Here is a 115717-nt window from a genome sequence, read left to right as displayed (position 1 = left end):
CGTGTATCATTTTTTAAAAGATTTTATTTATTTATTTGACACAGAGAGAGAGAGATCACAAGTAGGCAGAGAGACAGGCAGAGAGAGAGGGGGAAGCAGGCTCCCTGCCAAGCAGAGAGCCCGATGCGGGGCTCGATCCCGGGACCCTGGCATCATGACCTAAGCCGAAGGCAGAGGCTTAACCCACTGAGCCACGCAGGTGCCCTAAAGTCTATCATTTTTTAAAAGTATTTTTTACACCCAAATGGGGGCTCAAACCCACAACCCTGAGAAAAGAGTCACCCGCTCTACCAATTGAGCTACTTCTAGAAACCGGCAATAGGAGCACCTGGGGGGCTCAGTTCCTTAAGCCTCTGACCCTTGACCTCAGCTCAGGTCTTGATCTTGGGGTCTTGATCTTGGGGCGGTGGGCTCCACAGTGGAAGCTACTTAAAAACGAACATGGAAAACCCACGGTGGAATTAGGCTTTAGCCCTCTGGGATATCCTCGTGCAGTGTTCACCGCCACTAGGTTGGGGGCTAATCCCACTAACCACCATCCCCAACCGCAGGTGCAGAATCCACACGGAACACACCCCGGCCCAGCACTCCAACCCCACTCAACTCTGAAAAGCCTCCCAGGTCACACAGAGCCTCCCTCGCCCCCAGCGCCTACTGACCAGCCTCACACGCACTGTCAACCCAACCTGCGCCCACCGTGGACACCGGAGCGCCACACACCTCGCAAACAACACCTGGACGGGCAAATCCAGAAGAAAACTAAGAGGCTTAGTTCTCCCGGTTGAAAAGAAAGGGTGTGACTTCCCCCCTCTCCCTGCTTTTGTTTCAGAATTTTTCTTGGTCCTTTCCAAATGTATGTAAATCTCTACCGTGGTGAAGTCAGCCTCTAGGAATTCTCATAACTCAGGAGCTGGTAGTCATCTTTTTGAAATGCAAGCCTTTTGGGAGGTAGCTCCGGATCTCCCCCCCTACACACACACACACACACACACACACACCCGGTCCTGGGGAAAACAACAACTTAACTTTGGTGGGGGCCTTGCCACTAGATGTGGATCCACCTCTGGTCATAAATAAGCAAGAAGCTTGTTTCTCCCCCGGAGAGAAGCCCAGGGCCATGATAAAGTTAGCGTGAACTCTGCGGGACAAACTGTGTTGCCAAATCCCCATACTGGAGGCCTAGTTATTGTTTACCTTGGAAAGAAGATAGGGTTTTTGAAATTTTATGTTTAAAACAGGTTAAGGGGGCACCTGGGTGGCTCAGGGGGTTAAAGCCTCTGCCTTCAGCTCAGGTCATGATCCCAGGGTCCTGGGATTGAGCCCCACATCAGTTCTCTGCTCAGCAGGGAGCCTGCTTCCTCCTCTCTCTCTCTGCGTGCATCTCTATGATCTCTGTCAAATAAATAAATAAAATCTTTAAAAAAAAAGAAAAGAAAACAGGTTAAGGGGTTGTACCTGCTTTGGCTACCTGTAGAATTCCTTGTGTGAAACTGAAGGGAAAAAGTCGTATTCACAATGAAGTTGGGGGACACCTGGGTGGCCCAATGGGTAGAGCGTGTGACTCTTAATTTCAGTGTCCTGAGTTCAAGCCCCACCTTGGTGGTAGAGCTGGACGTGGAGCCACGAGAGGGTGGTCAAGGAAGAATTCTTGAGATGTTTTCAGTGCAAAAAGGTGATTTTTATTGTAACCCGGGACCAAGACCGGTGGGCGGAAAGAGCAGCACTTATGGCTGTAGGAAGCTGGTGGCTTATACTTAGTGCTCAAGGGAGAGGGGACATGCAGGGAATATGAAATCATAAATGACCTCTTCAAATATATATTTTTAAAAGATTTTATTTAGTTATCCTAGAGAGAGGAAAGGAGAGCGTGTGGGGTGTGGGTACAGAGGAAGAGGAGAGAATCTCAAGCTGACTCCTCACCGAGCACAGAGCCCCGCTGGGAACACACACGGGGCTCAGTCCCAGGACCCCGAAATCACCACCCAAGGAGTAATCAAGAATCGGGTGCGGAACCCACTGAGCCACCCAGACACCCCATGAGTTTTATTCTTCAGGGGAATGCCTGCAATGTGCATCACATTCTGGTTTAATGTTTTAAATAATAAAAACTGTTTTTGTGGGGACGCCTGGGTGGCTCAGTCGGTTAAGTGTCTGCCTTCAGCTCAGGTCGTGATCCCAGGGTCTTGGGATCAAGTCCTGCATCAGGCTCCGTGCTCAACGGGAAAGCCTCCTTCTCCCTCTGCCTGCCGCGCTCACACACACACACACACACACACACTCTCTCTCTCTCTCTCTGGCAAATAAAGAAAATCTTTATTAAAAAACCTGTTTCTGTGTCTCTGCTACCTTGGCGGACGTTTTCCGCGTTGGAAGAAGATTTTGTTTTTTCTTTATCCATTTCCCAACACACGCAGCAACCACACCTCGCGTCTCAGAAGCTACAAAGCCTCCGCACATCTGCTTTATTTGCAACTGCTGCTCATCGCGCACCCCAGCGCGGTGCAGACATGCCCCTTCAACGCTTCACACTTCCTACATCACCTCCAGCTGATGACCCCCGACCCCTCGCCCCACACTTCGCACACGACACGCACACGGCATACGCCCCGTACCAGCGCCTCTCAACACGATGTTCACATCACTTGTACTTCATCCGTCCATCCATCCAGGGCCGCATCCTGGCCACCACGCACAGCCCAGTCCCTCTCCCTTCCCATCACCTAACATCCCCAACACAGGCGCCCCACTCCGTGTAGACGGGGCCCAGCCCTATTGGAAGGGCATAGCCCCAGCAGATGGCGCTGTGTACCAGGGGACAGAGGCCAGTCCCCACCCCCGACTCCCACCCCAGACTCCGGTAGAGGGGACCCTAAGGAACTCCCGGCCCCGGGGAAGCCTTTGGCCACTCTTGGTCGCCAGGCTGAGAGCAGAAAGATTGCACCCAAAATCCTTCTGCCAGCCTTGGGCCCCACCTAAAGGCCGCTGTCAACCATGGAGGCCAGGGGTGGGGGGGGTTGCAAGGACCTTGGAATGTCCCTCAAGCCTCCTTCTCCAACTTTGCTCAAGAGCTAGAAGTGGTCGGGCCGCTGCCAAAAAGCAGGTCATGTGGACCCGGAGAAGCTCTGGATTGTGACTTCGTCCTGGACAAGTCTCTGCCCTGGAAGGAGCCCCAGTCCAAACGATCCTGGTGCCCTCTGGCTCCTGGCACATAATACTGGCTGCTGGCTGAGTGCTTACTACAGCAGTGTCTAGAGCTTTCCATCTCATTTAAGACTCATTAAGGTAGGTATAATTATTATCCCTATTTTACAGACGTCTGTCTGCACACGGAGAACCTGAGGCACAGCTAGGGAGGGCTGAGCTGGGATTCGAACCCAGATAGTCTGATCCCAGAGGACTGGACTAGAGCTGGAATACCTCGGCTGCTCAGCTCTGCCCCCGCCCCCTTCCACCACACCTCCCTGGGTGGCCCAGGAGGGGCGTCATCCTCTAGGGGCTTTCCAAGGTGGTCCTCGATCCTTCTTCCGCACTCCTTTCTGGAGCTCCTGATCGCTGCCACCAACTGGCTGGGTACCAGGGGCACAGAGAAGACCCGGACATGGATTCACCCCCAAGAAGGCAGGATGTTTTCTCCCGGAGTCACCTGTTCAGATGCTTCAGGCCCAGGCAGGAAAGCTAAATGGAATAAAGGAGGTGGATGAAGGGTAATAGGGAATGGCAGGGGCTGTGGCAATAGGGAGAGCTTAGGGACGCCTGGGTGCCTCTGTCGTTAAGCGCCTGCCTTGGGCTCAGGTCATGATCCCAGGATCCTGGGACGGAGCCCCAGCTCCCTGCTCTGTGCAAAGTCTGCTTCTCCCTCTCCCACTCCCCCTGCTTGTGTTCCCTCTCTTGCTGTGTCTCTGTCAAATAAATAAAATCTTATTTTAAAAATTAAAAAAAAAATAGGGGCACCTGGGTGGCTCAGTGGTTAAGCCATTGCCTTCAGCTCAGGTCATGATCTCGGGATCCTGGGATCGAGTCCCGCATCAGGCTCTCTGCTCAGCAGGGAGCCTCCTCCCCCGCCCCACAACCCCTGCCTGCCTCTCTGCCTACTTGTGATATCTATCTGTCAAATAAATAAAATAAATAAATAAATAAATAAATAAAATCTTTAAAAAATTTTTAAAATAAACAAAATCTAAAAAAAAAAAAAGCATCTGCCTTCAGCTCAGGTCATGATCTCAGGGCCCTGGGATTGAGCTCTGCATTGGGCTCTCTGTTTGGCAGGGAGTCTGCTTCTCCCTTAAAAAAAAAAAAAAAAAATCTTATTTATTTGACAGAGTACAAGCAGGGGGAGTTGCAGGCAGAGGCAGAAGCAGAGGCAGAGGCAGAAGCAGGCTCAAGGCGAGAATCCATCAGGGATGCTGGGATCCCAAGAATTGGGGTGTTGTTGTTGTTTTTAGGATTTTATTTATTTGCCAGAGAGAGAAATCGAGAGAGCACAAGAGTACAAGCAGGGGGAGGAGCAGGCAGAGGAAGAAGCAGGCTCCCTGCCAAGCAAGGAGCCCAGTGCAGAGCCTGATGTGGGACTCGATACCAGAACCCTGGAATCATGACCGGAGCTGAAGGCAGATGCTTAACCAACTGAACCACCCAGACATCCCAGGATTGGGGTTTTAAGCCCCACATGGGGACAGAGGTTCAGCGGAGGCCCCAAGAAAGCACAGAATGGAAACCGCCCACCTCGCACAAAGTGAGGAGCTGAGAATGGGCTGTCTGTCCTGGGCGCAGAAGACAAGAAAAAAAAAAATCCATCCACAGACCTTGGGATACAGTACAGAAGCAAGTCACCCAACAGGGAGCGGATGGGAAAAGCCATGGCAGGAAATCAGAACCCCGAGGTTCACCAAAGCATGGACTTGGATTCCAACCAAACCTCTGGAATGAAGGCCTACTCGGAGATTCAATGGTCAGAAACCTGTGTTGCCTGTAAGATGGTGGCAGAAACCAAAGCAAGCTGGCCCCCAGGGATGGCAGAGGAGCCCAGGGGACTCAGGGGACTCCTGGAGGCAGGAGAAACACAAAGAGGTCAAGAAACCTTCCGGTGGTGAAATGAAACTCACCACCTCATTGTACAGATCCAACCCATTGTACAGATAATAGTAACCACACCGTGCTCCCTCCCTCATGCTGTTTTATAACTGGGGGTTAAGCAAGTTACCCAACGTCAGTTAGCAATCGAAGTGTTTCACTTCTCTGTGACTCCATCTTCTCAGCTGGAGAATGAGAATAATTTTAGCATCCCTCCCTCATAGGAGTTGCAAAGATAAAATGAGACACGACCTGTAAAGCACTTATTAGAACAACGCCTGGTACATAATAATAGTGTTAATACAGAGAAAGTTAAGTTTTAAAGGTTCAGAGATAAAGAAGAAAGAGCGGCTCTTGAAAAAAAATGGGACATTATGAAGAAAGAACTGGAGCATTAAGAAAGGGAATTCTGGAGGGGCGCCTGCGTGGCTAAGTCGGTTAAGTGTCGACTCCTGGTTTCAGCTCAGGTCGTGATCTCAGGGTCATGAGATTGAGCCCCACATCAGGCTCTGTGCTCCGTGGGGAGTATATCTGTCCATTTGCCCCCAAATCCCCACCCCTGCTCATGTTCTCTCTCCCCCTCAAATAAATAAAATCTTAAAAAAAGAAAAAAAAAAAAAAAAAGAGGGGCCCCTGGGTGGCTCAGTGGTTTGTGGTTTGAGCCTCTGCCTCCGGCTCAGGTCATAATCCCAGGGTCCTGGGATCAAGTCCTGCATCGGACTCTCTGCTCAGCAGGGAGCCTGCTTCCCTCTCTCTCTGCCTGCCTCTCTGTCTACTTGTGATCTCTATCTGTCAAATAAATAAAATAAAATCTTTAAAAAAAAAAAAGGTAGCTCATCCGAGAGTAGGCACGATGGCTAGAACTACAGCCAGATTTCTGGATTCACAACTAGCGCTGTGAAGCGCCGGTCATGTGGCCTCAGACATGACCCTCAGCCGGACATTCATTTTCCCATCTACAAAATTGCAACAAGGGAGGGTGTCAAGACGGAGCATAGGCTCTGGGATTAGACTGTCAAGAATTCGAGTGCGGACCCCAGTGAGGCAACCCGTGGGCACATTCCTTAGCTCTGAACTAGGGTTGTTTATGAAGATAAAATGAGCGAATATACAAGTGAGGGAGACGGGCACAGGTCCAGCCACCGGAGGGAGAAGGCCCCTTTGTACCTACGATGCAGCTCTCCCTCCTCTGCTGGATTCCAGAAGCGGATGCGGGTACAGGCATCCTCCTGGGGGTACAGGCATCCTCCCTTCCCTCCCCTCCCATACAAGGGCGTTACATCAAAGGATCGGAAGAAGTCATTGAGTTTATTGGGGGAGTGCAAGGGGAGCCAAAGTTTCATTGGCACACACACACACACACACACACACAGATACACACATCTGAGGCATCGCTGCTCCAGCAGATGACTTGCTCAGGGTCCCAGATTTCAGAATCAGGTATGGATCTCTGGGTCCTAAGGAGGCCCGGGCTATGGAGAAGAAATGGTGACGGGGAGGTTCCAGAAGCCCGCGCCTGGAGCACCCGGCCTTAGGAACCCTTTCCCTCTCCCACCCCTACTCTTCTCCCTTTCTCCCCTTTCCTTAAAGGGCCGTTCCCAGCTCACCTGGAGGGACTCATCTAGTGCTCCAGGTGCCCATATGACCCCCTCCTCTCCAGGCTGGTTCTGGCCCACTGAGATTATCCATGTCCATGTTCTCATAGGAGTCTGCATCTGATTAGGACCAGGAACAGCAGGAATCAACTAGAGCCAGCAGGAGGCTGAGAGGGGGGTGAGAGCCAGGGGACAAAGGGGACAGAAGCAGAAACACCCACCTTCCTCATGATTGGGACCAGGCTGGGCCCGAATGGAGCGGACTTGGGGGGTTGTATACAGGATTCCTCTCATATCCTCGTAGGACTGGGAGCCTGCTTGGGCAGGAGAGTTGGAGGCCTAGAGCCAAGCTGGGCTTGAGGAAGGGAGATGCAGCCTAAGACCCAGAGGGAATCTGAGGTACAGAGGAAGGTGGAGGACTTGACCCAGGCTGTACTAGGAAGGACAGAGTAGGGTCGCCGTCAGATTCAGGACCCTTGTTAAGGGTCTGGTCAGATGTGAGTTAGATTAAGTTCACAGTCAAGAAGAACCTGCAGAGGTCAAAGTCAGAGTCCTGAGGCGGTTGTAGAGACAACTTGGGTCAAGGCTGCGGTTTGTATGGGGCTGGGGTGAGGTGGAGGTCAAAATCCAAGTAGGAATTGCACTGGGACCAGAGCTGATGTTTATAGTTAGGGGTGGGGTAAATACTGGGATCAGGATCGGGGTTGAGGTTAGTGTTAGGAATCGATTCAAGGCCAGAATTACACCAGGAGCCAGAGTCAAGGTCAAAGTTGAGGTTGAGGTTGAACCCGGAGGCGGAGCTGAGTGCCAGGTCAACCCAATCTGCCCAAGACAGGATGGTTCCTAGCATTTCTCACCAAGAGAGGTTGCTTCCCTGCTGGGGTCCCAGGCTGACCCATGGGGGCTCAGGAAATCTAGAGAAGAGAGGGAAGTTATTTCTCCTGGCCTCCAGGTCCCCAATACACACCCCCCCCCACACCCCCCCCCCACATTAATGGGACTGTCTTCACACTTGCCTGCCGTCCTGGTGACTGGCTGGGCCAGCTCTTCATCCTCATTCTCGTAAGACTCGGCTGCTGCAGGAAAAAAGTGAACCCCGGGGACCATTCTTGCGCCTTAGGGGCTCCACAGCCGTCTGCGTCCTCCCAAGCCTCCGAGGCCCCCCCAAGAACCCTGATTTACCGCTGGAGAAGGAGTCTGCATCCTCAGGACCCAAGGCTCCCTCCTCAGGGTTCTCATAGCCGCTGCCATCTGGTGGAGAGAGAGAGGGGGGTGTCCAGCGAGGGCCCACAGTCCACTGGGGAGCAAGCGGGGGAGCCGCGGGGGTCGCGGTCTTACCCTGGGAGAGTCGATCCTGCCCGCGGTTGGAGTCATTCTCGTAGAACTCGGAGCCCACCTCGCTGTCCGGCTCCTCGTAGGCCTCCCCTTCCTCCTCTTCTGGGCCTGGGGTCGCGGACGGGAGTGGGAACCGAGTCGCCGCCCCGGCCCGGAATCCCTGCCGCAGCCCGCTCCAACATCCCTCCCGGGAGGACGCCGCCGCCCCCCGCCCCCAATCCATCACCTGCCGGCGGTGGGCTCCGGGACCCGGCCGCCCCAACCTCCGGGACGTCGCTGCGCGGGCTTCCGTAAGCCTGGACGGCGGCTCCCAGGCCTGCAGCCCACCTCAGGGCGCGTCCTGGCCGGAGGAGCGTCGGAGCGGGAGAGAAGCGAGGGGGGCGGTCACGACTAAGGGTCTGCGAGGCTGGGCAGGGCACGGGAAACCCGCTCCAACGGGCCCCTGGACTCTGGGTCCCGGACCCTCGCCCAGAGCGGAGAGGGCGGGATCTGCACCTGGGGGGCGTGGCCTCAGTCTCCGGGCTGGGCGGTGCGACCCTCGGGGGGCGGGGCACGGCGCTCTGGGGGCGGGCTCAGGCGCTAGGGGCGGGGCTCGAATCTGGGCGGGACTCCGCGTCCCAGGGGCGGGCTCTTTTTTTCTGAAGGCGGAGCTCCGAGCTCGGGGAGGCTGGGCGCTCCGGGGATTGGAGCGACGAGAAAAGGGGTGGGGCCCTAGCTGGCGGAGAGACCCGGCGGCGCCTCCTACCTGCGCCGGCGGTGGGCGTGGGAAGCGAGAGCACGTTCCCGTACTGATTGTGGGCCCCGCCCCCCGGGGGAGGCGTCACTTTGAAGAACCTGGCGGGAGAGGGGAGTTGCCCTGTGAGGCCTGGCCCTCGATTGAAACGGAGTCCTGTGCGCTTAGCTCCTCTGTTCTTGCGCAGCCTGCCGGGGGGTCTGGGGTCACCCCCGAGAGGTCCTCACAAGGGAAGGAAGCTTTAGAGCTGGGCTTGGAAGCTTGGGCGGTATTTCAACGGAAAGCAAAGGAAACAGTAAGTGCAGAGCATTGAGCAAAAGTGCAGGGATGGGGGACTGCGGGGGCGCCGGCGTCATTACCTTCTGGTGGGATCGGTCATTCGCTTTCTTTTCCTCCTGAGTATTAGGGCTGGTGAGAGTTAAGGGGCGTGATCAGAGGAGGCAGGGTGAAGATTGGCGGGGCGCTGGGGAGGTCCCTTGGGTCAATGGAGGGGAGGGGACTTCAAAGTCCAAGGGGCCCGGTAAGTTTGGGGGGTCGGTTTGAGGTATGGGATGAGAGAAAGGTGGTTGCTGGAGTAGCGGGTATGAGCTGTGCTGGGGAAGATGGGTAAGTTGGGCAGAGGGGCTGGGGGGCGTGACTGACCTCTTCGAAGTCGAAGAAAGCTCACCAGGGAACCCAGGCAGAAGATCAGGTAAAGTAATGGCACAACAGGGACCTTCCAGCCACCCGTATCCAGCAGCCAGGACCGTACTGCTGGGGAGAAGCAGCTATGAGACGGGGACCCCAGGCTGGCGTGCTGGTTCCCAGCCTCAAGACCTCAAAGGGCCAGAAGTCTGGGACACATGGACAAGACACAGATCCTCCAAATGACAAGCTACAAGGGGAAATGGCCTCCCTCCCTCTGAGGTCAGGGACTGCGCCCCAGAGCCTGAGCTGGGGCCTGGGGCCGTATCTGTGCAACAAACCACGACCATAGTCAGACTCTGTGTTGGGATTCAGGGGAGCGTGATGGTAAGCTTCCTGCTGCAGTTGAGGACAGTCATGTGCAAAGTGAAGGTCAGAGTCAAGTTCACAAGATTAAAGGTGGGAAGCAGCAATGTCCTGAAAGGAAGTGTGGAGTCAAAGTCGAGGCTGAGTTTGAGAACTGTCGTTCGGGTAGCATGGGAGGATTGAGTTAAAGGAGACAGAAGGAGCAGCACACTGTGACCAGTCTGATGGCTAGATGGCTGAGGAAAAGGAAGGATCCCCAGGTTCCTGGCTTCGGCCCGTGGGCAGGTGGTAGTGGCTTTCATATACCCAGAGACACCCAAAAGACTACGCTTGGGGAAGATGTCACCTTTGGTTTTGTATATGTTGAGCGGGGACATCAGAGGACAGGAAATGGCTCGGGGTGAGGTGTATGGAGCCTGGAATTGAATCACTATGGCATGGTGGCCTAAGGAGGTCAGACAGAAAGAGAGTGTAGACAAAGACAAGAGAAAGTGCTGAAGGGATGCCTCAATGCCTCCGAGCTCCAACAGTGAAAAGTGGGGGAGGGAGGAAGACCCTAGAGAATGGGAAGGAGCAACCAGCGGTAGGAAAAGACCCAGACAAGTAGTGACGTGGAAACAAGGGAGAACAGAGGTGGAGTCCGCGGTCAGTAGAGAAGCTGGGATTTGGGGTGGGTCTGGTACTAGCTCTCAGTTTGGGGGTGCCAAGGTTGACCGACTCCCAGTTCTTCCCAGTAGCCCCCACCCAGGTGCCCCACAATTGAGAGAAACTCTACCTGACTGGGCAATGACCTTCAGCTGCATCTCCTTGGTCATGTTGCCGTGGTAACAACGATAGATGCCAGCATCTCGAACAGTGGCCTGGGGCAGCAACAGAACAGCCCCTCCCCTGAGGGTGCCCAGGACCCACATCTCTCTGCCTGGGGCGTCCTCCCTCAGGTTTAAGCTCAGCAAGGAGATGTTATGCTTCTTGGGGCGCACGTGGGTCCAGGAGATGGGGCCTCTGGCCACGGAGGCAGGGGGCACCTCACAGGGCAGCCAGAATGTGGAGCCAGGGGCCACGGTGAGGTCTGGGGCAGGGAGAGCCAAGGCTAGGAAAGTGTCAGCCTTGGGGTCTCCTCCCCACAAACCCTCCAGTTCCCAGTCACCATCCCCCGTCCCTGGAATCCCCACTTCCTCGCATCCTCCCGGCACCTTACCTTGCTTGAGGCTCTGATTCAGATGGTCCCTGGGCAGGGCACATTCAGGGTCGGTCTCCCAGATCTCAGGGTGGTCTTGGGCCCACACGTACAGCTGGGAGCTTGTGGGATAGCCAGAAGGGGGCTTGGGGCCCTCTGAGGACCTGTTCCCCAGGCCGCAGCCTGAGTCATTTAAGGCCGAAGCATTCCACCGGAACACCTCCCCTAGGAAAAGACCCAGAACCAGATACGGACACATCCAGGAGAGGCGAAGACATACAGAGATGCAGAAAAGCAGAGACAGAGACGAAGACCCGGAGAGTGAAACACTGAGCGGCTCAGGGCTGAAGTCATGAAGCCCCAGGAGCTCTGAGGAGCCCCCTCGAACAGCTGCGTGCCTGTCCCTCGGCCCTTCCACACCCTCCCTACAAAGCCGGTTTCAACAGCCCGCCCCCATCTACGGCGGGCCTCCCTCTTCTCATCACCCCCCCCCCCGCCCCAGCCCGGACCTCACCACTGCCTGCCACGCTGACTGTCCAGCCAGACTGCCAGGCCTGCTCGGAAGGGGGCCCCAGCTGGCACAGGTAGAAGCCCCCCATCTGGTCGGAGACGTTGAAGACAAGCAGCTGGACGCCCAGGGACCCCTTGTGGATGACCACGTCTTGGGGCCCGTGGCCCAGATCTGACTTAGACCCCTGAAGCCAGGCCTGCTGCTCAGGGGGACCATCTGAGGGACTGTTGAGACATGGTAGCTCAGCTTTGCCTCCCTCTGAGGAGAGAGAGAGGGAGGGAAGAGAGGAAATCTTCACCCTCTTGATTCCTCACACCAGGTCATTACCCAAGGACTCCACCAGCTGGGAGTGGAGGAGCTCTGAGTCCTCCCAGCCCCTCCCCGAGTCTTACAGATCACAAAATGAAGGCCTAGAGAGGGCAGGTGACTGGGCCAAGGGCACCCAGCCAGCCCCGCGTTTCCAGCCCCAACTCTCTTCCATCTGTCCCTTCTGGACATACCTTTAGCATTCACCAGCAGTGTTTTCTGGGGCCGGACTCCCTCGGGGGTAAGGAAGAGGAGGAAGAAGAGCAGGAGAGGAGGTGGCATGGCGGCCAGACTCCCCGGGGCACCCAGCTTGGCCGCGCGGGGGATGCTGGGGCAGGCGGGGGCCTGGGGGGGCACTGAAGCATGAGTGCCTGTGGGGGCGGGCGGGCGGGCAGTCCCCTGAGGGAGGAAGGGGTGGTCACACCTTCAGTCCCCTGCTCCATGCACGCCTCCAGACCCACAAAGCTTGTCTCCTCCCTGCCACGCTTGTATTTTCATCCGGACGCTTACCACCGTGTGAAAATGACCTTGGCTGTGTGTCTGCTGGTGCACTTTCTGTTCCTCCCACTCCCACGAGAATGGAAGCCCTTCGGGGCAGAGCCTTGGTTGTGCTCAACGCTGTACACATCATGGCTCTGGGACGGTTCTTGGGGCATCACAGGCGCCCAACAAATATTTGTTGAATTGAGTGGCTGCACCCAGTGGGCCTTCAGGTAGTGGGAGGCAGCCCCAGCCAGCGGCTGAGAGCACAAGCCAGGCTGTGTGCTCAGCCGTCCTGAGATGATCAGTGCCCTTTCGTGTCCCACGTCTCTGGGAAGCCTCTGCCTCAGTTATGGAAGGAACGCCTTTGGAAGCGGGGAAATCGAGGCCCCCCAAAGGTCAGGGTGTTGCCTGAGCTCACACAATGAGCTGGTGGTCTAATGAGCACTAGAACTCAGGGGTCTGGACTCGGAAATCTGTGCTTCCGCCCTCCCGGGCGCAGTCTCTCTCCTCCTTCCTCCTCTCGCTCGCTCTCTCTCTCTCTCTCGGCCTGTGTGGATGTTGTGTCCATCTTCCACTCCGCAGTCACTCAGGGAAAGGGGTCCAGAGACCCAGGAGACCTGCTCACTCCGTTGCCCGTTCCCAGGCCCGGCTCGCTGGGCGGCAGCTTCCTGTTTGCTCGAGGCAAACCCCACGGGACCCTCAGCTGGCAGGGCCCCCACTTCCCTTTGGTTGGGTTGGGGCGGCTCGGAGGGGGAGAGTGAGGCGTTGGGGAACGCAGACGGTGAGGCGGCAGGACCCTGCTTGCCTTTCAACAAAATCTCTCCAGTCCTCTTCCTGAACTTTTAGGCCGCCTTGGGGCCACTTTTCTGACTGGAGCAGATCAGTCCCCAGCTCTGAACGCTGTGGTGGCTTTTCCCGTACCTCAGATAAACACTGCAAACCGTGGCCCCCAGCAGCCTGAGTGAGGCTGCCGTGAACTACAGTCCCCACCTCAGCCCTCCACGGCTCTGCCCCTCGCCCCACACAAAACCTCGCGCTCGCTTCTCTTCCTCTTGGATCCCTCCTTGGCTCTTTGCTCCCCTGGTTCTCATCCCTCAGGCCTCCATTCGAACGTGACCTCCTCAGAGAGGCCTTTCCTGACCCCCTTGGTACTTTTGATTGCCCAGTCCCAAACATGCTTGCTTCTTTGTTGATCTCTCATCTGCTTCCTGCCCCCAGAATGTTCGCTGGCTCTTCCACAACAGGGATCTTGCCTGTCTTGTTCTCCGGCATCTAGTAGGTGCTCAGGAAGTATTTGTTGGCTCAAGTGGAAAAGTTCATGAAGGGAGACTAGGCCAGGAGGGGGAGCTCTCATGCTGAACCACTTCCCCAAATCTAGGAAGCGAGGTCAGTTACAGACCCAACAGAAAAGCCCTCCTAAGAAAGAGTTGTCCAGTACAGGCCCCAGCAGGAAAAGAGGTACATCTGTGGTTGCATGGCCTGCAAGAAAGTGATCCCCCCTGCAACTCAGCCAATGACAAAGCATCATCACCCTGAAGTGCTTTTCTCCAATGGACTTTCTTCCAAACAACAACTCCCAACTTCCTCCTTCTTTTCCCTAAAATAACATTTCCTCTCCCTTGTTGGTTGGGCCAGCCTCTAGTTTTGCTGTAGCTTGCTTATCCTGAATTGCTATTCTGAAATCAACCCAGTTATTGCCGGGAAAGTACCTTTTATTTTTAAGGTCCGCAAAAGGAAGGAAATTAGGAAGAGCAAAGGAAACCTTCGCTTCACTTCCTGCACATGCACTCAGTCACCAAGGCTAGTCCAATTTTCATCCTCAATATCTCTAGGATCCACTTCCTCCTCTTTTTGGACTCTTCCCTTCCAACCTTCAACAGCCTCTTTGTGAGGTGTCTTCTGTCCCTTTTGCTTTCTACCTACACTCTACAGAGAAAGAACTTCCCTTGGTATTAGTCATGTGCATCTCCTGCTCAACAGCCTTCAAAGTCTCCCAGGGTCTCAGGATAAACTCTAATAGCTGACTGGAGCCTTATAGTCATCATTTCATCTTTTTTAAATATATTTTTTAAAGATTTAATTTATTTATTTGACAGACACATCACAAGTAGGCTGAGAGGCAGGCAGAGAGAGGGAGGAGGAAGCAGGCTTCCCACTGAGCAGAGAGCCTGATGCGGGACTCGATCCCAGGACCCTGAGATCATGACCTGAGCCAAAGGCAGAGGCTTTAACCCACTGAGCCACCCAGGCGCCCCATCATTTCATCTTCTTCTCAAGAAACTTTGCCTCACACACACAGAATCTTAATCTTAGTCCGCTTCTGAGGGTAGTAAGCTGATTGGGGTTTATAAGCAAGAGTTAACCTGGCCAGATTTTTTTTAAGTTTATTTATTTGTTTTAGTGATCGCTACACCCATCCTAGGGTTTGAACTCATGACCTGGATCCTGGGATTAAGAGTCACTTGTTTCTCGGACTGAGCCATCCAGGGCCCCTCATCTGGCCAGGTTTGCATTTTCTAAAACTCCTGATGGATGCAGTGTGGAGGGGAGATTAGAGGGAGGCCAGAGAGATCAGTAAGGAAAGTATTCCTTCCTTCCTTCATTCTTTTATTCACCAAATGTTTGTTTGTTTGTTTGTTTGTTTATTTAAATCAGGCACTGTGCTTAGTGCTGGGAAAACAGCAGGGGTTAGGACACCTCATGGAGCTTTGACTCAAGTTTTGGGAACTTGGAACGGTAAAGGGTGACAGGTAAACAAGTTAATCAATAAACAATTTCAGATGGCAAGGAGTCATCTAATAGTGGACAGGTGATAGAGGTAGCTAGCTACTTGAAACAGGATGGTCAGGGAAGGCCTCAGTGAGGAGGTGGGGAAAAGCCTAGTGTGTTCAAATAAGGTCATGCTTAGTTTTGTTAGGAACTGTCACACTTTTTTTTTTGCAAAGTTTATTTAAGTAATAAATATCCAACGTGGGGCTCAAACTTGGGACCAAGAGTTACATGCTCTTCCAACTGAGCCACCAGGAACCCTAGAAACTATCATATTCTGTTCCAGAGTGACTATAACATTTACATTTACCATCAGGAATATAAGAGAAGTCCAGTTTTTCCATATACCAACCAGCATTTGGTATCATCATTCTTTTTAAATTTTAGCCATCCGGGTAGGTCTGTAATGGTATCTCCTTGTGGTTTTAATTTGCATTTCCCTAATGGCTGAGGATGGCGAACATCTTTTTGTGGGCATATTTGCTGTCTGTGACATCAGTGAATTGTCTATTCCTGTCCTTTGCCCATTTTCAAAACTGGATTGAACTGGAAGATTTTTAAGCTGACACATGTTTGTGCAAAGATCACTCTAGTTGCTTTGAGAATTAATCAAAGGAGCCAAAAGGCGCCCCAGGGGAGCACTAAGGAGGTGTTGTGGAGGCTCAGGCAAGAGAGATTGTGTTAAAGAAAGACGGACACCGGGGCACCTGGGTGGCTCAGTGGGTTAAGCCTCTGCCTTTAGCTCGGGTCATGATCTCAGGGTCCTGGGATCGAGTCCCGCATGGGGCTCCCTGCTCAGCACGGAGCCTGCTTCCTCCTCTCTCTCTCTCTCTCTCTCTGCCTGCCTCTCTGCCTACTTGTGATCTCTGTCTGTCAAATAAATAAATAAAATTAAAAAAAAGAAAGGAAGAAAGACGGACACCTTCCGGAATATCCGGTCCGTCGGAGCTAGAGCTTGCAGGACTTAAAGGCTGCTGCATGGACTTCACAGTGGTCGGAACGGGTCCGGGGAATGGGAATCAAGATTCTGGGCTTGAGTCTGGGCCGCCCGGCCCCCTCCAAAGCAAGACGTCGGGTCGCCTGTCGGCCGGCTCGCGGAGAGCGAGACCTCGATTTAGGGCAGTGGGCCGGCGAGCGGAGGAGGGTTTGGGAGGCCCGGGGACGGCGCGGGGGGATTCGCAGCACACTCCGGCCGGCGGGGTATCCAGGCGGGGCTGGGGACGCCGAAGTGTCCGGTGTCTCCGGCGGACGGCGCGGGGCTCCTGCGCCCCGGAGAGCGGGGCCGACGCAGCCCTGGCCCGAGGGACGCTCCCCCGGGGCGCAGGAGCTGGCGGGCCCGGGCCGAGCGCCGGGCTGCGGGGACCGCGCAGGAGCTGGCTGCCGTGCGCCGAGGAGACCGCGAGAGCTTCGCCCTTCTTCAGGCTAAGGCCGGCAGGCGGCTCGGAGGAGGTGCGACCTGGGCAGACCTTCCAAGGTCACGCGGAACCGCCCGAAGGCCTCCGATGAAAGAACTTCTTGTCCTTCAAACCAGCGCGCCGCAGGAAAGGGGGGGGGGCGGGGCGGGGCGGAGCGGGGCGGGGCGGGGCGGGGCGGGGCCTGGGCCCGCGGACCCGCTCGGGTTCGGAAATCTCCGGTCCGGGCTCGGCAATCAGTCGCCGGCTCCGGCCTGGGCCTCGAGCCAGGGGCCGATCCGGAAACAGCCGAGCGGATCCGGAAACAGCCGAGGGGACCCGGAAGGGGTGAGCACCGTCACCAGGGAGTGCTGGAACCCGCCGTTTGCGCGGAGGCGATGGCGGCAGCTGTGCCGGCGGCCGCGGGCGAGGATGGCCGGCAACGGCGGCCGGGGGCCGGTAAGTGAAGGCGCGTCCATGCACGCAGGGGGCGGCCGAGCCGGAGGCGGGGCCGAGCTCGGAGCCGGCGGGCAGGGGGATGGTGAGGGGAGACTGGAGAAAGGGGCGGGGCCATGCCGTCTGGAGAGAGGGGGCGGGGCCAGCGGCCCGCGGAGGAGGGGGCGTGGTCCGGGGGTTGAGGGGAAGGGCCAGTGGCAGGTGAGAGGTGGTCCAGCGAGGGAAGGGGCGGGACCATTGGAAAGGCGGGGTCTAGTCTGGGAAAAGGCGGGGAAGGCGGGGCTCCAGGCAGCACATGGCGGCGCGAGGCGAGAAGGAGGCGGGGTCAGGTGAGCGGGGCGGGGCCAGGTGAAGGTGTGAGCATCGCCTCTGCAGTACTAGATTGTGGACTCCTGGATTTGATGGTTTCGGGTACGGGGACCCGGGGGCGATGGGAAAAGAGGTTGATCCCCGTCTCCCACAGCCCTGGACCCCCAGCCCCAGGAAGGGGCGAAGCTTGAGGCCGAGTCAGAGGAGCTGGGCCGGCTGCGGGCGGAGCTGGCGGGCGCCCTGGCGGAAATGGAGACCATGAAGGCTGTGGCGGAGGTGAGCGAGAGCACGAAGGCCGAGGCCGTGGCTGCGGTGCAGCGGCAGTGCCAAGAGGAGGTGGCTTCGCTGCAGGCCATCCTGAAAGGTGAGGCCGAGAGCGTCTTCCCAGACTCCCCCGCGGCCCCGTAAGAGCGAAATGCGTGGCAAGCAAGGGGTCAGGGGCCACTGATAGGCTGCAGGGTAGGTTAGCCGGGTTGCCTAGCACAGGGCAGGCCTCAGGGCCCAGAGAAAGGGGTGCCCGTTTCTGATTTGCATAGAGGTGCTGCCCGTGCTAGAAGCAGCTCTGTGAGTTCCAGCTAAGTTTAGCTCCCAGCTTCTGCCTGTTCCCTTGCCACGTGTCATTTCTTGTCCCTCACTGATGACCGATCAAGCCTGAAAGATGAACAGCTTTTCAGTTCCTGGAACCAGCCTCCATCTCCGCGAGTCTGACCCTCTGGTTTCCCGCCTTCCCCAAGCACCTGTGCACTGGCACTGCCCCGTCCATGTTCAGACTTCCCTTCCACTCTCTGTCCTTGAGATGCACCAGCTCCCCGCGCCCCAGGCCCCCAGCCCCTGCTCTGATTTCCCCTTTCTCCAGTCAGAGGCCAGAGTCTCTGAAACAGCTTCCAGTCCTGTCCTACCCCTGTGCTTCTGTGTCCCCTGCGGAAGCGACAGCTCTCCTGGACTGTGCCCCAGCCTTCTCACAGGCCTGACTCTGTAGTCTAGCCTTGACATGGGCTTCCAGAGTGAACTTTTCTTTTTCTTTTTTTTTTTTAAGATTAATTTTTTTGACAGAGAGAGACACAGGGAGAGAGGGAACACAGGGGCAGGGTGAGCTGGAGAGGGAGAAGCAGGCTTCCCATTGAGCAGGGAGCCCGACACAGGGCTTGATCCCAAGAGCCTGGGATCATGACCTGAACCGAAGGCAGACACCTAACCACTGAGCCACCCAGACGCCCCTCAGTATTTGTTCTTTAAATAGATCCAATTTGGAGGGCGGGGAGCATGTGGGTGGTTCAGTCAGTTAAGTGTCCGACTCTCGATTTCAGCTCAGGTCATGATCTCAGGGTCATAAGATCAAACCCCACACTGGGCACTGTACTGGGTGTGGAGCCTACTTAGGATTCTCTCTGCCTCTCTCCCTCTGCCCCTCCCTTAAAAAAAAAATAGACCTTTTTTAAAAAAAGAAAACTCATACATTTATTTTATTTTTTTTTTTAAATTTTATTTATTTGTCAGAGAGAGAGCAGGCACAAACAGAGGGAGAAGCAGGCTCCCCGCTGAGCAAGGAGCCCAATGTAGGGCTCAATCCCAGAACCCTGGAACCATAAACTAAACTGAAGGCAGATGCTTAACTGACTGAGCAACCCAGTAAATAAACTTTAATGTTTACTTTAATGTATTTTTATTTGAGAGAGAGAGCGGGGAGGGGCAGAGGGAGAATCTCAAGCAGGCTGAGTTGAGCACAGAGCCCCATGCAGGGCTTGATCTCATGACCTTGAGATCGTGACCTGCAGCTGAAGCCAAAAGCTCAACCAACTCTGCCACCCAGGTGCCCCAATAGTTAATATTTATTGAACACTTACTATGTGCCAGGCTCTGAGTTAAATACTTTATGAGTATTTATTTAAGTCATCTCTATACCCAACATAGGACTCAAACTCACAATCCCAAAATCAAGAGTTGCCTGCTTTTCTGACTGAACCAGTCAGGCGCCCCAATTTATGAGTATTTAATCTTCATAACAGTCTCCATGAGGTTGGAATCAGGATCTGTTCCCATTTTGCCGGGAGGCTCTGAGGACCAGAGAGGTTAGATAACTTGCCTAAGGTCACAGAGCTAGAAAGCAGGCAGTCTTTCCAGGAAGTCTGGAAAGAGACCTTTAGTTCTAATGTTGGTACATGTTAAAATAAATAACTGCAAATAAACACTGTTGGGGCTCTTGGCTGGCTCAGTTGGTGGAGCATGTGACTCTTGATCTCGGGGTTGGGTTTGAGCCCCACATTGGGTGTAGAGACCCCTTAAAATAAAAATTAAAAAAAATCTTTAAGCCTGGGGTGCTCAGTCAGTTAAGTGTCTGACTCTTGATTTCAACGAGGTCATGATCTCAGGGTCGTGAGATCGAACCCTTCGTCAGGCTCCACAGTGTGCTCGGTGCTGGACATGGAGCCTGCTTAAGATTCTCTCTCTTCCTCTCCACCCCCATCCTGACTTGTGTATGCACACTCCCTCTCGGAAAAAAAAAATTTTTTTTAAGAAAAAAGTGGCCCTGTTCCACCCAGCATCACCTCCACCTCCCACTGGCCTGTAGGATGAATTCCAAACTGCTTGGTGTGGCATTCATGGCCTCGGGAGGTGTCCACTGCCACCCTGTCCCCCCTATCTGGCACCTCTCCTCGGGCACCTTCACTCCAGCCTTGCTGCGTGCCCAGCCTGCCGCCCACCCACCGTCCCCTTTCCCAGCTCTGAGCCTTTTCCTCTGCTCCATGACCCTGTCTGTCCTTTGTCACCTCCACGGCCTGGCGGCATCCTCATGGCCAGGCAGGCAGAGCAAAGATTTCCTTCTTCTGGGACCCAGAAGCCCCAGGAATGGTCCTTTGGGGCCTGCTGCATTGTAACTGTTTCCACAGCTGCCTTCCCCATCAGAATGGGGGCTTCTGATGTCAGCGTTCATGTCTGATTCAGTTCTCAATGACAGCGAGCCCCACTTGTCACCCGGGGGTAGAGCCAGCATGCCTGAGCCTCCCTCTCCTCTCCCTTTCCCGCCTCTCCAGACTCCATCAGCAGCTACGAAGCCCAGATCACTTCCCTGAAGCAGGAGCGGCAGCAGCAGCAGCAGGACTGTGAGGAGAAGGAGCGGGAGCTGGGGCGCCTGAAGCAGCTGCTGTCCCGGGCTCACCCCCTGGACTCCTTGGAGAAGCAGATGGAAAAGGTTGGGGTTTGGAAAGACGTTGAGGCAGCCGGGGTGGGGGACCATGGGGCACTGGTAAAAATACTGGGAACCCAGTAAAAACTGTAGGTGTAGCTCGTAGTAGCTTTGTACTTGGCAGAGTCCTGGCTCTCCCACTCGCCGGCAGGGTGGCTGGGTTTGTTTGCCTCCAAAGTGAAGGAGATGATGCAGGGGAGGAGCTGACACCGAGGACAAAGTGAAGGAGATGATGCAGGGGAGGAGCTGACACCGAGGACAGCACTCGTGCTCTGGGCACTGAGAGCACTGCTGGACAGAGTCTGTCTCTCCTGTCTTTCCCCATTAGACCCATTTCACAGATGAGGAAGGCGAGGTTCAGAGAAGTTCAGGAAATCGCCCCAAGTTATGCACGGAAGAAAGCAGAGGAGGGATTTACATATCAAGGCAGCCTGGTTCTGAAATTCTTGTTGTTGTTTTTTTTTTTTTTAATGAGTCATTTATTTATTTATTTATTTGACAGGCAGCGATCACAGGCAGATAGAGAGGGAGGAGGAAGCAGGCTCCCTGCTGAGCAGAGAGTCTGATGTGGGGCTCGATCCCAGGACCCTGGGATCATGACCTGAGCCGAAGGCAGAGGCTTTAACCCACTAAAGCACCCAGGTGTCCCTAAAATTCTTGTTCTTAATGTCTGTGGCTTATCACCCCTTCCTTACTGGTGTCCTTGACCATGGGAGGCGGCTGATTTGCCGAACTCCGTCTTTCAAAGCAAGTTCACATCATTGCCTCGTTTGATCGTAACGGCAGCCCTGCGAGGTAGGGTAGGTGCTTACTGCATCCATGCAGGACGAAACGGGCTCTGGAAGAAGACCTTGGGTAGAAAGACAAAGATCAAAATAGCCCAAGAAAGGAGGCTGGCAGCCCACATTCTCAGCAGAGGCAGCTGTTTGCATTCCCAGCGATCCTAGGGAGCAGGGCCATGGCGGGTGAGGGATCGGGACCTGGGGATCAGGAACCCAGTGCAGTGAGCAGAAGGACAGCAGGGCTGGAGTCAGGCAGCTCGATTCTGGCCCGCCTCCTGTGTTCGGCCATTGGCCACCCAACGCATGGGCCCCTGCACGGTGTGTCTTTCCGGGCTTCAGATGGGACCAGAGAAGTTTGTTTTGTTTGGGCCTGTTGCAGCTGTTCACATAGGGATCTGGAGGGCTAGAAACTGAGCCTGCCTGAGACGGGTTTTTGAGTGATTCAAGAGGTAGAAACAGCATGGATCAGAAGAAGATGGGAGACTGGCAGGTTGTGGCCTTGGATAGCGGAGGGGGTGACCTAACACCCACAGGAGGGGAAATGGTGCTATGAATGGTTCAGATTTGGCCGTACTTGGGATAGAGGGGCCTGTGTGACAACCAGGTGGAGATGGTCAGAGACCATTGATTGGCTCTGCAGGTTCAGCAGGGTCCCAGATCTGAAAACAGACCAAAAAGAAATGGCCAGCAGGTGGGAGTGGGGGGAGTAAAGGACATACTAGGATGAGATTTAAAAACCCAAATCAACAGTAGCTTAAATAAGATAGAAGTTTGGTTGTTGTTTTTTTTTTTAAAGTCCACAGATAGACATTTTGGGACTGATAATCAGGTCAACAAGTCCTTAGGAACCCAGGTTCCTCTTCTGGCACTGTTTTGCCATAGATAGCTTATTGCCTTATAGTCCAAGGTGGCTGCCAGTGTGCCAGCCATCATGTCCACACTCTAACAGTCAAAAAAGGAAGAGGAGTAAAGCACACCCTCTCCCTTTAAGGAGTTGTCCTGGAAGCTTGCATTAACATCTCATTAGCTGGAATTTAGTCACATGGCCATGCTTAGTTATAGGGGATCTGAGAAATGTAGATGGAGTTGTAGAATTAGGGCATGTGTCCAACTACAAATGTGAGCGTCTGTGATAAAAGAAACAAGTGAAAGTGGATGTTGGGGAAGAAAGGGATGAGGAGTGAGTGGGCCCCAGGCGGATCGTTGTGACCCTGGCCCCTTTGCCTCCTGGGGAACCTGGGCAAGGCTCAGAGCCTCTGCGTTCTTATTTACAAAATGGGGATGGCTAGTACCTTCTTGGGAGGATTACAAGGGCTGATGTGCTTAGAGAGGAGGCTTGGAACAGACCTGAGGGGTCCAGCTGTTGGGAGGGGGGCTGCTGCTGCCTGACCCCCTTCCTGCAGGCCCACGAGGACTCGGAGAAGCTTCGGGAGATCGTGCTGCCCATGGAGCAGGAGATAGAGGAGCTGAAGGCGAAACTGCTCAGGGCAGAGGAGCTGATTCAAGAGATCCAAGTGAGGGGCCGGCCAGGGGGTGGCTGTGGGGAGAGGGGGCGCCTCAGGACCCTGGCCCCCCAGCCTCTTCCCTGCCCCTTCCCCTAGAGACGTCCCCGGCATCCCCCTTCCCTGCACGGCTCCACGGAGTTGCTGCCCCGGTCCCGGGACCCGTCGCCCCCGCTGGAGCCTCTCGAGGACCTGAGTGCAGACGGGGGTGCAGCGGCCGAAGCCTTCGCCCACAACTGTGATGACAGTGCCTCCATCTCTTCCTTCTCCCTTGGCGGCGGGGCCGGCAGCACCTCCCTGCCCCGCAGCCGCCAGGCCCTGAGCCCCGAGCAGGAAGAGACAGCTTCTCTGGTGTCCACGGGCACCCTGGTCCCCGAGGGCATCTACCTGCCGCCTCCCGGTTACCAGCTTGTCCCGGACACCCAGTGGGAACAGCTCCAAACGGAGGTGAGCAGAGGTGGGGGAGCAGCCTGCCGGGGGCGCTCACAGCCTTCTCTTCCTCCCCCGACAGGCTCACTGAGCCCCTACTGTGTGCACGCCTAGAGCTAGAACCGGGGATCAGGCAACAGAAGCAGGGTGGCCCCCCCCCCAGGTGCAGAAGGCAGGCCTCCACTTGGAGGCCAAGACTGAGGCCAGCATCTGTGGCAGGGGCGGCAGCTGCAGAAGGACCTGGAGAGAGTCAGCCAGGAGCGGGATGAGCTGCAGGAGGGTCTGAGACGGAGCAACGAGGACTGTGCCAAGCAGGTGGGGCCCGCTCTGCCGCCCCCGCCCCCCCTCCCCTTTCCTGTCCCCGGCGGGGCCGCCGGCCACCTGCCTCCTGGCCCCGACCTCAGCCTCACCTCCTTCCACCCACAGATGCAAGTGCTCCTGGCCCAGGTCCAGAACTCAGAGCAGCTGCTGCGGACCCTGCAGGGGACTGTGAGCCAGGCCCAGGAGCGGGTTCAGCTGCAGATGGTGAGGGCTCGGGGCCGGGGCCCGAGGAACAGGCATGCGATGGGAACTGGCTGAGAGGGGCCCACAGAGAAGTCAAGGCACCTGTCCTGCCCCACCCTAGCCCAGCCACTCCTGCTGCGCCCTGGAGTCAGGCCGGGTGCACAAAAGGTGTCCAGGGCCCACAAGTCGGAGCCCTGGCCTGGCCTCTTTGAAATCCAGGTGGTGGGACCTTGCTCACAGCGTCATGCATGATGCTTAAAAGCGAGGCTTGCAAATTCAGGTGTTCCCCAAGCCGGGAAGTGGAAATGATTCAGTCGGGCCAGGAGTAGACCAGAGGGAGCAGTGTGGCAAGCCTGGAGGCCCGCCTGGGGCTCTGCTGCCCTTCAGCTCTGTGATGGGAGCCCCCACGGGACTGCGAGCTCGATGTTGGCTCGTTTTCTGATTCGTCAAGAGGCCAGGAACCCGGGTGCTTCTGCGCGTCGCCAGGCTTTTAAAGTTGGTAACTGAGAGCGTATGGACCCAATGGAACGCTCAAGGTGGCCTGCCCCTTGTGACCTCTGAGCCATTGAGCAGAGGGTATAAAGAGCTTGGGGGTCAGGGACGTCTGGCTGACTAGCTGGTGGAGCGTGCGACTCTTGATCTCGGTGTCACGTTCGAGCCCCACACTGGGCACTGAGACTTCTTAAAAAAAGAAGAAAAAGAGCCCAGGGGTCAAAGGCACTTAATAAGGTGCTTCTTTCTTTCTCCGCAGCCGAGGGTGTGGGCTTGCTGGCCATCAGCGCCGTCGGGAGGAGGGTTCAGGGCACTGGTGACGCCCTGTCCCCCTCATCGCCTTCTGCTGAATGTCCGTCCACAGGCAGAGCTGGCCACGTCACACAAGTGCCTGCGCCACGAGGTGAAGCGGCTGACTGAGGAAAACCAGGGGCTGCGGGCCGAGCAGCTGCCGTCTTCAGCTCCCCGGGGTCTGGAGCAGGAGGAGGGCCCCGAGGAGTCGCTGCCCAGCTTGGTGCCGGTAAGGGGCGGGTGGGTGCTGAGAGCGTGGTGGCCGCCCCGCTGGCCCTCTCCCTCCACACGCAGCAAGGCCAGGGGACCTTGCAGCAGACCCGGGCGGCTGTGTCGCTGCATCCCCTTGGCCAGCTCCCTCGATCCTCGTCTGAAAGAACAGGAGCACAGCGCCCTCCCGGCCTGGGCGTGCAGAGAGCGGGAGTCCGCAGCATGCGCGACGCGGAGGAAGCGGCGACTTCGAGCGATCCGCAAAATTGAACTGATCGTCAGCTTGGTTTATAAGGAGCTGTTGGCAGGGATCTGGGTGTGGCGTTTGTTGACTGAGCTCATTAGAAGCACGAAGACCAGACCCCAGGCCCCTTGCCCGCCCCCGAGAGCCGTGGTGGCCGCCCCCGATGCGCGCTCCACGTGCTCCCTGACAGGCTGCCGTCCTGACCTTTGTCGTTCCCTTGCTCGATTTTGGTGTCTTTTTTATTGCACAGACACACCTGCCTCGACAGCGGAGAGCTAGCTTGGGTTGTTTGAGCTTTACACAGGGGCGTCCTGCCCTGGGCATGCAGGGGGGCGGCCTCCCTCGGCGCTGTGCTCAGGGGTCCTCCAGGCCCGGTGGCGTGGCTGCCGGCAACACTTCACTGCTGTCTCTGTGCACCGCCTCCACTCCTCATGCCGGGCACTTCGGTGGCTTCCCTTTCACGTGTCCGCCCAACCTCCCACCCCCACCCCGGGACGGCGGCCCCTGTGGCCTCCTGCCCACCCCCCGGCAGTGACCGGCCTCCCCTCCAGGAGCTGCAGCAGCTGGTGCGTCACACGCGGCAGGAGGCACGGGCCCAGCAGCAGGCCCGGGAGCACGAGGCCGAGCGCCTCCGGATCGAAATCGTGACCCTGCGGGAGGCACTGGAGGAGGAGACGGCGGCCAGGGCCAGCCTGGAGGGGCAGCTGAGGGTGCAGCGGGAGGAGACAGGTGAGGGTCGGGGAGCAGAGCCACCTCTGGCCTTGCTCCCGGGGAGGCTGACCTCCCCCTGGGGGGGGGCACCGCTGGGGCGCCCGGAGCAGGGAGCTGGTATAGGAAGGAGGAGCCCTGACCTCTCTTTCTTCTCCTTTCCACGCAGAGGTGTTAGAGGGTGAGTACAGGGCTGGAGCCCGGCTGTGGGGGCTCAGGAAGGAGGGCGGCCGTGGGCCTGACAGCTGGCCCCTGACTTCCAGCCTCCCTGTGCAGCCTGAGGACGGAGATGGAGCGGGTCCAGCAGGAGCAGAGCAAGGTGAGGCTGGACTCTGGGGCCGGAGGCCCCGACAGCGGCGCCTCTCCGCCCTCCTGCCCTTGCTGCCCCCGTGACGCCTGGTGGCAGGAAGCCCAGGCTCCCAGGAGGTCCGAGTCGGGGTGGTGCGGAAGGAGCTCCCCCGCGCAGACGTGGCGTGTCCCCAGCCGCACACCCTCCCGTGCGGCGCGAGGCCCCAGCCCTGCGTCTTGTTCCCCAGGCTCAGCTCACAGACCTGCTCTCGGAACAGAGGGCAAAGGTGCTGCGGCTGCAGGCAGAGCTGGAGACCAGCGAACAGGTCCAGCGGGACTTTGTACGGCTGTCTCAGGCCCTGCAGGTACGGCGTGTCCCCTCCCCCCTGGCAGCCGGGATCCGGGCGGCTCAGCCGCGGCCCCACGAGGACAGCCCCCAGTCAGGGGTCCTCGTCCACCTCCCGAGGCTGGCACCCTCCTTCCCCTGGGCTGCTGCTCAGACGCATTTCGGGACCCCACAAGCCCATCTCTGGGGGACGTGTGGAGCCCTCGGCCCCGAGCCTGGCCTTCAGCTGGTTGGGTCAGCCCCTGCCTGCCCCTGCCCACCCTGGACCCGTTTCTTCCCTTGAATCCTGGTTCACTGTGAGCTGGGGAAGGGGGGCCCCCGGGGAGGCTGGTCCCAGGCCCTTGCCCTCGGCAGGGCTGGCGGGTGGGGGTGGGGGCTTCGTTGTCCCACCAAGGGCCTCTTCCTCCCTCACCGGACCCCACAGGTGCGCCTGGAGCAGATCCGCCAGGCAGAAAGTCTGGAGCAAGTGCGCAGTATCCTGGGGGAGGCGCCCCTCAGGGACGTCAGGGACGTGAAGGACCCCTGAGGGGCCGGGAGCCACCCCCCTTGGGGAGACTGCCTTTCCCTGCCCCGGAAACAAGGAGCCTGGGCTTTGGCGGGGGCGGGGGGGGGGGGGCTGTCTCAGGATAGAGTCTTTGTCCCCTCCAAGCCTGGGGTTAAGAGGACGGGGCCACCACTGTCCTGCCTCCCCGGCTGCTCCTCCCAGGGTGGCCAGCCTTCTGCTCCCAAGGACGACACCTGGCTGGGGGTCCCAGCCCCTCCAGGAACCAAAGGTGTAGACTTTGCCCTGCGGCTTTCTGGCTGCCATGCTGCCTCTTGGGTCCCAACCCTCCTGCCGCTGTCCCCCGAGCCAGACTAATGGCTGTGCCTCTTACGGCGCCGGCCCTTCCCTGAGGCACAGCCGAGCTGCTGCGGGTGGTGGCCGGGCGCCTCCAGCCCGGGGCAGTCCGTCCCTCCACATGCGGGCGCTGGGACAGGCCGCCGCTTTCCGGACTGCATGACACTAAGACGCTTGTCCCCGGGGGCCTGACCCAGGCCCCGAGATGTGCACGGAGGCAAGACCAGACTTTTCTGTCATTTATTTTCAATAAATAAGCAGCTCAGCTCAATCCGTCGCCTTGTCCCTGCAAGCCCCATGGGGTCGGGGAGGGGAGGTTTTTCCAGAGCAGAAGGGAAGATGGGCTGGGGAGGGCGTGGAGGAGGGAGAGGGACCCTCGTGTTTATAAACAGAAAAACATCGGGGAGTGGAGGGGACTGGGAGTCTGTGCCGCGGCTCTGGCTGCAGATGCGTCACTATGGGGCGGGGAAGGGGGCAGAAGGACCGGTTACTTCCTTCTTTCGTCTTCGGGATCTGGAAGGAGAAAGGGAAGAGTGAGGCCGGGGGGCAGGAGGGGAGGGGAACAGTCCCTCCCGGGCCCTCCGGCCCCTCCGCGCCCGCACACTCCCCGGAGGGTCAGTGCAGGCCCCCCCGCCCCCGCCCCAGACTCACCTGTGTCCCGGCCCCACTCCTCCCCAGCCCTGCAGCCCCCGCAGCGGACAGCCCAGCGCCCAGCGCAGCGCAGCGCAGCCCCGCGGCCGCCGAGCGGACCCGCAGCGTCCGGACAGCGGCCCGCCCCGCCAGGAAGCTTGGCCTTGGCAGCGGCAGCGGTGGGGGGACCTGGGGGGTCGGCGGAACAGCGAGCGCTAGTGACCTCGGGTGCCACCGAGGGGGAGAGGGGTGTGCGTGGGGGCGGGCACAGCAGCTGGGGCGGGAAGAGGGTGATACCTGTGACACGGTTCAAAGAGATGGAGGAAGGGGAAACGGGTTATCCTATGGCCAGAGAGGACAGAGAGAGGACAGGTTACGAAGGGTGGAGGCAGCCGTGGAGGGCCAAGAGGGCTGAGGAGGCCGCGGGCGCCTGCCCAGGCTCAGAGGCATGGGGGCTCAGGGAAGGGGCGCTGATCCTCTCGGGGCCAGGGCACCCCACTGAAAAGGAAGGGGGGGCGGGCGCCTTCGCAGCGCAGAGGGAGGGCTTATGGGGGGACCAGGGGCCAAACAGGGCTCGGAGGAGGGCTGTGGCTTACCCTCCAGGTAGTTCCGAGCAATGAACTTGAGGAGCTCATCGAGCCCAATGACTGGAAATGAGATCTTCAGGACCATGAGCCACTGGGTGAGGTCCAGAGCCCGGAGCTTGAAGATCATCTGGGATGGTGGGTGGAGGTGGTGAGGACCGGTGACCCTCTCAGGAGGGGCCAGGCAGGAGCCCCAGGCCACCCCAGCCTGACTCCCTCCTCCCTCTGTCTGCACCCCAGCCCAGAGCGGCTCCCCGAGGGGCACAGAATGGCGGGTCCCGGCCCCAGAGGGCTCACCGGCAGAGGGTCGACGTAGAGGATGAGGAAGTGGAGGGACATGGAGAGGCAGATGGAGCCCACCAGCCAGATGTTCACCCAGGGGGGCATCCGCAGGAGGGACTGGTTCTCAGACAGGCTGTGAAGGGGAGACCGAGTGGAGCCCGGCGTGGGGGACAGCAGAAAGCAGGAGTGAGCACAGAGAGGAAGTGGGAGGGTACAGCGGCCTCTGGAAGGCAGCAGGGGTGGGCGTGCGGCCCTCACCTGTTGAGAGCGTTGCACATCTCGATGGTAACCAGCACGGACAGGGCCATGGTCATGGGCTCGGGGGCCTCAAAGACCTCACAGTCCAGGCCCTCGAAGTCAGGGTTTTCCTCGTTGCACTGCATGAAGTGAGTCTGCAGGGGGCGGGGTGAGGAGCTGGGATCCCACAGGCGCCTCCACACCTCCCTCCTGCTCCCCACCCTCCTCCCTGCTCTGTCCCCCCTACCAGCTGGTTGTAGGTGACGTGAGGCCCGTCATCTGCATACAGGAACCACCAGGCGGCCGCTCCCACAGTGGCTGCACCCACATAGCCTGCGGTAGACAGAAGATGAGGGTTGGGGTCACGGCTGGGGAGGCGGGAGGCGTCCAGAGGGCTCCCGGCCACCAACGGCTCACTGGGGAAGAGGGTCCACTGGGGCGGCCATGCTAGGGAAGTGGGTGTGCCACCCTGGGGGTTGGTCCCAAGGGTTGGGAAGGACTAGGGGGTCCTCCATCCATCCTGCTCACCCCCAATCGCCATGTAGCGGAAGAAGAGCCAGCCACTGATGAGGGGCTCCTTGGGGCTCCGGGGAGGCCGGTCCATGATGTCCAGGTCCGGCGGGTTGAAGCCCAGGGCTGTGGCCGGGAGCCCGTCAGTCACCAAGTTCACCCACAGCAGCTGCACAGGGATCAGGGCCTCGGGCAGCCCCAGGGCGGCCGTCAGGAAGATGCTGCCGGAAGGAGGCGGTCACGCGTCTGTCCTGCCTCCTGACCCATGGGGGTCACCGCCCCCACCGGCCCCCAGGCCCAGCCTCCCGCCCTGGCCACTCACCAGACCACCTCGCCCACGTTGGAGGAAATGAGATAGCGGATGAACTGCTTCATGTTGTTGTAGATGGCGCGGCCCTCCTCCACCGCAGCCACGATGGTGGAGAAGTTGTCGTCGGCCAGCACCATCTCGGACGCCGTCTTGGCCACGGCGGTGCCCGATCCCATGGCGATGCCGATCTCGGCCTTCTTCAGCGCCGGCGCGTCGTTGACTCCGTCACCTGTCTGAGGGCAGAGCGAGAAGGTGGGACGCGGGCCCTTGCACATGGCCCTTCCTGGTGGGCTGAACCTCCCTCTTGCTGCTCAGGTCCCCAAGGCGCCCCCCAACGTGCCCCCAGCTGTACAGCCCCGCCGTCCGCTCACCATGGCCGTGATCTCATCGTAGGACTGCAGAAACTCCACGATCTTCGACTTGTGGGACGGCTCCACGCGGGCAAAGCAGCAGGCACGGCGGCAGGCCTCCCGCTGCTCGGCCAGGGGCAGGTCGTCGAACTCCCGGCCGGTGTAGGCTCGGTCCGTCACCTCTTCGTTCTCCCCGAAGATGCCGATGCGCCGGCAGATGGCAATGGCCGTGCCCTTGTTGTCCCCAGTGATCATGATGACTCGGATTCCGGCGTCCCGGCACAGCTGAATAGATCCTGTGACCTCCTTGCGGGGTGGGTCCAGCATGCCCACCACGCCGACGAACGTCAGGTCCGTCTGGGGAGACGCCAGAGAGCAACAGGGTCAGGAAGGGACTCGGGAAAGGAGCCAGGGAGGAAGCCGGGGGGCCGGAGGGATGATGGGAGCTGGGGCCGGGCGTGCAAATCTCAGTGGGGCCTCGTAAGCCCAGGGGCGGGAGATGTACCTTGCTCATGTGTGTGCCTGGGGATGTGGCACTGCCTGGCCCAGCAGAGGTGGCCGCCCGTGGATATTTCAAGGAAAGAGCTAGAACCGGGAGTTAGGGCAGTGGCTTCTGCTTTTGGAGGGGCCACTCGCTGGGTCTACAGGCCTAAGCAAATCCAGGCTACCTGCCGGGCCACTGGGTCCCGACAAGAAAACGAAAGAATGGACTCGGGTGCCCTTCAGAGAGTCAGTCTGCAGCAAGGTAAGGCCCAGGTACCAGAGTGCAGGTCTAGCCCCGCTCTTGCATTGGGAATATCTTATCAGGGAAACATGGGGCAGAACTGAGGACGTCCCGGGACCACATGGGTCTCTGGTCTGGAGGCAAGTGCCTCGCCTCATCTGGGACAGGTTCACGGCCACCGGCAGAGCAGCCCTGGACTCACTAGATGGTTCCTATGGTCCTTCCAGATTCTAGGTTCTTCCCTGTGACTCTAGGGTCCGTGGCGCAGCAGGACACACTGTGGGCAGAGCCAGGGGAGGCAGATGACTCTGGGGCAAGCGGGGCTTCCGTCCACTCACCTCATATTCCATGAACCTGGCAGAGTCATCCAGGATCATCTCTTCTCGCTTTGGGGGGCTGTCTCGGGTAGCCAGGGCCAGGCAGCGCAGCGTGTCCCGGCCAGTGCCCCACTCCTTGATCACGGACATGATCTTGTCCTTCACCGGCCCTGTCATGGGCACCCGGGTGGTGCCAACTCGCACGTAGTTACAGCGGTCAATGACCCCCTCAGGGGCACCCTAGGAGACCAGGCGAGGTTTCAGGGACCCCTTTCTTCCAGGGCACAGTGATGGAGGGCAGGGATAGGAGAGGGCTCCAGGACTGGGAAGAAGGTTTCTGATTTCTGACCTTAACAAACATCTTGTTGCCCACGGCAGCCCGGGATTTGGCTGGGGAGCAGTAGACAGACATGGACTTCCTGTCCCGGGAGAACTCCAGGGTGAATTCCTTCTTCATTAGCTGGCGGATCACCTGGGAGAGAGGAGACGGACAGGGAGAGGCCAGACATGAGACGGGTGGGATAAGAATGCTGCTGCATCACAGAAGGGCAGAGTCCCAGACCCTGTAGAACACAGTCAAAAAGGATCTGGAGGTCAGAGCAGACCACAAGCCGAGTCTCAGACTGGAGCTCCGTCTGGTACCTATGGCACAAACGGAGAGAGCTTCAAGACCGGTGCTGTGGCTTTCTTACGGTGTCCAGTTTAAAGCACAACGAAAACAGGATGGCCCAGCATGGCACCATCTAGAACTTCGGTGGTGATGGGAATGTTCTGTAATCAGAACCATCCAATAGGGTGCCACTGAGCCCAGTTCCTCAGCATGGAAAAATGTGGCTGGTGCAGCCCAAGAGGTGAGTTTTTACTTTTATCTCGTCTTAATTAATTTAAATCGCAATAACTACATGTGGGCCCCTAGGGACATGCTTGCTATTGGACAATAGAGACCCAGTGCCTGGCACATAGTAACAAATATGCCACAAAATCAAACGCGAGCCCTTTTCCACCCAGTGCATCATAGAGACATCAAGAGAAAACAAGTGTAAAAGTAACAATGAATAAGAGATAAGGTGATGTTTATATTAGCATTTGTAAATTTCTTACACACTCTCTAATGAGAGATATTTATTTGTTTTCATTATTCTTGTCTTATTAAGTAAAGCAGCAACTAGGGGTGCCTGGGTGGCTAGTGGGTTAAAGCCTCTGCCTTCAGCTCAGGTCATGATCCCAGGATCAAGCCCCGCATCAGGTTCTCTGCTCAGCAGGGAGCCTGCTTCCTCCTCCTCTCTCTGCCTCTCTGCCTCCTTGTGATCTCTGTCTGTCAAATAAATAAATAAAATCTTAAAAAAAAAAAAAAAAAGCAGCTGCAACGAGCATCTTGTATATCCAAAAGAAAACAAAAGAATGAGCGATGTGGAGAACAAAATATGCAAGAGGAGTGCAATATACACGTTGAAGAAACATTAATAGCAAAGTCTTAGAGAGGAACAGAGTGGGGTTTGTTCATCCGGACAAGGGAAGCACCACGATGGGTGGCCATGGCCTGTGCCCGATGCCTTCCGTCCAGCCAGGGACACATCAGGAGGCATTATCATCGAGGGGGACTGCAGCGAGACGGCGGCGAGGGTGCATCGGTCCAGGGGCAGGAGGGCCTAGCAAAGTCGGCCTGGCCAAGAACAGCTGAGGCCGGCTGCCCGTACTGGCTAGGGTCCTGGCATGGGGCACAGAGCCCTGCCCAGCTGGACTGGCGGCCTCTGCCCCCCAAGGTTCCCTGGGTCCTAGCCTGTGTGACCCGGGACGAAGAAGGGCCCCATGGGAGGGAGCGCCCAGGCTCACCGAGTTGCAGGCATTGGCCCTCTCCACCTTTGAGAGGCTTCTCACGTCAGTGTTGAATACATTCATCTTCTCCACCAGGGTGGTGAGCGCCGTCTCGGTGGCCTCCCCCACCTTCTCGTAAACACCTTTGGTCTGAGAGGGCAGAGGAGGAAGAGGAAGTAAGTGCCGGGCACTGCCAGCCCCTTGCTCCCACCTTCCTCCTAGAACGGGAAGGGGGTGGGCCACTCCCTCCCCTTCCCACCCAGGAGAGGCCTCGGTACAGAGCGTCCCCTGCCCACGGGGCCTGGCGAGGAGGCCCCGCCTGGGCCGGTTGGAAGGGGACTGTGTCAGGAAAGGAGAGGTTACCTCATTGAAGTCCAAGGCGGAGTCATTGCAGAGGGCACAGATGGTGGCCAGTTCCACCAGCCCATCATACTGCCCTGCGCGGATGGGCTTATCATTCTTCAGGCTGGCAGCGGGGCGGGGAGGGAGGAAGGAAAAGAGACAGGTAGAGCAGAATAGGGCCGAGATGCAGAGAGAACACGGGGACAGTGGCGAGGGACAGTTGGGGACACGGCCACCGAGGTGGAGCTCCATCAGACGGGAGAGAGAACAAGGTCAGGGAAGGAAGAGGAGAGAGAAAGATAAAACTAGAGGGAGGCCCCCGGGAGAGGGGTGTTGGGGGGAGGTGTCTGCGGGGGGCACAGGGAGTCAAGGAAAGGACTTCAGGGAACTTACACCTCTCCTTCCGGCGCGTAAGTGGAGCCAGTGATGGAGAACTCGTTCAGGACGCAGACGTTTCCGTCCACCTTGTCGATGATAAACATCTGCAGGGAGAGGGGCCATGGGCACAGATGTCCAGCTCTCAGCATCCCCAAAGGCACTTGGCACCGAGGGGAGGCAGGGGCCGCATCTCTCTCCCAGCTGCCCTCAGAGACGAGGACCGCCTCCTGCCACTCCCTGGCCACCATCCTCCATGTTCGGTGCTTACGGCCCCCGAATGAAAGTCCCTAGTTTTTGCAGGCCACCCTGCAGGCCCCCTTGGATGAGTCAGTGAAAGGGGGCATGCGTGGCGAGGTGCAGGAGAGCCTGGGGCCCAGCTGTCACTTCAGCCGCTCACGGCCAGATCTTCCCGTTTTGCAGGAAGAGCCAGAAATCCGGGTTATTTTCCTGTGCAATGTCCTGACTTTCGAATGAGGGCCATCAACCCATTTTTAGGGAACAGGGCAGGAGCCTGTGGTCTGGCTTGGAAGCCTGGGCTTTGGAAGGTCCTGGAGAGGAGCCGCCCACCGTGAACTACACCCAGCAGGGGAGGGATGGGGCTTCAGAAGGGCTCTGTGGTCAAGTAAGTGCACAAAAACCCTGGCTTAAATGAAGGGGCACCGCCCCCCGGCCTTGACGGGGGTTCAAGTGCAAGCAAGCACAGGGGTCTCCCCAGGGAGCACACGGTACAGCCCTTCTCACGCTCTCTGACCGCCAGCCCTGAGTCTCGGAACGGCAATTGATGCTGGACGTGCTGTTTCACTGAACTTGGTTTACGGCAGGGGTTCTTTGCCTGGGGGTCCCTGAATGATCCCCGCCCCAAACCCTATCCCCCTGCCAAGATGTCTGGAAACATGGGGGGGGGGGTGACAGCTCTTGTTTTCCCTCTGACATTGAGCATTTCCTCTCAGTCACGAACGCGGGCAGCAGACCACATCGATACTAGCGACGCCTATGCCTGCCCCAACAGGCCCACAGCTCCTTCCTGCATCAGATCGCCCTCAGAGCCCTCAAAATAGCCAGCGGGCTCCTGAATGCTTGGGCACCCGCCGCTGGGCCTGCTGCGGAATGCATTCAACCCGAAGCAGAAGTGCGCACGCATCGCCAACGTGTCTTGAAGATATTTGGATGACCGTGATTCAGTCGTAGGTTTCCTCCGTAGCCCAGGGTAGTTTTTAAACAAGAGCCCTGTGTGTTTTATTTTTTTACATTTAAACTATCATCCTGAGACGAGGTCCAGACTTGCCAAAGGGATTAAGCGCGCCGGGTTTAGGAAATGCTATTCAAATGGGGCCCCCCAGGCCGGCCACGGAGGACGAGTCCGGGGGAGCAGGGGGAGCCAGAGGGGCCCTCGCTCGTCCTTTCCATGGCTGGAAGGGTGACGACCTATACTGGCCCTCCGCGCATTGCTCTCCCCGGCCGGGGGAGAAGCAGCCAGGGATGAAGGCCTGACCCCATCTGTGGAGGGTTTATGCCACCCCAAAGGCCGTCTTGGGAGTGGGAGACCCCATCCTTCCCTGACCTTGCACACAGACATCTGGTTGGTGGTGAGGGTGCCCGTCTTGTCGGAACAGATGACGGAGGTGCAGCCCAGAGTCTCTACGGAGGGCAGGCTCCTCACAATGGCGTTCTTCTTTGCCATCCGCCGGGTGCCCAAGGCCAGGCAGGTGGTGATGACCGCAGGAAGGCCTGTGGGGAGGCAGCGGAGGACGTGAGGCCTGGAGCCAGCGAATGTTACCCTACTGGGAAAGGGGCCCTCTGCAGATTCGGCCAGCCCACGGGAGGAGAAAGAGAGCCTGCCACACCTTCTGGGATCGCAGCCACAGCCAGGGCCACGGCGATCTTAAAGTAGTAGATAGCCCCCCGGAACCAGGAGCCCCCGTGGACAGGATCGTTGAAATGGCCAATGTTGATGAGCCAGACAGCCACACAGATGAGGGAGATGACCTTGGAGAGCTGCTCCCCAAACTCATCCAGCTTCTGCTGCAGGGGGGTCTTGTCCTGCTCCGTGGCGGCCATTTGGTCACGGATCTTCCCAATCTCGGTGCTCACACCCGTGGCGGCCACGATGCCTACGGCCTTGCCAGCGGCAATGTTGGTACCCTGGGAGGGCGGCCGAGAGGCGGGCAGTGAGGCGAGGGGCGGCCCTCCCACTGCACCCCCCAGCGGCGGTCCTCATCTCGCCATGCACAGCCGCGTCTCTCCCCCCCAGAGGCCTCTGGGTCGGGCGCGTGCCAGCTGGCCCGGCCTGGCTCACCGAGAAAAGCATGTTCTTCTTATCCTGGTTGACAGCTCGGGGGTCAGGAACAGGGTCTGTGTGCTTGATGACAGATACAGACTCGCCTGCCGAGAAGGAGCCACGAGGTTTTCCGATGACGCCACGGCCTCCCTCCTCCCATGCTTTCTGCCCCTAACTCTGGCCCTGCTTGGTCGGACAGGGCCTGGGAAGGACCTAGCAACCGTTCTGGAGGAAGCTGGACTCTGGCCAAAGCCACTGGAGGCAGGAGGGAAATCCAACGCACTTGGAGTAAGAAGACCTTGACCTGAGCCCCAGCTCGACCCCGTATAAGCTGCATAATTTGGGATCACTTAACCTCTGTTCTCTGTAAAATGGAGACGATAATACATAGACTTCAGAACCAGGTCTTGGCAAAAGCGAAAGAAGCTTTTTCATGGCAAGGGGCACAGTCAACGACAGAGCACCTTCCAGGGAAGGAGATACCTCCCTGTCGCCACTGCGCAGGGGGTCAGGGGACCACCCCGGCCTCGCCTCCTTGGACCACAGGGAAGGCTCGCTGGCTCTTCACCTTCTCGCTCGCAGTGAAGAACCTGAAGCGGCTATGGTTTTAAGTGCATCCAGACCCTCTAGCTTGTTCTAGAATCTATGGGTCCTCACTCAGGGCAGGAGGGGGGTGCTGTGGTTTGGAGGCAACAAGACAGCTCTCTGGGTGTCTGAATGTCCACGTGGAAAGACGGGGTCGATGACCATCTGGAGAACAGGCACAAATGTCCTGCTCCCTCCCATGACCCCTTGTGTTTCAGGCTTATGATGGGGAACCAAGTGGGGCCGTGCGGACGTCACGGGCGCCAGGGAGCCAGGAGGGGCCGGCTGTTCTCTCCATCCCCTGGAGCTGCATCCCTGGCTGTCCCCTGAGCTCCCCACCTCCTCCCCGCGCCCCATGAAGCATCCTCCCCCCCCCCGGCCCACCGGACCTGTCAGGATGGACTGGTCAACCCGGAGCGTAGTGGATTTGATGGCCAGGATGCGGATATCCGCGGGGACTTTGTCCCCCACTGTGGAGAGAGGGGGCGAGAGTGAAGTCAGTCGAGAGAGGAGTTTTCTTCCTTCCCAAGGAAAGCCCGATCTCTGTCTGACTACCTCGCCTGGTTCCTCAGGGCACCGGGGCCGGGTGCCCTCCCCGGGCTTGAGTCAGGCCCTTGGCGGAGGCCGCCAGAGCCCAGCACGCATCGCCCATGAACACTCACTCCAACTACCCCTGTTGCTTTTCTCTCCTCCCTCGGCTGCGAGCCTGTGAGAGGGCCCAGTGCACGGCACATAGCACATGCTCAATAAACAGTGACGCTGAGCCGCTGCAGGGGAGATTAGGAACCATGCAGGTGTGTCATGAGACAGCAAAGTAGAGACGGAAATAAGAGGGAGAAAGGTGGGGAGAGGAAAAAAGTCAAAGAGACCGGGGGAACTGGGGAGACGCACCTCGGAGGGGAGAGGAGGCCACGGAGCCACGGCGGGGACAGGGGGAGGGGAACAGGAAGAAACAGGAGGAAATACGAGAATGGAGAAAAATCTGTGCAGAGCAGGACAAGAGGTAGAGCCCGAGGGAAGGATCAGAGGGCAGGAGGAGAGGGAGAGGGAGAAGCGGCAGGGGCCGCGGGGGAGAGGTCCCGCAGGGCCCAGCACAGACCACCCAGCAGAAACGCGCCAGGCCCTGGGTTGCGCACCCGAGGGAAGGCATGAAGCCACGGTGGGTGAGGTGAGTGAGCTGGGGCGACTGGCGGGAGAGAAGGAACGGCCGAGCAGGCCACAGGAGATGCCCAGGAGGCGTCAGCCCAGGAAACCACCTTGCAGGTAGGCTGTCAAGGCTGATGACGTCTGCCTCCCCCGCCAGACTTCAGGGCCTCTGTAGAGGCTAACGGCCTCTGAGGGCCTCTGCTCATCTCTCCCGGTCCCATGGATGGTCCTGGGCCTGGGGTTCATTGGGCCGCTTTCCTTTCCCTGTTTCTAAGGTTCCTCCTCCTGTGCCAGAGGAAGCGGACGGAGGAGGGAGGAGGTCGGAGACAGAGTTGGGCGGGACACCCTGTCACCCAAGCCCAAGCGATATTTATAGACATTCATGGCGCTGACTCTGAACTGTCACTGTGGCACTGTGGCCGGACGGGCCTGCGATGGTGCCCTGGGGTCTTCAGCCCCCCCTCCCTCCCCCTCCCCGGGCCTCCCGTGGTGGCAACTAGGGCGTCTAGGGGAGGCAAGCGGGCCTAGATACGTTCCCCTCTGCCAGGGGCCTGGAGATGAGGGAAGGCCTGCGCAGGGCAAATAGGAAAACCGCTGAAGGGGGCAGAATCCCAGTAATCTTAGCCACCCAGCCCCCACCCCTCCCCGGGCAGGCATTAAGTGTCCCTCAGCAGAGAGGCGGGGCCCCTCCTGAGCTCCCCTCCTCCTAGGTCCCGTGCTCCCTGCTAGGGCCCGAGTTTCCCTTACATGGTTGGGGGCTTGAGCCTTCGGCCCCCCTCCTCCCTTCTACCCTCACTCCTTCCCCTTCAAGAGGCCTCAAGGGCACCAAGAGGTCAAGATTTAAAGCTGACCAAGCTTGGGGGTGGGTGGAAGGAGAGAAGCCAGGCCTCGGGAGGGGGGTGGAGACGGTGCCGTTGGCAGGGACTAGGCTCCACCTGTTGCTTGCAAGTGCTGGTGAGAGGAGGGGGAGCAGGGGGTCCGCCTGGAGTGTCAGGGACAGGACTGGCTGTTCCTGCTGAGACTGTGACAGGGAGGGCTTCTCTGGCCACGGTGCCCTGGGGTGACCTCCTGAGGAGTCGGAGAAGGAAAAGCAAAGGCTCCACCATCCCAGCTCCCTCCCGGACAGCAGAATCAGGGGCCCCCACCCTCCGCGCACACATCCTCTTGGCCTCGCTACCTGGACCACTCACTCCCATCACTCACCAGCCACCTCCACGATGTCCCCGGGGACAATGTCCCGAGCCTTGATCCTTTGTACTGACTTGCGGTCAGCCCGGTAGACTTTCCCCATCTCGGGTTCATATTCCTTCAGGGCCTCGATGGCGTTCTCTGCGTTACGCTCCTGGGAGGACAGAGTGCAGGAGAGGGGGGTCAGCAAAGGGAGGAGGAGTGTGGAATGGGAGGGGACTGGCCAGGGAGGATCAGGACGGCAGGGGCCAGAGTCCTGGGGGACACAGGGACATGACAGAGGCAAGGGCCGGTCACACAGTCCTGGCTCCGGGCATCAGGGAGGAGACAAACCCCGCAGGAGGGTAGGTGTGTGTGCGGAGGAAACTGTCATTTATGGCCCAAGACAGGCAAGGCAGTTCAGGGGAGACACAAAAAGAGAATCAAAGAAAATCAGAAATCAAGGGACAGGAAAAGTAGAGCGTGATAAAGGACAAGAAGGAAAATCAAGCCGGCGTTGATTGACCTGCTACTATATGCCAGGCATACAGGGCTGGTAACTCCACAAACATCACCTTTTTCCCTCTCAGCACAGCCCAGGGGCAGGATGATTAGCCCCATTCTATGAGGGCGGAACACTGAGGCTGAGAGGGGGAAGGACCCTTCCTGGATTACAGAGCCAGCTAGGGACAGCGGCGACACCAGTGTCCTGTCTCTTTCCCGCACTCTGTCCCCTTTCCAAACTGGGCATTAGGAACAGAGAACACTTCCCAAAGGAAGTGACGGAGGAGGAGGAGACTGGGAGGGAGGCTGGCTTCACGTTTAGGGTCAGGATGGGAAGGAGTGAGGCGGGGTCACGGCGCACCTGCCAAACGCCCACGATGGCATTAGCAATGAGGATCAGGAGGATGACAAAGGGTTCCACAAAGGCGGTGATGGTCTCTTCGCCTTCCTCGAACCAGGCCAGCACCTGTGGCGGGGGGAAGGGCGGCTAACGGGGACGAAGCCCCTCCAACACATAAAGACGGGCCCTGAGGACAGGAACACACGCAGGAGCAGACCGGGCTGGGCATCGCGGGGATCCCGCAGCGCCTCCTTGGTCGGAGGTCCTACAGGCTCCAAAGCGCAGACCCACACGGGCGCTGCCGCTGCTGCTGTGCAGCAGGAACCAGAGGGTGGAGACGGGCCCAGCTCCAGGGTTAACTGGGAATGCTTTTGGGTTTCCCTGGCCAGGCTGTTGGCCTGTAAGCAAAGCTCGCGGGACACACAGACCAAGGACCCCCGACAGCCACATCCGTCCCTTGGGAGCCAGAACGCCTTAGGGAAAACCCTGTGGTCCTTGCAGACACTGTGGGGGGAGGGGGGCCTACAGCCCTGCCCAGCAGCCCAAGGCGGGCAAGCTCCAATTTCATGAGGGAGCAGGAGGGGGGATAGAGTTACGGGGCCTCCAGTACACACCCCACCCCAGCTGTCGCCCCTGCCAGGGAGCAGCCACAGGCAAATGTCAAGGAGCAAATCTGAGAAGGGAGAAGGGAGGCCCTGCCAGCGAGTACTCGGGGACCCACAGGGCCTCCATGAAGGAGACCAGGCGACCAGGGGGCGTTCCTTGCCCCCAGTCTGGTCTTCCGGCGGGGCCGAGACGCTAAGGAGGACGCTGCAGGAGGCAAGCGGGCTGCTGGGTGGTGGGTGCCGCGGTGGGGCGGGGTGGGGAGGGCGCCAGGGCCGGGGAGGCGGCGGCCCTGCGGCTGCGCGCGGCCCGGGGGAGGGCGGGCAGGCTCAGGCCGGGCGGGTGAGGAGGGGGCCCGGGCGTTCCAGGCCTGGTGGGCGGCGGGCAGCGCAGCCCGGGGACAGGCGAGGGGCCTGGCGGCGCTTCGGGCGCACGCGGAGCCACCCTCGCACCAGCCGCTCCTTCCCGCCTCTGGGAGGGGCGTGTTTGCCGCGGCCAATCAGCGCCAGGAGGGCGGGGCGGGGGCTCCGGGACGCTGGGGGATTGGCTGCGCGCCCCGGGGCATGCCGGGAGCAGTGGTGGCCCGGAGCTCAGCCGAGTCCGAGCCTGAGCCGAGCTGCGGGGACCGGCGCTGGGGGGGGTAACCCGAGCCCTCGAAGCCCTTGAAGCTGCGGGGGTGGCTTAGCTTCAGTGTTTTGGCCGAGAACTCCCTTAAAGCTTAAAATAAATCCCGCCTGTGGGGTGTGGAGGAGGACCAAGGCGTATGCGCATGGGCGCCCCCGCCCCCACCCCCCAGTTCTGGTCTGGGGAAGAGGATGCTGAGGGCTTGGACCACTGGAGCCGAGGAGCCGGAGCCCCCGCGCCCCTGGTGCTTCGGACCCCCGACCCACACCCCGGCCGGCCCCCGACGCCTGCCCGTACTCACGAAGGAGATGCAGGCGGCCAGAAGAAGGATCCGCACCAGGAGGTCCTCAAACTGCTCTACCACCAGCTCCCACAGGGACTTCCCTGCGGGGAGAGGCAGAGGAGGGCGGGCCCCCCGGGTTAAGGCCTGGTGGATGAATGGCGGGACTCGAAGGGCAGGCGGGGATCCAGGGGCTGAGCGTGGCCTTCCAGGCCGAGCAGGAAGGTTCTGCTCGCTGCTGAGAGGGGACTGAGGGAACTCACCGGGGAGGCGTCCGGACCCCGGCCCCTCAAAGTGGTGGAGGGCACTTAGTTGCTCAAGGGCTGGAGGCCTCATGGAGCAAGTGCGTGGAAACCGCTGTCCCTAGCCGGATTCTAACCTCTGGGAGGGCATCTGCCCCGGGAGTCAGTAGGGAGAAGGTGGGGAGAAGGGAGTGGGGCACGGTGGGGGGTGGGGGGACGGTCATTAACAGAGCTCAGGGATTCCAGTGACTTACCTTCTTCAGCAGGGAGCTCTGTCCCGGGGAAAAAAGAAGAAAAGGACATATTCATTTGGGGTTCAGTGTCATGTCCCCCACATGCAGGATTCTGGCTAAGGTAAGAGAACCGGGCCACCAAAAGGGCATCTGAGGTTCACCAAGGTCATCCCATAAATCCTCCCAAAACTCTAGTCTCAGGGACCCTGTCTTGTTCGTCTCCTCTTACCCCCTGAAGGCCCTGGACCATGGTCCAGCTCTTCCCTAAGGTACTCCGGAGGGAGAGACTCCAGTGTGTGTAAGTGTGCGAGTGTGTGTCTGTGTCTGTGTTGTGGCCGGGGGACAGGAGGGCGTTACCAGCCTCTCCTCCAAGGGACACTTACCATTGGGGCCGTATTTCTCCAGATGCCGCTTCACTTGGTCCGGGCTAAGGCCTGTAGTCTCGCTCACCCCAAAATAGGCCAAACATTCTTCTGTGGTCTTGGAGTGTGCAGCCTCCATTGTGCTCCCTTCCTGGGGGCCAGGGGGCGGTGTGCTCCTTCTGGGGGGGGGGTTCTCACGCTTCGGGGGCCTTCCTCAGTGTCCACCTGCCTGTTTGTCTGGGGTTTTTGCTTTTTCTCTCCTGCCCCCCCCACGTTTCTCTTCCTCCCACGAAGCTCTGACCCCCGTCCCACTGGCAGCAGCCGGCCACCCCCCCAACCCCCAGCTGGTCCTTATGAGGGAGTCTGGGGGGCCGGGCTCTCCCCCCGCCCGGATCAGGGATTGGCTGGCTAAGACTCTGGCAGGAGGGGTCAGAAGAAAGATATTTCTGCTGACAGAGGGGGAACAGTGGGGCTGCAGCCTGAGATGTCACTCATGAGGGAGCTAAGGTGGCCCCAGCCCCAGGGAAGGGGGGGCAGGGAGAGACTTCACCGTCTGTGTTTTGCTGACCCCTCCCTCAGTTGCCTGGACTTCCTCAGTTGTACCGAATTTCCTGTTCCAAAGTCCAACCTGCAGTTCTTCCCTCCTACTCCGGGGCCTCCACCTCGCTCCTTCCCGGACTCCCTCCTCTGCCGCCCAACCTCTTTCTGCTGCCACGGTCTCCTTCCTCACCCAGTTTGCTGAAAGGGCAGCAGCAGATACTCCAGCCTTCCGGGGATGGGAGAGGGGGACAACATCCTTTGGGGGCCACAGGAAATGGCTCTAGAGGGACAAGGGGAAATAGGCAGGGGAGAGGGTCAAGGGGACAGGGCAGAAGACGGTAACCCTACCCTCGGGAGGGGTTGCTGCAGCCATCAACAAGGGATTTAGTGTCCAAGCCCTGGTGAGCAAAGCCAGGACTGCCTGTCTCTCCCCCAAACTCCCCCCTCTCCATCGCTCTAACTCGGCCTCTGGAAATGTAGCTTTTGGGGGGCCCACCCGTCCCTGGCAGGGAATCCTCTCCCCAAGAAAATAGGATACCCAGGCAGCCAGGTAATCCACGAGGCTACAGAATGGGCTGATGATGGCGGGGAAGGGGCCAATGTTTCAGGATGGGGGCAGTCACCCCAAGTCATGGAATGAGGGCCCCCCCATGCCACAGTGTTCTTTAACTCAAGGGGTTCACATGGCAGGTCCTAGAAGGTATGTAGTCCCCACTCTGCCCTGGCCCTGAACTCTTCTCCTCCAGGGGAGCGAGGCTCCGAGCGAGGCTGCATGCTCAGGTGCTGGGCATATCCCAGGGAAGAAGCGGTAGGGAAGGAGGCGTGTGGAGGAAAGGGGGCTGGGAAGCTGGAGAGAGCAGAGGAATGGGGAGGGACAGGTCTAGGGGGAAATGAGGACAGAACGGAGCTGGGGAGACAGAGACAGGCCGCCAGGGTCAGAGGGAAGTCTGAGGAGCAGTGGGGAAAAGGGACAGCGGGGAGCCGGCCCGCAGCAGCCAGGTGGGTGGGGGCCCAGGGCTGGGTGCAAAGCCACGAGTTGTTGCTGAGCGGCTGGCCCTGGTGTCAGCTTCCTTGTCGAGCAGCTGCTCCGAGCCCCCCACCCCCACCCCTGCTCCTAGATGGGGGCGTCTTTGGGTTGCTACCAGGGCAGCTGCTGGAGGAGCAGACAGAGGGTGGCCTGGGCTGTGGGGCAGGGGAGGGAAGGAGGGTAGGGAAAGGAGAGAGTTTTGGTGGAAGGTGGGGGGGGCTCAAGTCCTCCCTGCATCTAGGCCTTCAGCTTCCGAGAGGGACAGTCAGAGGAGTGTGGGCCACTGAAAGGCTTCTCCGGGCTGCTTCCCCCACTGGTGCTCAGGTTCCTAAGCAGATGATGGCAGGGGGACAGCGAGAGGAGGAAGGGGAAGCCTCGCTTTTGGGTAGTGGGCAGGCCAGGCCCGCAGGGGTGGGCGGCACTTAAGGATTTAGCCCCCCCATGATTGTTCCCTCCTCTGCCTGGACTTGGCGGGGGAGGGGAGCTTCTGGGGTGAGTTGAGGACACGGTGCTCCATCCCTCCTCCTCTGCATGGTTCCCAGGAATCCCTCCCTGGAGCTGGGACCTGAGGAGGGGGCTCAAACAGGCCACGTCCACAGACACCTCCCTGTGGCCCAGCACCCACCTTCTTGGGCCAGGGTCCGACTCAGCATCTGCCAAGCCTTTTGGTGCTCTCTGCCTTCTCCCTGCCACCACCTGCGGGACTGACCGGGGCACCGAAAGGAGCAGGAATGCCCAAACATGGAGAGGGGGAGAAGACTGGAGGGGTCCAGGCTTCAGGGGAGCTGCGAACAGGACTGAGGCCAGGGGGCAGGCTTTACAGGACGCTGCTGCCAGCGGGGGCCCTTTAAGGTGACCCCTCCCACCTCCCCCAACTTCCCAGCGGGGAAGCTGGGACCTGCGGGACCTGCAGAAGGCTGCAGAAGGCTGGCCACCAGCCGGGCTGAGGGTGCGGACCGGGATGGAGGAAGGCACTGGTTCTCTTGGATCCCTCCCCGGGGCGCTCCAAGCCCACAGCTGGAAGGTGTTCCTCCCCTCCTAGGAGGGCTGAAGCTGCGAACAGAAGCCTGGTTCTGAAGGACAGGGACACAGGGCCTGGCTGGACGTGACGGGTCCCAAACTTCAGCTCAACCATCCTTAAAGAGAGGCTTAGAAGGAAACAGTCTCTTAGGCTTCTCTGGCCAAGACATGCAAATCTTGGGGTGGGGGGTGCTCCTCGGCCCCCTCCCCCACACCTTCAGAAGGCAAGTCCCTGAAGCTGGCAGGGTTTGGGGGGAAGGGGAGCCTCACAGCACCAGTTGCTGCTAGATTAGGAGGAGATCAGGTCCTGCTTACCCCGGGGCGCCACAGCCTTCACTCACCACCGCCTTTTCCAGAACACAGCACCCAGCTCCCCAAACCATCCCCTCCTTTGCAAGGCCAATTCTATCCCCAGCCTCCTGAGATCATGGTTTGAGGGAGCCCCAGGGATTAGACAACACTGGGAGAGCCAGCCGGCTTCCCGAGCTCGCCCCCAGCCTGGGTGGCCTGTGAGCCCAGCTGTCTCCTGTCCGTCTCCCAACAGGACGCAGGGCCCAGAATAGCAAGGTCATAAGCGTGGCTAGGGCCTCCTGGAGGTGGGGACGGTGGCTGAGGGGTTTGAGAATATAGGTGCCACGCTGCACTGCGAGGAAGCTGAGAGGCGGCCGTGGGTGGAGGTTAGAAAGGGGGAGGGTCAAGGGAGAAGGGACCCTTTAGAACCGGGCCCCTCCTTGTGGGCACCCACCACCCGCAGAGCTGGGAAACCCAAGGGTGCCCCCGTTGGAAGAAGGCGCGGCTGCAGGTCAGTTCAGAGAGCAGAGCCGGGGCTGAAGGGGGGGGGGTGCCTCAAGGAGGGAGAGATGTTGCAAACTCATTCCCACGGGCTGGGAAGGTCATGCGAGTGCAGTGGGCCAGTGGGGATGGAGCAGATGTGGAGTGTGGAAGGCGGAGCGCGTGAGGCTGGATCTCTGGATTTTCAGGAGAAGCCGGTCAGCTGAACTTCTATGTGAAATCCCAGTGGAAACACTATCCAGGCCAAGCAAATCATGTGTGCAGCGCCAACCCAGATAAAACTTCCCACTTGACAGATGAGGACAACTGAGGCCTAGAGAGATGAACACCTTGCTGAGGCCAAACAGCAAAGCAGAGGCAAAGCCAGGCACGGGAGCCAGCATCCTCTGTTCTCTACCGTCCAGCTTCCCAGCTTGGCCCCAAGAAGGGGGGCAGCCAGACTGCCCTAGGGCCCCTCTGCAGTCGGGCTCTGTGGCCGCCGCATTCAATCTCTCCCAGTACAGCCGCTGCGCCCCAGCCCTGGCCCCACAGTCTCTCTGCCTGTTTTCTGCCTGAAGTAGGAAGCCTTCACTGAAGAATTCTGAGCAGGAAGGGGCCTCCGACGTGGTCCGTCCTGCTGCTCATGCTCGGTCCCATTAAGAGAACTTGGCCGGAGACCCTGGGAGCGCTGTTCGTTGGGCTCTGCACTCACCGCTGCGCCAATGGCACAGCCCGCAGGAGAGCCGGCGCGGAGAGCACAGCGCTGGAGGACAACAGCGACTTGGCCTTGACCTGACACAGCCTTCCAGCCTCTCCGCTCCCAAGTGGGCAACCCTGAGCCGGCTGCCTTCCTGACCCGCCTGTCCCGGCCCCCACGGCAGACACGCCACGCCACAGCCGTCCCATGGAACTGAGATAAACCCTTTTATTTATTTATGCTTCTCCATTTTGTTTAAAACAACAACAACAACCACCTTAAAGTAACTGACAGCCCTTCCCCCTCACCCTGCTTCGGGCTGGGGGTGCTTAGTGGGGAAATGGCCCCCAGGGGTGGGGCTGACCGTAAGAGCCCCTCAGGGAGGTAACGGAGCCCAGATCCCCTGCCCAGGGGATGGGGCACCTGTAGTGTATGGACTGGGGAGTGAACAGGGCTCTCGAACCTCTTCTTGTACCAACGCGGATGCCCTTGGCCGTCAAGGGTCAGGAAGCACGTGGGGAGGGGATTCCTACCGCTGCCCTGCGTCCCCACCCGCCAGCTAAGCGCTGGGAGCCAGAGGGGTGCAGGAGGAGCGGGCCGGCTCACACGAAGGAGTACTGGTTGTGGACGGCTCGGGGATGGGCCCCTGCGTCTCCGCCGCCCCCTCGTGGTGACTGCTGGAGCTGCACCGTCGGGGCGGCCCCGGGGTCCCCACCAGATCCAGCGCCGCCCTCGGCCGCCGTGCCTGGTGCTACGGCCTCTTCCAATTCAACCACGGGGACCAGCTCGACCACGGGGACCAGCTCTTCCTGGACCCCTCCACTGCCCGCTTTCTCTTTCTCTTGCCTCTCTTTGGCTGCTGTGGCTGCTGCTGCCGCCACTTCTGGCGCCCCCGACGCCTCTTCTGCCCCAGGATGTGGGGGATCTGTCCATGGAGGGGGTTCAGGGGGCTGGGGTGGGTCATGGGAGGTGTTCGGTTCTGGAGACAGGAATGGTAAGAAGACAGGCTGTGGAGGGGGCCAGCTCTTGCGACTGGCCTCCCCTGCACTTGTTCCCCGGGAGCCATGTGCTATCTCCCCCACATCCCGTCTCCTGAGCAACCCCCCAGGCCATGGAAGATGGATCATGGGCGGCGGTGAGAGGAGCACACTTACACACAGTCACTCGCTCCGGAGGGCATGAGGGTGGAGGAGGCATCGGGGTAGCATCGGTCTCCCTCGCACACCCCTGCATGGCTCCCGGCCTGCTCCCGGCCTGGGTGGGGGAGGGGGCAACGTGGGGACAGATGGGACGTTGGGGCGGGGAAAAGGGAGAGATCAGACAGGGACATCAGACGTCAAGGGAGGAGGGGGGCGGGGGATCAAACCAAGCACCCCAAGAAGGACAGGCCCAGGCTAGACTGCAACCAAGGGCAAAGACGAGGCCGAGGAAGATGAATCCAGGAGACACACGAGTGATGGAACACAGGGTCCGATGGAATGGCGATGCACCAACCCAACTTCCTCCCGGCTCCGGCTCGGCTCGGAGCCGCTGCCTCCCTACGTGCTCAGGGTCCTGCCTCCCCTTGGAAAGCCCCACCCCCAGGGGCCTTCACCGTCCTGCTCTCCCTTCCGAGGCTTCTCCTCCTCACAGCCCCCCGCCCCGTCTTTCTGGCGCACACACCTCCTCACTTCTTGGGTGCACGGGCACCTCCTCCCCGGCAGACCTGCTCTGCTCACCCTGCTGCCGCTGGGAGGACACGACATAGCTGACAAGAACAACGTCACTGGAGCCTCCAGACTCCAGAGGGATGGGGTGCACCCGGAAGTGCTCGAGCATATCGAAAATGGACTGGAACCACAAGTGCTGGACCCGGCACTGACCCTCCTCGTTCAGCGACAGGCGCAGGTGCTGAGGGCAGGGCGAGCAAGGTGAAGCAGGAGCCCGCGCCCCGGCCCCGACCAGAAGCCTCCTCCCCGGGACGGCCCCGCGCCCCCCCCCCCCCGCCCCACTCGCAAGCTCTGGGCACGGAGCACAGCCTTTCCCTCACTCACCTTGGCCTTGCCCTGGAAGTTGAAGGTGAGGACGTACTCGCCCCTCCTCGTCTCACTCTGCCGCACCAGGAACACCCCGTGGGAGCCAGCACCGCCCGCCAGCACTAGCTGCGCGGCCTTGAGTCGAGAGAGCATCCCGTGGAACCAAGGGTGCCCTGAGAGGGGCTGGTCCCCTTCTCCTCCCTCTGACTCCCCCTGGAACAGGAATGATCCTTCAGGGAGGAGAGAGGGAGGGAAACCGGGGTGTCAGGGAGGCCTCCCCCGTCCTGGGAGAGAAGCAGCCTTGCTTTCCCTCCGGCTGTCACTTCCGCTCCCCTGGGTCCGATCCCTCGGGATCCTGAGACCAGAGTTTCGGGAAGGCGGGCCCCTGGGCCTGGAGGCAGACGTGGGCGCTCACCTCTGGTACCTGCGGCCGTTTCCGGAGTGTCCAGGGGCGGGTAGGGGGCTGAGAGGGGGTGAACGGTGCCCGCAGGGGGCCCCTCTTCAATGGGGATGCGGGGGGGCAACTCTGGGGGAAGCAGTTCCATGGAGTCAAAGTGGGAGGCGGCAATGGAGGCGGAGCTGGGGGAGACGGACGCTGAGGGCCGGTCTGCGAGGCCCCCATAGGCCCCTGGAACAAAGGGGGGGAGGGCAGAGTTGAGAACCGGAGACACTACCCTGCGTGCCGGCAGTCAGCGAGCCGAGGCGCGGGCCCCCTTCCTCGGCCAGGGGCCCGTCGCTCCGACCCACGACCCCGGACAGGCTCCAGGCACTGAGGGGCTGTGGAGTGACGAGGTCACCCCGGGCTCCGAATGGGCCCCTGTTCTTTCTGAATCAGCTGAAGTGACAGCAACTGTTGCAGGGCGTGCGGACGATCCCTCAAGGACTCTTGTATTAAGAAGCATCCTTTTTCGGCCTACAGGACAAAACCCCCAATGCTCAAAGGCATCAAAGACCCTCCTCCTACTAATTGGCCCAATCCAACCACCCCGAGTACCTCGACTGGTCTGTAGTCCCAGAGCCTCCGCACCGGCCTGAAGGTCCGGTCCTGCCCTCCCACAGCTCCAGGGCTCTCCCCACCTCGCTTCCTCCAAGCCCTGTTCTTTTCTCTCGCCTCCCCTGGGTGAAGCCTGTCTGTCCCACCTTCCCCGATGCTCCTCCTCCTCTGAGCTCCCAAGGCGCTTCCTGCTTGTGCTGCTCAGAGGACCCCAGGCACAGGCTCTCCGCTGCGGAGTCCTGCTTTTCAGAGGGAGTGAGAGCTTCTCAACTCAACTAGACCGGGAGCCCTCAGAGAGGGCAAGAAGTGCGTCTTGGGTGGCTCTGGGTTCCTCCGTCCTGCCCCAGAACCTAGCACAGGCTCGGGAATGCACCCGGGCATTCCCAAATGTCTACTGTGTGGCAGGCCTGAGCCCACAAGAATGGCGTAGCTACACGTGGGGTACAGAGAGCAAAGGGGGGGGTGGGGAGCGAGTGGCCCAGTGACGGTCTTGGTCAGGGGCCGCTGGAAAGCCACTGGCCCTCCTCGGTCTTAGCTGCCTGTGGGGCTGGAAACGAGGGGACGGGGCCCATGGCCGGTGAGGTCCACCCCGGCTCCAAGATCCTTCCGTCCGCGTGTTTACTCGGTGAGTACGGCCAGGGGCCCACGCACCAAGAAACCGAAACTAGAACAGAGGAGCCGGACAAACGGGTACTGGCGTCTGGAAGGTGAGCGGGGCCGGGTGGACGCAGGTCCCTGGCGTGCTGGGTGGGACTGGGCCTGCACACGTTAGGCCGAGAAGTAAAGAGTCAAAAACATCTAATAGTGGGCGCCTGGGGGGCTCAGGGGCTTAAAGCCTCTGCCTTCGGCTCAGGTCATGATCTCAGGGTCCTGGGATCGAGCCCCCACATCGGGCTCTCTGCTCAGCGGGGAGCCTGCTTCCCTTCCTCTCTCTCTGCCTGTCTCTGTGCCTGCTTGTGATCTCTCTCTGTCAAATAAATAAATAAAAATGTTTTTAAAAAAGACAAAAAAATTTTAAAAATTAAAAAAAAAAACAAAAACCAACCATCTAAATAGCATCAACATACGTACAGAGACGCAGAGTAAAAGCAAAACAAAGATGTGAACGAAGTGTTCCAGAAGCCTGGGGAAGAGCCGTTCTCTCCCGCCAGCACGGAGGTCTGCTCGAGGCTTGCGGAAGAGGAGGAGAGGCCGGGCACGGAAGGCCGGGCGGGCATTGGCCTGGGGCTCGCGCCAGGTGGGGACGGGGATGGTTCTGAGCGGCCGACTGTGGCGTGGCACGTTCTGGACCAAAGTGAGACGTTCGGCGGGAAGGGGTGGGCAGCTGAAGGGCAGGAATGGGGGCGCGGTCGCAGTCGGGAGAGAGGGCCTGAGCCTGGCGGGGGGGCTCTGAGGTCCACAGCCCTGCAGAGTTCCATCCTTACCCTGTGACAGGCGGTCATTGCTCTCGCTGGCTCCCAGCAGCAGATCCTGGCTGGGCAGACTCTCTGAGTGATTCAGGCAGGGCAGCTCCAGGCTGTCCGTGTTCTCCCTTGTAAGGAATGAGGTCCCAGGGGCCAGGGGGAGGGTCATGGGGCGGGGACTGGTGGCAGGGCAGGGTCTGTAGAGGGGCGGGGGGGGGGGGGGGGGGGGGAGCGGTGAGGAAACTCAGCAGGTGAACAGCCCAGGGCTGCTCCCCAGCCCCTCCTGGTCCCCTCGGGGACAGCAGGCAGCTTCCTCACCCCGGACTCAGGCATTCCTGGATGTCAGACACCCAGGCCTTCACGTGTAGAGCATCGGCTGTCTCCAGGATGTATTCTGAGGGGCCTTCCACCTACGAGGCCAAGAGGAAGCCCGCCGGCCACGTCCAGGTCCAGAGGCCGGAAGCCACCCCTGATGAGAACAAGAACACCCTCCCCCTCTTCCCTCCTCCCAGGGAAGCTACAGCCCCAGGGACACACTCTCAAGGCAGTGGACCCACAGGCACCTCCTCCTGTGAGGTCCCTGGCTTCCACGCACTCCAGGAGCTCCCTCCGCAGCGCGAGCGCTCCCGGGGGGCAGGAGCCCCGAGCCCCGAGCCCCTACCTTAACCACGAACGTGTTCTCGCGGTCAGGCATCTCCAGGGCCGTGGTTGTCCGCACGTCCGTGATGGTAGAGCAGGGGATGCTGAGCCGAGGCCGAGACGCCTGGGTGGGCACGAGAGCAAGATCCGAGGGCTGGTGAGCGGGGGGGGGGGCTGTCCATTCCCTCCGGAGACGCCGCGTCTTCCCTGAGCGCGGACGCAGAACTAAACCCATCCCCACCAGAGCGAGCCGAGCGAAGCCCGGGGGCTGTTCCACGGGGGCTGTTCACGCGGGTGGCTCGGTCGCCCGGTCGCCCGCTCCCAGTCCCCCACCCTCCGGGGGCCTCACCTTGGGCGGCACAAAGAACTCCAGGCGACTTCCTCCTCCTCCTTCTCCTTCACTGCGGAGCAGCAAGCGACACTTCTGCCACTGAGGCTGCCCTCCTCCCCCTGAGGTCGGCCCAGCTGCCCCTCCTCCCCGGCCTACTCCAGCTGGGTCGGGGGCTGCCTCTTCAGCCCCCATGAAATTCAGCAGCTCTTCCCTCTGCACGGTCCCTGCTCCGTCCTTCAAGGCCCCCCCGCCCCGACTGAGTCTCAGCCGCTCGAACCGGTGAGTCCATCGGTCCCCAGGGGATGTTCCGTCACTAACCAGTCCCCTGCCAACGGTCCCGGCCCCCCCAGAGGAGTTGGAGTTGCTGTTTCCACCCAGGACCGCGGGGCCCGATGAGGTCTCGAGGGCCCCCGCTGGGGAGGGAGGGTCCACGGCCCCCCGCCACTGCAGGATGCCACGGACTGAACCGCGGACGGAGCGACCCACTGAGCGGAGGGAGAAGCGTTTCTTGAGCTTCGGCTTCGAGGAGGTCGTCGAAGAGGAAGAGACCGAGGAAGGGAGGGGGCCGGCCAGGTCCTCGGATGATCGAGAAGGGCCCAACACAGCCAGGGGCCCACCCACCCTGCAGCTCTCAAGGGACAGGTCCTGTGGCGGGATGTCCGCACCAGGACTCAGGGGCGCCAGGATGGGTGGCGAGAGGGAGCCGGAGGCCCGGGCCACCTCGGCTTCAAAGTGCTGCAGGAAGAGCTCAGCAAACCGGCGGGAGAAGGCGGCCTCGGCCCCCGGCCCCGCATACTGAGGGTGGGAGGCCAGGTAGAGGCGAAAACGGCGGGCAAAATCCAGGGCAGCAGCCCGGGCATGGGACTCGCAGAACTCCCGCCAACTAGGAGGAGGGGGAGGGGGCAGCGGGGGAGGAGAGGGGGAGGCCCCATCCTCCGGGGACGGGGATCCATTCATGACGGTCCCCAGGAGGCGGACAGGGGGAGCCTGCGGGGAGGGGCGACCAGAAGACACGGGGTGAGCGGCAGCAGCTGCGGAAGGAAGAGAGGCACATACACCGCGTCACTGCTGAGGTGGGAGCGGGGCGAGCCCCACCCCCAGCCGGACTCCCCACTCTGGTCAGGACGCCTCGGAGAGCCACGGGGAACAGCACACCGCACCCCCTTCCCTCTCCCAGATCCTCCCGCCCCCCCCCCACGCCCCAGTCGGCACCTACCCTGCTGCCTGCCCAACCCCACTCCCCCCGGCTCTGGTTCCAGGAGTGACAGACCGCCGGCCGTGGAGCACCTTCCTCTAAAAAGGAGCCTTTATCACGCACGCCACCTCCCTTCTCGAAAACAGGTCCTTCAAGCTCTATCACATGCTTCCCATGTGCTGTTCTTACCTTTCCCTGCAACAGGCTTTAATAAGCTTGACAACAGAGGAGGAAACCGAAGCCCAGAACTGGACTCCAAGCCTACGGTTTTGCCCACTGCATAGCGCTCGTCCCCGGGGCCTGGCTGCCCCGGCCTCCGGCACAGCCCCTCCCTGCCCCAGCTCTCGGGGGAGGTAGGCCTGTAGTGCTTACGGACCCTGCCTCACCGGTCCTGAGGTCCAGCTCTGAGGAGGGAGCCTCCTCAGGAAGGACGGATGCGTGAGGGATTGAAACCGCACTCGTCCTGAAGGCAGACCCCAGGGCCCAGCACCCCTACACTGTACCGTCACAGTGGGACGGAGCCTCGAGATGGCCACCGTCCGATTCTTTGGGGACCCTTCAGCCTGGGGCCCAGAGGCAGCAGCACCAGGTGGGGAAAGGCTATGGGCTGGGTTAGAGCAAGACTCTGTTGGCCACAAAATAAATAAGACATAACAGGGAGCTTTTCCACTTCCTCTTCTTTCACTGGGGAGTGTGCCTTAAAGGCTGGTTAGCCTGATGGTTAAGGCTATGGGCTCTGGAGTCGGACTTGGGATGAAATCCCTGCTCTGCCACCTATTAGCTGGGTGGCCCGGAGCAGACTGGATGTCCTCTCTGAAGTGCAGATTTGTCGCTGTCAAGCGGAGCTAATGATCCCTCACCCCTAGAGTCACCGGGGGAATCAAATGGAACATGTCAGGGCTCGACACAAAGTAAGCACACAATGAACCACCGCCGTTAATACTATCTTTCTGGGTTCCGATTCTTCCGAGAGAGCGGTGAAAGCAGAGGAGGCTTCCCAAGATCTTACAACTAGCAAGTGGCAGAGCTGGGCGGGACATTTACCACCCATGGCTCTTTTGTTAGGGTTCCTCCCCCATAGTATACTGGAAGATGACTGGGACCCGGACTGGGGGGCAGGGGGACCGGGGCGAGGGCAGCTCAGGGAAGTCTCCCCCAACCTCAGACCGACAATCAGCGACCCCTGCCCTGCCTCCCTGGCCTAGACCCTACCCATTCAGATGGCTCCCACCGCAGGGACCGTTCCCCACCAACGAGAAGAAGCCAAGAGATGCCAGAGTCATGGAACACAGGGGACCCGAGCCAAGAGGTGCAGACACCGCAGAGACCGATCTCCAGGCAGAGGCCCACCCAGCCCTCTGCACCACAGGCAGACCCAGCCCCCTTCTGGCCCGCTGACCCTGCGGCTCCCGAGCTGGTGACTCAGTTTCTCTCCTGCCAAGCAGGACCCAGACCCGTCTTCCCGGTGCACCTGCCTCCGGGCTCAGATCTGAAATCCCCCGAAGGGCGGGTGGTGGAGGGTGCAGGCTCCGCTCCCGGCTCGGACCCCCCCGGGCCCGGGGGTCCGTGCACTCCGACCCGACCCTACCCCCCCGGACACGCTCGACCCGCCCAGTCCCCGGGGCCGCAAGCGCCTCGGGAGCAGCCGGGTCCGCGGCGCTCTGCGGGGCCGAGCCCCCCTCCTGCCTCTGCCGCCCCCCTACGCCCGCCCCCACCCAGACTCCCGGGCGCCCGGGCCGGGTCGCGAGGAGGGAAGAGGTACTCGACGAGGGGGGTTCCGGTTCCGGTCCCACCTGCATCTCGGTCCCCGCGGTCGGCTCCGGCGGCGGCGGCGGCGCCCGCTCCCTGCCCCTCCCCCCGCCCTCCGCGACGGGCGCGCAGGCCGCGTCTGCGCAGGCGCCGGGACCCCTGTTCCCGTCACCGCAGGAAGCGACCATAGAGAAGAGCGGCGGGAGGGAAGGGCCCCTCACTCACTTCCGCCCGCCGCTCGGGGCGCGCGAAGCCTCGGGGCGCCCGCCGCCGGGGGGGCTCGGGGGGCTCAGGGGTCTCTGCGGCGGCGCCTCCGAGGGGCCGCAGGGGCCACCGCGGCAAGGGGACCCCCCCAGGTGCCCTCCCGGAGACAACCCGGCGAGGAGACGCCCGCTGAGGGGGTCGAGTGCCGACGCCCCCCGTCGTGGGCCCGCGTAGCCCCCCGGGGCCGACACCAGCGAGGGGAGCCCCTGGGCGGGGCGCGCCGCCGCCTGAGCGCCTGGCCCCGTGGCCGAGGGGTTCGCGAGCCGCGCCGGGAACGACGCCCTGACCTTGGGGGGGCCGCGAAGAGGCGGAGCCTGGACCGGCGACCTTGGCGTCTCTGAGCGACGGGGCTGGCGGCCCCGGAGGCTTCGTCCGAGACGGGGAGGGAAGGCGGTCACGCCGGCCGCGCTGGGGACGTCGGGGCCGGCGGGCGCTCGGAGCGGACCCGTGAAGGCGTCGCGGCCGCGTGCGGACGCTGGGGATCGCTGTGGTGTAGACAGTCGTGGACACCGTGAGCACGAGGAGGTCCGGACGGTCGGCCGGCGACCCGGCTGCAGCCGCCCGAAGGGATAGGGGGACCTGGGCTGAAGCAGCTGGAAAGGAGCGGATCGAGCGCTCCCGGGGACTGGCGAGTGACCAGCGCAGGGCTGTGCGGGGCCTCTGCTTCCCTGCTCCGGCCCCTCCGTGGCCAAACGGCTCTCCGGGACGCCACACCGAGTCCTGGCAGCTTCGAACTCAAGGAGGGACCTGCTGCCGCTCTGAGGCTTCTTGCAGTAAAATGTCCAGAACTGACCCCGGCTGGTTGGCTTCGATCAGATACTCCTCCGGGAACACGACAGACTGGACACGGATAAATGCCCCGACTCGCCCAAGCACGGTGGCTCAGGGCTGAGGCTGCCCGGTGGAGTCGGAAACTTCAGTGAGGAGGGCAAGTTGAGGCCCAGGCAGCCCTCCTCCCGCGCTCTCCCCTGTGCTAACCGGTCCGAGATCGCTCTCAGATGGCCTTTGTTAAGGTCTTCGTCAACCTCTTTGTCCATCCATCTTCCCAGTTCGGGGGAAGATCTACGTGAAAAAGACTAATTCTGTGGCCCCCTCCCGCCTCCCTGAAGCCCTTACACACCCTTTCTCTGTAGTTTCCAGTTTCTGTGATTTCTGCCCAGTTTCTAAGAGGGAGACACAGTGGGGACTAGGGGAAGGCCACAGTCTGGGGTTGATGAGTTAGGTTTGGAAATGCGTCCAAGCTGTCCAAGAAAACAGATGTTCTGTGTTGACACGCTCCAGGATGGTAGCTCCTGGGCACTTGAAATGTGCTGGTGGGACTAGGGATTTAAACTTGAATTAATTAAAAGAGCCACATGTGGCGAGTGACTACTGTGTTAGAGCAGGGGCGGTCTGTGGGCAGCTAGCCGGAGCTGTCCAGCAGAGAGAGCTGCAGTGTGAGCTGCATAAGACAGTTGGGGGATGATCAGAAGTGAGAGTTGAAGCTACTGGTTGAAACCATGGACATGATCCAGGCAATTATGTGTAGAAGGAATAGGGCCCAGGACCCAATTCTGGAAAACAATCCACACTTATAAGGTAGGCAGCCAATGAGGAGTAGAAAGTGCTGAGATGACGTCTTGGGTCAGGTTTCCCAGAAGCAGACCTGGAGATGACGTGTGTGCAAGTGACTTCGTCAAACAGTGCTGCCAGAAGAAATCGGTAAGAGAGTGGGAGAGGCAGGAGAGGGAAGGAGAGAAAACCAAACGAGTGATTCCAGGCAAAGAGAAGTTCAACTTGATCCTACGGGGGAGCTCTAGATGAAAGATGCGTGTCAGATTTGTCCAGAAACAAGGGAGCGGGGCATTCCCTATACCTACAAGCCTTAGCTGTTCACCAAGCGACACTCCTGGAGATGTCAGTTCATCAAGACAAAGCTTCCTGGAGTCTGAGGGCATCCCTCGAAACCAGAAAAATAAACAAATCTGAACACTGCATTGGAAGAGGAACCACACCACAAAGACAATGGGGTATGGGAGTACGGAGCATGCGCGTGGGGGCACTTGGTCAGACACCTCACGAGCAAATGATTATAAAGGGATCCGTGGCATTGCCGCTGCCTCCTGTTTTAAAACATCGGTGACGGAGGCTGTGGGGTCGCGAGTGGACGTTCAAAAAAAAAAAAAAATTCTTGAGATGTTTTTGGTGCCAAGAAGTGCATTTATTGTTACATGGCGACAAGACTCGGGCAGAAAGAGCCTTAGCTTTGCTGGTGGTTATATGCATCGTGTTCAAAGTGGAGGGGACATGCAGGGAATATTAGATCATAAATGTTTTCTTCGAATTTCTGCCTGTAAAACTACTTTCGCAAGATTCCTCTGGTGCTTATCATTCAGTTGGATGTCACTGTCGGTGACATGTACAGACAGTCATGAGACCCTTTACAGTGTAGCAGCCAGCACGTATTTGATCCTTATCAGAGCTACGCAGGCTTTAGGTCAGCTTTCTGGGCTAAAGGTGAATATTTTTCTGCTCCTATCCCTATCAACTAACACTGTTTAGGGACTTTAGTGAGAGTAGCTGTTTAAAGATTTTGTTTATTTGACAGAGACACAGCGAGAGAGGGAACACAAGCAAGGGGAGTGGGAGAGGGAGAAGCAGGCTTCCTGCTGAGCATGCCAGGACCCTCCAAGCCGAAAGCAGATGCTTAACCAATTGAGCCACCCAGGCGCCCTATGGTGAGAGTGGTTTTAAGGAAGTGGTAGAAGGGGCGCCTGGGTGGCTCAGTGGGTTAAAGCCTCTGCCTTCAGCTCAGCTCAGGTCATGGTCCTGGAGTCCTGGGATCGAGCCCTGTATCCAGGCTCTCAGCCTGCTTCCTCCTCTCTCTCTGCCTGCTTGTGAGCTCTGTCTGTCAGATAAATAAATAAGATCTTTTTTTTTTTTTAAGATTTTATTTATTTATTTATTTGACAGAGAGAGATCACAAGTAGGCAGAGAGGCAGGCAGAGAGAGAGAGAGAGAGAGGAGGAAGCAGGCTCCGTGCTGAGCAGGGAGCCCCATGCGGGACTCGATCCCAGGACCCCGAGATCATGACCTGAGCCGAAGGCAGCGGCTCAACCCACTGAGCCACCCAGGCGCCCAATAAAATCTTTTTTTAAAAAAACAAGGAAGTGGTAGAAGCAGAAGCCAAATGGTAGTGGGCTGAGGAATAAATGGAAGGTGATGAAACGGGAGGAGGAGCCAAAGTATTAACGTAAAAGGGAGAAATACTTGCTTCTCAGGAACAGGGTATGTGACAGGATGCTTTTAGCTCTCAGTAATGAAACCCTTCACCCACTCCCAATGTAGGGGAGCTTCAGCGTGAAAAGAGGGGGCGCTTTCTGGCTGACAGAATTGAAAACCCAGAGGTAGAATGACTTCGGGCGTTTGAGCGTGGTCTCGGTCTCAGCTCTGCTTTCCAGATTGTCCCCTCACAGGTGGCAAGATGGCCAGCAGCAGCCCCAAGCATACACCCTACTCGCTCCACAGTCGTAGTGGGAAAAGATCATAGCCTTCCCAATGGCTCTGGCAAACACAACAGGACTGAGTCTCATCAGCTCTGCCTGGGTCACCAGGTATAATGAAGAACTTGGTTTTTGTCTCCGCTTCCTGGCGCATAACTTTGAAAGTACTTGGAAGTTACCAAGTGATAGAAGTGCCCTTTAGATCCCACCCAAGTTTTAGCTCATGAGGTCACTAATGGCCAGCCCGTGGATAGCTTCAGGACAAGGGCTGGTCACCAGAAAGACTATCCTGGTGACTAGAGGGTTGCGGTTTTTATTTTATTTTTTATTTATTGACATATAATGTATTATTAGCCCGAGGGGTACAGGTCTGTGAATCGCCGGGTCTATACATCTCACAGCACTCACCATAGCACACACCCTCCCCAGGGTCCATCAGCCGCCACCTTGTCCCTCCTCCTATCCCCAGCAACCCTCAGCTTCTTTGGCGAGATTAAGAGTCTCTTACGGTGTGTCTGGTGTGTCTCCCTCCCGATCCCATCTCGTTTCGTTTTTTCCTTCCCTACCCCCCAAACCCCCCACGTTGCCTCTCAAATTCTTCCTATCAGGGAGATCATATGATAATTGTCTTTCTCTGATTGACTTATGCTCAGCATAATACAGAGGGTTGGGATTTTTAAAAAGATTTACGCATGCATGTATGTTAATCTTTACACCTATCACGGGGCTTGAACTCCCAACCCCTGAGACCAAAAGTCACATGTTCTTCTGACTGAGCCAGCCAGGCACCCCCGAGGGTTGGGATTTTGAGCTGCTTGTCCAGGGAGAGGAGGGGGATCCAGAGATTGAGTTCAGTCACGTGGCGATGACGTAATCAGTCACGCCTAAAACACGAAACCGGGTCTCCCAAACCTCACTCTGTCTCTCTTCCTTGAGCTGTTCCTGACTTGTATTCTCGACGCTAACTGTAATCATACGTATAGTGTTCTGCATTCTGTGAGTTGTTCTAGCAAATTATCACACCTGAGGGGGCTGCGGGGTCACGGGAAAGTCCCTGATCTGGAGCAGGTTGGTCAGAAGCGAAGATGACGGGGTTCCCCACTTGCACCTCTCCTCTGAAATGGGGGCCGTCTGGGGGGGGACTGAGCCCTTAACCTGTGGGGTCTGAGTTAACTTCCCTCCGTGCCGGAACTGAACTTGAGTACACTAGTACTCGACAGTGTGATCACAGGGGGTAGAGTTTGCTGACTGGTGAACCCTGGCTCAGAGGCCAGTCGTCGAGACCGGGATGGGCGGAGCACAGCAGAGGCAGCTCTTCAGAGGATAACCGGGGTCTCTGACAGAAGAGGAAGTGGTTGCTTGTGGGATTCTACTGGAGGCTCACCGCACTCCATCCCCAAGAAATGGGGATTTCTCCTCTTTTGTCTCCTGGGATGTCAAATCCAGCTTTGGTGCTTTAGTCAGGATCCCCTGCCCCGAATCCAGGGCTGGCACGGGGGCAGGAGGGGAGGGAAGCAGAGAGGAGACTGGGGTTGTGGTCCAGGACGGGCTGGTGCTGACCTGGCCCGGGCACTACGGTGGGGTTAGTAGCAAGGACAATAGCTGAGGAGACACTGCCAAGGCTGGCTCGTGGGGGAAGAGTGAAGAATACCCTGGAGCTTCCAGTACGTCCGTTGAGGGGCGTCGAGGACAAAGTCCTGAGCCCTAGTGCCCCAGCTACTAAGTTGCTGACCAACCTAGTGCTCATGTCAAAGACACCAGACCCCATCCTCTACAGAGCAGCAAGAAATCCTAGAAAATCATCAAGTTTAACTTCCTCACTCCAATCCCCATTTTATAGATAATAAAGCAGAGACTTCAAAAGTTATGGTGGTTCACCTTTATTTTCAACGTGATTGTGAATACAAAATTTGCTTTCCACTGAAAACATCAGGATACTTAACAAGCCCGACGCATAGGCTCAACTGAGATAATTCAGCACATAATTCCTTCAACCAATACTTCTTCACCGGAGTGTTGGTTAGGCCCTGCTCAGAGTCACAAAAACAAGCTCTTACTGCCATGACCTGGTGAGACCGGGAACAGCAACAACCCCACAAACCAGCCAACAAGCTGGTAAGATAATAAGGTAATTTTAGAAATTTAGGTGCTCTCGGGCACCTGGGTGGCTCAATGGGTTAAGCCTCTGCCTTCGGCTCAGTTCATGATCTCAGGGTCTCAGAATAGAGCCCCCAGAATAGAGAGAGAGTAGAGCTCTCTGCTCGGCAGGGAGCCTGCTTCCTCCTCTCTCTCTCTGCCTGCCTCTGTCAAATAAATAAAATCTTTAAAAAAAATTTTTAGGTGCTATGAGGAAAACCAAAGAGGACCAGTGAGGAGAGGGTGACGGGGGGCTACTTTAGATAGAAGAGGTGACACTGATATCGGAGGTGGGGCGGAATGATGGGACAAACTCTGGGAAAGGCTACAAGGAAGAACAGGCCAGGGAGAGGGAAGAGCATCTGCAAAGATCCTGAGGTAGAAACAACTGGGGGATGTTTGCAGACCACAGTGGCCGCCGTGGTTGGCAGCGAGTAAGAGGAGAATCATACTGGATGAGGTCAAAGAGGTGGGCCGCAGGGAGGAGTCTGGATTTTTATAGAACAGCTTTACAAGGTAGAATTCCCCTGCCATACGGTTTGCCCATTTAAAGTAGGAGTTGGGGTTTTATTCTAAGTGTAGTACGGAGTCACGGGAGGGGTGTGTGTGTGTGTGTGTGTGTGTGTGTGTGTGTGCGTGTCAATTTCTGATCCAAGCTTAACTAATTAATTACAAATTGAAAGGTAATCTTTATTTTTATTTATCTATTGATTTCATTAATCTCTACACCCAATGAGAACCTCAATTTCACAACCCTAAGATCGAGAGTCACATGCTTGGGGTGCTTGGGTGGCTCTGTTGGTTAAGTGTCTGCCTTTGGCTTAGGTCATGGTCCCAGAGTCCCGGGATCGAGTGAGGACCCTGCCTCTCCCACTCCTGCTCCTCCCTCCCTCCGATCCCCTGGCTCATGCTCTCTCGCTCTCAAATTAATAAAAATTAAAAATCTTAAAAAAAAAAAAAGTTGCATGCTCTACGGACTGAGCCGGCCAGGTGGCCCTCTGATCCACATTTTCAGGGCTGATCTTGACTACTGTGTGGGCATGGGTTTGCAGTATTGAGAAGAACAGGGGCTGGGGAGCCCCTGCAGAGGCTGTGAGCTAGCCTAGGTGATAGAAGATCCCAGACTGAGCCACAGGGTCAGCAGTGGAGACAGACAAACAATGACATCCAAGACATACTTTGGACAGCAAACCAGCAGGACTGGGTAAGTGGATGAGACACCAGGGTTGAGGGGAGGGAGAAAGGCAGCACTGCTTATTCGAAGGTGGAAGCAGAGCCTGGAAGAGAATGAGGGTGCTGTTTTGGACGTTAGGTCTGTAACACCACTTGGCGGCACCCTTCGATTTGCAAGGCTCATTAGTAGTTCAGGCACAATCATACAGAGCCCAACAGTGGCCCAGGCAGAGGATACAGACATAAAGGAAGTCCAGTCCTGGTCCCACTCAGGCCACTCGGTCTCAGACAAGTGAAACCAAGAAATACGTGTTAGGGTATTCAGTGCCATGGGACAGGTTCTCTTTTAGGAGGTATCTGGATGCAAACAGGCGACCGCGACAGTCTGGCGTAAGGAGTCCGGTCTTCTAAACTCCTCTGTTTTGCCCTCTTCTGGATTTTGGCTTCATCACTGATCAGATATGACAGGCAGAAGCTCCAGGCTTTGCATCCAGACCCAGCCACACCCAGAGTCAGAAGGCAGCCCATCTCTTTGGTGTCTCCTGGAGGGCGAGAGCCTCTTTCCCGGAAGCCCCCAAAGTAGATCGTTACTGACCCATCATGGACCCCAAAGAAGTCACACACTCAACCCTAAACAAAGCCCCTGGCAAGGAGACTAGGCCCACCAGAAATAGACGAGGCCTGTCGGGATTTATTCCCGGCACTGGGGAAAGGACCACCTTGAACAAAATCAGGGCCCCGTCCGTAGGAAATGGAAACATGGGTGTTAAGCAGGAGCTCGCAGACTGCTGGGGGGGACTCTTTTTAAAGAGTTCCAGATTCTGCACCAAGAACATGTCTTTAACTACAGTCACTCAAAATGCATGTCTGAAAGAGAAAACCCTTTCTCCAAGCAAATGCACAGCCTCCTCGAGTCCTGATTGTTTCCCAGTTCCTTCATCGTCCGCCCGCCGGCCCTGCCACCCCACCTGCTAGGTTTCTCCGGCAGCCGGCCTTCCTTTTTCTCCTGGCACTGCCCACAAGTCTCGGCAACTCTGAGCCCACCGTATTGCTACCTCACTAGCGGCTGTGCCGAACTGATGCTCCCACAAGCCGCATGCTGGACGTCTGTATTCCCTGTGGCTGAATCCCCGCTAGCACGTCTGCTCTCCCAAAGTTAAAGTTACGCGGCCTCTCTCAGGCTCCTCTGATACCGATGCGGACACAGGACGATCGAGGCTTCTCCAGTCAGATGCATTCCAGGGAGGCTTTGAATCTGCCTGGCTTTGGGGGCCGGAGGGTTGGGAGGGAGGGAAGGCCACCTTCTGGAGGCAGAAGCGGCTTCAGTGCCATGAGCAGTAGGTGTCGCGGATGAGTCTAAGGCCTGGCCCTTGGTGTTTGGTGGTGGTGGCGGTGGCGGGAACCCCACTTTTCTTCCCACATCAGATCAGTTCCATGGCTTGGGAGCGGTTTCTCTGGCCCATCCCACACTTCTGTAAGCTAACTCAAACCCCTAAACAAATCCTTCTTCTGCGTAAACCAGCCAATGGAAATTCTGTTGTCTGTAAATCAAGACTTCCAACTACTGGGGCGCCTGGGTGGCTCAGTGGGCTAAACCCCTACCTTCAGCTCAGGTCATGATCTCAGGGTCCTGGGATCGAGCCCCACATCGGGCATTTTGCTCAGCAGGGAGCCTGTTTCCCCCCCCACCCCCTGCCTGCCTGCTTCTCTGCACACTTGTGATCTCTCTATCAAATAAATAAAATCTTAAAAAAAAAAAAAAAAGACTTCGATTACAGACGATACTAGAGTCAACAGCAACAGCTCTACAAAAAATCTTCTCCGTTCGGACTCTTCTGAGAGCTGGGTTTCTCCAACTTCAGTCATTCGTGAACCACCTGCCCCCAAATCTGCCATATGTTGATATTCCCATAATATTATCTACCACATGCTACTTCTTAAATAGGCTTATTTTTTATTTATTAATATTTTTAAGAAGATTTTATTTATTTACTTGAGAGTGTATGAGCGAGATAGCAGAGGCAGGAGGAGCAGCAGAGGGAGAGGGAGAGGGAGAAGCAGACTCCCCACTGAGCAGGAAGCCTGATGCAGGGCTCCATCTCAGGACCCCGAGATCATGACCCGAGCAGAAGGCTGCTGCTTAACCAACTGAGCCACCCAGGTGCCCCTAAGTTGACTCATTGTCTAATCTCAGTATTTGCCACCCCAGTTTTCTGTTTCAAACAATACACATTCCAATAAATACAGCACGTCTAAAATAGAAAGCATTCGCTCGGTACCACCCGCCAAAAATCTTACATTCTCATAGTGGCCAATAGTGTCTCAGAAGAAATCCCCCGGACTGGAGAACCTGAGGAACAGGATCAAGACAAAGAAAACCTTTAGTTATGGCACAGCCCTTCCTAAGCAGAGATGACGGGCCGGAAGGCCAGGAGGACACACGTCTTAGCAAGTTCTTCCTTTTCTTTGAGCAGTAAATTGGCAGCGCAGTGACAGTATCGGGTGGTGGTCAAGTGCACGCTTTTTTCCGAGTTCCGTTGTACTGGGTTCCTCAAGCACCCTGACGCTGTTTTCTCACCTGTGACATGGGAAAGTCCCAGCTCCCACCACACAGGGCAACACTGGGCGCGTGGAATGTGAACCAATACGAAGCATTTGCACCAAGCCCCGTCCATGCTGAGCGCTCGCTTTGTTCCCCAAACTCCTCCGAGCTTGGGAAACCGTGTGAGTTATAAATAAATACGATGTCCCTGCCTGGGCCCAGACCCTCCCGAATCATCACCTCCAAGGGAGGAATTAGGGACTCTCTCTGAAACCCAAGGCCGTCCACGGAATCTCCGGAGCGGATGAGTTGGGGAGAGATCAACCAGGGTTAAATTAAGCAGCTGCTGTTCTCACCCCTGGGGGACAGACGACGGGTGTCAGAGTTAGAGGTCAGGTGCTAGCCTCGCACTCACTCATTCGGTCAACACCAGGGCCCTGCGCACTCACCGGGTGCCCCGCCCTGAGTTCGGTGCCGGGGCCCCGACAGGGACGACACGGACTCGGCGGCCCGTGCAGGCGCCGGAAACCGGCCCCGACCGTCGGACCCTCTGCATCGTCCGCAGAACTGGGTGGCTGGGTGGCTGGGTGCGGCGCCGGGCGAGGGATGAGCGCTTAGTCCGCCGCGAGGGCGGCTCCAGGGCTGCACCGCGACGCCGCGCGTCCCCGCCGGCTGGGAGCCGCGGCGCGTGATTCGGGGTCCCGGGATGCGGCCTCCGTCCCCGCTCACGGCCCCGCGGAGCCGGACGTCCGAGTCTGCCCCGTAAGGTTCCCACGACTGGGCCCGCTTCACCGACCAGGGCACAGAGGCTCCGCGCAGAGGCGGGTCGCACCGGTCCGTCTCTCTCAGCCCGGCCGCAGGGGCCCCTCATACCTCCCGCGGCGGCTCCACGGCCGCCAGACCCGCGCGGGGGTCGGACCCCACGGACGCCCCCCCGCAGGCCGCGCCGGGGCCGCAGCCTCGGCCTCCCGGAGCCCGCCCGCTCCCTCGGAACCGGGCTTAGCCCCGCCCGCCTGCCGCGCCGGGAACTACAACGCCCATGAGCCTGCGGGGCGCCGCGGCGCGACGGGACGCGCCACGTCACTGCCCCGCGCCGCCGGAGACGGCCGCTATGCGCCCGTCCGGCTGGAGGGCCCCCGACGTGCCCTGCGGACCGTCACTTCCGCCGGAAATGACCTCCAGCCGCCCGTGCCCTTTCCTCCTCGCACGCGCGGGCGCCGGGGCCGGGTGCTCGGGGCGCGAGGGCGACCACCATGGCGGCCGCCGCCCTGCTGCGCGCGACGCCCCTCTGGAGCGGTGAGAGGGCGGGGACGGCGGTGGCGGCGCGGGGCCGCGGGGGCGTCGTCGCGGGCGGCCGGCTGGGGCCCGCGCCCTGACCGCAGGCCTCTGCCCCGGCAGGTCTCGGGACCCGGCCGGCCCCGCTGCTGCGGGGCCTCTTGCGGCCGCCGAGGGCCCCGGCGCGGCCCGGCCTGTGCCGGGGGCTGGCCGTGGAGGCCAAGAAGACGTACGTGCGCGACAAGCCGCATGTGAACGTGGGCACCATCGGCCACGTGGACCACGGCAAGACCACTCTGACCGCGGCCATCACCAAGAGTAAGCGCGGGGCGGCTGGACGGTGCGGGAGGCCCTTCCCCCGGACGCCTGAGCTGCGGAGCCTCCGTGGCCTCTTTGCAGCCTGGGCTCGTGGCCTGCAGCAGAGGCTTTGCCCTCGGCAAGTCGCAGGGCTGGACGGGGAGGCGTCGGGCGCGGGTTCTCCCCGCCCGGGTTCGCCTAGTCGCGGGAGGGGCCGGGGGCGGCCCGCCTGCCTCGGACGCGCCCTGCGAGGCTGCCCGCCTTCCCCGCAGTTTTGGCAGAGGGAGGCGGAGCCAAGTTTAAGAAATACGAAGAGATCGACAACGCCCCCGAGGAGCGCGCCCGCGGGATCACGATCAATGCGGCGCACGTGGAGTACAGCACCGCGGCCCGCCACTACGCCCACACGGACTGCCCGGGTCATGCGGACTACGTTAAGGTGAGAGAAGTGCCGGGGACCGGCCGGGGACATGCTGGGTGTGTGGAGAAGTTGGGACACCCCAGGTGCATGCGTCCAGGTCGCGGATGTCGGGGCTTGGCCGCTCCCAGGGGGTCGGGGAGGAAGGTGGGCCTCAGCGGCTGGGCTGGGTGGGTGGGTGTGGCGCTGGGGAGGTCCTGAAACGTCGCTGTCTTCTGTCCCCTCCCCAGAACATGATCACGGGCACCGCCCCCCTCGATGGCTGCATCCTGGTGGTGGCGGCCAATGACGGCCCGATGCCCCAGACCCGGGAGCACCTGTTACTGGCCAAACAGGTACTCGGAGCCCAGGGAGGGTGGAGAGAGGAAGAGCGGGGAGCCGGTCCACGGAGGACACCGCGTCTTCCTCCTGCCGTCCGCAGATTGGCGTGGAGCATGTCGTGGTGTACGTGAACAAGGCAGACGCTGTCCAGGACTCCGAGATGGTGGAGCTGGTGGAGCTGGAGATCCGGGAACTGCTCACGGAGTTTGGCTACAAAGGGGAGGAGACCCCGGTCATCGTAGGCTCTGCCCTCTGTGCCCTTGAGGTGAAGGCGGGGTCACGCAGGGGCTGTTACTGGCAGAGGATGGGGCTGGGTGGGCATCCAGGGCTCTGCTCCGAGCCTGGGGAGGGACTCTTAGTAAGAGGAGCAGAATGACAACTTCAGGGTCCTGTCACCTCCCCCCGCAGCAACGCGACCCTGAGCTAGGCGTGAAGTCTGTGCAGAAGCTGCTGGATGCCGTGGACACTTACATCCCTGTACCCACGCGAGACCTGGAGAAGCCTTTCCTGCTGCCTGTGGAGTCCGTTTTCTCCATTCCTGGTGAGGCCCGGTTCGCGCGCACGCGTCCGCGGCTGTATAGCCGGACCCAGTGTCCCTCACGTACTTCCTGTCCTTTCTTTCCAGGCCGGGGCACGGTGGTGACCGGTACACTGGAGCGTGGCATTTTGAAGAAGGGAGATGAGTGTGAGTTCCTGGGACACAGCAAGAACATTCGGTCTGTGGTGACAGGTACAGAGAAGACGCTTTGGGACCCAGGGGCCGGCTTCAGGGTCTCCCTTCGCAGATCCTTTGCGCCCTCCTTCGGCCTCACCTCCTCCTCCCTGGTCTCGCCTCTTTCCTCCTAGGCATTGAGATGTTCCACAAGAGTCTGGAGAGGGCAGAGGCAGGCGACAACCTGGGAGCCCTGGTCCGAGGCTTGAAGCGAGAGGACCTGAGGCGTGGCCTGGTCATGGCCAAGCCCGGGTCCATCCAGCCGCACCAGAAGGTGGAGGCACAGGTGAGGGCTCCAGGTGATGGGCGGCGCGGAGCCGGACCGTGGCGTGCAGAGGCAGCGTGCCCAGCGGCCACAGCTTGACCCTCGTTGTCTCTCCAGGTTTACATCCTCAGCAAGGAGGAGGGCGGCCGCCACAAGCCGTTTGTGTCCCACTTCATGCCGGTCATGTTCTCCCTGACCTGGGACATGGCCTGTCGGGTCATCCTGCCGCCAGGGAAGGTAATGCTGGGCACAGGGAACGTGAGGGGCTGGAGGAGACCGTCTGTTCGGTGCCCGGTGTACGTGAAGCTAGTGGCAGAAAGGTCTGGCGGGGTGGGTTTGGGGGAGGGAGTCTCCACCTAGTATTCCCGGGGCTGAAGTAGGGAACAAACCACCCGTTAGTGTTCCCCCACAGAAAGCTCTCCCAGAAGAGGAGTCTCCCCGCTGAGAGTTCCATCGAACACGGTGGCTCAGGAAGTTTTGTGACTAAGAAAACTGCATGACCCATGGGTTCCTTGACTTAGTTTTCAAGAGTGAGCATTAGGAGTGCCCGTCCCAAGGTCTTTCCTGTCTTCACGTAGGCTGGGCATCTGTCCGGCGGCTGGGGTCTCCAGAAACCATCTCCCTGTTGCGTTTCAGTGTCGTGCACGTTCATCCCTTAACTTGGAACCTTGGTAGGCAGCGAACAGGTGGACGGCTGCCCTGAGGGCCGTGCATGAACCCTCTCTTTGCCCCCGCCAGGAGCTTGCCATGCCCGGGGAGGACCTGAAGGTCAGCCTTATCTTGCGGCAGCCCATGATCTTAGAAAAAGGCCAGCGTTTCACCCTGCGTGATGGCAACCGGACCATTGGCACCGGCCTGGTCACCGAGACGCCGGCGATGACCGAGGAGGACAAGAACCTGAAGTGGAGTTGAGTCTGGACTCGCATCAGACTCTGCTATTGAAGGCTGCACCGGCCGGCGTTGTCGCCTGCTACTGCTGCTGCCCCCTCCCCAGGGCATGGGCTGCAGCCCAGCCGCGCGCTAGACTGACCCTTCCCCTGGTCAGGAGGGGCCCCGGGGCCTGCTGGGTGAGGTAGGTCAATAAACTGTTCTGTGAATAGTGAGGGACGTTGTGTCATGTGTCCTTTGTCTAAGCTGGAGAGGATGCGGGTAGAACCATGGAGCACCGGGCGCATCCCTGTTTCTCTGTAAGACCGTTTGGAAAAGCTCCGGTCTTACAGCGGTCAGCACTGCTGTGACAACTTGAGGAAAGCTGGTCTAGCGAAGTCGGTGTGGCTGCCTCACGAAACACTGGTTGGACCCTCGGCTGTCCTGGGGGGAAACCTGGGGACTCCTCCCCCAGAGCAAGCATGGTGGTTCCGCCGCGACGCCAAACCCCCCTCCTGTCCTCCGTGGTTTGGAAGCCCGTTCGTGCCCACCTCCCCTTGTCTTAGGCTCCAGGATACCGGAACTGGGTCTCCCCTCTAGAACCAGCAGCCAACACTTTGTGAGGACCCTGGTTTTAATAAGTCAGTTTCTGGGCTCCACGGGGATTCCAAACACGAGAGCGAGACGTTGCAAACCGAAGTGTGCATTTTAAACACATCCTGAGATTTAAAACTAAGGACTGTGTCAGATGTGTAGGGAGTAAAATGCTGAATAGGGGTTTTAAAAACTTGAACTTGACTGGCCAGGACGCTGACCCCAAACAAAAAAAGGTGAACTTTTAGCAGGGATGAACAAGCACCCCTTTCAACCTCGCTTGCTAATAAATGAGCACACTCAGCCCCGACCAGCCATCCGGAGCGGGGAGGCTCTTAGGCCCGACCCGAGAGCTGTTCTGAGTCGGTCCAATCTGTGGCTTCAGAGCAGAGGCAGAAAAGTGGGCTCAAGACAGGGACAGAAGAGCTTCACAAATAAGAACTGTCCAGCAATAAGGCAGTTTTGCTTTTACTCTCCTTAGTGTCTGAGGCGAGGCCAGGTCTTGAGAGATTCCTAAGGCCCTCTCTTGAGCCTCAGGACCAGGTCTCAGGAGACCCGTCTCCACCTGCACCGCACACATCCCGAGCCCAGCTGGCTGCCCCGCGGCTGCTTTCTCCATCGCTGCCCCCCTCCAGGAGAGCTCCACAACCTGGCACGCCTGTTCCCGGTTACCAGTGCAGCAGCTGCCCCCGCCACCTCAGCATCCCCACCCACTACCACGTCTTGAACCCTCACCCCTGGAGCTCTTCTCTTCGCAAGTCTGTGTGACCGTCACTTCTCCTGCCCTGCTGTCTACCCACTTTCTCTGGCTTCGGTCCCAGCTGAGACATCCCCACCTAACCCGAGAACCAGCCCCAACCCCTGGATGCCCTAAGGGGCAAACGACCTTCACTCAGGAAATGCAGTAAAAACTGCAACCGGTTTCCTTGGAAATAACCAGACGCTTCTGCGATGTGTTGTTTTACGTCCCACACGTGGTACTTTGTGCCACTTCGCCCCTGATGCAGCTCTTGCTCCCCTAAACGAGGCTCAGCCCAGAGGTCTCCCCTCTGCTAGTGGCTTAGTCTGCAGCGCCCACCGGCACACACCGGTGTGTGCAGGCCTTTGTTTCCGGGGCCAAAACCACTCAGCAGCTTCCTGGTGCAGGGAGGTAGCAGACACTCGTGAAGCACTCGCACGAGCAATAAAAACCTGAAACTGCACCTGAAGGCGAGACCGGCAGCAAGGCGAGCGCGAAGTCCCCGGGACGCTGGGGGCGTGTGGCAGTGGCTGTGGCAGTGACCGGCACAAGCACCCTCGGGTTGACCGCCGCGCTTCCCTGCTGTCGGGGCCGACCCAGGCCTCCCAACACCGGACAGCTACCGTCTTACTCGGTTCTCCAGAGGAAACCAGAGTCAGGTTAAGTTAGTTTAAAATTTTATTTTTTTTAACTTTTTTTTTTTTTTAATATTTTTTATGTAATAAAAAGTAAAAGTCCTTGTCCAACCATCCTTGTGGGGCATCTGTCTGTCTGTCTCTCACGCAGGTCACTCAAGTTAATGGGGAAGAAAGAAACAGGGGGCCCAAGTCTGAGGTTATAAATAATAGAAAATAAAAGATCTTCCATCTCCAGCGGGGGATAGACCGGGACGGGCGGGCAAGATGGGGCGGGGAGGGGCAGGGGCAGAGCAGGAACCCCCCACCCCCGCTGGACCCCGGCCCTGCCCACTCCGAGGCCCCTCCCCTTCAAGGTGCTTGGCAGGAGTTCCCCAGCTCCCCCGGGGGAAAGGGGGGATGGGGGGGGCTGGGACTGGTCCGAGCTGCTGGGGGAAGAGACATAGGTCACTCTTCCCTCCACTCATGGAGGTCTCAGGTCGCGGCCAGGACAATCTTCAGTTCCCCGGGGGTTGGAAGGGGAGCTGCTGGGAGGGATGAGATTGAACTGGTTGGAGGGGAGAGAGAAGAGAGCAGGAGCGTTAGAACCCAAGCAGCTGTCCCTCCATCCAGTGCCGTCCAGTCTGGGGTGTGGGGGAGCGTCTGGGTAGGAGCGGCCTCCTCAAGGTGTCTCATGGGGCTGTCAGAAGCACAGACCAACCGCTGTTTCCCAGTGAGCCGGAGCCTCACTCGTGCGCCCAGCTCAGCCCCCCACGCCCCAGCCTGGCCCTGTCTGCTGCGCTGACCTTACCTCGGCTAAGTCAGGAGACAGTCGGGGTCACTGAGAGCTGGGGAGGCAGTGGGGAGGGGGGCTGCTGGATCACAACTGAGCGAGGACGGAGGGAAGCAAAGGACAGAGCCGGGAGCAAGCCCCCCGCGGCGGCGGCTGTGGCTTCTGCCCGCCCTACACACTTCACAGACAGGTGCGGGTCGGCGGGCGCCCTGGGGCCGGCCCTGCCTGCACCACCCTCACTCCCCTCCCAGAACCCGGGCGTCCTGCCCCACCGGCAGCCCGTCGGCTCGTCCGTGCCACATTCCCCCAGCTAACGAGAACTCACGAATCCTGTCCTCGGCTCCTCCTGGAAATCCAGGCGCCTGGCCGGGCTGCTCACCTTGGGGGTGTCCGATGTAGGGGTAGGGTGAGGGTGTGGAAGCTGAGAGTGCAGGCACCCCACTCTGGGGCACCGCGCCTTGGGGGGGGCCCCCATGGCTCTGGGGTGGGTGCAGCAGCATCACCTGGGGCGGGTGGGGAGCCCCAGGGTGAGGGGGCGGGGCTGCCGTGATTCCAGTTTGGACATGGGCCTGCGACGAACAAAAGACAACCGTGAGCACCCCAGAAGCTAGACGTGGGCTCCGAGAATCCCGGTGTCAGGAGCACTCAGGAAGGAGCTCCAAGGAGTCAGAAAACAGGACAGCCCCAGGAAGCAGGTCCCTCGGGTTCTTACCTGGGTAACGTGGGCCATGTTGGTGAAGCCGTGGGGCAGCTGCTGGTGGGCATGGATGGCATACACAGCGGCTGGCTGGGGGAAGCTGCTCTGAGGGGACTGGGCAGAAGGTCCCGGTGGCAGAGAAGGCGGCGTGCCTGTCAGGGCCCCTGGGTGGTACAGATTCTGCTGTGGCTGTCCACTGCCCAGGTGTGGGGCCTGCCCCGCCTGGTGCTGTCAGGGGGAGAGGAAGGGTGAGTGCCACCCCAGTCCTCAGGGACCAGGCCTACCACCCACTGGGGAACGACCCAACTCTATCCCCCTCTTTGCAGCCACCCGTCCCTGCCCCGACCGCTCAGCTCTCCCGTGGCAGGCACCTGGACGGGACTGGGGGCCGCATGCTGCGACTGCGGCTGGCTCCCAGTAGGCGTGGTGGCCGGCTGCGGCTGGTGGGCATGGAGCTGCGTGGCGTGGTGTGGATAGGACTGGTGAACAGTGGCTAGAGCGGGAAAGAGGGACAATCCGTGCTGAGCACACCAGACGGGGCTAAGGAGCAAGGTCTGAGGAGGAGGACACAGAACTCACCATAGAGGGCTTGGGGGGTGGGCTGCTCCGCAGAAGGGTACTGAGGGGCGGAGGACGACACGATGGCCTGGGGATGGCTCCCCGAGGGCAGCATGCGCGGGCTGCTCTGGAGCATCGGGGCAAACACCGGCTGGGGGGGCAGGGGGAGAGGCGGTCGGACGTCCTGCCGCCTGAGGACCGTGCACAGCACTACGCTGTCCTTGTCACAAGCCCCCGGTCTCCCGGTCACGACCACCCCAGCCAGCAGAGGCCATGGGATCTCTGCTTCAGAGGACAGCGGTGCCTTGCTACAGGTCCTACCAGAGCCAGCACCGACGCCGGAGTCGGGGTGAAGAACTCAGGGGACCCCGCCCTCCGTCCTGCGGCCCCCAGCACCAGCCTCCGCGTCAGGTACCTGCGAGGGGTAGTGGGCCACGGGCTGCAGCATGGCGGGCTGGCCGGGGAACTGCTGCGCGCTGTAAGGGATGTAGGAGGAGTACGGCGTGGCAGCCACCAGGGGCGGGCCGGCGGCGGCAGCGGCCTGCATCATCGGAGGGGCTGAGGCTGGCTGGTGTTGGTCCGAGCGCTGGGGGGGCAGGGAGCCTGGCGTGGGAGGGGAAAAGGACCGAGCTCAAGCTCCATGTGCCAGGACGCAAGCAGGCAGCTCTGCTGACCAGCCCTGCCGGCTCTGCTCACCTTTTGCGCCCCGGTATTTGCCCTGCTGTCCAGGCACAGAGTTGGATACAGGGTACGGATACATCTGAGGGGCCTACGGATGAGAACACAGACCAAGCGGAACGGCTAGCTCACAAAGAGCCTGAACAGGCCGGACCTGGTCCTCGGCCGCTCAGCCCAGCCTCGTCGCCCGGGGCGGCTCAGCCCCTGCTCTCACCTGGACAGCCGGTCCCATATGGATCTGAGGTATGTAGGAAATGTACTGGGGGCTGTAGAGCCCACTCTGGCCTGCTGTCAGCACCGGGATGGAGGGAGTAGAATGAGTCCGGGGCCCCGGAGAAGTGGGGGTACTGGTGGATTTATTCTGTAAGAGACAAGGTGGGGACACGCACGTCTGGTTTCCGTACGCCTCTCCTGTGCCTGGGAGAGCAACACAGCAGCACGCTGCCGGCCAGACACGTTCTACCCGGCATCCTGGTTAAGCCTTCCACTGGAGCCCCTGGGACAGGTACTCACAAATTTTAGGTAAGGAAACCAAGACAGAAAAGTGAAATGGCTTGACCGTGATCAGCAAGCTTTTTTTAAGTACAGGAGTTCAAGCCAAATCGGGGGCCTGAATGAATCCCGTGCTCACAACGACCCCAACATATGTTCCCCAAGCTGAATGCTAAACCCTCAGGGAGAAACAGGTAACACTCACCAGACACACCATGACCCCTCACCCCCAAGGGACACCTGTCCTCCCCAGAGCGGGCCAACAGCCAGAGAGCCCCCCTGTGCTCGGTCACCCCACTTGCAAGCCTCCCTCGGGGAAACCAGCCCTCACTGCCCGTCCCGTCTCACCACAGACAGCAGAGGCTTTGTGGGATTGAACTCCTTGGCGTTGGGGTTCAGTGTGGACTTCTTCACTTGTCTGAGGGCGAAAAAGAAAGTCAGTCCTCGTGGCCTGCTCCCTCCCCACCGGACACCCACCCCCCCCACCCCGCTCCCCACCGACTCACTCGGCGACGGGGCCCTCATCCTTGTCGTCTCCCTTGAGGAGGCCCACCGGGGGGCTGCCAGTTTGGCTTGGGCAAGGTGGCGGGGGCTGCTCGGGGCCCTCCGTGCCTCCCGCCGGTGGCAGTGGTGGCTTGTCCTCCTTATCTGACACGGACTCTGTCTTCGAGGAGACTGGGGACCCCACGGGCTCCGAAGTCAACAGACCATCAACCTCCTTCTCTTTCCCTTTGGCCTCCTCCTTCACGACCCGGGGAGGAAACGGATCCAGGCCGGTGTCAGGGGAGCCGCTGGGCTGCAGCTGGAAGGAGAGCGGAGCACGCGGTCCGCGCCGGTCCGCGCCGGTCCGACCCGGCCTGGCCTCCCTTCTTGCATCGGTGCTCGCTCATCTCTTCAAACCCACCGGGTCCCAGGCCTGCGCTGCTTCTTAAGCCCCTCGCCCCTCTTCATCCGAACACGCTAGCGCACGCCCAGACTCCGCTCACCTTAAACTGGGCCCCAAATCTCCTCAGTTCTTCCAGCTGAAAGCGCTTCTGTTCATTCTGAAGGCCAGGAACTAGAAGAAACAGGGAAAAAAGGAGGAAAGACACTTTCTTAAAAAGTGGCGGCTACCATGCCAGTTCCCCAAATGACAAAGGGGGAGAAAAATCTCTTAAGAATCCTACAGAACTAAAATTACACAACTGACAAGGCACGGTTTCGGAACCCCCACAATTCTTATTACTAATTACTAAGTGCTCCCCTCATCAAAAGGACATCACACCTGAGAAAAACAAAAACAAAAGGGGGCGCCTGGGTGGTTCAGTCAGTTAACCATCTGCTTTTGGCTCAGGTCATGATTTCGGGGTCCTGGGATCGAGTGCCCACTGGGCTCCCTGCTGAGCTGGCAGGGAACCTGCTTCTCCCTTTTCCCCTGCTGCTCCCCATTTATACCTACTCTGTCGAATAAATAAAATCTTAAGCAAAACAACAAAAACCCAACAACCCTCCCCCCACCCCAGTCTCACCTTTCCCAGCTATCCGGGACAGCTCCTGGGACTCCAGAGTCCTCCCAGGTTCCTTGGCTGGAAGTTCTTTTACTGAGCAAGAAGAGACATATGCCTGAAGGTCTTCTGTCCAGAACCACACTTCACATTGTCCACAAGCCCTCAACCACCTGGCTCTTACCATCTGTGGGGGCCAATGAGATCTTTGGAGAAGCAGGGGAAACGGAGCCTACTCCGGGATCCACGACCGATGATGTCACAGGGATGGAAGCTGAAGAGGTCGGTACTGCTGAGCCCATGGGGGCATCAGGACAGGAAGCGGAGATTGGGGCCGGAGCAGCCGACTTGGGAGAGCGCGGGGGGTACATCCGGCCCACTGGAAGGAAAGGGAAAGCTGTGCGATGGTTACTGCTGTTCGGGGAGGAAGAGGCACAGGGAACCCACTAGAAAGACCAAGGAAAGTTTACCCCCTTTCTTACATGCAAGGTCACAAACCTACATGCCCAAAAGAGCAAGGCAGGTAACATAGGCGGGTAAGATACGTTCACGGGCAGCACAGAAGACTGGAATGTTTACAGAGGCACTCACAACATGGGCCAGCAAACCAGTGTTCTGCTGCAAGACACATTCAGTGTTTGCAGAACTTTCTCTATTTCCAAAGAAACTGGGAATTTTCTATGCCTCCTGTTTCAAAACGTTGACAACTAAAAAGCTGCTCTTTTTTTTTCTTTGAAGTAAGCTCTGCGCCCAATGTGGGGCTTGAACTTGAGACCCCAAGATCTAGAGTCACCTGCTCCACAGACTGAGTCCACCAGGCGCCCTGATTACTAATAAACAAAAGACATGCGCCAGCCGACCCAACCCACGGACAGCTGCGCGGGCACTGCTACACTGAGGGAAACAAATTCTTCCCTTAAAAGCATAAATCCAACCAACCCCCCAAACCTCTCTTTTATTTTAAAGCTGTCTCCCATCCCAGCACTCCAACAACTGACACTTCCAGTTCCCCACGAGTTTCTAGTTCTCCGTAGAACACTGCGGGAATTTTACCTGCAGGAGGAGGCGCAACAGAAGCTTCTCCAGAAGGCCTACTGCTGGGTGAAGACAGAGTCTTGGCACCACCTCTCAGGGGCCGCTGTGCCTTAGGGGACATGCGGGAAGGGCCTAATTTTTTTTTTTTTAAGATGGGGAAAAAAGAGGCAGAGTATCTGCTATTACATTATCACCAACGCGTCACCCTTCCAGACCGCCCATCCTTCCCACGATCCTTCCTACCTTCTACCCTACCCCCAACGAAAGCCCGCTTCAGAACTCACCTCCATTGATACCACGTGTCTCCGAACCCGGGCCGGGGCTGCTACTGTCAAGGTGGTGAGGGCCACGAGGTGGCAAAGAGCTAAGGCCAGGCCGGCCACCCCGGGAACTACTGCATCGAACTCCTCCCCGGGGACCTTCCCGAACTCGCTGCGGTAGAGGGATGTACTTTCCCTCCCTAGGGGGAGAGTTCAAGTAAGGTCAATTAGTCACAGAACCCACACATTTTGGAAAAATGAAGCCTTTCCTTCTAAAGTGCATGTGCATGCACACACAGGCACACACGGGCACGGACGCGCGCGCGCGCGCGCGCACACACACACACACACACACACACACACGCTCCAGCTCTCTGCACTATCCCCACATTAAGATCTATTCTGGTTAAATGTTCTGTAGTTAGAGGCTTATGACCTTTTGTGTCAATCCTGACCTGACCAACCTGGTCAAAGTTTTCCGATTCTACCACTCCTGACCTATGAGAGGAGGAGTATCACGTGGTAGTTCAAGGTATAGCTTTTACATGTCACTAAATAGTGGGTATGCTTTTTGGTTTTTTTGTTTTTTTAAAAAAGATTTTATTTATTTGACAGAGATCACAAGTAGACAGAGAGACGGGTAGAGAGAGAGGGGGAAGCAGGCTTCCCACCAAGCAGGAGCCTGGGATCAGGACCTGAGCTGAAGGCAGAGGCTTTAACCCACCGAGCCACCCAGGGGCCCCTGATTTTGTTTTTATAAAGAGAGAAATGAAGGCATACTTATGGATGAATACACAGAAGAAAAGACGACTATCAAAACTCAAAAAAAATTTTTTCTACCATAGGCTTTAGCTTTGTTACCTTGGACAAACTATTTATCTGCTCTAAGCCTCAGTTCTTAAACCTGAAAACTGGGAATAACTCTGTGCCAACCTACATTTACATGGCCGTGAAGGTTAAACAGGAGTGTACAAGGCTCTTGGCCCAAGCCCTGGCCTGTACTCAGCCCCGACAGAGCAGGCCGCCCCCAGCAATCACCGTGCCGCCAAGCTGGGGCTCTCCCGGCCCGAGCCCTGCCGCTGCACCGCGCTGTGCTTCTCCTCCTCCGTGCGCCCGTCGTCATTCTCCATGGCGATTCGCAGGCGGTACTGGGGGCTCGATTCAATCTCCCGAGCCAACTGCGCTGCACGCAGCTCCCGCTGACGAAACTCTTCTGAGTTGTCCTTCTCCAAGGGCACCCTGAAAGGACCACCACAGACCACCACCCCCGTGCCAGGGGACAAGAGAAGAAAAAGGAGAAGCATCTTTGAGTCCCACCAGCAGCGCAGGCGTGCGGATGTTTAGCCTCGTCAACAACTCAGCGTGCATGTAACGGGCAATCTGTGAGGCTCACGTCGGGCAACAAGGCCCATGTCGGAACCAGGGCACTTCTACTCGCATGGAAGTATGTTTTAAGTTCTAGAGGAAAAGAATGGGCGAATGGACGAGAAAGCAGCTAATCCTCCCCCATGAGACGGCCTGGTACTTTGAGGGGACAATGACAAAGGCCGACCAGAAGTGGGGAGAGGGCGACCCGGACTCCCAGCAAAGCGGGAACACATGCCACAGCCCCGTGCCTCAAACTACACCCTCTGGGAAGTACCAAGAGACTCACGTGTACGAAGAAAGACTGCTGTCATATGTAGTCTTCACACCATAGTTCTCCTCGTTGAACTTGAACATTTCGTTGGGGTCCCAGCCGTTGGACTGAGGGAGGGAGGAAGGAGGTTTTAAAACGCAGTAAGGAAAGCAGCAATGACCCGGCATTCTCCCCCACAAGGTTGAAAAACACACAAATCTGCCCAAACCCAGAGTGGAAACTAAGAACAAGGGCGGCAGAAATATGAACTCATCCTTCCGACTGCGGCACGGACTGGCAGCCACTCGTAACACCAAAGTCTTAAGACCTGATGAGTCCATTTACAGGTGTATGTTCTAGAAAATTTTGGTATATATTACATAGAGACATAGTCTAAAGTTCAGTAAGGCACTATTTTTAATAGCAAAATAATGGTAACAAATACCTATCAATGAGGAAAAGGATAAATACATTTTACTGTTACTTATAAACCCATATTATATGTAGAACTTGACAAAACAGGTGGAAGCAATGACTGGATCTATATACCAATATGAAAAAAAATCAAAAACAAGAATCAGGGAAGGTAAAATTCTTGTGCAAGTTAAATACACCACAATACCGCATTAACTCATGAGAAAACTTAAATGTTTCCAAGTCCTTGTTTTGGGAAGGACATGGGTCTACTACACAATCCACAATCTTGTCTATGCTTTGTTAAATTGAAGGGGAAAAAATCTTGAAGCAAATGTTAATAGCTGTCAATTGCAGATAGTGGGAAAATAGGTATTTTTGTTTTGTTCTTTTCTATAGCTTTTCATTTGGAATCAGACAGCCATCAACAGGCCATAGTAAAAAATCCTTTTCCCTGCTCCCCAGAAGCAACTCGTGTTTCCAAGAGCGACATCTCAGTGAGCGGCCGGCACTCGGGCAGCAGCATGCCCGGCTCTCAGAGAAGGGGGCCGTACCATGTCCGACTCCAGGTCATAGTCATCGCTGTTGCTGTCGCCCCCTTCCCAGCGCTGGAGCACCTTCTCTTTGTGCTCCCCGTTCACCTTCGAGTTCATGGCAATGGCTGAATCAGTGAACTTATCTGTGGGGGTAGAGTCGAAGATCAGGAGTCGGCGGATTATTCCACAGCCTCTTCCAACATCCCCCCCACCCCCAGTAAGTAGTTGGGAAGCAAAGGAAACTGTGGGTCAGGGGTGGGGGAGAGGCAGGGTGCGGCGGTACAGCCCAAGAACCTCATCTGAACACTGTAAGAGGACCAGGGCGCCTGGCTGGCTCAGTGGGTTAAGCGACTGCTTTCAGCTCGGGTCATGATCTCAGGGTCCCGGGATCAAGTCCCAGGCTTGGGCTCCCTGCTCCATGGGGAGTCTGCTTCTCCCTGACCTTCTCCCCTCTCATGGTCTCTCTCTCGTAAATAAATAAAATCTTTAAAAAAAAAAAAAAGAGTTCAAGAGGACAAAGGAGTTGAAAGCGAAGCAACGGACACCTGAAGGACCACCACACAGGCCGACTTCGTCCCACTGTATCTGAGACGTCAAGACATATTCTCAAGAAGAAAAACCTAGGTGTGTGGGTGGCTCAGTCGGTAAAGCGTCTGCCTTCAGCTCAGGTCACGTTATCAGGGTCCTGGTACTGAGTCCCAAATCGGGCTCCCCGCTCAGCAGGGAGTCTGGTTCTCCCTCTACCCCTCCCCTTGCTCATATGATCTAATACTCTTGTTCTCTCAAATAAAAAAGAAAAGAAAAGAAGAGAAGAGGAAAACACAGCTCTCCTCCTCAGAAAAAAAGATGGTGAAGGGGGAAGGAAACACTCCAGTCCTCGCGTAAGTGCTCCGCGCCCTCCAGTCTGACAGAAAGACCCCGTACGATACCTTTAGTAGCATAATTGAAGTCAACATTTCGGAAGTGGACGAGCATGACATCGCTCGGCTTAAACACCATGGTGTCCACAATGTCTTCCCGACGAGGGCCACCTGCTGGTTCAGATGCTTTCCGGTGTACAGCGTCTACTGCTAATTCAAACTAGAAAAGTCCCATTTCCAAACAGTAAAGGGTCAGTATCAAGAAATGTGATGGTAAAGAGATAGGACTGTTTTTCCTTTACCCTTTCTAACCTCATCCCAACACCACACTGGCACACAGTCTTCTCAGTATCTGCCCAGGACTAAGTATTTTAGTGTTAAAGTATTCAGCCTTCCAATCCCAACCCACATTTCTTATTGCTTCTAGCGCTATTCTGAGACAGGCCTAGAGAAGTGAGTAACACGACGCTGTCCAACACCACTCAGCGCACAGCTCCGATTAGCCTATCTCATTCTCCTCCCCTTTCGTGAAATTCCAAAACCCAGCTAATAATTTGAGTGCGCTGACCTTGGAGCTCAGAGTCTTGAAGATACCTTCGTAGGTGGTGCCATTCTTCACCCTCACATCACAGGTGGAGCCCTGAAGAGTGGGGAGAAGGAAGAGTCTCCAGCAAACTGGTGCATTACGGTCCTCAAACAAACTAGGGGTTAGATACCCACTTACCACAACAGCTGTAAGAAAATGCAGCATTCTGGAATTGTTGTAGACACCCTCGAACACCTACCAACAACACAGAATTAATCAGCCAGTCAACAGATCACCCTCCTTCTGAATACCCACACTCCACCCACCCACTTTGCATGTGCTGGGTCCCTCCTCTTCTAAGCCCCACTGACTATTTGTGCACATGATCTGTCTTGTATGCTACATGGACCTCTGTGCTTTGAGGGTGGGGAGTGGCACTCACCGGAGACTGTGGGGGTCCCTTTCCTGTGCTCTGTCCCCTATGAGAAAGAAAACAAGAAACTAATTAAACACATTTAAAAAAAAGATTTATTCATTTGACAGACAGAGATCACAAGTAGGCAGAGAGGCAGGCAGAGGGGGCAGGCTTGCCACCAAGCAGAGAGCCCGATGCGGGGCTCGATCCCAGGACCCTGGGGCCACGACCTGAGTCAGGAAGGCAGAATCTTTCACCCACTGAGCCACCCAGGCGCCCCAGTTACACACATTCTATCCCTCTGAAACACAGTTCATTTCAAAGGACTTGGTATTCCAGAACCACACACCCTGTGAACAGACCACTTATGGCCACGATTTCCAACTCTCGCCTTACAGAAGGAGAGAGGTCTAGACGGTGGGAGCCCGTGAACCCATTTCCACCAAACGCTACGGAAACCGAGCTCACTCCACAATGGTGGTCGATTCGACACCACCGTCTCGGTCTCTGCGAGGGGCCAGGGCCCCGTGCTTCCGACGGAGAACGCTCCGGCAGTCGTTAGCCAACAAAGCGCCCTCGACCGCCGGCTCGGAAGCGCGCAGCTCGGGCACACGACCTCTCAGACCCAGAAGACCATCCCGGTCCCCAGCCTTCCGCCCCGAACTCCGGGAGGAGGCCGCTCCCTCCACAACCCACCCTCTCGACCTTTTTAAATCGTCCAATGCTACCCGCTCCAGCAAGGGTCCCCGATCGCCCGCTGCCCAGCTCCCCGCTGGCTGATGTAACCGTCGGGTGAGGAGGGCGACGAGGGGGCCGTTGGCGGGGCTGGGGGACAGCGCAGCCGCAGAAGCCATCCACCCGGAGGCCTCGCCCGGTCTGCGCTTGCGCAGTAAAGCCCAAGGGCCTCCAAGTCCCCCTCCCGCGGCCGGAACGCACTGCGCCTGCGTGCACCGCCGCTCTCCCTTCCACGAAGCCGCACACCGACGGCACCGAGCGGGGCGCCCAGCACTCACCCGCCGACAGCAGGCGAGCCCTCCACGCACACTCCCAAGCCCTGCCCTGCCGCTTACCCGCGGCTGCCGAATGCCCGGGTCGCGAGGCAGAGCATCCGCGCGCACGTACGGGGAGCGCGCGCGCCGGAGGTCCCCGGCCCGCAGCCGTCCCGGCCGGCCGTCCTTCCGCCCCCCGCGCCCCCTCCTCCTGGCCGGAGCGCGGAGGAGGAGGTGGCCACCCGCTCCCAAGTCCCTCCCTCCCCATTGGCCAAACTGTGGGCCGCGCGCCCCCCTCCATTGGCTGCGGCCGGGGCCCCCTTCCCGCCGCTGACTCCCCATTGGCTGCGGCCGGGGACCGCGAGACCCTTCGCGGTAATGGAGCCGGGGACCCCGCGCCTCGTCGCCCCCCCATCCTCGTGCGGACGGCGCCGGCGGGATGCGCCCCGCCTGCCCGCAAGGCCGGAGCCCCGGGGCCCGACGAGGGCCGAAGGTCCCGGTGGCAGCCCAGGGACCCTTTCCGTCTGACCTGTTAGGACCAGCGGGGACCCGGCCCCAGCCTCCCGGGGGCTCCCCAGTCCTCCCGGCGCCCCGCAAAGGGGGCCGGGCTGGGTTCGCGCCTCGCGCCGCGTCCCCGGGTCCCGGCCGCTGGGCCGCCCCGCGCCGCCCCGCAGCCCCTCCTCACCTGGCGCTGCCGACGGCCGCAGCCCCCGGCCTCTCCTGATGCGGCGGCGGCGGCGGCTGCGGCGCCACGATGCCCTCGGCTCCCCGGCGGAGCCCGCTCCCGGCGGCGGCTGCAGGCCCCAGGCAGGGCGAAGCGGCCGCGGGAGGCCCTGCGGGAGCCGAGCTGGGGGCCAGGGGCCCCGGGAGGCCGCCGTTGGGAGGGCTGGCGCCCCCGGGAGGCCGGCGGGCCACGGCCTGGGGCGTGGGGGGCGGCTGCTGGGGCTGGGAGGTCTGCTGTGGCGGCTGAGGCTTCAACATGACGGCAGCGTCCGGACGGGGAGTCAGGGGGCGGGCGGGAGAGCGGGGCCGGGGCGCGGCCCCGCGGGAGAGCGCGGGCGGCGAGGGGGCCCGGGGAGCCGGGGACCCGCCGTTGGCGGGCGGGGGGGCAGCCCCGCGAGGTCGGGGGTGGAGGGAGAGGACCGCGGCGCGAGGCAGCGCCGCGAGGCGGAAGGGGAGGGGGTCTCGCGGCCGGAGGAAAGCGAGAGGGCGCGAGCCGGCCTGGCGCGCGTGCGCGTCGCCGGGGAAAGGGGAGGAGGCGGCGCGCGCGGGCGGGAGCTCCCGGCGGGGGAGGGGCAGGGCGGAGGGAGCGGCGGCGCGAGGCGGCCGCGCGCGCCGGGGCGGTTGGCGCCGCGCAGGAGAGGAGAGCGGGAGCAGAGGCGAATCTCGCGCCCCCAGCCCTGGGCGGGGAGAGGGAGCAGCGCGGGCGCTCACGCGCGCCGAAGATTTAGGGTCTCTAGGTCTCCAGCAGCCCTGGAGGGGGGCGGCCGCTGTCGCTTCACAATGAGCGTGTGAAGCGCTGGGGGAGGAGCCGAAGTAGCCGCGAGGAAGGAAGAGCCGGCCGCCCCGCCCTCCCCGGCCGCGTAGCGCCGGGATACCTCCGCGGTCGGGTGAGAGGGCGCACGCAGCGTGCAGTTCCTCCGCCGGGCGGGCGCCCGTGGGCGGAGTCTGGGTGCAAAGAGATCCCGGCTCTCAGCACGCGGCCGCGCCTCTCGGTCCTCTGGCGGGTTTCAGGAGGCGCTCCTGTTGACCTTGTGTGCTTCGTAGGAAAGGCTGGTGGACGTTACAGTTCCCGGTTTGAAACTCTGCGCGTTGCAGATAAATCTGTGCTAAATCCGAAATCATTGTAAGCTTCGGTGGTTTCTCCATGCCCCAGGACGAACCCTTCAGCTGTGGTCCCAAAGAAGCTGAAGCCAAAGTGCCTAAGGCCTGATTGAAAATTCTGCATTCGGCTCTGCAACACAGCCAGCCTTCACTCCTCCAAAATCAGGTGGGCATTAGGACGTGAAGCTGGATGCAATTCAAGCTCTTCCTGCCCTCCCCAAGTGCCAGCTAGTGGCAGGCTCCGACGCTTACATGAGATCCATTAGGTCACCACAGGGCACCAGGAGAGCGGAGAGCAGAGACCCCGAATCCAGCGCTGGGTGATGAATTTCTAGGCGGGGGACGTGACAAATGAGGAGAAGGTCAGCGTGCCAGAAGTATAAAAGTGGTTGGAATAGATGAGACTGGAGAGGGAAGGACCCTGGGACTTGATTTTAGAGAGACTTGGACATGGTCCTCTAAGTCCTGGGGAGTCTTTCGCCGACCACAAAGAGGTCAGATTTGCATTTTTAGAGATTACTCTGCGGTGAGAAGAAGGGAGGAGAGCAGTGATGAGTCTGTGTTCTTAATCACAGTGAAACTTCCAATAGCTCAGTCTCCCTTGGCTCCAGGCATTAGCATTGGAACCCTTCCCAAAGCTCTACCACAAACCCGTGCCTACGTAGGTCTTACTTTATAGGAAGTATTCCTTCAGTCCTCTCTCACTCCAGGCTTCTATGCTCCTTGTAGGCGTGGCCCGAAAATTTACCCCCACCTCATTCTAAGAGCTCATTTAATTCTTTCTTCTTGCTTCTGTCAGCTCCCTGTGGGTTGGGATCTCACTGTTACTGTTCCAGCAGTACCTAGCACAATGCGGGTAGTCCATTAAATCCTTGTGACAGGGGCTCCTGGGTGGCTCAGTGGTTTGGGCCTCTGCCTTAGGGTCAGGTCGTGGTCTCAGGGTCTTGGGATCGAGCCCCGAATTGGGCTTTCTGCTCGGCGGGGTGCCTGCTCCCCCCATCCCCTGCCTGCTTCTCTGCCTAGTTGAGATCACTCTCTGTGTCAAATAAATAATCTAAAATTTAAAAATGAAAAATAAATCGTTGTGAAGAGAATGGATTTGAGTGGTGTCTTAAAGACCATGTCTCCTGGATGCTTAAGTCACACAATTCAGCGTTCTCCTGGGACTCCTGCCACCTCATTCTGGGTGCTTTTTCTCCCCCACTCACATTCTGCTCCAACCCTCAAATTCTAAGTTTTAGGCTCACGAAACTCCCACTTCCACGACACACTTTGCTCATTTTCAACTCTTCTCTTACAGGTGCTATTTCTTCACTTACCTTCTCATTCTTCAAGGTCAGGGGTCAGCCCTTTTGAACATCCTGTTACTGACTCGCTCCTCCAGGCTCCCCGAACACTGGGCTGGTTTTGCTCGTACGAAGTCTGCGGTTATAAAGGGCAGGGATTATATTTACCCATTTTCCTGTCCTTCTAGAGCTCTAGAGCTCAGTGGCTGGCACGCGTCACTCAAATCGTTTGGTAAATGAATGGAATGTTGTCTTATACGCAATTCAGAAATTATATATATCACCGTGATTTGATATGGACTGATTTCCAGGATATATTATTAAGTGAAGAAAGCAAAGTTTATAGTCTGAACTATGCTACCTCTTGTTCAAGGAAGAAGGGAAAATAAGGAAACAAACGTATCTGCAAATTTTGGCAAAGAAAAACACAACAGTGGGTGCCTGGGTGGCTCAGTTGTTTCGAGCGTCTGCCTTTGGCTCAGGCTGTGAACCCAGGAGTCTTGCCCTTGGCTCAGGTTGTGATCCCAGGGTCCTGAGACGGAGCCCTGCGTCAGCCTCCCTGCTGATGGGAAACCTGCTTCGCCTCCTTGTACCCTCTTCCTCCCACCCCCACCGCTCCAGCTCGCTCTCTCTCGCTCTCTCTCTCTCAAATAAATAAATAAACAAATAAGTAAATAAAAATCTTTTTAACAAAAGGAAAGAAAAACATAAGTGAAAACTCACACTAATAAAATTGATTCCCTATGAGGGTTTGAGATAAAGGAAGTTTCCTTAGTTCTTGTTTCACATGCTGGTGAAGCAAACAATGTAATACAGACATAAATAAAGGAACCTAACTCTATTTTAGATGAATAAACTCACCCCCTGGAAGGGAGAAAAATAGAACCAATTCAAGTCACTTTTGGGTACCCTCTGTTCTAAAGAAAAGAAGAACTGCAGGGGCACCTGGGTGGCTCAGTGGGTTAAAGCCTCTGCCTTCGGCTCAGGTCATGATCTCAGGGTCCTGGGATCGAGCCCCGCATCGGGCTCTCTGCTCAGAAGGGAGCCTGCTTCCTCCTCTCTCTCTCTGCCTGCCTCTGCCTGCTTGTGATCTCCGTCTGTCAAATGAATAAATAAAATCTTAAAAAAAAAAAAAAAGAAGAAGAACCTCAAATCTTGAGTTATCTTAGTAAGTTTGCAATAGTGGTAGCGGTGTGGCAATTCTGAAATTATTCTGAGTGTGGGGATTGAACGTGCGAAGTAAACATACAGATGTTGCTGGGAAGCAGGGAAGAACAAATACAGAATGAAAGACGTGAGCAAGAACTTAGTGGGGCTGGACTGGAACAGGACACATCAGTGTTATAGGAAAGCTATAGGAAAGTTATAGGAAGATGATAGATTGATTGATCTACACATACCTAGCTCTCAGATCTTGGTTTCTAAATATTCCACAGAAAATTCCATGGTCCAAGGCCCCTTGAGGGCTGCTTCCTGATTCCAGCTTGGGCGGGAGCAAGGAAGCTACCAGGAGAGTTTGAAATATTTTGTTGTGCCAGAAAATAAGTGCTAAAAAAAAGTATTAGGGCATTAAAGAGACATGGGAGCCAGCTTAAAGAGGCCAACTCTGACATAATTGTGTATCGCAGTATGGAAGTATAATAATAGATTATAATCCATTGAACAAAAGAAGAATCCATGCATCCAGACTCTTAATAGGTATAAATACGCACGCACACACACATAAAGAGTAGAAACATACAGGAGAAATAACAGGACTGTATTCTTCAAAACTGCTCCAGGGCACGAAGGATGAAAGGTTGAAGAACTGCTCTAGGTTGAAGAAGGCTAAAGTCACTAACAATAAATGAACTGGATCCTGGCCTAGATCCAGAAATGAACTGCTATAAAAGACATTGATGGGGGGTGTGCCTGGGTGGCTCTGTGGGCTGAGCATCCGACTCCGAGTTTCTGCTCAGGTCACGATTTCGGGGGCCCCCGTGGAGCTCCATGCTCAGTGAGAAGTCGCTTCCGCCCCTCTTCCCGCCCCTCCCCCCATGCACGCACTCTGTCTAAAATAGATAAACAATTAAAAAAAAAAAGACATTCTGGGTGAAATTGACGAATTTGTAATATAGACTATAAAACATTCATGATAATTTCCTGAGTGTGATAACTACTTTTAGTTTTTAGTAAAAGTGTATTAGTAAATACACACTGAAGTATTATGGGGCAAGGGAATATGATAATTCAACCTGCTCTTTTGTTTTGTTTTGTTTTTTAAGATTTTATTTATTTGACAGACAGCAATAACAAGTAGGCAGAGAGGAGGAAGCAGGCTCCCTGCAGAGCAGAGAGCCGGATGTGGGGCTCCATCCCAGGACCCTGGGCTCATGAGCTGAGCTGAAGGCAGAGGCTTTAACCCACTGAGCCACCAAGATGCCCCTGTGGTGGTCTTTAAATGTCCCTGTAAGTTTGAAATTATTTTCAAAATAAGGAATTTACATATAAATAAGTAAAAATTATTTGATACTCCTAAAGTAAGGGAAAGGAGTAAGAGTAAACCACCTAATTATAGATACTGAACACCCACAAACTCATTGATAAATTAGGTGGGTAGTTTTCAGCTCTCCAGTGTTCGCTGAGGCAGCACCCTAGTGTTCACTGCATTTTATCCAAGTGTATCTGAGTCATTCCAGTTTGAGGCTCAAATGATACCAGGACCTCATTCACGCAAAACAATAAGGCCATATTCCTCACTTAAGACACGTCAGAGAGTGTCTGGGACCACAAGAGGGGACATTCCCTATAAAGGTCAACTCGACTGCATCTCCCCAACATGCATCCTACAAGGACAATTTTCCTTCATAAATGCCAAAACATTTTTCTTTTCCTTTTTAAATTTTAATTATTCATTTGAGAGAGCAAGAGAGCACAAGCAGGGGAAGAGGCAGAGAGAGGGGGAGAAGCAGACTCCCCACTGAGCTGGGAGCCCGACACGGGACTTGATCCCAGGATCCGGAGATCATGACCTCATTGATGCTTAACCATCTGAGCCACGCAGGTGCCTCAAAACATTTTTCAAGAAGAGGCCGCATCTGGTAGCAGAAAGAACACAGGCTATGTCCCAGGAGACAAAAATTCTAGCTCTGCCTTTTTCTCTTACTAGTTCTTCCAACTTGAGCAAACAATTGGACCTCTGCGACCCTAGTCTCAGTGTAAAAGGGGAGGCTGGAACAGGCAGAGGAGGGGTCCCAAGCTCAAATGTGTACACGGCAAACCTGGTAAGAAGAGGAGGGGAGGAAGGAGGCCCCCGTGACAAATTGGAGAGCGCGCATCTGTCTAAATGGGGGACCCACTTCTCAGCTCCAATCAGCTTCTGCCAGGATAGCCAGAGATCTTGACATGGAACATTCTCCAAACAGATCGCACTATTAGGCAGCAAAACAAGCCTCAACAAATTCAAAAAGATCAAAGTCATACCGTGCATATTTTCTGACCACAACACTATGAAACTAGAAATCAGCCACAAGAAAAAGTCTGGAAAGAGCACAACTACACGGAGGTTAAATAACACGTTACTAAACGGTGAATAGGTCAAATAAGAAATCAAAGAAGAAATGAAAAAAAAGTTACATGGAAACAAATGAAAATGAAAACGAAAACAAAATCTTTGGGCTGCAGTATGAGCAATTTTCAGAGGAAAGTTTATGGTGATACAGGCCTACCTCCAGAAGCAAGGAAAATCTCCAGTAAACAACCTGACCTTATACCTAAAGGAGCTAGAAGAAGAACAACAACAAAACCCCAAATCAGCAGAAGGAAGAAACTAATAGGATTAGAGCAGAAATAAATGATACAAAAACTAAAAACAAAAAACAAAAAACAATAGAACGATCAATGATCTGTTCAGATCTTTGAAAAGATAAACCTCTACCCAAACTCATAAAAGAGAAAGAGAGAGAGAGAGATGACACAAATAAACAAAATCACAAGTGAAAGAGGAGAAGTAACAACCTACACACCACAGAAATACAACAATTATAAGAAAATATTATGAAAAAATATATGCCCACAAATTGGACAGCCTAGAAGAAATGGATAAATTCCTGGAAACATATAAACTTCCAAGGGTCCTGGGATCAAGTCACATATCTGGCTCCCCACCCAGCAGGGAGGGAGCCTGCTTCTCCATCTCCCTCTGTCCCTCCCCCTGCTTGTGCTCTCTCCCTTTCTCTCTCTCTCAAATAAATAAATGAAATCTTGGGGCTCCTGGGAGGCTCAGTTGAGCGTCTGCCTTCAGCTCAGGTCATGATCTCAGGGTCCTGGGATCGGGCCCGCATCGGGCTCCCTGCTCAGCAGGAAGCCTGCTTCTCCCTCTCCCGCTCCCCCTGCTTGTATTCCCTGTCTTGCTGTCTCTCTCTCTGTCAAATAAATAAATAAAATCTTAAAAAATAATAATAAAAAATAAATGAAATTTTGAAAAAATAAAGAGAAACATAAACCACCAAAACGGAAGCAGGAAGAAATAGAAAATTTGAACAGGCCAATTACCAATGATGAAATTGAATCAGCAATCAAAACATTCCCAACAAACAAAAGCCCAGGAATAGATGGCTTCACAAGTGAATTCTATCAAACATGTTTTTTAATTTTTAAAAAAATTTATTTATTTATTTTTCAGCGTAACAGTATTCCTTGTTTTTGCACCACACCCAGTGCTCTATGCAATCCGTGCCCTCTCCAATACCCACCACCTGGTACCCCAACTTCCCACCCACCCGCCAATTCAAACCCCTCAGATTGTTTTTTAGAGTCCATAGTTTCTCATGGTTCACCTCCTCTTCCAATTTCCCCCAACTCCCTTCTCCTCTCTAACTCCCCATGTCCTCCGTGCTATTTGTTATGCTCCACAAATAAGTGAAACCATATGATAACTCTCTCTGCTTGACTTATTTCTATCAAACATTTTTTTAAAAGATTTTATTTATTTATTTGACAGACAGAGAGAGAGCACAAGCAGGCAGAGTGGCAGGCAGATGGAGAGGGAGAAGCAGGCTCCCCGCTGAGCAGAGAGCCAGTGTGGGACCCGATCCCAGGACCCTGGGATCATGACCCGAGCCAAAGGCAGATGCTTAACTGACTGAGCCACCAGGTGCCCTAACACGTTCATTATTTGCAGATGCCATGATACTATATGCAGGAAACCCTGAAGACGCCACCGAAAAAAATGACTAGAACTGATACATGCATTCAGTAAAGTCACAGGTTACAAAATCTATGCAGAAGAATCTGCTGCATTTCTATATACTATTAATGAAACGGCAGGAGAAATTAAGAAAACAGCCTCATTTACAATTGCACCAAAAATAATAAAATACCTACGATAAAACTCAACCAAAGAGGGGCGCCTGGGTGGCTCAGTGGGTTAAAGCCTCTGCCTTCAGCTCAGGTCATGATCCCAGGGTCCTGGGATTGAGCCTTACATCAGGCTCTCTGCCCAGCAGGGCGCCTGCTTCCTCCTCTCTCTCTGCGTGCTTCTCTGCCTACTTGTGATCTCTGTCTGTCAAATAAATAAATAAAATCTTTAAAAAAAAACAAAAACAAAAACAAACAAACAAACAAAAAAACCTCAACCAAAGAGGTGAAAGACCTGTACTCTGAAAACTATAAAACACTGATGAAAGAATTTGAAGATCCACCTGATACCAGCACAGGTCAAACTTCTGCCCATTAAAGTCTTCAAGGATGGTGTTAATCTCTGCACTTCTGCTTAACTACTTTTTTTTTTTTTTCTATTTTGAGGGGGGGGGGGCACAAGCCAGGGGGAGGGGCAGAGAGAGAAACAGGTTTCCCGCTGAGCAGGGAGCCCTATGTGGGGCACGATCCCAGGACCCCGAGATCATGACCTGAGCTGAAGGCAGATGCTTAATGACTGAGCTATGCAGGAGCCCCTGGTTAACTATCTTAATAGAATGTAGGGGTTCCAGGGGCTTTCACTTAGCCCTTCCTGCCATAATGTCTTCCCTCTCAAGTTCCAAGAGCCAATGTGGAGGTCCTGTCAGTTGCCATAGATGTCTATCCTAATTATTAATTTTCTAATTGGAAATAACCACAGGTTGGGACTGTGGATCAGCTGAGCCCCCTGTGAGTTGGACTTGAGCTAAAAATCCATCTATTACCTGACCACCATAAGCCCCCACCTTGACTCATGGGCCATCATGCAATTGGATCCCCCAGGAATTGGCATCGATTCAGTATCTAGTAATTCTCGAAGGTCTGGGTATTTTCTTTTCTCTAATGCATATTCTAGTAAGCAGTCCACAGTTCTTTTCTCAAGGAGACTCAATCTCCGTCTTTTTAAAGATTTTATTTATTACTTATTTGACAGACAGAGACCACAAGCAGGCAGAGAGGCAGAAAGAGAGGAAGGGAAGCAGGCTCCCCACTGAGCAGAGAGCCTGATGCGGGGCTCGATCCTAGGATCCTGGGATCATAACCTGAGCCAAAGGCAGAGGCTTTAACCCACTGAGCCACACAGGAGACCCTGAATCTTCTTCTTCTTCTTTTTTTTTTTTAATAAAGATTTATTTATTTACTAGAGAATGTGTGTCCAAGACCAGGGCGAGGGGCAGAGGGAGAGGGAGAGAAGCAGACTCCCTGCTGAGCCCGGTGCAGGGCTTATTCCTGGACCCTGAGATTATGACCTGAGCTGAAATCGAGATCAGACGCTTACCTGGCTGAGCCACCCAGGTGACCCTGCAATCCCCTTTTTAGAAAACCTTTATCTGAAGGGTTGGGGGAGAGAATGCGGTGGGGTAGGGCAGAGGGAGAGGGGAGAGAAAATCTCAGGCAGACTCCACATGGAGCGCAGAACCTGAGGCAGGGCTCATTCCCATGACCCTACAACAATGCGATCACAACCAGAGTCCAAACCAAGAGTCGGCCCCCAGCTGACTGCACCACCCAGCTCCCACCCCCTCAATATCCCTTTTAATCAAGGTGCTCTGAATCTATGCTGACTTAGGTCTAGAAACTGGGAGAGAGTTCGTGGCTTTCCACTGTAGGGACTCAAGTTAGATATTTTGGCTATCAGAGCAAGACCTCCACCCCCATTATATAGATCAAGCAACTGTTTAGTAGGGCCGTTCATCTATTTGCTCTTAGGAACATGGTGACCAATGAGCCACCACCCAAGTCGGCTGTGGGCCGACGTATTCTGATTACTGGTATGCCCCTGCTGCCCTTTCCAGCGGAGGTACTGATCCTATCTTTGGTGATAATACACAGTCATTTAGCCTCTGCTACTCAGGTTCCCATTATCCTCACGGTAATCAGGCCTCCCATGTGATGAACCTATGGCATGGTTAATCGGAGCAATGACAGAGCTTTCCAGTAATGCTGGTGCTTTCCTCACCAATGTATTTCTCAACACCTTAGTGGAGGAAATGTCTTCTAGGATTTCTCGTGGAATGCAGTTAGGAGGTAAGTATGTTGATCGCACGTGATAAGCCTGCTCCAATATTCCTATCAGTCTAAGCCCTTGGAGTCTTTGTTCCACAACGGGGAGGGAGGTTGGGCATCTCAGCTTCATCATGGTAGGCCAGTGTTGAGTTTGAGTTTCAGTCAGCGCACTAAGTAAACTGTTAGAGCCACATCCAACCGCATGAGCCAACACGTTAAACCCAGACTGTGGGGGCGCCTGGGTAGCTCAGTGGGTTAAGCCTCCACCTTCATTCAGCTCAGGTCGTGATCTCAGGGTCCTGGGATTGAGCCCCACATCGCATGGGGCTCTCTGCTCAGCAGGGAGCCTGCTTCCCTTTTCTCTCTGCCTGCCTCTCTGCCTCCTTGTGATCTCTCTCTCTGTGTCAAATAAATAAACAAAATCTTTTAAAAAATTAAATAAAGCCAGACCATCCAGTAAGGGCACCTACATCAAAGAATTTGACCCAACCTAGGCTATATTTTCTCACTTGGCCTAATACCCTTAGGATCCCCTTCCATACATATTCTCCAGGTATTTTGCTGATATATATTTAGCAAAGTCTTATAGCCCTTTTGCTACATAACTTATTTCCTCCTGTTTAATAGTATGTACCTAAATCCTTTGGGTTCAGCGAGATTTGATCTTGTTATGGATCTAATGGTGACAAGAAGTGGTTGTGATTATGATTGTTCCTCTCCCAAGGAATCTCTCCCAGGGGAGGTTATTGCAGTTTTCAAGCAAGGAACACACGTCTCCCCAGACACTGGAAGGCAAGCTACTTCTACTGGCAAGCACTCAGAAAACAGGTATTCACGACTTTCAGTTTCATCCTGGTTCAATAGGGGATTCTTATTCCAAGTTTTGGGATCCCATTCTTTCTCTATCAGTGCCTAGAACCGCGTATAGGAAACTTGTGAGACTGTTATTGTAAGGCACTGCCTCACACAATTCATTTCTAAAATCAGTTTAATTAGGGTACAATTAAAATATAGAAGTTGAACATACTTAAAGGGCAAAATTTGATATATTTTGACATATTAATATATATATTCATATATCCATCACCACAGTAGAGATAGTGAGCGTATTTTTCATGCCAAAAAGTTTCCTTGTCACCATTTGTAATCTCTCCCTCTCTGAACTCCTTTGTCCCCAAGCAACCATTGGTCTGCTTTCTGTCACTTTGGATTATTTGCATTATCTACAGTGGGAGCCGGCACATATTTTCTGTAAAGAGCCAAATAGTAAATATTTTAGGTGTGGACAATAAGCAAAAATGAAGATATTATATAGGTATTTGTATAACAAGAGAGATAACAATTTCTTATTGGTGAGATTAGGAATAGAATAAGAATTGAGCACAATTTTTATTATGTAAGTTTACTATTGAAGTTTCTGTAACATTTTGTCTACCTGATGTTCAAAGTTAGTGTTCCCTCTCATCAAAATTTATCACAAACTGGGGTGCCTGGGTGGCTCAGTGGGTTAAGCTTCTGTCGTAGGCTCAGGTCATGATCTCAGGGTCCTGGGTTTGAGCCCCATATCGGGCTCTCTGCTCAGCGGGGAGCCTGCTTCCTCCTCTCTCTCTGCCTGCCTCTCTGCCTACTTGTGATTTCTCTTTGTCAAATAAATAAACAAAATCTTTAAATAAATAAACACATATATAAATAACAAATTTATATATTTGTTATATATTCAACAACAAACAAATAAATAAGACAAAAATAAATAAATAAATAAAAAATTACCACAAACCTTTATCTGTTAATTCTGATTTGTAACATGATGTTTAAAAATGTCTTTCACACAGATAGCTACTGCCAAATACAGATGTCAATCCATGAGGGTATGATTTTACTTAATCACATTCATCATTTGAAAAACACTTCTAGAATTCTATTAGATTTCTCATTCGATAGTTGCTTTTTAGCATGTCACCACATTGCAGTTTGGTCACTTCCAAGTGAAAGTTAAATGGAATTGCTTTAATCACACAGATGGATTTTGAAATACGAAACTTCCTTTATACTTGTATTGAAGTCCTAAAATTGCTGCTGGAATTGTAGTTTGAGTTTGGAAAATATAAACAGCTGTTTCAAATTTATTGTTTTAACTTTTTACACCCTGTGCATAAAGCAGCTTGCCATTAGTTTTAATTCCAACAATGTTGTCAAAATTGCTTTACAGCAGTGTAAGGTATGTATGTAAGTAATATTTTGCCTTATAATTTTAGGTTGAGTTCATTAAGAAACAATGTCAAGTCTGCAACAAAAGCTAGTTACCAAAACAATTCAGTGCTTGACAGTAGTAACTAAGTGTGGTTCTTCTCATTCAGAAAAATTTCAGTCTAAAACCTGAGTCCAAAAAAACTCCACCAGAAGGTTAATATTGCTAAGACATCAAATAGCTTTGTGGTAGGGTAAGTCAGAATATTCAGCTTCTATGCCTAGTAAAAGTTTATAATGGTAAAGTCCACAAGAGCAAATTAAATTCATACAGCACATTCAAATCATTTCTGCAAAGTACCTGTGGATGAAATACAATTAATAATTCCAGGCTTTAAACACCTTACATTTGTCACAAGCTTTGTAAATTTGTCCAACTAAGACTTTTTCTACTCCACATAGATTTTTACCACCATCAGTGTAACACATCTTAGCAGATTCCACTTCAGTTTCTAATGAATTAGTGTTTCCTCAATTTCTTTAAAAATATTTTTTCCTGTCATTCTTCCACCCAGATTATTCATAGAAGTTAATTCTTGAGCGATGTCTGGGTGTCTCAGTCAGTTGAGCACCTGACTTGGTTTTGGCTAGGGTCATGATCTTAGGGTCGTGCGATCCAGCCCCACACCGGGCTCTGCACTTAGCAGGGAGTCTGCTTGGAACTCTTTCCTCCTCCCTCTCCCTCTCCCTCTGCTGCAACCCCACCCCCGCTTGTGTTCTCTCTCTCTGTCGAATAAATAAATAGAATCTTTCTCTTTAAAGATTTTATTTATTCAACAGGGAGAGATCACAAATAGGCAGAGAGGCAGGCAGAGAGAGAGGGGGAAGCAGGCTCCCCACTGAGCAGAGAGCCCAATGTGGGGCTCGATCCCAGGACCCTGTGGTCATGACCTGAGTGACCTGAGCCAAAGGCAGAAGCCCAACCCACTGAGCCACCCAGGCGCCCCTGGAGTTATTTTTTGTATATGGAATGAGATATGGATCAAAGTATTTTGGTGGGGGATATGGATAAATTATTCCAGCATAAATTGTTGAAAGGGTACCCTGGCTCCATTGAATTACTTTAGTGAATTTGTACAAAAGTCAGTTGTCCAGGGGTGTCTGGATGGCTCAGTCATTAGGAATCTGCCTTTGGCTCAGGTCATGATCCCAAGGTCCTGGGATCAAGACCCGAATCGGACTCCCTGCTCAGTGGGAAGCCTGCTTTTTCTTCTCCCACTCCCCCTGCTTGTGTTCCCTCTCTCACTGTGTTTCTCTCTGTCAAATAAATAAAATCTTAAAAAAAAAAAAAAGAAATCAGTTGTCCATATGTGTGTGTGTTTATTTCTGCATTTCCTATCCTATTTAACTGATCAATTTGCCTGTCTTTACACGATTAAATTATTGTTTTTTTTTAAAGATTTTATTTATTATCAGAAAGAGGGCACAAGCAGGGGGAGTGGCAGGCAGAGGGGTAAGCAGGCCCCCTGCTGAACAAGGAGCCCAATGTGGGACTCAATCCCAGGACCCTAGGATCACAACCCGAACCAAAGGTAGACGCTTAACCAACTGAGTCACCCAGGTGTCCCAAGATTACATTGTTTTTGATTACTCTTTTTTTTTTTTATTTAAGATTTTGATAGAGAAACAGCGAGAGAGGGAACATAAGCAGGGGGAGTGGGAGAGGGAGAAGCAGGCTTCCCCGGCTTCCTGATGTAGGGCTCAATCCGAGGACCCTGGGATCATGACCTGAGCTGAAGGCAGATGCTTAATGACTGAGCCACCCAGGTGCCCCAATTACTCTTTTATAACAAGACTTGAGATCACTGTAGTGGTAGCCCTCTACTTTGTTCTTCTTTTTCAACGTGTTTCGACTATTACAGGTCCTTTGCATTTCCATATACAACTTGTTAATTTCTACAAAAAGTGTTGGGATTTAGTGTGGGTCACATAGACCAAAAAGAATTGCTATCTTAACAATATTGAGTCTTCTAATCAATGAGCAAAGTATAGCTCTCAGTTTGCTGAGATTACTCATTTTTCATTCTTTGTGGTTTTCAGTGCACATGTCTTGCATATCTTTTGTTAGGTATCTCCAAGTATTTCATTGTTGGGTATTTTTGTAAATATTTTTAAACGTTTTAATTTTTAATTATTTGTTGCTAGAATACAAAAGTACAACTGTTTTTTTTTTTATTTTGATATTGTGTTTTATAATCTTGCTAAATGACCTTAGACAAGGACCTGGGAGTTAAAGGACCCGAGTTTGTCATTTTCCCTCTGTAAACAACCAGTGCACTTGGAAGGGCTCGTCCCACCATACAGTTCTCATTACTGATACAACAGTCAAGTGGAGTGCCCAAAAAACACACGCTTTAGTTAATACGTACTCATCAAATAAGCCACAGGTGACATTTTGATTAACTGTAACACCACTGTACATCATGGATTATTAATATCCTATTTCCCATTTTTAAAAAGATTTTATTTATTTATTTGAGAGAAAGAGAGAGGGAGCAGGAGAGGGGCAGAGGGAGAGGGAGAGTCTGAAGCAGACACCCCACTGAGTGTGGAGTCCTACTCAAGTCTCATGACCCTGAGATCATGTCCTGACTGGAGACCAACAGCCAGAGCCTCAACCCACTGAGCACCGAGGGATACCCCTCACCCCCATTTCCCATTTTCAAGGAGCTCCAACCCAATGGCAGGACCAAACAAATTCCGAAATTCCACACTTGTGGGTCTATCTCCCACAGGCGCCTGTCTTGGTACTAACTCTGTATCAGTCAGGCAGAAAGAGTCATTTAAACAGGGAAGTTTTGACATACGAATGATAAACTATTTACATGATTTTTACTACGTATGAATAAAAGAGAACTCAAGGGGCGCCTGGGTGGCTCAGTCAGTGGGTTGAAGCCTCTGCCTTCCGCTGAGGTCATGATCGCAGGGTCCTAAGATCGAACCCTGCATCGGGCTCTCTGCTTGGCGGGGAGCCTGCTTTCCCCTCTTTCTCTCTGCCTGCCTCTCTGCCTACTTGTGATCTCTCTTTCTGTCAAATAAAATCTTAAAAAGAGAGAGAGAGAGAGAACTCAAAGGCTGAAGAGAGTACCCAAGAAAGTAACAAAGTCACAAAGCGGGTGCCCTCCTCCCAGCTGGGATTCAGACGTCATTGGAGAGATGTGACCGCAGCACCGTGGATGATCCAGAGAAGTTTGCTGGGTTGCCCCAGGGCAGAGCGACCCAAAGCCAGTGGGTGGAGGCTGGTTGAGGGGGGAGGGTGCGGGGGCGGGTAGGGTGAGCGGGGAAACCCACCTCCTGAGGTGCTGGGAACTGAGTCAGGCAGGGAACCACCAACAGGGACGGGCAAGCTGGCAGTTCAATGTCACTGGGTGTCCCATGCCCTGCTGCCTACCACAACCAGCAGAACAACACCAAGGACAGACAACAAACCCACCACACACACAGAGGAAACAAGCAAAGCCCCTACTTCCTACCGTATTCCTCTAACGCCGTCTACTGGCAAGAAAAAATGTTGACCAGTTCCAACCCCAGGAGCAAGCAAAGCAATGAATAGATTTGGAGTCGAGAGGCAGTACGTCGGTAACTGGCGCACTGTACTGGTAGCCATCGACTTTTTCACCAGCATGGACTTAGAGTAAAAAAAAAAGGACAGTTTCCCTTCAAGATGTTCTTGTCGAAACAATCAAAATTATCCATCTTATTAAATCTCGACCCTTGATATCTTATTAATATTCTGCATGTCAAAATGGGGAGTAAAGATGAAGCTCCCCTGTTGCATAATGACGAATGGTGATCTCCAGGAGAGACACGTGTGAGGTGGAGCTGTGAGTTGCACTAACCTTTCTTTTATGGAGCGCCATTTTTACTCGTAAGAATGAAGAACAGATTATTTTATCTAGAATTGGGTATCTACCTGGCAGACTTTATTTTAATCCCAGTTTAGTTAACATACAGTGTCATATTGGTCTCAGGTGTGCAATGTAGTGATTCAACAATTTTTTAAAGATTTTATTTATTTATTTGACAGAGAGATCATAAGCAGGCAGAGAGGCAGGCAGAGAGAGAGGGGGAAGCAGGCCTCTGCTGAGCAGAGAGCCCGATGCGGGGCTCGATCCCAAGACCCTGGGATCATGACCCGAGCTGAAGGCAGAGGCTTTAACCCACTGAGCCACCCAGGCGCCCCTCGACAATTCTATACATTACTCAGTGTTCATCACGATAGTTGAACTTTTTTTTTTTTTTTAAAGATTTTAATTTATTTGACAGAGATACAGAGAGAGCACAAGTAGAACAGCAGGCAGAGGGAGAGGGAGAATCAGGTTCTCTGCTGAGCAGGGAGCCTGATGTGCGACTTGATCCCGGAACCCTGGGAACATGACCTGAGCTGAAGGCAGACGCTTAACCGACTGAGCCTCCCCGGCGCCCCGTATAGGGGTACTCTTGATTCCTTTTACTTATTTCACTCACCCTTACCCACGTCCTCTCTGGTAACCACAAGCTTGTTCTCTGTATCTAAGAGTCTGCTTTTGAGTTGTCTCTTTTTTTCTTTGTTCATTTCTTTCTTTCCATATATGAGTGAAATAATATAGTATTTCTCTCTTTTTCAAAAGATTTTCTTTATTTATTTGACAGAGAGAAAGATCACAAGTAGGCAGAGAGGCAGACAGAGAGAGAGAGAGAGAGAGGAAGAGAAGCAAGCCTCCTGCTGAGCAGAGAGCCCGATGCGGGGCTCGATCCCAGGACCCTGGGATCATGACCCCAAGCCGAAAGCGGAGGCTTTAACCCATTGAGCCACCCAGGTACCCCTACTATTTTTCTTTTTCCAGCTGACTTTTTTCACTTAGCATTCTACCCTCTAGATCCACGGATGTTCTTGCAAATGACAAGACTTCATTCTTTTTTTATGGCTGAGTAATATATCCCACATCTTCTTTCACCATTCATCTACTGACGTATATCTGGGTTGGTTCCTTATCTTGGCTATTGTAGACAATGCTGCACGGGTGCATATATATATATTTTTTGAACTAGTGTTTTTGTATTCTTCGGGTAAATACCCCAGTGGTAGGATTATTGGATTGCTGGGTAGTTCTACTTTTAACTTTTGGAGGAAACTCCATACGGTTTTCCACAGTGGCTGAACCAGGGTGCATTCCCACCCACAGTGCGTGAGAGGGTCCCTTTTTCTCCACATCTTCGCCGACACCTGTTGTTTCTTGTGTTTTTTTCTATTAGCCGTTCTGACGGGTGTCAGGTGGTATCTCACGGTGGTTTTGACTTGCATTTCCCCGATGATGATGAGTGACGTTGAGCATCTTTACATGTGTCTGTGGGCCATCTGGATGTCTTCCTAGGAGAAATGTGTGTTCATGTCTTCTGCCCGTTCTTAAATTGGGTTGTTCTTTAGGTGTTGAGTTCTACCCGTTGTTTACATATTTTGGATGCTAACCCCTTATCAGAGATGTCGTTTGCAGATACCTTCTCCCATTCAGTAGCTGGACTATTTGTTTTCTTGATTGTCGCCTTTACTGTGCAGATGTAGTTGCGATAGTTAATGTTTGCTTTTGTTTTCCTTGCCTGAGGAGACATACCTAGAAAAATATTGCTGTGGCTGACGTCAGAGAAATTACTGCCTGTGCTCTTTTCTAGGATTTATATGGTCTGACATATAGGTCTTTAATCCATTTTGAGTTTGTGCCTGTGGCGAAAGTGGTCCGGTTTCATTCTTTTTCATGTAGCTGCCTAGTTTTCCCAATGCCACCTGTTGAATAGATTGGCCCATTGCACATTCTTGCCTCCTTTGTCATAGATTAATTGATCATATAATCATGGGTTTATTCCTGGACTATTCTGTTTCATTGGCCTGTGAGTCTATTTTTGTGCCAGTACCATATTGTTTTGATTACTATAGCTTTGTAGTATGTCTTGAAATCTGGGATTGTGATACCCCCAGATTTATTCATTTCAACATTGCTTTTGTTATTCAGGATCTTTTGTGATTCCACATAAATTTCAGAATTGTTGGTTCTAGTTCTGTGAAAAATGCTCTTGGGATTTTGGTAGGCATTGCATTAAGTCTGTAGATTGATTTGGGTAGTAGGGACATTTTTAACAATATTTGTTATCCCAGTCCATGAGTATGGAATAATATCTTTCCTTGCATCATCTTCAATTTTGTTCATCACTGTTTTATAGTTTCCAGGGTACAAATTTTTCACCACTTTAAGTTTATTCCTAGGTATTTTAGAACTTTTGGTGCAATTGTAAATGGGACTGCTTTCTTAATTTCTCTGCTCTTTCATTATTAGTGTATAGAAATGCAACAGATTTCTATATATTGATTTTGTACCCTGTGATTTTACTGAATTCACTTATTAGTTTTAGTAGTTTTTTGGTGAGGACTTTAGTGTTTTCTATATATAGCGTTATGTTGTCTCTAGCAGACATTTTTACAAAAGTGAATTAAGTAAGCTTGTTACACCAAGGGAAAAAAACTGATGTTTCTTGCCAATGATAAAACTCTAAATTTTGAGTGAAAATTATAATTTTTGAAAACCTGTTGTCAAGATCCTGACAGCTTCTCAATACACAAAGATTTTTTCCAATAATATTGGTCGCAGATAGATCGTAACAGATTATGATACATTCATTGATACGATTTGACATTCCACATTTTTAACTAATCTTGAAAAAATTCTGTCACATTTTGGTGTGGTATCAAAAAAGTATATAAATAATTATCTGAAAAATACTCTTCCTTTTTCCAACTATATATCTGTATAAGTTTGGTTTTTCTTTTTCTTCTATATTTCAACCAAAACAACCCATCAAGCCATGTGGAATGCAGAAGCAGATGAGAGAAGTTGGCTTTTTTCCATTAGATCGTACATTAAAGAGACTTACAAATATGTAGAACATGTTGCTCTCCTTGGTGAATTTGTTTTTTTTTTTTTTAATATTGCTTTTTCACTTAACTCCGTGTTATTTCTGTTAACATAGCTTGTTACTGATATTTTTAAATGAGAAACTAACATTTAAATAATTTCTTCATTTTTATCTCCAGGGGGATGAACATCATAGAGATAACCCAGGTCACCTAAAGCTTGTTGGGGTCCCTTAATGAAGGTCCCGACACCAAAATTTTGAGAACTACTGCTCTGAGGAAAGTGTCTGGTGCACACTAAGTGTTCAAAAGTTGTGTATTCTCTATCCATTTGGCGACAAAGTGAAGGAAGGAGAGATGCTAAAAGCTAGAGCTGGCATCAGAGTGGAGAGGATACTTTCGAGAGTTTACAATCTTGACTGCTCATGTTTCCAGGCCCTGGAGAAGGAGCACTTGCAAGTAGAGAAGTTATTTTGCAAACACCCAATCCAGACCACCTCGTGTCTCCCTCCCTTCTATGCTCCGTACCTTCTGTGAACCCTTTGCCGACCTTCCCGTATCTTCTTTGACCTCCTCTGCAATCTCCGCGAACGGCTGTGCACTTTCTCTGAACTTTAACCAGAGTTATCCGCCTCAGGAGATGCCGCATGACTGGGTGGACCACGTGACAGTGGACTCAGTCCCTTGATCTTAGGGCTGCAGAGTCAGGCATAGGGCAGCTCCGGGTCAAAGGTGCTTTCCAGGTCTGCGTGGGGAATTGAGCACCGATCACTCCTGGGTGTTCCTTCCCATCCCACAGCCACCAAGCCTGAAGGTCCCCTACTGCAGAGAAACCTTCGAGGTGGCAGAAGAGAGTGGTATTCGTCCTTGTAGATACCTGGATGGGGAGCAAGGAAGTGACGATGGGGCGCAGCTAGAGGAGTGTGAAAGGGAAAGAGCAAGATGGACTATTGCTATAAACATTTCCACCCACCTGTCTGGAGCCCTTCATCTCAGATGCAGACAACCTGGGAAGAGAGAGGGTTCTTGGAAGTTGAGGGCAGCGAAGAGAAAGACCTCAAAGCTTACAGCATCCTGGGTTTCAACAGGGAGACATTGCCTTGATAATGGAACCTGAGGGGGAGGCCTCATTAGATCTGTTCTCCTCCTTCTCCAGAGATTGGCCCAGAATGTGTCCATTTGTGGCATAACAATGTATGTGGAGTACACAAGACCCATGATGTAACTTTGTTCTTTTTCGAAAAATTTTTTGGATATTTGGAGTCCCTTGGAATTCTATGAGTTTTATGTGGATTTTTCTACTTTTGCAAATTAAAAGTTGTTGAAATTTTGATAGGAGTTGCATTGAATCTGTAATTTGCTTTAGGTAGTATTGACATCTCAATATTACCTCTTCCAATCCATGAAAATGTGATGTATTCCCATTGATCCTTGTCTTACTAACTTCAGCAATATTTTGTACTGAATTTTCAGCGTACAAATTTTTCACCTCTTTGGTTTATTCCTAAGTATTTAATTCTTCTTGATGCTATTACAAATGGAATTGTTTTCTTAATCTTTTTTGAATTGCTGTTAGTATGTAGAAACACAATTTGATTTTTATATATTGAGTTTGTATCCTTCAACTTTGCTAAGCTTGTTTATTAGCTTATACTGTGTGTGTGTGTGTGTGTGTGTGTGTGTGCATGTGTGTGTGTGCGTGTGATCTTTAGGGTTTTCCACATATAAGATCACGTCATCTGCAAACAGATAATTTTATTTCTCTAGTTTGGAGATGCTTTATTTTTCTTGACTAAACACTCTGGCTCGAATTTTCAAAACTATGTTAATTATAAGTGGCATAAGCAGGCATCCTTGCCTTAATGCTGATCTTAGATGAATTGATTTTCATCTTTCACCACTGATCATATTGGTTTTTTGTGGGTTTTTCATATATGGCTTTTATTATGTTTAAGTAGTTTCCTTTTTTTTTTTTAAAAAAAAAAGATTTTATTTATTTATTTGACAGAGATCACAAGTAGGCAGAGAGAGAGAAAGGGAAGCAGGCTCCCTGCTGAACAGAGCGCCCGGATGCAGGGCCCGATCCCAGGACCCTGGGATCATGACCTGAGTTGAAGGCAGAGGCGTTAACCCACTGAGCCACCCAGGCGCCCCAAGTAGTTTCCCTTTATTCCCAGTTTGTGAAAATATTTTTATCATGGAGTGTTGAATATTATCAGATACTTTCTCTGTATCAGTTCAGATGATCTTGTGGACTTTCCCCTTGTTTTTGGTAATGTGGTGGATCACACTGATTGAGTTTTAAATGTTGAACCACCCTGGCATTTCAGGAACAAGTTCCACTTAGTCACAGGATATAATCCTTTTACTCCACTGCTGAATTTGGTTTGCTAGTATTTTGTTGAGGATTTCTACATCAGTGTTCATACAGGATATTGGACTTTAGGTTTTTTGGAGTGTTTTCATCTGGCTTTGGTATCAAGACAATGCTGGCCTCACTGAATGAGTTAAAGGCGTTCTCTCCTCTTCAGTTTTTGGGGAAAGTTTGAGAAGGATTAGTGTGAGTTTTTCTGTAAATGTTCAGTGAGGCTCTCAGGTCCAAGGGCTTTTCTGTGTTGAAAGATTTTGATTGCTGATTCAATGTCTTCACTAGTATTATGTCCATTCAGATTTTTTTTTAAAGATTTTATTTATTTATTTGTCAGAGAGGTAGCGCACAAGCAGGGGGAGCGGGAGAGGGAGAAACAGACTCCTCACTGAGCAGGGAGCCCGATGCAGGACCCTGGGATCATGACCTGAGCCAAAGGCAGCGGCTTAAGTGCCTGAGCCACCCAGTGCCCCTCTCCATGCCTTTTCAAGGCTGGATCATGCTACACTGAGTGCGGCTCCACCGTCTGGGTTTACCAGTCTATGTATCCATTCACCTCCCAAAGGGTATCTTGGTTGTTTCCAAGTTTTGGAGATGACAGGTAAAGTTACAATAAACACCCATGTGCAAATTTTTGTGTAGATGTAAACTTTTAAATCCTTTGGCTAAATACCAAGGAATATGATTGCTGGATGATACGGTAAGAGTATGTTTAGCTTTGTGAGAAACTGCCCAGATGTCTCCCAAAGCGGCTGTACTATTTTCCATTCACATCAGCAATGAGTAAGACGTCCTTCTGCTTCGCACCCTAGCCGGCACTTGGTGTTTTCAGTGTTCTGGATTTTGGTCATTTAAATGCATGCAGAGTGGTAGTTTTTAACCATTTTTAAGTACACAGCTCAGTGGCATTTAAATACACTCACGCTGTTATATAATCGTCACCACAATCTATTTCCAAAACCTTTCACCACCTAAATCCGAAACCGTGTAAACCATGAGCGAGCACTTTCCATTTGCCTGGGCCCCAGCCTCTGGTACCTTCCATTCTATTTCCTGTCTCTCTGAACTCACCCATTCTAGATACTCCTTCTACATGGAGTCCTACAACGTAGACGCCCTTGCTCTGGCTTACTTTAGCACGTTTTCATCCGTGTTGCAGGTGGCACGTATCGGAACTGGATCCTTTTTCAGGGCTGATCAATATTCCACGTGCACACCACATTGTGTCTCTCCATCGCTCTCCTGATGGATACTTGGCTTGTTTCCAACTGTTGGCTCTTGTAGACAGGCTGCCGTGAATGCTGGTACACAGCTAGCAACTTCAGTCCATTTTCCTTTTGTTACTGAAGCATAGTCGACACCCAGCGTTACACTAGTTTCTGGTGTACAACACAGTGAGGTCACAGCCCTACATACTGGGCTCACGTGGGCAGCCACCATTGTCCCCGTACACTATGACAATACCATAGACTACATTCTCTATGGGGTACCTTTGTCCCTGTGTTAAGTTCCTGTTCTCAGTTCTTTGAGGTATAGAACTAGAAGAGGAATTGCTAGAGAACATGCCCATTCTGTTTAGCTTTTGGGGAACCACCAAGCTACCCAGAGCAGCCACACATTCTGCGTGCCTACCAGTACGGCAGGAGGGTGTGAATTTCACCACACCCTCATCAGTACTGGGTCCGCGTAGCCATCCTGACATCCTGACGGGTGTGAAGCGGTATCTCCTCGTTGTGATCTGCATTTCCTTAATCAGCCATGCTTCATGTGCCTACTCGTCACTTTGTTCTCTTTGGAAAAAATGTCTTCAAGTCCTTTGATCGTTTTAAAATCCGGTTTTGTTGTTGGGTTGTAGGAGTTCCTAGTCTACGGCCGCACCACCCTGAGTGCACCCGATCTTGTCTGATCTCGGAAGCTAAGCAGGGTCGGGCCTGGTTAGTACTTGGATGGGAGGAGTCCTTCATATATTCTAGATGGTAACTTTTTTTTTTTTCTAAAGATTTGATTTATTTGACAGAGATCACAAGTAGGCAGAGAGGCAGGCGTTGGGGGGAGGTGTCGGAAAGCAGGCCCCCTGCTGAGCACAGAGCCCAATGCGGGGCTCGATACCAAGACTCCGGGATCATGACCTAAGCCGAAGGTAGAGGCTTTAACCCACGGAGCCACCCAGGAGGCCCTCGGTGTTAACTCTTTATCAGATATGACTTACAACAATTTTCTCCCAACCCGTAGATAGCCTTTTCATTATGCTGATATCCTTTGATGCGTGAGCAACTGATTTTTTTACCCTATAACTTTGCTGAACTTGTTTGTTGCAGTAGCTCTCCTGCGGATCCTTTGGGATATTCTATATTCAGGATCACGTCTGTGAATAAGGGTTTTACTTCTTCCTTTCAAATTTGGATGCCCTTCTTTTTTTGTCTAATTTCTTTGGCTCAAACTTTTTTATCACGAAAGGACATTGGATTTGTCAAATGCCTTTTCTGCATCAGTGAGCTGACCCTATGAGTTCTTCCTTTGTTCTACTAATGGGGCGCATTACCTGGATTTTCCTGATGTTGAACCACCCTTGCATTTCTGCAGTAAATCCTTCTGGCCATGGTGCAGGCTACACGGTCAGACTTCGTCGGCTTGTGTTTCGTGGAGGCCACGTGAAGAACGAGCTTTTCATTCACGGACGGTGTTTACGTCTCGTACAATACTGTTATGACAGGTGCGTTACACGTTTTGGTTTGGGCACCTGTCCGTGGACGTCTCCCCTGAGGACGGGTCATGTGGAGACTAGCTCCAGACTGTATCCTGAGCCATTCTTATGTTGGGAGACTCTGGATTCTGTTAAAGTCCCTCATGAACATTTTTGTTTCAGCAGGCACCTGAATCTCGGCAGGAGAACAGGGCTCCGTGGACGTTTGAACTGCCTGTGCCACGAGGAGCGAGCGAGCTCTACGGCAGGGGCATCCCTCGGCCCAAACAGGGGGAGAAAGAGAAAATGGGGCTCCCTTCTCCAGACCTCCTGCCCTTCCCCGGTCTCTAGATGGCAAGAGTTTTAGCTTACCAGGGCCTCTCTACCGCAGCCTCGGAACTCTCGCCCGTCCCTGTGGGAAGGCGGGGGGGGGGGGGGGACAAGAAATGGAATTTCGGATTATGTTTTCTGATCACAGGTTCCCTTACCCTCGTCCTGTGACCTCGGAGGTGGAAGCCATGAATAAAGGAATCGCACTCTTGTGTACAGGGCTTAAGTTTTAACTCCCCCCACCCCGATAGGTCTGCTTTTATTTTTCAGAGTCCTTAAGTACCTTTCGGTCCTCCCCATTTTTAGTGGTAAGCAGTGGAGGTAGGGGCTACTGGGTTTAACTTGCGACCCGTATCAGAAGATGGGAAGCAACTTTTGAGAACTCATGAACCTGTGTTTTCATACAGTTTCGGAAGAGCCACTGCTGATGTTTCCTATCCAACTGTGCTCAAACTGATGCTGGGATGCTACACTTCAGAGTTAGTGAATTTGAGCTGTCTCTAGCTCCACTTCTCAAATTCACGATAGAAAGTTAGTTGTCTTTTTTTTTTTTTAAAGATTTTATTTATTTGACAGAGAGAAAGATTACTAGTAGGCAGAGAGGCAGGCAGAGAGAGGGAGAGGGGGTAGCAGGCTCCCTGCTGAACAGAGAGCCTGATGCAGGGCTCGATCCCAGGACCCCGAGATCATGACCTGAGCTGAAGGCAGAGGCTTAACCCACTGAGCCAGGTGCCCCACAAGTTAGTTTTGATAGTTTATGAATCTGAGCTTAAATTTCAAAGCTGCTTCATTCTTATTTCACCCAGATCTGCCTGAATGTATTTCTGAGATGATCTTCTGGAGTTTAACAAAAAATTTTCTGACCCTCTGCATTTGTTCAAACTCCTTCTGGGAAGTTAGTTTTGAAAACTCCTGAATTTAATCTTGTTTTCATAGAAGACTACTGTTTCAGCTAGATTTGTACAATTAACTGACCTTGAGAGGTTCATTTTGGGAACTTCTGAATCTGAGCTCTTTTGTACAATAATCAGGTTTCAGCCAGATAAGCTCAAACTCACGTTAGGAAGTTACTTCAGAGTCTGTTTTTAAAACGTTTTTTCATCTAAATTTGCTGTGTAAGCATTTGTTGGGAAGATACTTTTAAGATTTTGTGCATCTGAATCTTTAATAAAAACTGCTACATTTCATCTAAAGTGCTCAAATTCACATTAAGTTTCTTTTGAAAATTATTTGTAAATCTGATGCTTACAAAAGCTACTGCTTCAGGTATTTTTAAAAAATACTTTGAAAAAGTTCTTTTGGGAAAAACGTGTGAATTTGTTTTCTTACAAAAACGGAAGGGAATGCATCGGGAGAGGTCATCCCTTTTTCTTCCCTACAAAATGCCAGAGCAGAGGTAAAACAACACCCAACGTACTGTAGGCCTTGGTCGGTAATGCTCTCCTGAGCTATGCCGGGGGCACCGATCACTTTGTATCTAGGGCAGGGACTGGGGCAAATCTGGTCTGTGGACGGTTTTTGTACAATCAACCAAGCAGAGATCTTAATTCTAAAGAGCTGTTCAAAAGCAAGGCTGGGGCTCCTGGGCGGCTCAGTCAGTTAAACGTCTGACTCTTGATTTTGGCTCAGGTCATGATCTCAGGGTCGTGCGATCAAGCCGTGTCAGGCTCCAGCTGGGCCAGCTCCCCTCTGCCTCTCTCCTTCACCTACACCCGGTGCTTTCTCTCTCTCAAAAAAAAAAGAAAGAAAAAGAAAAGGCAGTAAGCTTGTATGTGACAGGTCATATGTGGCCCACGAAGCTTAAAATATTATCTAGCCCTGGCTCTAACCGTCCGGACAGTTAGCACGCACAGACCGGAAGGGGAAAAGGAGCCAGGGCAGCGGGCAATGCAACGAAGGGCCCTGCCTTCCGCTAAGGAACGCAACGGGCCACATTTAGCACAAGTCAGTGCAACACAGAGATGCAAAGCCTCTTCAGCCTGTCGCCTCTGCTCCCTGGTTCTACCTCTCTGCGACCCCCCGGCTCACGTGTTCAGAGTTCAGTCCTTAGCCCTCTCCTCTACGCCGCTCCTTCCAGATGCCAAATCAGCACGGACGGCTACCAGCCAGGCTCACCGTGTCAGGCCGCCCTGTTGCGCATCTATTTCCCTCACTTCCCAGTTCTGGGATCTCTGGCAAATCACTTCAGCTGTTTTGGCCCTCGGTTTCCCCACTTATAAAATAAAAATAACAGAAATTTTCTCAAGAGAGCAGAGAGCCCGATGTGGGGCTTGATCCCAGGACCCTGAGATCATGACCTGAGCTGAAGGCAGCGGCTTAACCCACTGAGCCCCCCAGGCGCCCCGACGCCCCTTCCTTTAGTACGAGGACTCCTGGGTCTGAATGAACACACGGCCGTCCAGCCGCAGGGGGTTAGAGCATGGGACGTAAGTACCAGCCAACGGGATCCGCGCGGTTTCCAGGCCTCCCACTTCCTCTTCCCCTTATCCGCCTGCACAAGGATGTGGGGCTGGGGCACCGGCTTTCACCATGTAGCTGAGAGCCATCACCCAGGGGATGGTGGACCAGTAACAGATTGGGACCCCTGAGTCCCTAGATGACCTTGTGGAACACAACTGGCTTAACCCCAAGCCTGGACCGCCCCCCTACCTCTGTACTGTCACATGGGAAGTAACTGCTTTGTCTGAATCCTTGTTCTGGAACCCCCTTGTGTACAGCCACTTAGCCTATATGCAATCCAAACTCCTAATCTCCAGCTGCCTCGCTTATGTCCCCAACTGGTCTCAAACTCAACATTTTAACATCTAACCACCCTCTCGGTCTGCCTTATAGACTGTTATGTTCCTGAACACAGAGACTATCCCAAGTACTTCTTGGTAACAGCCTTATCATAGGCTTTCCAGGCTTCCGCTCTTGACTTCGACACCCCCACACTCCACTGGTCGCACAGCCGCAGCTGGCTCCGCACATCACTCTTTGACGCCTCCCTCAGCTCAGATCTTAACCACCTCGGCTTCAGATGTTTTGTACTTTCTGGTCGGCCCTCCGGCCTCCAATCCCATCGTCTACAATGCTGCTCCATGACTCTTCTTTGAACTGGATCCATTTGTGTATTTTGTTTCCAGAAGCCCAAGGCATGGAGTTTCCGAGAGGCGGGCCCATCCTGCAGCCGGCGCGCCCTCCGCACACGCCCCACAGCAGGCGCGCGGTCCTCACCCTTCCCACCCTTCACTCCTGCTCCTTCTCCTCTGCCTACGTCTCTGCTTCTCAAATGCGGTGGAGGACTATTTACAAAATTCTCCAGTTTCCCGGGAATCACTACTTTTGGAAACACGTTACAAATCAGAAATACGCTAGCAGGGGCGCCTGGGTGGCTCAGGGGGTTAAAGCCGCTGCCTTCGGCTCGGGTCATGATCCCAGGGTCCTGGGATCGAGCCCCGCATCGGGCTCTCTGTCCTTGCCCCCCGTCTCTCTGCCTACTTGTGATCTCTGTCTGTCCAATAAATAAAATCTTTAAAAAGAAAGAAAGAAAGAAGTACGCTCGCACATTTCCATGTCACAGGGACGGTGCAGTTCTCAGCGCGACTCCTCACTGCACCACCGGTCTCATCAGGTCCAGGCTAACGGCAGACCACACCGGTCCAGGGACCGCACTCCCACAGGCTGACACGGACTCTCCCTTTCCCCCGCCTGGAGAACCGCCCGCCCCGGCAAGGACCACCTACTGCCACCGCCGCCATTACGTGTTCCTGAGATTTACCCTCCAGTCACACCCCGTCTACACAGCCGCTGCCTATTCCTCCACATCTATGCAGTTCACTTCGATGCACGCACTGCCGTCCAAGCCCTGGCAGAACTTCTCACGTGCTACTACAATTTTCTGTCCCAGGCAGAGAGCAGCAGGCTCGCTCAAGTCCCCTTCGCATCCTGCGCCCTGGGCCTACCACGTGGTGGAAGCTCAGAAACAGAGTCCGCGGGGCGCCTGTGTCCCACCCACCCCTGTGGCGCCATGCAGAGGAGCACGCACGGTAGCACGGTAACGACTCTAAGAACTTTAATAACTCGGGGCGCGGGCTACGAGCGAGAGGCCGGAAGCACAGGAGCGAGGCCATCAGTAGGCCGCCTGAGGCCATCAGTAGGCTGTCTGAGGCCATCAGTAGGCCGTCTGAGACTGCTGCTGGCGGTAGCCGCCCCGGCGCATGTAGCCCTCGTTCTTGCGGTAGCCGTCCTTCTGGTCTGCAGGGGAGAGGGGAGGGGAGGCCGTGAGTGACTGCAAAGAGGCGGGAAGGGGGCCGGGACCTTGGGAGAACAGAGGGACAGAACCACGGACCTCGGAAGTAGCCACCGTAGGTGCCCTGCTTGTGGTCGAACACCCGCTCATTATTCTCCACCAGGCTGCCCAGCTTCTCCGCCAGCTGCAGGGCCAGGTTCTGCTGAGCGGTGGGCTCGGTGCGGTGCATCACCACCGTCTGCGTCGGCTGGTCCAGGGAGGCCTGGTGGAAGCGAGGCAGGACGGCCATGACAGATCGGCACTCCCAATTCCCCACGACTGCACCTGCCCGTCTTCCGCCCTGGCCCTTACCATCAACTCCTCGTTAATGATCATCTTGCTGATGATGGAGTGCACAGTGGGCAGGTCCAGTTCAAACATGTCAGACAGAGTCTCCATGCTGGGGAGAAGGAAGGCAGAGAGCGGGGAGCAGTCAGGAGCCGGGACCACAGGCTGGGGCCCGTCGGCCGTCTCAGGGCCCTCCTACCTGATGGAGTCATAGACGCTGCTGTAGGTGAAGAGGTAGGTCCGCAGTGACTCCTCCTGAATCTTCCTGTGGGGCAGGAGAGGGTAAAGGGGGTCAATCTTCAGGGAAGGAGACCTTTTCCTCCCCGCCCCCCACGGCCCCCCACGGCGCTCCTCTCTGCTCACCGAACCAGCATGGCTCGGACTTTGTCAGCTTCGGGGAAAAGGTCCCACACTTTGCCGTTCATCTTCTCGTTGATGATGAAGCTGTGGCAGGTCTTCCAGTCGCCCATCTTCATAGCCTTGGAGGCAGCAACCACGTGTTCCCTCATGGACTCAGGAGGGCCTGAAAGGTTGGGAATACGGCCGGGCCCGGGGTGAGCGCGGGACCGTAGCTCCCGCCTCAGGCACCACTCAAGGAGGAACAAGGGACAGGAGAGTGACCGACCGGACCGGGACTGTCCAGCTCTCCAGTCAATAGCCCTGGGACTGTATAAATCACTTACTATCAAAACACACTTATTTAGACTAAATCCGTCTCTGGCATGCTGCAGGGGATTGGTGAGCCCCTCGGAAACAACAGCAATTACTGCGTCTATCCTCAGAGGTTCATTTCCCTAGACCTAAAAAATTCTTCTTTCCTTCTTGTTTTTAAAGTAGGCTCCACACCCATGGTGCCTAACATGGGACTGAAGTCAGGACTCTGATATCGAGACCTGAGCTAAGATCAAGAGTTGGGACACATTTAACCAACCGAGACACCCAGGCACCCCAGTCTAAAGAAATTTTCTAGTATCTCAGCTGGAACTGTATCTACCAAACTTCATTCCCTCTCATACCCCCGCTTCATGACTTAACCACAGCTGTGTATCACGGCTTCAATTCGTTTTTCTTTAAAGACAACCCAGGAAAAGAAAACATGGCAAGCAAGAGTAACTGGAGTTCAGAGTAGACAACGAAAGTGCAAAAAACTTTACGAATGGAATGGATGGCAGGCGTCAAGAAACATGAACACGGCAGGTCCCAGCACAGGGAGCAAGCTCCAAGGTGTAAGAGATCAGCCCCAGAGAATAACGTATGACTGAGGGTCAGCGTGAGGAAGAGAACACAACCCTTCCGATCAGCTTCTACTCTGTCACTTTAAAAAGAGACAAGGTTAGAGGCTCAAAAACTATTTCCCTACAAAACCAAAAGTAGCAGAGACCCGAACCCGAAACTGCCCTTTGATCCCTGGCAGTCATAAAGAGGCAGGGACTGCAGTGAGACAGAGACTTTCTCAATTTTCCAATTAGCATAAAACAAAGCCTCTGGGCACCTGGGTAGCTCCGTTGGTTAAATGCCTGCCTTTGGCTCAGATCGTGGTCCCAGGATGCTGGGATCGGGCGCCGCATCGGGCTCCAGGCTCAGCAGGGAACCTGCTCTCCCCCCACCTCTCCTTCCCCCTCTGCTTGTGCACATATGTTCTCTCTCAAATAAATAAATAAAATCTTAAAAGAAAATGAAGACAGGGCACCGAGGGGCGAGTGAGCAAGTCCGCGGCGCTGCAGGGCCCACGCTCACCCAGCAGGGGCTGTCGCTCGCCCACCCGCAGCTGGTGGTGGAACTGCTTGCTGATCATGCGGCGGCGGGCGTCGCTCTCGTGCGCGGCCATGTACGGGATCTCCAGGAGCATGGCGGACACCAGGTAGACGCACTCCAGCAGCTCCAGGTTGATGTGCAGGTGGAAGGGCACCTGCCGGCGCCGCTCCACCTTCTCCTGCTCCTGGTTGCGCTCCTGCAGGCTGCGCAGCAGCAGCCCCTGGCCCAGCAGCTCCTTGGCCCGGCCGCTCGACTGGATGTCCAGCAGGGCGTTGTGCGCGTCCTTGGTCAGGCCTTGGCGGAAAGCGCAGATGCCCAGCTGCACCATGGTGCGGTTGTACAGGATCTGCGGACGAGGGGCGAGGGGCTCAGAGGGGCCGCCACAGGGCCAGCCGCCCACCCGGTCTGCAGATGTGCGCCGAGCACCCCCGGGCTCCCGAGCGCTGGGCTGGGGCTGGGACAGAGAGCAAAACTGACCAGTCCCCGTCCTCCCACGGAGCTGACGTGCTAGGGGTAAGGGGCGGAGGACAAAATGACCCCAGTATGCAGAAGGGGACTCACGCCAAGGAGAAAAAGAAAACAGAGGAGCGAGCTGAGAAGGGAGCTGTGTGGTGGTGGCAGGAACTCAATCTTATACAGGGTAACTAGGGGAGGCCTCATTCTCAGGGGAGTGAGTTTAAATAAACACCTGACAGAAAAAAAGGGACCAAGTCATGCAGGTATCTGGAAGAAGAGTATTCTAGAAAAAAGGAAAAGTCCATGCAAAAAGGCTCCTGTGGAAAACCGTGCCAGGCGTACTCAAGGGACCAGGAGAGCCATCCGGCTGCAAGTGTGAAGGTGTGAGCATGAACCGGACAGGCAAGCACGCGGCCCCGTAAGCCACGGGGATGCTTCTAGGATGGGAGCCCATGGGAAGGTTTTGAGAAAGTAAGTATCATCTGAGTTAACAGCGTTAAGCCTGGCTGCTGCATTAGGAACAGCCTGAAGGAAGAGAGAAGCAGAGACCGGAAGATGACGGTGGCTCTGACCAGAGGGCAGCAGCGGAGCTGGGAAGCGGTTAGGTGCGGACTCCGAGCACAGGTGGCGCGGGCGGGGATCAGACGAGGGATGTCGGAGAAAAACAAGAACGGAGTTTCTGGCCGAGGCAACTGAAAATTTGGACCTGCCACTCATGAGGACAGGGGAAGATTTTAAGTAGTATAAATGGGGGGGTGGGTAGAGTCTTTATTGATGACAATAAAAGTATACAGGTCAGTACCAGTCCTGAGCCCAGAGACAAAGAGCCTGAAAAAACATTAGCACACAAAATCCAGCTGTATAGAACAGAGATAACAGATCATGATCAAACAGGCCATATCTCTGGAATGAAAAGCAGATACAAAAATCCAAAATCATGGTTACTCACCGTCTGAACACAATAAAGGAGAAAAAACTGCATCATTTCAGTTGATGCAGAAAAAGCTCTAAGTAAAATTCAACATCTCTTTTAGGACAAAAATTCTCCGTTAACTAGGATCAGAAGAGAACTTCCATCAATCTGAGAAAGTGCATCTACGAAAGTACTGCAGCTAACCTTATACTCCAGGGTAAAATGCTGACCACTTCCCTAAGACTGGGGACAAGGCAAGATGCTTGCTCTCGCTACCTCTGTGAAGCACTACATACTGGAGATCTGAGTGATGGCAAAGTGGCAAGAAGGAAAGAAAAACAGAAGGGCGCTTGGGTGGCTCGGTCGTTAAGCCTCTGCCTCTGGCTCAGGTCATGATCTTAGGGTCCCGGGATCAAGCCCTGCACGGGGCTCCCGGCTCAGCGGGAAGCCTGCTTTTCCCTATCCAGCCCCTCTCTCCCGCCGGTGCGCACGCGCTCTCTCTCTCAAATAAATGAATAAAAACTTAAAAAAATTTTTTTTAAAAAAGGGAAGTCATAAAGACTAGTATAGTAATAAAACTGTCTGTATGCAAATGACATGGTAATTTCAGCAGAGAAGCTAAACTGATCAAGTGAATTTAGCAAAACAGATGCATTCAAGGCCAAAATACAAAAATGAATTCTATTTTTATATATCAGTAATTAACAATTGAAAATGAGATAAAAAAACAGTAACATTTACAATAGCAGTGGAAGTCATAATATTCAGGAATAATTTATTTTTTTCTTTTTTTTGTAGAGAAACAGAGAGAGAAAGTGGGGGTGGAGGAAGGGGACAGTGGAAGAGGGAGAGAGAATTTTTTATTTTATTTATTTATTTATTTAATTTAATTTTATTTTTTAAAAGATTTTATTTATTTATTTGACAGAGAGAGAGATCACAAATAGGCAGAGAGGCAGGCAGAGAGAGAGAGGAGGAAGCAGGCTCCCTGCTGAGCAGAGAGCCCGATGCGGGACTCGATCCCAGGCCCCTGGGATCATGACCTGAGCCGAAGGCAGAGGCTTAACCCACCCAGCCACCCAGGCGCCCCTATTTTATTTTTTTTAAAGATTTTATTTATTGAGGGACGCCTGGGTGGCTCAGTGGGTTAAGCAGCTGCCTTCGGCTCAGGTCATGATCCCGGCGTCCTGGGATTGAGTCCCGCATCAGGCTCCTTGCTCGGCGGGGAGCCTGCTTCTCCCTCTGCCTCTGCCTGCCATTCTGTCTGCCTGTGCTTGCTCTCTCGCCCTCTCTCTCTGATAAATAAATAAAATCTTAAAAAAAAAAAAAAAAGATTTTATTTATTGATTTGACAGAGAAAAGAAGAGAGATCACAAGTAGGCAGAGAAGCAGACGAGGGTAGGGTGCGCGGGGCAGGGAAGCAGGTTCCCCACTGAACAGAGAGCCCAATACAGGGCTCGATCCCAGGTCCCCAAGATCATGACCGAGCCGAAGGCAGAGGCTTAACCCACTGAGCCACCCAGGCGGAGAGAATCTTAAGCAGGCTTCACACCCAGCGCGAAGCCCAGTGCAGGGCTCGATCTCATGACCCTGAGATCATGACTGGAGCCAAAATCAAGAGTCGGTGCTTAACTGACAAGACAACCTTTGAGGAATAATTTCTGAAAAAATGTTAATACCTGAACAATGAAAACCACAGAATACTGCAGAGAGAAATTCAAAATGAAATAAGGTGTAAGACTGGAAGACT

General features: G+C 55.3%; 7 protein-coding genes and 1 long non-coding RNA gene across 61 annotated transcripts in view; 3 read left to right on the top strand and 5 right to left on the bottom strand.

Moving 5' to 3' along the window:
• Positions 1 to 6359: 6359 nt before the first annotated feature.
• Positions 6360 to 13576, bottom strand: CD19 (CD19 molecule). 6 transcript variants are annotated; one of them, XM_082714617.1, is made up of 16 exons: positions 13383 to 13576; positions 11912 to 12116; positions 11415 to 11669; positions 10922 to 11125; positions 10499 to 10792; positions 9376 to 9483; positions 9093 to 9141; positions 8746 to 8834; positions 8227 to 8340; positions 8004 to 8108; positions 7848 to 7916; positions 7682 to 7741; positions 7523 to 7579; positions 6887 to 6979; positions 6678 to 6785; positions 6360 to 6542 (listed from the first exon to the last, which is right to left on the bottom strand). In XM_082714617.1, the coding sequence occupies exons 2-15, from the start codon at positions 11997 to 11999 to the stop codon at positions 6688 to 6690; spliced, it is 1683 nt and encodes a 560-aa protein (XP_082570743.1). In that variant the 5' UTR covers positions 12000 to 12116; positions 13383 to 13576; the 3' UTR covers positions 6360 to 6542; positions 6678 to 6687. The 6 variants fall into 6 exon arrangements, 4 of the variants coding, with proteins under 4 accessions (XP_082570743.1, XP_082570741.1, XP_082570742.1 ...); XM_082714615.1 differs by having other exon boundaries at positions 10499 to 10813; positions 13383 to 13532; XM_082714616.1 differs by having other exon boundaries at positions 9376 to 9486; positions 13383 to 13531.
• Positions 13577 to 16556: 2980 nt separating this feature from the next.
• On the top strand, positions 16557 to 27214 carry RABEP2 (rabaptin, RAB GTPase binding effector protein 2). 4 transcript variants are annotated; one of them, XM_082714618.1, is made up of 13 exons: positions 16592 to 16819; positions 17280 to 17489; positions 20158 to 20315; positions 22495 to 22605; positions 22693 to 23040; positions 23242 to 23337; positions 23449 to 23547; positions 24383 to 24538; positions 25315 to 25492; positions 25641 to 25652; positions 25735 to 25790; positions 26008 to 26124; positions 26530 to 27214. In XM_082714618.1, exons 1-13 carry the CDS (start codon positions 16759 to 16761, stop codon positions 26629 to 26631), a joined length of 1704 nt encoding a protein of 567 aa, XP_082570744.1. In that variant the 5' UTR covers positions 16592 to 16758; the 3' UTR covers positions 26632 to 27214. The 4 variants fall into 4 exon arrangements, 3 of the variants coding, with proteins under 3 accessions (XP_082570745.1, XP_082570744.1, XP_082570746.1); XM_082714619.1 differs by lacking the exon at positions 25641 to 25652 and having other exon boundaries at positions 16557 to 16819; positions 25315 to 25498; XR_014306483.1 differs by lacking the exon at positions 25641 to 25652 and having other exon boundaries at positions 25014 to 25498.
• ATP2A1 (ATPase sarcoplasmic/endoplasmic reticulum Ca2+ transporting 1) lies at positions 27170 to 42022 on the bottom strand. Of its 2 annotated transcripts, XM_082714600.1 has the most exons (23): positions 41808 to 42022; positions 41446 to 41463; positions 40971 to 41053; positions 39464 to 39568; positions 38635 to 38773; positions 36675 to 36755; positions 35719 to 35804; positions 35267 to 35564; positions 34984 to 35150; positions 33438 to 33526; positions 33066 to 33168; positions 32721 to 32852; positions 31237 to 31359; positions 30909 to 31127; positions 29868 to 30203; positions 29509 to 29729; positions 29205 to 29407; positions 28924 to 29009; positions 28698 to 28831; positions 28455 to 28572; positions 28170 to 28287; positions 27871 to 27915; positions 27170 to 27456 (listed from the first exon to the last, which is right to left on the bottom strand). In XM_082714600.1, exons 1-22 carry the CDS (start codon positions 41923 to 41925, stop codon positions 27911 to 27913), a joined length of 2982 nt encoding a protein of 993 aa, XP_082570726.1. In that variant the 5' UTR covers positions 41926 to 42022; the 3' UTR covers positions 27170 to 27456; positions 27871 to 27910. The 2 variants fall into 2 exon arrangements, with proteins under 2 accessions (XP_082570726.1, XP_082570725.1); XM_082714599.1 differs by lacking the exon at positions 27871 to 27915.
• On the top strand, positions 40604 to 46076 carry LOC309854926. 2 transcript variants are annotated; one of them, XR_014306486.1, is made up of 3 exons: positions 40604 to 41012; positions 41458 to 41545; positions 45354 to 46076. It is a non-coding gene; the product is annotated as an uncharacterized lncRNA (long non-coding RNA). The 2 variants fall into 2 exon arrangements; XR_014306487.1 differs by having other exon boundaries at positions 40837 to 41012; positions 41455 to 41545.
• On the bottom strand, positions 46045 to 54320 carry SH2B1 (SH2B adaptor protein 1). Of its 10 annotated transcripts, none has more exons than XM_082714606.1 (10): positions 54212 to 54315; positions 51242 to 52254; positions 50915 to 51016; positions 50572 to 50663; positions 50275 to 50450; positions 48272 to 48484; positions 47875 to 48086; positions 47504 to 47731; positions 46996 to 47095; positions 46045 to 46820 (listed from the first exon to the last, which is right to left on the bottom strand). In XM_082714606.1, coding segments are annotated over exons 2-10 (2064 nt in total). In that variant the 5' UTR covers positions 52181 to 52254; positions 54212 to 54315; the 3' UTR covers positions 46045 to 46818. The 10 variants fall into 10 exon arrangements, with proteins under 10 accessions (XP_082570732.1, XP_082570734.1, XP_082570729.1 ...); XM_082714608.1 differs by having other exon boundaries at positions 47560 to 47731; XM_082714603.1 differs by lacking the exon at positions 54212 to 54315 and adding an exon at positions 52608 to 52770.
• A 10596-nt stretch (positions 54321 to 64916) lies between these two features.
• TUFM (Tu translation elongation factor, mitochondrial) lies at positions 64917 to 68155 on the top strand. The gene is made up of 10 exons (XM_082714627.1): positions 64917 to 65060; positions 65163 to 65357; positions 65609 to 65775; positions 65985 to 66089; positions 66176 to 66340; positions 66484 to 66616; positions 66701 to 66805; positions 66922 to 67073; positions 67170 to 67289; positions 67791 to 68155. The coding sequence occupies exons 1-10, from the start codon at positions 65018 to 65020 to the stop codon at positions 67962 to 67964; spliced, it is 1359 nt and encodes a 452-aa protein (XP_082570753.1). The 5' UTR covers positions 64917 to 65017; the 3' UTR covers positions 67965 to 68155.
• Positions 68156 to 69912: 1757 nt separating this feature from the next.
• Positions 69913 to 82817, bottom strand: ATXN2L (ataxin 2 like). Of its 35 annotated transcripts, none has more exons than XM_082714568.1 (24): positions 81907 to 82513; positions 80260 to 80296; positions 80016 to 80072; positions 79860 to 79931; positions 79361 to 79511; positions 78450 to 78574; positions 77518 to 77609; positions 76902 to 77102; positions 75888 to 76063; positions 75622 to 75735; positions 74753 to 74965; positions 74593 to 74664; positions 74071 to 74141; positions 73591 to 73886; positions 73433 to 73502; positions 72807 to 72953; positions 72611 to 72683; positions 72330 to 72517; positions 71936 to 72065; positions 71728 to 71849; positions 71372 to 71584; positions 71039 to 71228; positions 70678 to 70714; positions 69913 to 70434 (listed from the first exon to the last, which is right to left on the bottom strand). In XM_082714568.1, exons 1-23 carry the CDS (start codon positions 82200 to 82202, stop codon positions 70683 to 70685), a joined length of 3138 nt encoding a protein of 1045 aa, XP_082570694.1. In that variant the 5' UTR covers positions 82203 to 82513; the 3' UTR covers positions 69913 to 70434; positions 70678 to 70682. The 35 variants fall into 35 exon arrangements, with proteins under 35 accessions (XP_082570694.1, XP_082570696.1, XP_082570697.1 ...); XM_082714570.1 differs by having other exon boundaries at positions 69913 to 70411; XM_082714571.1 differs by having other exon boundaries at positions 74753 to 74947; positions 81907 to 82495.
• Positions 82818 to 110322: 27505 nt separating this feature from the next.
• Positions 110323 to 115717, bottom strand: part of LOC309854910 (eukaryotic translation initiation factor 3 subunit C) — a 21245-nt gene continuing 15850 nt past the window's right edge. The window contains exons 16-21 of the mRNA XM_082714601.1: positions 112581 to 112944; positions 111207 to 111366; positions 111043 to 111108; positions 110868 to 110955; positions 110616 to 110778; positions 110323 to 110521 (exon numbers count right to left, since the gene is read on the bottom strand). Of these exons, the coding sequence (XP_082570727.1) occupies positions 110439 to 110521; positions 110616 to 110778; positions 110868 to 110955; positions 111043 to 111108; positions 111207 to 111366; positions 112581 to 112944 (924 nt within the window). The 3' untranslated portion in view covers positions 110323 to 110438. The remainder of the gene's footprint in view (positions 110522 to 110615; positions 110779 to 110867; positions 110956 to 111042; positions 111109 to 111206; positions 111367 to 112580; positions 112945 to 115717) is intronic.

Source organism: Mustela nivalis (genome assembly GCF_964662115.1).
Source record: "Mustela nivalis genome assembly, chromosome: 19".
Lineage (NCBI taxonomy): Eukaryota > Metazoa > Chordata > Mammalia > Carnivora > Mustelidae > Mustela > Mustela nivalis.
The sequence above is the reverse complement of the archived record's forward strand: the minus strand, read 5'-3'. Positions and strand labels throughout refer to the sequence as shown.

What these genes read in the sequence shown, in the direction of transcription:
- RABEP2 (XM_082714618.1), top strand. Translation starts at nt 16,759, where the DNA reads ATGGCGGCAGCTGTGCCGGCGGCCGCGGGCGAGGATGGCCGGCAACGG. An exon ending in GCAACGGCGGCCGGGGGCCG is followed by an intron (nt 16,820 to 17,279) that starts GTAAGTGAAGGC and finishes CGTCTCCCACAG; the next exon opens with CCCTGGACCCCCAGCCCCAG. An exon ending in ACGAGGACTGTGCCAAGCAG is followed by an intron (nt 23,338 to 23,448) that starts GTGGGGCCCGCT and finishes TTCCACCCACAG; the next exon opens with ATGCAAGTGCTCCTGGCCCA.
- CD19 (XM_082714614.1), bottom strand. Translation starts at nt 11,999, where the DNA reads ATGCCACCTCCTCTCCTGCTCTTCTTCCTCCTCTTCCTTACCCCCGAG. An exon ending in ACTGCTGGTGAATGCTAAAG is followed by an intron (nt 11,670 to 11,911) that starts GTATGTCCAGAA and finishes CTCTCTCCTCAG; the next exon opens with AGGGAGGCAAAGCTGAGCTA. An exon ending in TGGTCCCAATCATGAGGAAG is followed by an intron (nt 6,786 to 6,886) that starts GTGGGTGTTTCT and finishes GGTCCTAATCAG; the next exon opens with ATGCAGACTCCTATGAGAAC.
- TUFM (XM_082714627.1), top strand. Translation starts at nt 65,018, where the DNA reads ATGGCGGCCGCCGCCCTGCTGCGCGCGACGCCCCTCTGGAGCG. An exon ending in ACCTGTTACTGGCCAAACAG is followed by an intron (nt 66,090 to 66,175) that starts GTACTCGGAGCC and finishes TGCCGTCCGCAG; the next exon opens with ATTGGCGTGGAGCATGTCGT. An exon ending in ACCAGAAGGTGGAGGCACAG is followed by an intron (nt 67,074 to 67,169) that starts GTGAGGGCTCCA and finishes TTGTCTCTCCAG; the next exon opens with GTTTACATCCTCAGCAAGGA.
- ATP2A1 (XM_082714599.1), bottom strand. Translation starts at nt 41,925, where the DNA reads ATGGAGGCTGCACACTCCAAGACCACAGAAGAATGTTTGGCCTATTTT. An exon ending in AGAAGAACATGCTTTTCTCG is followed by an intron (nt 35,565 to 35,718) that starts GTGAGCCAGGCC and finishes CCGCCCTCCCAG; the next exon opens with GGTACCAACATTGCCGCTGG. An exon ending in CCAGGTTCATGGAATATGAG is followed by an intron (nt 30,204 to 30,908) that starts GTGAGTGGACGG and finishes GCGTCTCCCCAG; the next exon opens with ACGGACCTGACGTTCGTCGG.
- SH2B1 (XM_082714610.1), bottom strand. Translation starts at nt 52,180, where the DNA reads ATGAATGGATCCCCGTCCCCGGAGGATGGGGCCTCCCCCTCTCCTCCC. An exon ending in CAGGAATGCCTGAGTCCGGG is followed by an intron (nt 50,451 to 50,571) that starts GTGAGGAAGCTG and finishes GCCCCTCTACAG; the next exon opens with ACCCTGCCCTGCCACCAGTC. An exon ending in CAATGACCGCCTGTCACAGG is followed by an intron (nt 48,485 to 50,274) that starts GTAAGGATGGAA and finishes CCTTTGTTCCAG; the next exon opens with GGGCCTATGGGGGCCTCGCA.
- ATXN2L (XM_082714564.1), bottom strand. Translation starts at nt 82,202, where the DNA reads ATGTTGAAGCCTCAGCCGCCACAGCAGACCTCCCAGCCCCAGCAGCCG. An exon ending in AGCAGTCTTTCTTCGTACAC is followed by an intron (nt 77,103 to 77,517) that starts GTGAGTCTCTTG and finishes TGGTCCTTTCAG; the next exon opens with GGTGCCCTTGGAGAAGGACA. An exon ending in GTCCCGGATAGCTGGGAAAG is followed by an intron (nt 74,142 to 74,592) that starts GTGAGACTGGGG and finishes TGTTTCTTCTAG; the next exon opens with TTCCTGGCCTTCAGAATGAA.